The sequence below is a fragment of the Eptesicus fuscus genome, chromosome 5 (assembly GCF_027574615.1).
Source record: "Eptesicus fuscus isolate TK198812 chromosome 5, DD_ASM_mEF_20220401, whole genome shotgun sequence".
Taxonomy (NCBI): domain Eukaryota; kingdom Metazoa; phylum Chordata; class Mammalia; order Chiroptera; family Vespertilionidae; genus Eptesicus; species Eptesicus fuscus.
Genome location: NC_072477.1, coordinates 55,993,323 through 56,137,501, shown reverse-complemented (window position 1 = coordinate 56,137,501; position 144,179 = coordinate 55,993,323). Strand labels below are relative to the sequence as shown.

Here is a 144,179-nt window from a genome sequence, read left to right as displayed (position 1 = left end):
CCCTCACCAGTGGGTATTATTTTATATTTTAAATATTTTCCTAATTTAGTTGTATATATGCTATGGTATGATTGTTCTTATTTATATTTCATTGATTTCTATCATGGATAAATATTTTTCTCAGTTTTTAATAACTATATTTCGTGTTAAAATCCTTTACTTAGGGGCTCCTTAATGTTTTTCATGTATATTTGAAAGATCTCTTTATATATTACAGATATTAACTATCACTCTTGTAATAATTGCCCCATTAAATTACTTCTCATGAAACAAAGGTTTTATATTTTTATATATTTGGTATAATTCTTCCTTGTCATCCTATTATTTCAAAGCTGTGAATATTATTCTTTCATGTAAGATAAGAAAAATACCATTAAACTATTATTAATAAGTTAGCTTCTTTAAAGCCAGGAAAGTTCTTTTCAATTACAAGATGAATAAGTCCCAGGGATCTAATGTGCAGTATGGTAACTATAATTAACAATACTGCATTGTACACTTGAAGATTGCTAATAAGAGTAGGGCTTTAATTATGTGAGGTAAAGGATATGTTAACTTATTATGGTGTTTCACAGTAAGTACATGTATCAAGTAGTCTCATTGTAAACCTTAAACTTATACAATGTTGTATGTCAATTATATTCTCAATAAAGCTGGAAAAAATATCCTCTTGGAATTTGATTTGAGAATATAATGCATATACAACTATAGCAAATATATATACAGACATATTTTTGTAATCGAGCTGCAGATACCAGAATATTTTTAAAATATTTATTTATTTTTGAGAGAGGAGAGGAGGAGGGGAGAGAGGGGGAAAAGGGGAGAGAGAGACAGAGAGAAATATAGATTTGTTGTTCCACTTATTCATGCATTCATTGGTTGCTTCTTATAAGTGCCCTGACAAGGGATCAAACCCACAACCTTGGCGTATAGAGACAATGCTCTAACCAACTGAGTTAACCCAGGCAGGGCTAGATACCAGTATGTTTAAGGTATTCATTTAGGGAGAAACATGATTTGGCATCTAATTCAATAAACAATACTTCATTTTTCCCTGCTTCTATATATGGCAAATCATTTAAATGTGCTTAGACTGATGATGGAGTCCTTCAATTTTTTTATAAACAAAGGAAGGCGTTAGAAAAGAAAAAAAGAAAAACCTAAGGAACAAGCATGTAACATGATCTCAATTCAGATCTCATTATTGAGAAATAATGGTTTCTACCTCACCAAGTATGATAAGATTTTGAAATGTTTTCAATAATTTGAACTACTAAAATTACAATGAATAAATTATATCAGAGTGACTGTGAAGTGTATTATGTAAAGGAAATAGTAAGCTATGCTTTTATAAGTGATCATTTCATCCAAATAAAAAGTATTTTAAGTCTTTGGATATTATGTAGAAATCACCTTGAAAACAGTTAAAAGTTAAAAACAACAACAACACAAAGACATGAGCAGAAGAATAAATACCAGCATCTGGATGGTGGTTGCTTTTGGAGAGAAGGGAGAAAGGTGATATACAAACACATGTGGTAGGTTTAAGTATATCTACATTTTCTTTCTTGTAAAGATAAAACTTATGTAAATATGGCAAGACATAAACCTGTTAAATCTGTGTGGTGAGTACATGGGTTCTATTGTATTATTATCTTAACCTTTCTACATGCTTGAAATAATTTATAGTTAAAAGTGATAAAAGAGTCCTAGATTCTTAATTCTTATCATAGGATGAATAGGCTAAAACACCGGGAAAAAACCATTACACACACACACACACACACACACACACACACACACAGAGCTATATACGCAGATACCCATATCACAATCCCTATCGGCACACTGAGTTTATAGAGCTTAAGTATTTGAAGACTGACAAAAGAACTTACCCCTTTCTGCAATCGTTTCCTTAAGAAATCGGAACCTCCAGGCTTTTGTCCCAGGTGAGGATACCTTGCTTTTAATTTTGCTTCTTCAGCTTTCTCTGGATTAGTCACTTTATCTTCCATTTCCTGAAAAAAATGTTAAATAAATAACTTCTTTATTACAATTCAATTATTTAAAATAATTCACCTTTCAAGTCCTGGATTCTGATTTTAGTTGTCTAATGCCAAATAATACAGCATCTGACTAAGAAATCAAACACAGAGCTTTTAAAACATCTCTATCTTCTTTTTCCCAATGATCCATGTGATAGCTCTATTATAGCTGTGTGATGCATGTGCAACACCCCACACACTGGATAAAAATATCAAGGTAACTCAGCTCTGAAGTCTTGCTTGCCATTACTTGTGAGTCATGTGTAATACATTTATAGTCAGTTACCTTCTATGGAATTCATCAACTCTTTGCCTATATATGGAAAATCATCTTAATACTGTTAAAATACAAAAGATATTTTTGATCACCTATTTTTCCAAAATCCTGCATAATTGGAAGCTCCTGAGATTCTTTAATACAAATTAACAGCAGCTTAGTTACCAGCACATTTTTTCCTGAATAACTCAATACAGAAGACTGTGACATTTGTACGGAGAGAAACATCATCTTCATCAGACTTCGTATATGTGTATTATTATTACCTAATTATGCCCCATAATTAATGACCTTATTCATGCTAAACATTCCATTCTTTAATGTATGAAAACGTGTTTTCTGGCCAATGACTGTCAATATTTTAAGGCTATTCACTTTTGTTGTTGTTAATCGTCATACAAGGACATATTTTTTTATTTTTACTAGTAGAGAGAGTGGAAGGGAGGGAAGTGGGGAGGGGAAAAGGGGGGTATCAATGTGAAGGAGACATCTATTGGTTGCCTCCCGCGAGTGCCCTGACTGGGGCAGGGATCAAACCTACAACCCAGGTATGTGCCCTTGACCAGGAATCGAACCCAGGACTCTTTGGTGCACAGACCAATGCTCTAACCACTGGCCAGGGCAACTGGCCAGGGCAAGGTTATTCACTTTTAACACCATACAGTCAAGTTTCTTCCCAAGAGCCATATTTTATAAAGAAGCAATGTTTATTGCTTTATGGCAAGAAGTGTGGAAGAATGAATCAACAAAAACAGAACTACCCTGATAAGGGAGGCGGGGCAATGGCAAGGTGCACTTTCTAGCTAATGTACTCATCTCTACATACCAGCTCAGCAAAATGACACACCTCTGCATATCCCAATTCTCCCAGGTTATTTATGAATAGTCAAAAAGCAGGAATGTTAAATCCATAAATGTCAAGCTAGCAAGTAAATAATTTATCAATCTAGGAAGAGAAGGAAAAACTTTCCTCAAAATTATATTCATACATGTTTTATAATCAGCTTTATTCGCCTTATATATCATCAATATCTCCTTCATCTTGAACAGCTTCGTGTGTTGTTACATCTTCTCATTTTCAGTCTTAGAGGATTTTGAGAAAAAAGCAGCTGTTGTCAAATATACTTGTTCTATGGGGTTTCCTTTATGTATATACTCCTTCCTGCTTTAAATGTTTATTTTCCTCCTTGTAGGCTGGTTTCATACATCTATTTTGATTTTTAGTCTCTTTACAGTGGTCATATAATTCACTCACTTGATGCACACAAAATTCAACTAGGTGTACTCAGCCAGAGATAAGACTCTAAAGAGAGAGCATCAGTGACTCTGCCAGTCATTCCATTCAAGAAGGTTATGCTCCAGGCCCGGCCAGTGTTGCTCAGTGGTTGAGCATTAATCTATGAACCAGGAGGTCAAAGTTTGATTCCCAGTTGGGGCACATGCCCGGGTTGCAGGCTCCATCTCTAGTTGGGGGCATGCAGGAGGCAGCCAATCAATGATTCTCTCTCATCCTTGATGTATCTCTCTCTCTCCCTCCCTCTCCTTTCCTCTCTGAAAACATTTTTTTTAAAAGGGTATGCCCCAGCGAGTTGAAGTGTGAGGTGTGTGATGCATTCCTATGATCTCAATCCCTGAGTGTCTTTCAGAGTGCAAGCATATCTTTGTACTGTTTATCAATCTACTGTTGGAAAACTCGGCCTCTACAACACAACCCTACTCCTCAGCTGGCAATCACCTGAAGAATCAGCCAGCCATCTGTTCAAGCACCAGACAACAAAGTGAATACTTGACCTATTGAGAACAGATGGGAAAGTTTCCAATATGATCATGACTTCGTTGGGATTTTTCAAGGGGGATTTTAGTTATATGTGATTTTGCCTTATTACTAACTTTAAATTTAAGATTACCAGCTCAATTTAGGGGGTGGGCTGGGTCACTGCAGTTTCTTCTCCATGTCTCAGCATTCACTCAGGTATCTACTATGACCCCAGGGTATTAGCAGTGTTACAATTCAGAAGTGGAACTGGGAGGAAGGACCTACACTTGAGTTCACTGTAAAATTGTTTTTTAAATTGCTGGACATTAAATTTGGATGTGGGTTGGAAAGGACTACAACCTGATTACAGCCTTTCGTCCCAGAACGTTCAAATTCAAGCTTTCAAATGTGTTAACTGAGTCACACATTTCCACTGAAACCATCCAGCTTTCTTGGACCTAGGAAATAAACGCTCTATGCTTCTTCCTTTGATCTGAATATCGGTTTTCTATATCTAAGATTTCTGGCACAGGGGCAGCAACATTCCCTAAATTGCAGTGTTTCTTCAGGTTTTCCTCATATTGTATCAGGAGGGAAAAATTGGACAGCATATGCCATCTTACCTGGCATTCCCTAACTTTCTCAATAAGGAATACATTTATATATATTTACATATAATAGTAAGCATGCTCAATTCAATTAAAATAATATACTATAGAAGGATGTTTTGGGCAAAACAGCAACTAGAGCTGAAAAGAAAATTTAGGTTAAGAATGGATTTACTTGAATTTTCTTGCCAAATATGTAACACAATGGCAAGTCCCTGCTAGATGAAAATTTGTAGCTGGATTCCTAATTTGAGCTGCATTTAACACCTAAGGGAGAAGAGATGACCAAACATAGTAAATTACATTTTTAAACATAGTAAATACCATCAATACTTTTCATGGATCATAAAGAAACATTCTTGATGTTCTGCAGATGTAGATAGTTAGTTCTAGGACCTCACTGGCAAGCAAATTCAAATGCCTGGTTGGACACTCAACAATACTCCAACACAGCTACAGATGTGCTTGTGGAGTGAAGCATAAATAACATGGCAGGTAGCAGACTAGGTCCATTGGCATTCAGCCCAATTACCCTTCTCTAAAACTCCCCTGAATCTCTAGTTAGAAGCCTGAAATGACACTTTCCCAACTACATTCTTATTAGGTTCTGCCAGTGGTACCTACACCAGATTAAAAAGCAAGCAAGAATGAATCTATTCTGTTCATGGTGATGCCACTAACAATGCAGCAGTAGCTCTTGTAGGGGCCGTGGAGCAGATAACCTGAGGCTACTGTAGCAGCTACAGTAGTAGAGTGGGTATGGAGAACATTGGGCTCAGAATAGCGCTCACTCTTGCAGAGTCAACAGCTTTCCCTCACCACTGGAACCATTGCTCTTCTATCCCTTCTTTTTTTTTTTTTTTTTTTTAATATATTTTATTGATTTTTTACAGAGAGGAAGGGAGAGAGATAGAGTTAGAAACATCAATGAGAGAGAAACATCAGCTGCCTCCTGCACACCTCCCATTGGGGATGTGCCCGAAACCCAGGTACATGCCCTTGACCGGAAATGAACCTGGGACCTTTCAGTCCGCAGGCCGACGCCCTATCCACTGAGCCAAACCGGTTAGGGTTCTTCTATCCCTTCTAGTAATTTGTAAACTAATTCCATAAAGCACACCCCTTTCTGTTTAAAATACCCAAATAGGTTTCTATCCTCCAGACAGGACACCAACAGATAAATTCAGGTAAATAAACAATTTATCCCTAGAGTCATTTTTTTAAAAAATGCAAAAGGGAACACAGAGTTTGGTGTGATTGCATGTTTCTGAACATCCTTCAAAGGAATTCCTAAACATTAAATTTTTAAAAATTGATTTTTAGAGCCTGGCCGAAGTGGCTCAGTGGTTGACCGTCGACCTATGAACCAGGAGGTCACAGTTGGATTCCCAGTCGGGCACATGCCCAGGTTACAGGCTTGATCCCAATGGATGTTTCTATTTCTCTCTCCCTCTCTGAATACATTTAATTGATTTTTAGAGTGAGCGGAAGAGTTACAAGAGGGGGAAATAAAGGGGAAAGGAGAGAGGGAGGGGGAGAGACACAGAGAGAGAGAGAGAGAGAGAGAGAGAAACATCGATAGGTTCTGCAACCTGGGTATGTGCCCTGACTAAGAATGGAACCTATGACCCTTGGGTGCACAGAATGGTGCTCCAACCAACTGAGCCACACCAACCAGGGCTATTTCTGAACATTTATTTCAGCTAGAATGAAAATAAATCTCTAAAAATACTTGAGATATAGAAGAAAAGAGCAAACAAAAAAATTGGTATGTGCATGTATACTGACAAACTATTCACTTTTCTACTTTTCCCCCAGCTTTATTGACATATTTTTCTAATTTTAAAGTCTTAATATGTATGGTTACAAACAAACAAACAAAAAATACTATTTAACAGCACAGTATTTTTAAAGTTTAAGTGTGTAAGTGTTGTAAGTATTGTTTAGAAAAGGATTGATGATATTAATTTAACAATCTGTTTATTAAGGAGGCATGATAAAATTTCTAGGGGAACCATTTAAATAACAGAAACAAAGCATATAACTTCTAGTGGGGGTAAAATGAAAGAAAGATCAATCAATGGGGGGGTGGTTTGAGGGGGAGAAGAAGGGCAAGAAAATAGAAAAAACATGTAACATATCTGTGGGATACAAGTGTCCCCTAAAGGGCTTACATTAGAGGGGAAAAATAAAACTCAATGAGCTATATGCACCTAACTTCAGAAATCAGACAAAGAACGGAACCGAAAGAGAATAGGAGAAAAGAAAAAGCAGAAATTAATGAAACAGAAAACAAAGATACAATAGAGAGGTTCAACAAAGGGGGGAAATGACATGCTTAATCAAGAAGTATTTTTTAAAATTCAAATCTGGTTTTGAAATTTTATTCTCCAAGAAGCCTTTGTGTTACACAGCAATTTTACTACTTTTTAGAAATAGATGCTGGAAAGTGAGTGGATTTATTTAGCTGACCTATGAGGGGGACGAGGGAGGAGAAGTACCATTAGGATTCTGGGACTTTTGAATATAGGCACAAACTGAGAAAGCAGAAATTCAGGATATACTAACAGATATGCTTATGATGTACAAAAAATAATTTAAAACTGAATTTTAAATCACAGTTACCCTCTTGACAAGTATCTCTGGCCCCAAATAATCTTCATTGTATACTCTATACTAACACAAGGCCTAACATTTACTAATGGTAGACACTTGCATTTTTGTGAACTAGACTATTGAAATACATTAGCTATCCTTTCGGTAAATAGGTGGGGTATAAGTTATAAATACATATAAAAGGACATTCAATAACTAAGCATTATTTTGTAGTCTGTCATGGACTGATATTAAATCTGAATGACTGATACCAATGTTTAGCCTTCAGCAGAGAAGTTACACAGCAACACCAGCAATAAAAATCTGGCCCCTCTAAGCAAATTCTCCTCTATCTGCCAAGCAATATATTCACCAATGCACTGATTTATGAATAAAGAGAAAAGATGAATGAAAGCAACAAATCCTTTGGGATACTGACAGAAAGGTATTAATACTGTCAACCTCTATGGAAAAATACTATAGTCATCCTAAGTCCTTGCTGCTTGCCTGCCACTTAATGGGTGTTCAACAAATACAACGATATACACTCCAACTGTTTCAATAAAGCTAAGGAACTTTCTATCTAAACACCTGATAGCTTTAGCACATTGGGCTCTGAACTGAAAACACTCTTAAGCCTTTTAGTTACCAAAGGTATTGTCAAAACAGGCCTAGAAAATGATAGTATTAACTGAACTTTTAAATTTAAATATTAGTTCTCTTCTTCCACCACTCAAAAAAGAACTAAAAATATCTTTTTTTTTTTTTTTCCTTAAAGAATATATGTTTTTATTACCCTAGCAGATTTGGCTCACTGGATAAGAGCATTGGCCCTCAGACTGAAGGGTCCTGGGTTGATTCCGGTCAAGGGCACTTACCTCAGTTGCAGGTTCGATTCCCTGCCCTGGTCGGGGTGCATGCAGGAGGCAACCAATCCATGTGTCTCTCTCACATCAATGTTTCTCTCTCTGTGTCTCCCCCCTCTCCCCTTTTCCACTCTCTCTAAAAATCCACGGAGAAATATCCTTGGGTGAGGAGTAACAAAAATATATATATACGTATATGTTTTTATTGATTTCAGAGAGAGGAAGGAGAGGGATAGAAACATCAATGATGAAAGAGAATTATCAATCAGCTGCCTCCTGCACACTCACAACATGGGCATGTACCCTGACCAGGAATTGAACTGTGACCTCTTGGTTCATGGGTCAACGTTCAACCACTGCACCACACCAGCGAGGCAGGACCAACCATATCTTTTAAACTGACAGAAATAATATAGTTGAAAATTCTACTTGAGTTAGACTCCTCCAAGACTTAACTTGATTTAATCAATCTACACTAATAAAAGAGAAAGATACAAATTGTACCTGCGTGATGCCCACCAGCCAATCAGGAGTATGCAAATAAACCCAACAAAGATGGAGGGTTAGTTTGCATACACAGGCACCAAGCGGCCTGGGTCCCGGGAACATCCTCAGGACCCAGGCCGCTCCTAGCCTGTAGGCCTGCACATAGGCCCTGAGCGGCCGAGGTCCCAGAACGCCCCCGGCCACTCTGGGCCTACGGGCGGGTGCAGGCACCAAGCGGCTAAGGGCTTGGTGAGTGCACCGGCGCCAAGCGGCAGCCCAGGTCCACGCCCCCAGCCGGGCACCCACAATGTGGGGCTGGCTGCTGGCCTTTGGGGCGTGCCCCCCCCCCCCCCCGGCTGTGGGGACACGCCCCTAGCCCAATGGACACAACGCAGGGGGTCCTCTGCACATGAGCTGCAGAGGAAACACCTTTTCTTTTTTACCCCCCTTTTTATTTTTTAAAAAATTTAATAAATCTTTATTGTTCATATTATTACAATTGTTCCTTTTATCCCCCATAGCTCCCCTCCACCCGGTTCCCATCCCACCCTCTGCCCTTACCTCCCTACCACTGTCCTCATCCACAGGTGTACAATTTTTGTCCAGTCTCTTCCCACCCCCCCACACCCCTTTCCCCCTGAGAATTATCAGTCCACTCCCTTTCTATGCCCGATTCTATTATATTCACCAGTTTATTCTGTTCATCAGATTTTTAATTCACTTGATTCTTAGATTCACTTGTTGATAGATATGTATTTGTTGTTGATAATTTTTATCTTTACCTTTTTCTTCTTCTTCCTCTTCTTAAAGAATACCTTTCAGCATTTCATATACCGTATTTTCCCGTGTATAAGATGACTTTTTAACCCAGGAAAATCTTCTATACGCCCAGTCGTCTTATACGCCGGAAAATACAGTAATACTGGTTTGGTGGTGATGAACTCCTGTAGCTTTTTCTTATCTGTGAAGCTCTTTATCTGACCTTCAATTCTGAATGATAGCTTTGCTGGGTAGAGTAATCTTGGTTGTAGGTTCTTGCTATTCATCATTTTGAAAATTTCTTGCCACTCCCATCTGGCCTGCATAGTTTCTGTTGAGAAATCAGCTGACAATCGTATGAGTGCTCCCTTGTAGGTAACTGTTTTTCTCTTGCTGCTTTTAATAGTCTCTCTTTGTCTTTTGCTCTTGGCATTTTAATTGTGATGTGTCTTGGAGTGATCCTCTTTGGATTCCTTTTGTTTGTGGTTCTGTGCGCTTCCTGGACTTGTAAGTCTATTTCTTTCACCAGGTGGGGAAAGTTTTCAGTCATTATTTCTTCAAATATGTTTTCAGTATCTTGCTCTCTCTCTTCTTCTGGCAACCCCATAATTCGGATGTTGGTACGCTTGAAGTTGTCCCAGAGGCTTCTTACACTATCTTCAAATTTTTGGATTCTTTTTCCTTTTTGCTTTAAAAGAAAAAAGTCCGGTTGAGTGTTTTTTGCTTCTTTGTATTTCAAATCTTTGACTTGATTCTTGCGCTCCTCTAGTCTGCTATTGCATCTCTGTATAATATTTTTTATTTCAGTCAGTGTATGTTTAATTTCTAGTTGGTCCTTTTTCATATACATGAGGGTCTCGCTAAATTTATTGGCCTTTTCTAGGAAATTCTTGAAAAACCTTATAACCGTGGTTTTGAACTCTATATCCACTCGTTTGTTTTCCTCCATTTCTTTCATTTGTGATCTGTTTCTTTGTCTCCGCATTTTCGCTGCTTCCCTGAGTTGGTAGGGTAGCTTTGTGTGCTAGGTGTCCTATATGGCCCAGTGGGTCGGCCTCCCCAGTTACCTGAGGTGGACACTCTTGGTGCACCCCTTTGTGGACTGTGTGTACAGCCTTGTTGTAGTTAAGTCTTGATTGTTGTTGGTATCACTGGGAGGAATTGACCTCCAGGCCAATTGGCTGTGAGGATCAGCTGTGTCTAATACCGGGAGAACTTCTGTTGGAGAAGTCTTATGAGACAAGACTTGCAAAATTGCAAAAGCCTCTGTGCTCAGCTTGGATGGGGCAGAGTCTCAGGGCTGAGCAGACAGTCTTGGCTTCCCGTCAGCCCTGCCCTATGATGCCCCTGGGTCTCAGTGTCCCTCGGTAATCGCTGTAAGCACCTCTACGAGTAAGCCGCTCTCGAGTTTCGCCCGCTGCCAGACAGTCCAGTTTCTCCCCCAATGAATCTGGATTCCCAGATTCTCGTCCGGAACTGGAGTTCAGCGTATTGGGGGAGCTTACATTTCCCACCCGCTAGAAAAAGCCAGCGGCATTCAGCAGTCAGTCCTCTCTTCGTGCACTCGCGCGCACACACCTCCAAACCTCTGCCTTTCGCGGCTCCCCTGAGTTTCCGCCTGAGAGTCCAGATTCCCCCTGTATAAGCCTGGGTTCCCAGGGTCTCGCCCGAAACTGGGGTTCAGTGCAGTCGGAACTGGGGTTCAGCGCAGTAGGGAGCTTTTGTCTCCTTCCCGCTAGAGAAAGCCAGCCAGGCACTCAGCCGCCCACGCGCATGTGTCCGTACCTCAGCCTTTTGCAGCTCCTCTGATTCTCAGTGTGCTTTCCTCTTTCCTTCTAGTTGTAGAATTTCCACTCAGCCAGCTTTCCTGTGGTTCTGGATGATGTTCGTTTTGTCTTTTAGTTGTAGTTTTGAAGTTGTTGTGTGAGGCAGCAATTTAGGTGTTTACCTATGCCACCATCTTGGTTTCTCCCCCACCTTTTCGTTTTTTTAAAAATATATTTTATTGATTTTTTACAGAGAAGAGGGGAGAGGGATAGACAGTTGGAAACATCGATGAGAGAGAAACATCCATCAGCTGCCTCCTGCACAATCCTCACTGGGGATGTGCCCACAACCAAGGTACATGCCCTTAACAGGAATCAAACCTGGGACCCTTCAGTCTGCAAGCCGACGCTCTATCCACTGAGTCAAACCAGTTCGAGCGTAAACACCTTTTCTGACCGCTCATTGGCTAAGCTCCCTGTACACCGCCAATTGCAGTGTTCTTGCTAATTTGGGTAATAGAATCCAAGAAGGTGATCTAGGGTTTTTCCACCACACTACTGGAGGAAAAAACGAAGATCCGCTGCTGGAGGGGCTAAGAAATGTCATATCCAGCCCTAGCCAGTTTGGCTCAGTGGATAGAGCCTCGGCCTGCCAACCGCAGGGTCTGGGTTCGATTCTGATCAAGGGCATGTATATCTATGTTACAGGCTCCTTCCTGGCCAGGGACCAGGTCAGGGGTTATGCAGGAGGCAACCAATCAAAGTGTCCCTCTCACATTGATGTTTCTCTGTCTTTCCCTCTCTCTTCCACGCTCTCTAAAAATCAATGGAAACATATCCTCAGGTGAGGATAAAAAAAAAAGAAAAGAAAGAAATGTCATATCCTATGACAGACACATCTTGAAAATGCCTAAAGAAAGTTGTCATTTTTTCATGGTGAAGGGACTGGAGTCCGTGTTGATGAAAACACTTTGGCGGCTGCGGTGGCTGGCAGTGGCTGCAGCAGTGGGGTGATGGGGCTGGTGCCTTCCCCTGATCAGCCCGGTCGCCTCCCGCAGAGGGAGGCCAGACTGCGGCTTAGGCCTGCTGCCCCGGGGAACATCCCCTGAGGGCTCCCAGTCTGTGAGAGGGAGCAGGCTGGGCTGAGGGACCTCCCCCCCCCTCCGCCCCCGTGCACGAATTCTGTGCACTGGGCCCCTAGTCTTATAATAAAATCTCTTAAGAAACTTGCTATTGAGATCTTTTTAAAATAATAAAAACTCACAATATATATGGGGAAAACATTTATATATATATGTTTTTTAATTTTGTAAAAATTTATATTTTTTTTAAATATATTTTTATTGATTTTAGAGAGGAAGGGAGGAGAGATAGAAACTTCAATGATGAGAGAGAATCATCAATTGGTTGCCTCCTGCACATTCCACACTGGGGATCGAATCTGCAACCCAGGCACGTGCCCTTGACCGGAATCAAACCCGGGACCCTTCAGTCTGTAGGCCTAACACTCTACCCGCTGAGCCAAACCAGCCAGGATAAAAATTCATTTTTTAAAATAATTGATTCTAGCTAGCCGGTTTGGCTCAGTGGATAGAGGGATGGCCTGTGGACTGAAGGGTCCCAGGTTCGATTCCAGTCAAGGGCACATGACCAGGTTGCAGGCTCAATACCCAGTAGGAGGCATGCAGGAGGCAGCCAATCAATGATTCTCTCTCGTCATTAATGTTTCTATCTCTCTCTCCCTCTCCCTTCCCCTCTGAAATCAATAAAAGTCTTTTTTTTTTTTTTAAATAATTGAATCTAGAGAGTAAGGAAGAGGGAGAGAGACATCACTGTGAGAGAAATATCAACTGGTTTCCTCTCATACACATCCCGACTGGGTATGGAACCCTCAACCCGAGTATGTGCCCTGACTTGGCACAGCATTTAAAATTTATTTTTAATTATAGTTGAAATACATTATATTCATTTCAGGTGTACAACATACTGATTCAACATTTATATATCTTACAAAGTGACCACCACACTAAATCTAGTAACCATCTGTCACTGTACATAGTTATTACAATACTAGAGGCCCAGTGCACGATATTCGTGTGTGTGGGGGGGAGAGGAGTGTCCCTCAGCCTGGCCTGCACCCGCTACAATCCAGGACCCCTCAGGAGATGTCTGACTGCCGGGATCAGGCCTAAACCAGCAGTCGGACATCCCTCTCACAATCCAGGACCACTGGCTCCTAACTGCTTGCCTGCCTGATCGCCCCCTAACTGCTTTCCCCTGCTGGCCTGATCGCCCCTAATCACCTCTGCCTTGGCCCCCACCACTGTGGCTTTGTCCGGAAGATGTCCGGTTTAATTAGCATATTACCCTTTTATTAGTATAGATTATTGACTCTATTCCCTGTGCTGTACATTACATCCCTGTGACGTATTTTATAACTCCCCTTCCCCTTTTCATTAAGACTTAAGTAGGTCTAAGCTAAGATTTTTATATTACCATGGTCTATTCTTCTCTCCCTTTTTTTTGTTAATCCTTACCTGAGGAAATTTTTCCACTGATTTTGAGAGAGAGTGGAAAGGAAGGGGGAGAGACACAGAGAAACATCGATGTGAGACACATGGATTGGTTGCCATCCACATGCCAGGGCTGGGGATTGAGTCTACAACCAAGAGATGTGCCCTTGACCAGAATGGAACCCGGGACCCTTCAGTCCGCAGGCCAATGTTCTATCCACTGAGCCAAACCAGCTAGGGTTCTCTCTCTCTCCCCCCACTCCCACCCCTCTCTTTTAACTGTAGTGCTAGCATTGCCATTTGTATTAGAATAATACTTTGGCAATAGTTTCAAGTGAAAAGTTCTGAGAAAAATTCATTCAACATTTCTGAACAATGCCAGGTACTATGCTAGGTGATATGGGAGAAAAGACAAATGAGAGGGTCCCTGCCCTGGCCGGTGTGGCTCAGTTGGTTGGAATGTCGTCCCATACACCAAAAGGTGAAGGGTTTGATTCCCAGTCAAAGAGCATGTCTGTCTTAGCTTAGTAGTATTCCAGATAATAAACCCATGAGGCCTTTGCTAACACTTGTGGAGTTTCCAGATAATAAACCCATGAGGCCTTTGCTTACACTTGTTTAATGTTTTGTTTCCACGTCAGTGATAATCTAAAAGATTATCCATCTCATATCTAGGTAGAGCTATGTGACTTCCTTGTCTGGGCTTTCATTTATGACTACAGACTCAGCAGTATTACTCCTATTGTCCAAGATGAGAAAAGAATAGAGTTGAATTACAATTTAAATAATGTATCTATGACTCTACAGTTAAATAACCACACAACGTACTTGTAATGAGAAGAACTGAGTCATCATATGGTCTTGAAAGTGTTAACTTGCCACACTCAAAAAGCTCCTGAACTTTAACAATTGCTACCATATTCTCAATACATTGGAAATTTTCACCAAAATTCCATGTTGACTCTGAAATAATAGTTTAGACTGGTTTTGTTTGTATTTAATTTTAGTTTTAGAGTGGTATAAAAGATATGCATTTATACTTATTTTTATGCTTGAGCATATTTAATATTCCATTAAGAAATAGTTCTATTGATTTTTTTTCTCTTAAAAAGGGTACTCAGACTTCTCAGGTAGAGAAATAGTGATCTAGCTCTTACTCCATGCAGGACTCATCTCTTTGCCTTAATTTTTCAGAGGCTGATGTACCATGAAATTATAAAGGTATTTTAGTTGAACACTTTGATTTTAATTGAAAGGTCAATTGGGTACACAGACAATAATCCAATGTTTTAGGTCATCTAACTATAATTCCAAATAGAAAAAAACAGGTGACTTGGCCCATAGGAACACAGAAGTGACTCTGCACATTTTCCTCATGTTTAGGAATGGTATCCATGTTACAGGCACTCAACATCTACAGCCAATCCTTAATTCAAGGGACATTATATTACTAACACTCTTTGGTATTAATGACACCAAGCCTAAAACCAAAGGACCTGAAATAACTTTTTCACGTAGACACTCAAGAGAAAATATTCAAAAAATATATATATATTCAAAAAAAAAAAAGAGAGAAAATATTCAAGATATCCTTAACATTGCTAAAACATAGTATTAGGCTGTTTCAACTTACAGCATTTATACTGGAGAAATCAGCACTTTACACTCTGGCAACATACTAACAAATCTCAAAAGAAAATGACAAGTGTACTATTGTACATCAGACATCAAAACATATTGATTTAGGACAAGAGAGCACAGACAATGAGTTTATTTTTCTGAGTTTCTAATTCCCAAGCAATAATGAATACCATAACAAATATTTAACAATAAAAAGAGATGTTTAGTAGGCCTGTAAAAATTTTACTCTTTAACCTATATATTTTTTTGCCCCCATAGTCCTTTTTTTTTTTTTTTTTTACAAAATGTGAGAAATATTCAACACAGTTTCATTGGAATATTTCCAAATAATGCAGTAATTTGGCCTATTATTTATGCTATAGGTGTTTTCTTGTTTTGCTCCAGTTACTTTACAAGTAATGTTACAACAGAACCATCCAACTCAGGAAAAGTTAAAGTAGTTAAGAACACATGGAATGGATTTAGATGCCCCTTACAAAGTCCAAGGGTTAAAAAAAAGTCCTACTTATGACAATGCAGATTGAATTTATTTTTAAAGTTCTATTTTTCATTTTTTTAAATTTTTATTGATTTCAGAGAGGAAGGGAGAGGGAGAGAGAGAGAGAGAAACATCAATGATTACAGGGAATCATTGATTGGCTGCCTCTTGCACATCCCCCACTGGGGATTGAGCCCGAAACCCGGGCATGTGCCCTTGACCAGAATGGAACCCGGGACCCTTTCAGTCCGCAGGCCGACGCTCTATCCACTGAGCCAAACCAGCTACGGCCAGATTGAATTTTTTAAAGAAAATGTTGGTAACGCTCCATGAACAATTTAGGAAACAATTTATCAGGGACAATTTATCACGGAGGGCAGGGCAGCAGAATGATGGTGGGAGGGGCAAGCACCAGCCTAGATAAAATATAGAGCCTATATATTCGTAATTTGGATCATAACGATCCATGGCATATTTCCCTACAAAACAAAGATATTACAAGTGAGTTTACAAAACATCCCTCTGTTTCCATGATAAACCTTATCAGACTCAATTGGTAAGTTTTAATTCCAACCTTCCGATTTTTAGTCGATTACCATATGCCATGATCACCGGGCTCGCATTTTTGGAACGCAGACTGCGTTCAATACCACCCATGACCCGTCCTTGGAACCTCCAAACTGCCCTATGAAGCAGGGACTGGTATTGGTTTTACAGACGGGGAGACCGGAGCCAACAGGGGCTGGGCACCTTAATTCCCCCCGCGGCCGCCCAACCCCGCCGCCGCCTCGGGGATGGACAGCGCGCAGACTGCACAACAGGGCGTTAGTTCTTCAAGGGCAAAACCAAACTTCCTAGGCCGAGGGAAGCCACGGGAAATTCAGGTCCCACGCCTAAGGACCGATCCTGGGCTCTCCCCGCCTCCTGAGGAAAGACGTGGCGAAGGTTCCAACTCCGCGGCACGTTGGCGCTCGGGACCCGAACTGCTGCGGGCACTGGATCAGGGAGGGTCCCGCCTTCGCGGCCCAGGCGCCTCGGCACAGCGCCCTCCGCCCGGGGCGCCGCTGCCCGGCCCCGCGCCCCCGGCCCCCGGCCCCCGGCCCCGCGCACTCACCTTCTGCTCCTCCGCGGAGGCTGCCTCGGGGACTTCCGCGGACATACTGCTCTCTCTGCAGACGAGACGCCGGGAAAAGATGCAGTTACCGGTGGCCGAGGCCGCCGGCCGCCGCAGGCCCGCCCGCCCCGCTCTCCGAGCGCCCGCCCGGCCGCCTCCGCCCGCGAAAGTGGCCGGCGCCTTGTGACGACAGAGTTGCGTGGCGCTCGGCGACCCCCCTCCCGAGTCCCGCGCCCGCCGCCGCCGCCCGCGTCCGCCGCGCCCCAGCCCACCTGGCCCCGCGGCGCGGCTCGCGATGCCCGAGCACTTCCTCTCTCCGTTCAAGGGTCGCGGCGGCTCGCGCCTCGCTCACATCCGCCTGCCCGGTGCTTTCTGGGACTTGGAGTTTGTAGGCGGAGCCGACTCTCCCCGCCTTTTCTGGCCCATTTCCACCTCCCTAAACGCTCCTGGTCCCTTCTCCCCTTCGCTCTGGGCTCTGCAGCCCTGCAGGTCTCCTTCCGGGCGCCCGGGCCTCGGGGCTCCTGCCCCGCACAAGGCGCACCCCTCCTGCTGCATCTCCTTAATCTGCCTTAACCTGTTCGACTCTCACCTCCCCAGCCTCCGTCATTGCCTCGGCCTCTTTGGGTAGTTCAGCAACGCACACTGTTAGACATTGTTATTCCTTTACTAATGTCAACGTTTCTGCTCAGATAAGCCACATCAGGGCAGGAACCTCGTCCATATTTGCTTTTATTTCAGCCCGGAGCCCAGCATTTCTTAAATATTCAAGAAATATCTGGCCCTGACCAGTTTGGCTCACTGGATAGAGCATCGGGCTGTGGACTGAAAGGTCACGGGTTCGATTCCGGTCGAGGGCATATACCTTGGTTGCAGGTTTGATTCCCAGTGGGGGGACGTGCAGGAGGCAGCTGATTGATGTTTCTATCCCTCTCCCTTCCTTTCTGTAAAAAAAAAAAAAAAAAAAAAGTCAATAAAAATATTTAAAAAAACAACAGAAGAAATATCTGCCGAAACCGGTTTGGCTCAGTGGATAGAGCGTCGGCCTGCGGACTCAAGGGTCCCGTGTTCGATTCCGGTCAAGGGCATGTACCTTGGTTGCGGGCACATCCCCAGTGGGGGGTGTGCAGGAGGCAGCTGATCGATGTTTCTCTGTCATCGATGTTTCTGGCTCTCTATCTCTCGCCCTTCCTCTCTGTAAAAAAATCAATAAAATATATTAAAAAAAAAAAGAAATATCTGACTAAGGAATTCAACTTCTCTTCATTTGTCTACTAGGGGTCCCACTCCCACAGCTTTACTGAAACTGCTGGCGCCAAACTCCTCCCATGCCTTTCTTAACACATTGCGGACCAGTAGTTTTATTGCTAGCTTTACCCAGTGGCCAGATACGTTTCTATTGATTGAGTACAAAAAAAACCCACATTTTACATGAATGTTAAAGGCACGCTTTAAAATTAAATACCCATTGCATTTTGAAGTTATTTATTACATGTTCTTACAAGCTAATATCTTCTTAAAGTATGATACTTTGTAAAACACTGTGTAATATGAAGCGAGAATTCTCGTGATCCGTCCGCAATGTTAACTGCCAAATCCTTTGGCTTTACATCTTTATTATTATTTGAATATATTTTTATTGATTTCAGAGAGGAAGGGAGAGTGAGAGATAGAAACATCAATGATGAGAGAGAATCATTGATTGGCTGCTTCCTGGGGCATGCTGGGGCATGACCAGAATTGAACTGGGACCCTTCAGTCTGCAGGCCGACACTCTTATCCACTGAGCCAAACCCGCTAGGGCAAATCCTCACTCTACTTGCCATCTGATAGCTACTGGCAATACAGGGTGGTTCCAATGAAGTGTTTCTCAGACACCTGGCAATGAGATTGCCTTCTAAGAGTTAAACTAGTGAAAAGCAACAGATGACTGCAATTCTGTGGGAATTTGGAAACCATCAAAACTCAACCAGGCTGTCCTGGGTAGAATCTCAGGATGAACTGTACTGGGATTGCAACTTAAAAAACAAGAGTTACACTGCACTCCTTTGGGGGAAAGTGTCAATGTAAGAAACATTCAAACCTGTAGAGAACCCTAGCCAGTTTGGCTCAGTGGATAGAGCGTCAGCCCACGTACTGAAGGGTTTCAGGTTCCATTCTGATCAAGGGCACATATCTCGGTTGCAGGATCCTCAGTTGCAGTATCAATCCCGGTCTGTCCCGGTCTGGGCACGTTGCGGGAGGCAACAACAACAAAAATCAATGGAAAAATATCCTCGGGTGAGGATTAACAAACAAACAAAATTCAAACCTGTAGATAATTTTGTGAGATTATTTGAGCCAAACTATCAACAATTGCTGGGAAGCAAAATCTCAACCGATTGAGAAAATGGTCCAGAGAATGGAAGTATTGCATCTTATTTTATACATTACAGTCTAAAGAGAAGAAAGTGGGTTACATGAAATCCATTAGTGACAGATTAGGGAGGCAGGAGAAAGCAAAGTGGGGAACCCTCTGGGATTGGGTGAAAAGTAAAATGGTAGACACATACTACTTCTTTTACATAGGTGGGTATAGGATAGCTAACAGTCAACAATTAACACATTAATAACAATGAGAGGATTTGTGGTCTCTGCCCTGGTGCATTGGTTGTGCCCTGAGAGGTCTGGAAAAAGGGAAGTTACCCAGCCATTCCAAAGGTATGTTGTGGTAGATGCAAAAAGATACCATAAACTGCTTTTATTTTTAAAGTTTTCATTTCAGCCCCTGGCTGGTTTCTCAGTGGTTAGAGCATCGGCCCATGTACCCGAAGGGTTTCGGGTTCAATTTTCAGTCAAGGGCACGTACCTTGATTGTGGTCCAATCCCTGGCCCTGGTCCGGGCGTGTTCGGGAGGCAACCAATCGATGTGTCTCTCACATCAATGTTTCTCTCTCTACCCCTCCTCCCTCCCTTCCACTCTCTCTAAAAATCAATGGAATAAGTATCCTTGGGTGGGGATTTAAAATAAGCTTTCATTTTAGACCATCCTATGTGGTTACTTTAGGTCTCTGAGTTTGTAAAGCTGTCATGCAGGCCTTCCCTGAGCTTGTCGGGTTTAGTATGTGGTTCCTTTTTGTTCAAAAAAGGAAGAGGTTTGGGAAGGGTTCGAGAGGCCAACTCTGACAAGGACATTCCTTTGTAGTAAACAGACAGACATGAGCAGAGCAAGGACGATGGGCCAGGCACAGAAGGTCACTGGGCAGAAAGCCCCAGGGGGCCTAGCAACAGGCAAAGCTGGGAAAACAAGGACCTCGTCTCCAGAGTAACCTTTCTTGCCCTAGCATATCACTGGTTGTTCCATTTAGACTCCCTTGACCTTTCATATTGCCGGCCACGCGGGGTTCAGATGGTCTCCTGACCTTTCCTCCCCTGTCAGGTTGCTAGTCCCTTAAATGAACAAAGGGGCCAAAGAATAGCTCTTAAACATTAAACCTCCAGGACAATGAGGTTCTGACCCGCATCAAATACATCTAGGCCTCAATTGTGTTTCAGCTTCAAGCCTAGAAGAACAGCAAAACCAGACAAGCGATGCTATGGCTGACCTTGGGACCAGCTGTGATGACTAATGATCTCCCCCTACACTCCCCTACCACCACACCCCCTGTGATGACCTATCACTAGAGACAAGCACCCTAAAAGTTACCCTTAAAAGGGATCTCCCTCTCAAGAGCATACCCTTTCCCCTTCCCCTCCTGTTTTCCCCCAGGTGCATTGCCTTTACCCTTCTCTCTCCTAAGCTCCAAGAGCTCCTTCTTTTTCTCTGTAACTTGAGGTTACCTGAGGCTATTTCGTCTACTGCTCACTTCTAGGTCTGTGACTTTCTAAATAAACTTTCTCTTATAGCATGAATCTTGGCTCTGAATTCTTTCTTAACTAGAACTCAAGAACTGAGGCTGCTGAACCAAGGTCCAGTCTGACTCCACCAGCAGCCAACACCTTAAGGGCATCAGCTGAGAAACTTTATAAGATCAATTAAGTATTCTCATTCCATATTCACAAAGTAACCTACTAAAAATTTGCCTTCCTTGCCCGGTCGGTGTGGCTCAGTTGCTGACCATTGACTCATGAACCAAGAGGTCACCAGTTTGATTCCCAAGTCAGGGCACATGCCAGGTTTGTGGATTTGATCCCCAGTAGGGTGCATGCAGGAGGCAGCCGATCGATGTTTCTCTATCACTGATGTTTCTATCTCTTTATCCCTCTCCCTTCCTTTCTCTCTAAAAATCAATGAAAAATTTTTTTTTTTTTTCAGTAGGCCTGCGGACCAAAGAGTCCTGGGTTTGATTCCAGTCAAGGGCACGTACCTTGGTTGCAGGCTCCTCCCTGGTCTGTGCTCATGCAGGAGGCAACTAATCTATGTCTCTCTCTCACATCGATATTTCACTCTGTCTTTTCCTCTCTCTTCCACCCTCTCTAAAAATCAATGGAAAAATTGCCTCAGGTGAGGATTAAAAAACAAACCAAATCAGTACATGTGGCCTTGGGTAAAGAGAATCTGTTCCGGAAAGAAAATGACACTTGCATGAGGACAGATTTGAATTTCTAGGAGGCTGACTTTGGTCAATGGAGAACTCACAAAGGCCAATGCCCCACTGTGGGGACCTGTCTGGGACGCCATCCTTCTCCAAGTAAAACTCCTCTATATTATCAACCATGAATCTTAATGTTTAAAATTGCACACTGATCACCAGCATCCTGTTTCTTTAAAATTTCTTCTCCTGTGTTCTAGGATCCCACTCTTATTCTCTGGCCATTCCTTTTTTGTGTGTGTCAACTAGTGTGGTTTATTCATGTATGCTGGGATGGTTAACATTAATATGTATTTTATGCAATTTTCTAATTAATTAAAGGAGAAAACTATATGAAGCATTTCAATAGATTCAGAAAAAGCACTGAATAAAGCCCAATATTTAAATGTTAAAAAAAAGAAAGAAAAAACATTGCTGCCTCCACTCTTATTCCAGCCTTCATCCTTTCTGGACCTATAGCTAATGTGTTTAATATAAAAGTCATCAAGATCATGTCACTCCCCTGACAGAATCTGGCCATTCTTTCTCCTTTGTTGAGTCTCTACTTGCCTCTTAATAGGAAACATTCTAACAATTCTGTTCTTGGAACCCTTTCTCTTCTTGCTTTACACTCTCCAGGTGATGACTGCACCCTCATAGCATCAGTTGCCATCTCTATATTCTAGATCAGTGCTGTCCAATAGAACTTTCTGTGGTGATGGAAATATTCTATATCTGTGCTATCCAATACGGTGGTCAATAACCACATATGACTATTGATCATTTGCGATGTAATGCAACTGAGGAACTGAATTTTAATTTTTATTTAAATTTAATTGGCTAAATTAGCCACTGGGATTAGAATCACTGAGAAACCTTATTGACAGAGATTCTCATTAGGTCTGGGGCGAGGTCCAAGAATTGACGTTTAACCAAAGCTCCCCCTGGTGATTCTGATGCGTACATGCACAAAGGATTTTTCGGGCTGAGTATTTGGTAGGTGTATAAACGCCTTTAAAAAGATCCGGGGTCATTTTGAGGTTTGGTTGGCAGAAATTTGAGTAAAGGAGATGAGATCATGTCCTACCCATCCATTCCTCAAACTTCTGAGAGAGGAAAGCCCACCTGCATCATTGCTGATATTGCAAATACCAAGAACAGAACACAATTTTAATGAAAGGAATGTATAGGAAGAGACTAGAAGATCAACTCAGGGAAACCAAGTGAGATACAGAGTGCCAAAACCCCTGAGGATAAATGGTGACTTCTGTGAGCAAAGCCTGGGGACACTTACCTAAATAAGCAGGTCAGAAAACTGTAAAAAGATTTGTTTCAACAAGGTAAGTGTTGCAAGTAGAACCTAGAAAGTGGAGCATGCCACCTCTCTAGGGATTTAGTGAGAGGCAGACCTTTATATGAATTGGAAAGGGTAGAACAGGAAAATGTTCAATGAGTTAAAAAGAATGATGAGCAGTGGAGTTTGGAAGAAATTTTTAAAGCTTTAAACCTTTAAAATCTCATACAGTATTTGTCACCATGTGTTTCTAAAACTTTCCTCAACTACATTTGCATGTCTCCTGACAGTAAACTAAGTTGAATGGTGTCTGAGTTGCTTTAGGACAGTGGTCGGCAAACTCATTAGTTAACAGAGCCAAATATCAACAGTACAACTATTAAAATTTCTTTTGAGAGCCAAATTTTTTAAACTTAACCTTTGCACTCGCTTGCTTTTTTCTCGATTCCTTTATTCTACTCGGGATTTAATTTTTTAAATACCCCAGATTTTACAAAGCGCGGCAGTAGAATAAAAAACTGGAGTTTCTTTTCATACAAACTTATTTATTTGGATTTTTTTATATTTCAAATTATTGATACATTCAAAGAGTAATTTTAATCTCTATAATTTTTCATGGTGTGATATTTTTTGAAACATTCACCCACATGAAGACCTGGTTTACATTCACATGTTTCGCAAATATAAATCGTCTCTCTTCTTCCTCCTTTGATTTTTCTGTTAGAACAAACAACACAATCTTTGTGTTTTTTGTTAGGGTGAGGTGTGATTATATGGAGCTTTCCATCTAAACGTTGCTCTAAGTTAGTGGATAATAATCTACCCCTGGAAGTTAGTGTACCATCTCTGAATTCTCCAACAAGATCATGTACTAGTTTCCTAATAAATTTCACATGCGTTATCGGTTTTTCATTTTTTCTTTTTTGGCATCAGTTGAGACGGCATTTACATTTTACTTGTCCTTTCATGCTAATGAAAACAAGAAAAGATACTGGAAAAATAGACAAAAATCCCCCTTCTCCCCGCGGTGAAACTACGTGTCGAGTGTGGCTCGACTTACGAGCTGCTACCGATGCTAACCGTGTGGAGTCACACTCGACATCCGAGTGCAAAAGGTTAAACTTCTGCCGAAACCGGTTTGGCTCAGTGGATAGAGCATCAGCCTGCAGACTCAAGGGTCCCGGGTTCGGTTCCGGTCAAGGGCATGTACCTTGGTTGCGGGCATATCCCCAGTAGGGGGTGTGCAAGAGGCAGCTGATCGATGTTTCTCTCTCATCGATGTTTCTAACTCTCTATCCCTCTCTCTTCCTCTCTGTAAAAAATCAATAAAATATATTAAAAAAAAAAAAAAAAAAAAAGGTTAAACTTCTTCTACCGCCACTTCTTCAAAATAGACTTGCCCAGGCTGTGGTATTTTTGTGGAAGAGCCACACTCAAGGGGCCAAAGAGCCGCATGTGTTTCGCGAGCCGTGGTTTGCCGACCACTGCTTTAGGATATTCCTTCCAAAGTCTTTTTAAAAATCATCCCCCCCCCCCAATGATGAATGGGCATTGCCTTATTATATATCTCACCTATCACACAGCGAATTATAAACTTTATTGCCAAGAATATTGATGAAAAGTATATTTTAATGCCAGGCCATAATTACAAGTAAAAAGAAAAAAACACAAAATACAGTGTAGTAGAGTGTGTGTGTGGAGGTGGGGGGAGCTTTAACTTAGATTTGAATCCAGGCTCTTCTGCTTACTGGGAGATCTTAGCAAGCTCTTCAAGCTCCCTTTCTCTCACTGTAGAATATATCCAGACTGTCTCTAAAGTATGACTTTCAGTATTAAATAAATATAAATTGCTTACAGTGCCTGGCACATAATAGGCACTCGTGTTCTCTTCTTCTGCCCACAGTGTCCAAGTTTAAGACAAATATTTCTGAGGAAAAGGGCCTCTGGTCCACAGAGGGGAGGGCCCAGGTCCTGCTGGAGTCAACTTCGGACGCAGAGGCGAGGTCGTTAGGCCTCCGCCCGGCCCAGGCCCAGCTCCGGGCCTCTCTCTGGGCCTGATCCGCAGCCTCTGTGGCAGCTGTTGATCAGCCCTAGCCTCTCTCTCTCAGGCAGGAGATGAGATCATGTCCTACCCATCCATTCCTCAAACTTCTGAGAGAGGAAAGTCCACCTGCATCATTGCTGATATTGCTTATAGAAGTTTAGGATGTGACGGCCCCTGGTCTTTTATAATGTAGTGCAATAAATCTCAGCCTATAACCAACGGATGGAAAAGAACCATTAAGATCGATCTAGTACCAGGGCAAGTGAGAGCAGTGCTGGGGGACCACTCCTCACTGGGAAGAACAACATGGGCAAAGAAGGCCCTAAGAAGTAGAGCAACAAGATGTGAGCACATTTCCCTTGCACCAGCTTGTCAGAAGAGCACAAGATGCGCCCAGATGCTACAATCATCTTGAGAATTTTCTAAAATATGCCCAGAAAGGTGGAAAGCCATGTGCTAGAAATATCACCTCATCTTCTCAATCACACAGGCACAGAAGGGTTAGAGGATTCTTGAAGTCAGTCCCATCAGATACCATGAGAGCTAGGATTACAATCCAAATCTTTTGGGTCCCAATCTCATGTTATTTCCATACAGCCTGATGATTGAGGTAAGTCTTTATAAATGTGTACCACCGAAAACATTGTGTTCTTACTTTTATAAAATACAAATAGCCCTTTCTCTTCTGGTATTTTAAAATAAATTTATGAGGCTTCTTGCTGGCAGACCCACACTCATCATCTGTCCAGATTCTCTTGAAGAGTCTACCCCTTAGCCAGTTTCCAAAATAAAGACCTTCTAGTCTCTCAAATTCCAGAATGCTCACCTGGTTCTAGACTCCCAGAACTCTTGGGTCTGGCATACTTAAGTGGTACCTATTTTCTAACCCGCCCTTGCAGCTTTGTCTCAGTATTTATGCCTTGTTGTCTGATATGCTGTTGCCCACTGTCCATACACAAACATCTAAAACCACTCTTCTTTCCTGGCCAGAGTGGCTCAGTGGTTGAGTATGGACCTATGAACCAGGAGATCACAGTTCGATTCCCAGTCAGGGCACATGCCTGGGTTGCGGGCTGGATCCCTAGTAGGGGGCATGTAGGAGGCAACCGATCAATGATTCTTTCTCATCATTGGTGTTTCTATCTACCTCTCCCTTCCTCTCTGAAATCAATACAAATATATTTAAAATAAAATAAAGACCACTCTTCTTTCTAAGGGGAACGGAGATAAGGCTTGTGATGCACTCAAATTCTCTTGCTCAGTGGTTTTCCCAGTTGCCAAATGCCTTTCATTGTGTCCCTGAATAAGAAAGTAAGTTGGGACAAGGCTTAAGACATCTCCCCCTCTCCTCTTGTCAGCTGTAAAGTTAGAATGGAAAGGGTCTGATAGCTATCAGAAATGCACTCAATCACATATATTCTCATCTAAAAATAAAAGCCAAATACACGGTTCTTTGTTTTTTACATATATTTACAATATAAATACTAATTTGTTTTCAAAGTACATATTCTTTTAACCATTTGCAAAAGTTATCTAGCATGGGGCAGCAATTTAATGTAAAGCCTCTGTAGTAGTGATTAAGGAAAAATAGAACTGTTTTGAGGATCAGGGATTCTAGGAGGAATATGAATGGGCATGGTAATCTGAACTTGCAAGGGGAATGTGCAGCAGCTTAGTCCGCATTGCACTGCCAATACAGAATGTTTAAGGACTACCGTGTCAGACAGCAACATGGAAGGGGTGTTTTAAAAACGGATCTTGGGGGATATAAAAACTACACATGCTTGCATAGTGCATTAATCTTAAAGAAGCTCAACATTTCATTCTCATTTTCAGTAACTTAAATGAATAATACTTAAAACACATCACACAAAATTAAAGACTTGTGCATATATTTTAGATTTCAACATTAACGTCAAAAATACATAGTATGATTTTACATAGGATTTGTGCTACATTAGAACACTAGAGACAAACATCACTTGAGTATTAAGGAAAACATTAAATATTAAATAACTGAGAAGTAAAATGTGTAAACACTAATCTAACAGGGGTTTTGCTATTGCAACATGTCCCATGAAGTGGTTTCAACAGTACAAAAAGGCTTAGGACATGAGTGTTTCCAGTCTACTTGGAATATGTGGATCTCATTCCAGGAATCCTTTAATGAAAACTGGTCCAGGATAACAGGAGAGGATCCACTCTCCTGGTTGCTAATTTGGTACACTCCGTTCTACGCTAATTTTTACTTTCAAACTCGGGTACTGAGCGAATCCTTTAAATTGTCACTCCTTATCAACATCTTGGTGAAAACTGAGGGTTTGTTGGCGATTCAGTGTAAGATTTGAGTTCATATGCAGCACCGCTATCAACTTCCATTGACTTTCTAGAGAACAGGAGCCGGACATCTCTATGGAGGTAGATCTTTCCAGATTTAGAACTCTGGAACCTAAAAAAACAAACAAAAGGGTGCATCATTTAGGAAATGAGTCTTTAAAGCAAAATAAAACGTAGAAAAAACCCTGAATAATAAAATTGTAAAGGTAAGAAGAATTAGTCTTGCCACGATATCAATAGTAACTTTTTAACAAGATATTTTGTCTTATATTGCCAAAGCCTGTGCTGCTATTTCAGTGCCTCTCTCTTACTATTCCCTAAACACTTCACACTCCCCTTTCCCTCGTACAATGCCAGAGATGCCTCCTCTTGTGAATCTGGCACATTTACTCCTACCTTTCAGCCCTGACACCACATCCCATGCACCTTTCTCGCCTACAGTGGCAAGTTTCAGTTCACATCAGCCAATTATACTACGTTTGGGCTTTGCAGCTCAGGCATCTTCTAGCCACACAGACTGATCCATTTCACACAGCTTGTCCTCCCACAATTTTGAGTACATTAACACTGATTCCATACTTAAAACGTCTCCAGATAAAATAAACAAGTTTTGAGGACAATCATAGGATGAGAAAGGACTGCTACCATTAGTAGTGGCTACCTACATAAAACCTAATCATTAAAAATCATTTAAAAAGTTATCAGTGAAATGAAAATGGTTACCAAAACTGCATACGGAACAGTTTCTATCCCTTGCTAATTAATATTTATAGCATAACACAGGGCACTAGAATCTTTAATCATATAAACTTATCTGGCAGATAGTCAAACACAGCTTTTAGTGCTAACTTCTCTGGTTTTCCCTTTGAATAGCAGATACTCTCTGGATTTGTGGTTTTATTCCTAAATTAGCAGAATAATCTGGCGGTCTGCCGTATATATTAAAGCAGATCTCTTTGACCGTCTTATCCTTTTCCTTTCTGTGAAGGTTTTCATTATCTCAATCTGAAGGAGAACGTGGTGAGCTTTGGGAACTATGCCACACTTTGCAGAGAGGTTTCTTTACAGCATTTAAAGTATCTAATCACCATGTAGGGATTATAAAGGCTGGGGTAGTTGAATTTTATTTTAGTAAATGTTGGTACGGTTGTTAGCACTTCAAGAGAAACGGTCTCAAATGGAAGTTTAAAGAGAGTTGACTCTTTCCCTAGATCGGGCTGGGAGCTATTCTTATAGTCTGCTATTTTATACCATTTCTCTTTTTAAAAGTCTTTCAAGTCTGTTCTGGTATGTTTTTCATTCCCAGAATTTGCACAACATTTCCATGTCAGGGTGTGTCAGGTTGGGTTTAAACACATTGTGCTGGTTTAACATCTCCTTAGATTGCGGAACACCAGGCAGAAGACCCCAAGATAAGAGTACCAATTAAGCAGTGCTGGGGGGGTGGGGGGGTGGGGAGGGGCGGCGTGTGCGCGCGACCAATTGACTTAACAGACATTTTCAAGTGTGGGACTTAAGTGTACAGCTGACTCCTTATTCACACTAGCTCACTATAAGGCAAATTATAGAAAGATAGTGAGTGGTCACCATCAGTAACAGATTAAAGAGGTTCTCTGCCTGGGCCCTGGATGAAAGATGCCTTCTCCTGATGAATAGGGCTCTTGGAATAAAAAGTTAAACTAAGATGAATTACTGTCACTGATATGATTGAGGACTTGCTATGAATGGCATCAGAAAAATAACAGGAATAAAGTTACAGGCAAAAGGCTATTGAGCTCTCTCTTAAACAATAGACTTGCTCATTAATCCTGAGAGCTATACTAGGATTTCAGGTCAGAAAGCCTTACTCTAGGATGCCGGCAACCTGGACCTCAAGGGCAAACAGTACTTTCTCACAACCTACAGCTGTGAGAGGAAAATATATTTCTAATGGAATCACTAGAATATAAGTTCAATGAGAACAGAGATTTGTCACAACTGTTTCCAGTGCCTAAAAGCATGCCTAAGACATATATTCATGGTATGAATGACTGAAGGTTAAGAACTTCCCTGTTTAATACAACAGCCACTAGCCGCATGTGGCTAACTGAACACTTGAAATATGGCTAGTGTAAATTGAATTGTGCTGTTAGCGTTAAATACATACTTGATTTTAAGTATTCAGTATAAATAATGAAGAATGTAAATATTTCAGTATTATTTATATTTATAGTAATAATCTATAATAATAAAAGCATAATATGCAAATCAACCGAATGGCCGAACAGCGGAATGACCATCTGGATGACCACGCTATGACACCCACTGGCGCCAGGCCAGCCAAGGCGGGTGTGATGCGATTGGTTGGGGGCCTTGGCATCGCCCCATGATCGCCCTGCAGAGGCCCAGGCCACCAGCCAGCAGGGCGATCGATCAGTCGGGGGGCTCCATCAACGATTGCCCCAAAGAGGGAGGCCCAAGCCACCAACTGGCAGGCTGCAGTGGGTGGGCAGGGCCTCCCTCTGCGGGGGTGATCCATCGCGGAGCCCCAGCTGGGTGGGCAGGGCCTACCTCTTTGGGGTGATCCATCGTGAAGCCCCGGCTGGGTGGGCAGGGCCTACCTCTTTGGGGTGATCGATTGCCAGGCTCCCAGACTGTGAGAGGGCACAGGCCAGGCTGAGGGACCTCCCCTCAGTGCACAAATTTCATGCACCAGGCCTCTAGTAGAAAATATAAAATATCTCATTCATAATACTTATACTGATTACATCTTTACCACAGTCTTACTGGAATTAAATAAGGTCTGAAAAAACAATGTAAAAATTATTTTTTAAAAATGGTGACTTGTTGATTTGACTCAAAATTGTTATGCCAATAATAAAATAGATTATAACATTTGGATATGTTGGGTTAAATGAAGAACATTTATCTTTCCTTTTTCTTAAAAATTTTTAAAAAATATATTTTGTTGATTTTTTACAGAGAGGAAGGGTTAGTTTTTACAGAGAGGATAGAGAGTTAGAAACATCGATGAGAAACATCAATCAGCTGCCTCCTGCACACCCCTCACTGGGGATGTGCCCGCAACCAAGGTACATGCCCTTGACCGGAATCGAACCTGGGACCCTTGAATCCACAGGCTGATGCTCTATCCACTGAGCCAAACCGGTTAGGGTCTTTTTCTTAAATATTTTAATGTAGCTACTAAAAAATATATAACTACATATATGGCTCATATTATAATTCTACTAGAGGCCCAGTGCACAGATTTGTGCACCGGTGGGGTCCCTCGGCCTGGCCTGTGGGGACTGGGCCAAAACTGGCTCTTTACATACCCGAAGGGGTCCTGGATTGCGAGAGGGCACAGGCCAGGCCAAGGGACCCCACTGGTGCATGATTGGGCTGGGGAGGGACTATGGGAGGGCACTAAGGCGTGTCCGGCCAGTCTCGCCCAGTTCCGATCAGCCAGACCTCAGCAGTAAGCTAACCTACCAGTCGGAGCATCTGCCCCCTGGTGGTCAGTGCATGTCATAGCCACCGGTTGAAGGGTCGAACGGTTGGACACTTAGCATATTAGGCTTTTATTATATAGGATTGGACAACATTGGTTTAGAAAATATGTCTCACTGCCCCAGATTTATCAGCATTTGTTTTGATATAAAATATTTTGCAGCCCTAGCCAGTTTGGCTCAGTGGATAAAGTGTCAGCCTGGGGACTGAAGGGTCCCAGGTTCAATTCTGGTCAGGGGCACATGCCTGGGTTGTGGGCTCAATCCCTAGTGTGGGCTGTGCAGGAGGCAGCTGATCGATGATTCTCTCTCATCATTGATGTTTCTCTCTCTCTCTTTCTCCCTCTCCATTCCTCTCTGAAATCAATAAAAATGAAATGAAAACTCCCCCAATTCAGGAAGTAATAATGACCGCAGGAAGATGTGCCATGTGTTTTCTGCATCCTGGCATATCATCAAAGTTTCCAAGTTAAGCAAATCCCAAGGGGCACTGGTCTAATTAGAGTGACAGTTTTTAAGATAAACTAAAAATTTCAGAGTTGTTCTTCTAAAGTAACATTTTTATTTTCATTTTAAATATTACCTCAGATGTATGAGGTAGCGTAATAACCGTTCTTCTGTATGTCGGATGTTCTCTTTATTAACACTTCTCTTCATTTCTTGTTTAACCGGTACAGAAAAAGTCCTTTGTCGTAGGAATGTCTGATGATTGGCTGGCATATCTCGTAAGTCATATATCACAACAAACATCTTCACCACAGTCTTATTGGGATTAAATAAGGTCTGAAGAAACAATGTAGAAATTCTTTTTTTAAAAATGGTGATTTGTTGATTTGACTCAAAATGGCTATGCCAATAATAAAACAGATTTTAAATAATAAATTAATGCCAGTGAATATAATTCAGTTTTGGGGACTAAAGCTAATGAAATTGCAGAAGTTTGTGAACTGATATTCAATTTTTTTAAAAAAATGGTTCAATTTATATTTTTTATTTAACAATAATGTAAAATACTAAAACAAATAAAAAATTTTAGTCACAAATTTTATATTAATAATAGACAATACATAACTTTTACTCCTTGTTCATATTTTAATAAAATACTCCACTAGATTATGCAAAATATACCCTCAATGGATTAAAACAATCCAGTTCATTTATTTCAAACATTAGTTTCATTACAGTGTACCAACTGTAAATTTCTCAAAATACAATTTTAATTTTCCTCCTATTTTCATAGTGAGTAAATAGAATTTTTTTTTAAAATAAAAGCTTGATAAAGGTAGACATTTTGGTGTTTTAAATACATATAGTTATTCTAAAATTTAAAATAGTTCTCAAAAAAGAGACTTTTTCTTATTTGAAATGCTTCCAAATTTAGAGAATAAAGTTCATTATTATTAGTTACCAAGTAAGCTAAATAAAACTTCATGTTCTCATAGTTAGGTTCATTTAAAAAACTGCAGTAACACTTTTTAGAATCATCAATATCATAAATAGTCCAAAATATGTATCGTTGGTGAAGACTGGATTAAATTCAATTGACACTTAACTATGAATAATCAAAGGAATATTATTTTTAAAAATACTGATTTATAAACAAAATCCCAAGCTGCTGATCTGACTTTAACCAAATTACCAACACATCAATAGGTAACTTGGTGCCCATGCTTTCTGAAGCTCATCCGTGGCACTGGACATCACTCACTGAATCAAAATGAGAAATATATCAATATTATGATCCAAGTTTTAAAAATTTAGTGAGTCTTAAGATTAAGGCTAATACATTCAACAAACTACATAACTAGCAAGCCAGGAGTTCAAACCATGTTTATAGATGATCAAACTATGTAAGAAATTAAAGATATACCTAAATTTCATATTTAAAATTAACCATTAAAGTTGGCAGTCCTCAAACAAGAGGCGACTGTGCTGCCTTTGTGTTTATGCCTCATTATTATGACAACTGACAGCTAGCTTTCCAGTGACTCACACTTGCATATGCTCTACACTGCCAGAGGCAAGAGAACAGAATATCGTTCTTTTAAAGATTTGCATTCAACATAAATATTTTACTTTAATATGCAGCAATTCTTCCTCGATGTGTATATTGCAATATATACACACACATACGTATTGCATAGTCCTGTTTCATTCCTGTGCGATATGGAATAAAACAAAGGTATAGACTCCTTGGCTGTAGTGGGACAAGGGTGATGAGTAAAAGTGGTCTGGTGAGCACCGATCCCACCGAAGCCAAAGGTCATAAAAAGGCTTGTTGAATTACACCAGATCCTAAATGTGAGGAACTCACTAGACTCTTTTTTTTTTTTTTTTAATTTCAGCTTTATTGAGGTATAATTGACAAATACCAAAGAGACTCTTTTTAGTCTGCAACGGCCAACTCTGTAATAAATAGACTTCTGGGCTTTCAAGATGATTCTGGGTCTGACTTGAAGATGAACTCAGTGGCAGGGTGGCCTTGACATCTAATTACCTAATTACTCTTACGAGAACCTCAGACCAAGGATGCGGAAGGACTGCTCTGGGCCGGAACAGTTCTCCTGGACCCAAACTAGATCAACACCTAGACTGAAAGGAAACATGCCCTCTCTGCCCCAGCATCTGTCGGACTACATTCTCATTAGATCAATGTAGAAATTATTACCCTAGGGATATGTAATTTTGTTCCCTAAGTTTTCCTGGGGTCTAATATTTGGGGTCTTCTTTTGAATAGGTTGATCTCAATCTGGCTTACTATTTTAAATAGAAGGCACTGGTAATGCTAGGTTCTGATTATATTAAAATAGTCCTATTTAAGTCACGTGAACTGTCGTATACTATTTTTTTAATGCATTCACCTTGATTAGCTTATTAATGCTTTCCTTTTATGGAGGTCCCCAAATGTTCATTCCTGGGGCAGAGCAGGGAAACTCCAAACAAAGCTGCAGCCCACTGTTACTTACCAAAGTCGTTGCAGCAGCAGTAGCAGGAGAAAGGGCTAAGTTCTATATGTATGTGAGAGAATGATTATTGCAATTGTAGGCTATAAAACACATACCACTTGTATTGTTCCTGAAGGAGGTACTCGATAACCCCTTTTACCAAGGGACTCTAAAGTAATCACACCCTTGAAATAAAAGAAAACAAATTGAGTACAAACTGATGCATATGTATACAAAAGACTAAAATAATAACAAATAATGTAATTACAAAAATTTCAGAATTCTATTTGTATGGGAAAAATATTCACATTGCATTAACAGATAATTTTATAGTATAAAATAGTGAGAGTCCCACTAGTATGAAAACAATTTACTGTTCTTCTTGGAGATGTTGAAACAAATAATATATAACATCAAATATATAATAAACCAGAGGCCCGGTGCACAAAATTCATGCGCAGGTAGGGTCCCTAGGCCTGGTCTGTGATCAGGGCCATCTTCCCCGGTTTCCCACAGCCAGCCCCGCCCCCGCTGCCTACCTTCAGTTCCCTGATCTCCATCGGGTGATCAGTGCCTGACGGCTGGGGAAAGGGACCGGAGGTCGGCTGTTCCTGCCCAATCTCTAGCCCCGCCCCCACCCTCTGTGTGTGGGGTGACTGGTGGGGCAGGGGCCTTGGCCTGGTGCTGCCCATGTCCCCCGCCACCCAACCCCGGATCCCCGTTTGCCATCAGGTGATTGGAGCCTGCCAGCCGGGGAAAGGGACTGAGAGGTGGTCAGTGTGCCTCATAGTGACTGGTCCAGCGGTTGTTCTGGTTGTTCTGCCATTAGGGTCAATTTGCATATTACCCTTTTATTATATAGGATAACAAATATACCAAGTAAATAACAAATATATAACACCATACTGTTTGACATTCCTATTAGGATATCAGATATAAAAGTAAGAGTTCCTTAACTAAAAAATGATAAATGGAGGGGATATAGGATTATTCCCTTGTATCATGTGGGAGGAGGGAAATAAGCAAAATAATTTATTGATCTTTGGACATATAAAAAGTCAGGAATATGGAAGGATCTAAGTATTGGCCAAAAATGCACTCAGTTCTTTAGTCATATGGATTAGAGACAGACCAGCATCATCATTATCACCTGTGAACTTGTTAGAAATGCAGAATTACTGGCTTTTCCCCACACCTACCAAATCAACTCTGCATTTTAACCAGATTTCTCAGATGATATCACGCACACATTCATGTATGAAAAGAACCGCTGTGCTATATAATAAAGTTTCCTGAGAAGGATGTTCTAATCATTGCAGCAGTCCTCAAATGGGAAAGGAGTACAAATTAATACATGGGAAGCTCTGATTGAATGTGTAAAAATGTCCAGATAACCAGGATAACCAAATGACAGGCAGTGATTCTGATACTTAATTCTCAGATGGCGTTGAGAAGAATGCTGATTCATTTGTTTTAACTGGAATAACAGTTTTCTTTTGAGTAGTTAAGTAGAATAATTGCATACTCTCCATTTTATATCCTATCATTTTATGTTGTGCACGCCAAAACACGCCAACCTTATGTAAAACTAAATATAAAACAGGACTGTCCCATCAGGCAGCATCCATGTGTTTGAAAGACAGGCCAAGGTGGGGTAGGGAGGGGAGAGTAAAAAGGAGTGGACAAAGGTAAAAGGAAAAAACAGACTTCAGTATGGAAATATCACAACTCCAAGGGAACAGCACTTGACATCAGACTGTTAAGTTAACATGTTAATATTGGGAAATGTTCATGAAAATGGGCACTGAGAAGAAACGTGGTTCTTGACAAATGTGATTTATCACATGGCTATCTGAAAATGAAAACAAGAGTATCAACAAACTGTATCCCTAACCAAAACAGCAATGAAGCTTTAAACATGTTCTCTCTTACAATCTGCTCTATATGAAAAATGCTATAGCAGCTTCTTCCTAGTTCCAGGGGAAAACAGTAAAAAATATATAAATACTAGCCACCTTTATAATCACATTGCTACAGGTAATACATTACTGTTCTTCCGTGCCACCCTACCTTAAATAAGTAAAGGAAAACTGGTAACTCAAAACCTACTATCAAGCCTGTATTTATTTCCTTTAATACAATTATAACAGTTTCAGAACATGATAACAGTAACAAGATTAATTTATAAAGAAATAATAGAGATTATTTTTTCATTTTGAGAGTAAGTTGATTAAAACTGGGGGACAGTGAAACAAGGAAGGGCTTAGAATAGAAGCAACAAAGAGGACCTTGGAGACAGGTTCAGCCCAAGACGAGCAGCCATTGCCCGTTGCTCCCCTGGTTGCAAGTCTTGAAGGAACCCTTAGAGTTTAGGAGATACAAGCGCAAGAGGAAAGAACGGAGGGAAGCGAAAGGCACAGGCATGCTTCCGGGAGGGAGAAGCATGTCAAGAATATAGAATTAAAAAAACACACACTTTAGGTTTAAAGCAACACTTTACAATTTCTTTTCTTTTTTAAAAAGATATTTTTTAGTGATTTTTTTCAGGCAGAGACAGAGGAAGAGAGAGAGAAACATTGATAGGCTTCCATTCTGCACTCCCCCCACCAGAGATCCAGCCACAACCAGGGCCTGTGCCCTGACTGGGAATTGAATGGCAGCCTTTCAGTGCATGGGATGATGCCCAACCAACTGAGCCACACTGGCCAGGACAACACTTTACAATTTCTAAGCCAGCATGGCATTGGCAAATTAGGAATTAGAAAGAAATGGAGAAATTATTTGGAATTCTATTATTATAATTATTTAATTGGTTAGCATATCAATATTTCTATGTAGAAAAAGTTGCTATACTTCTGGCATTTTAGGATGGAATAGAAAGGTTAAGATAAATGAACTGGGTCAAATCTTATACAAAAATTTATTCTCAAATTATTGTCGAATAGAAAATATACAAATCTAAGTAAAACAGAAAGAAGTTTATCTTAATTTGGTTACTTACAAATAGGAGAAAATAACATATGACGCTGTTAATATGATGATGATGATGATGATAATACAAGTTATAACATGAATTTGGTACTGGCACACCTGCTCTAGACCTTTCTGCTTGGTTCCACCAAGCAACAGTTTCTAAACTGTGAAGAGTTGTCATACTATACAACACTCGAAGAACGTTTTTACCACTGACACCCAATTGGAGAGAGATATTACATAGCTTTGAGTTAATTTTTAAGGAATTATTTAATGAAAAGTCCAGTACCACTTCTATACCATAAGGCATAAATTTCTGGGCCAAACATTTATCTTTGTGAGTCATTTGTGTAATTTGTAATGTGAGGCCCAAGGTTATTATTAGAGTAACAAAAAGGAGTTTTGTGTCTCAGCTCTGCTGATCTGTTATATGTATTATCTTATCGAAACATAATCAGTACTTTGAAAACAGATGGAATTACCAATTCCCTGAAGAAAAAGATTAGTTTTATTAATTTACAGTAGGAAAGATCTGTGGTCTAAGATTTGGACTGCATCATTTGCTACAAAGGGAACCCATTTCTAATGAGTAATCTGAAAAAAAATTACACAATGGAAAGTTTATTGAAGAATATTATCAGAAAAAAGTAAATCAGAATTCTTTTAGACTAACTCAATAACCTGATTTAAACTCTCAAAATCTGTAATCATTTGTGTGTACTTTTTATTATTATTTTTTTTTACTGTTTAAAGTATTACAAATAGTAGTACGTGTCTCCTTTTTTTCCCATTTGACCTTCCCCCAGTCTCCCTGTGTGTACTTTTTAAAGACAGAAATCTCTTAATCCTTTATCTCTTAATCCTTCATTTTTTAGATGTCAACCAAGGCCAAGGATTAATGCTGTTTTGCTTTTTTAAAGCATAGTTCAAATGACCTCTTGCTCATGAATTTCACTCAAATATATTTATTTGAGCCAATTTTTAGCCAATTCACTCTTTTATCTTATTTCTCAGCCATCCTAATGGTTATCAGGACTTTGTGCCCCAAAGACAGATTACAGTATTTTAGACCTTATCTTTCAATTCTCTGTCACTATGTGTCAGTAGAATATGCTAAGCCTAAGAGACTTCTTGATGTCCTGGTAAAGCAAAATGGACATTGTCACAATTATATTATAATATTGTAAGCATTCCAGTATGATGCACTTTTACCCTTATCTCAATGGTACTTTCCATTATATTAATTATCCCAAATTACGAGTTAATTTCTTCAAAATTATACTGGAAAAGTGGATACCTGTTTCCATAGTAAATGACTAAAAGGTGGCTTATGGGACAACAGGTAGGTTTGTCAAGGAGTGGGCCTCGTTTTTCATAATAACCAATGATGTGCATCATTATGGTTATGATCCACAAGTGTAAATATTATTGGAAAAAGAAAACTGAATAAATGGGCAGAAACGTGGATCAGGATCTTGACTAAAATTTTCACCCTTAGAATGGAATAAGGCTTCATTGAGCCAATAGTGAGTAGGCTATATTTAGGTTCCTTAAAAAAAAGGTAAAACTTCCCTTCCTCTGTTATTTCTTGATTATGTAGAATTCCCTTTTCACAACTTTTATTAATAACAAGAGACACTGTTATTAATGTCCTTGAAAAGCTAAAAGATGGGGGAGAGGAAGCAATTGAGCTAGGTGGTAGCGAGGACATTTGAGGGGCAAGACCAGAGCTGTATATTTCTATGCCTATGGCAATATATATTTCTCAAAGGAAGACTGAACTGAAAACCAGCTCTGACTCCATATGTGACACCATCTCTGTAAACTTGTATGGACTTGCATTGCTTCTCGCTCTCTGTGTTTTGGAAAAGGGCTGATACTAATCATACTCCAGGATTTGGTATCATTTCTGCAGTTGAAGGCTTAGTTTATGCTCAACCCACTGGAATAAAAAATGGAAAAAATGAAGTCACAGGACTGGAAGGCTCAATACTCTGCTCTAATTCCCCTTCGCTATCTTACTCTCCAGTAAAACATTAACACTCAGTCAGAATAACTAATATTCTAAAGGACCTTAGGGTTAGAATAAAATGGTCCAAAGACAAGCCAAACAGGACCAAGTGGGTAAAAGGGCCTTGCAGAAGCCTTAGGTTACCATGCCTTTCCCTAAACTCTACTGAGATGAGGATCACATGTGAAGGCAACCCTTGTGGGAGCAGTGTGCACAGTAAGCACTTGAAAGTTTGTGTGAACTCAGCAAGAAATGGAATGATAGTGTCACTAATCAAATTTTTATCTTTTTTTTTTTCAAATCACATAGAAACAAGTAAAATGTCAGCACCACTGTCAAATGCAAAAGAAGGTATCTATTACTGGAGCTAGCTCAGAAAGAAGTTGTGAGGTAACATGTTGGTTGGTATATTAATTAGTCTCTATTCAGCCTTCAATTTTCTCTTAGGAAATACTCTATATTTTCAACCATTGCACCAAAGCAGTCTTCAATCTCTTTAAACTTAAAGACATCTGTCATTAAGTTGGTAAATTTTAGCAGAAAAAGGCAATTTAAAAAATACTTGCCATGTAAGGAGAGGGAGCATTGTCATCGGAGACACTGTAGAATGACACTTCTACCGGAAGCAGCAAATGTGTGGGGCAGAAAACACCACTGGCCCCTACCTCGGCCGTAAAACCATCAACAATGCCGAGAGGATCTAAGCGATAGTTCAAGACAGATTCCTAGAAGACAAAATAATTCTTAAGATATAAATTTTAAAAGTTAACACAACACATTCATTTTGTCTTCTATTTAAAGAAATACATTACTATGCCTTCTGGCACTGGAAAAGTGGTTGCTACCGTTGCCATGCCCTCATTTCTAATGTTCAACTGACCTGAAATTAACCCCTCTCATTGATCTTCTACCATCCTGTCAAGTTTGCCTCCTCTCACTATTTCAACCCATGCTGAACTATCCTTGAATTTCACCATTAGTTTAATATGTTATTCTTATTTCTGTAAATAAACAAATAAACAAAAACTCTACCAGAGTAGGAATGATATCAGAAATTTTGTTAATCCTCACAGAGCACCCCTCTCTCCTTTCCTCTCTCTCTAAAAACAACAAAACCTACAGTACAAAAGCACTGCACACACACTAGAATGGCTAAAATAGAAAGACTGACCATTGAAATACCATATGATTTCACTTACATGTGGAATCTAAATAATAAAATTAATGAACAAACAAAATAAATAGACTCATAGATACAGAGAACAGACTGATAGTTGCCAGAGGAGAGGGAAGTTGGGGGATGGATGGAAAAGGTGAAGGGATTAGAAGTACAAATGGGTAGTTACAAAAGAGTCATGGGCAGGTAATATACAGCATAGGAAATGTAGTCAATAATCCTATCTAAGAAAAGAGTAATATGCAAATTGACCATCACTCCAACACACAAGATGGCTGCCCCTATGTGGTCAAAGATCCTGCCCCCATGTGGACACAAGATGGCCGCCACAAGATGGCCAGCAAGGGAGGGCAGTTGGGAGGGACCAGGCCGGCAAGGGAAGGCAGTTGGGGGCGATCAAGTCTGTAGGGGAGGGCAGTTAGGGGTGACCAGGCCTGCAGGGGAGGGCAGTTAGGGGTGACCAGGCCGGCAGAGGAGGGAAGTTGGGGGCGACCGGGCCTAAATGGGCAGTCAGATATCCCTCAAGGGGTCCCATATTGGAGAGGGTGCAGGCTGGACTGAGGGACACACCCCCCCCGTGCACGAATTTCATGCACCGGGCCTCTAGTATTGTAATAACCATGTATGGTGTCAGGTGGGAACTGGAAATATTGGGAGGAACACTTTGACTATGCTATACACCTACAACTAAGACAGAATAATATTGAATGTGAACTGTAATTGAAAAATAAAGTAAAAGGATATAAGAAAATTTCATGGAACGCAAATGTAGAAAATACAGTTTGGCCTTAAGGAAACTCATTTAAACACAGCCTTGGATGTTTAAAAAACAACAATAACAAAAAATACCTGATCATTGCAAACATTGGCATGAATGTGGAGGAACTAGAATTGTCATACATTGCTGGTGGGAATTAAAAATGGTATAGCTACTTTGGAAAACAGTTTGGCAGTTTCTTTAAAAGTTAAACATACACCTAGCATACTATCCAGACATTCCATTCCTATGTAGTTACCCAAGCAAAATGAAAATTTATGTTAGCACAAAAATATGAATATTCACAGCAGCTTTATTTGTAATAACCGAAAAATGGAAATGGCCCAAATGTCTACAATTAGGTGAACCAATAAACATACTGTGCTATACTCATATAATAGCAATAAAAAGGAATCAACTCTTTTTTTTTAAAAAATATATTTTATTGATTTTTTACAGAGAGGAAGGGAAGGGGGATAGAAAACCAGAAACATCGATGAGAGAGAAACATCGACCAGCTGCCTCCTGCACACCCTCTACCGGGGATGTGCCCGCAACCAAGGTACATGCCCTTGACCGGAATCGAACCTGGGCCCTTTCAGTCCGCAGGCCGACGCTCTAGCCACTGAGCCAAACCGGTTTCGGCAGAATCAACTCTTGATGCACAGGACAATATGGATAACTAATAATGGTCAGTACAAGAAACCCCTGACTGCCACCATCCCCAAAAGTAAATGCTGAATGAATCTATTTATATAAAATTTTAGAAAACGCAAGTTTTTTTACAGTGATAGAAATTCCTGGAATTCCTTCGTGTAGAAAAAAAACAACACACCCATTTCTAACAGTTGTCAGTATTGTGCTGGACTGAATTGATGGAAGAAATTCACAGGACAGATGAGTGGAATGGATAAGACAAGGTTTTTGGACTCAAAAACTTTTTATTTTATTTTATTAATTGCTATACTTATTTTGGAGTAAAAACTTTAATCAAAAAATTTTTTGCTATAAAGTTGTATGTGTTCTTATATATTTTGGATATCAACCCCTTATCAGATAGAACATTCTAAATGGTAGCAAGGAAAAAAAAACTAGCCTCAGAAATAAATACAGAGTCTTCTACTTGGGTATTATTCTGGGTCAATGTGTTTCTAGACTCCACCTGAAGCCTGACAAATAATATAAAAACATCCAGATTCCCCTCAACAACTTTGCAGGGTAGGGCTTTGCCCTGTTTCATGAAACAAGACCAATGTGTCAGTTCAGTAATTCATCTATCCTCTCCCTCTTTTTAAAATTGCCATAGAGAGTCAAATGCACTAGAAAAAAAAAATATATCACCAGTGATTTATTGGAGAGAGCACCTAATTCATTATAAATTAAAGAGGACCTATGAGTTGGACAGTTTCAGAACTTCTCTGTTTTTCTACTTAAGTCACGTGAAAATATATGCATTATCTGCATAGAATTGTGTGAAAAGAACAGTGTAGTACTGACCTTTTTACCATCTTCTCCTTCTTAAGGTTTTCACATATCAAAACTCTCTTTTCCCTCTCATAAATGTTCTTGGATTACTGTACAAAGATTGCAAAGGAACTGAGCCTCACAATGACCTTATGTAATTTTCAAATGATGACAAAGAAAAATAGTGAGATCAATATCTCTGAACTGATGCTTTGGTCAGTGACATGGAAAAGAGATCGATCAACTTACCATAAAACATATTTTCTGTTGTTGCTACTAAAACTTTGAAAGATAGCCTCAATATTAAAAACTTATCTTGAATAAAGCAATATATCAAAGCATAACTCTGATCTGATAAGCTATTTAAATTAAAAATACAAATCTTAAGTTATTTTCCCATAAAAATTCATCAATTAAAGTAACTTTTAAAATGTCATTAACAGGTTCATGTTTAAGGTGGTTTTCTAATTAATGACAACTAAATCCATAATACACTTGGTCCCAAGTAGAAATATCCATACTAAATAAAGCAGCACATGTACCAGAGACCTTTAACCATTTGATTTTTTTAAAAACTTCATATTTTAGAACAGATTTAGGTTTACAGAGAAATTGCAAATATAGTACAAAGAACCATCTGATTTTAAAAGCCAACCTCATTGGTCATGAAGGGGTTGCTATCAGTTCACCATCATCCCTCCTGGGTCCCAGAGCCAAGTGCACCGGGTAAGAAGGTGAGTCAAGTCTATCCTGCAGCTAGAGTCACAGATACCTTGATCCAACCTGATTGCATCTAAGTCCTCTGTCTCCTCTACAAGCTACCCAATTCTAAGATGTCACAGCTAACAATTCTCTCAAATCCACTTCTCCTGAAAAGGAAAGGGAAGAGGGGAAAGGGAAAAAAAAAGGGGGGCTGGAGGGGGGGAAAGAAAGGTGATTTCCAAGCTTTGGAAAAATACAACCCATTTATTATTTCCCTTTCATAAACAAATTACATAAATTATACCCTGGATCTAGCTTAAGAAACTTCAATTCTTAAAATAGTTTCAAAAAAAACAAAACACAAAAAAAACACATTACCTCAAAATTTCCTAGGAGACTAAGACTTGTTATAGGTGGAGCACTAGAACTCAGAAATGGTTTTTCATGAATTTCTGGGTCGCCTTCAATGTTTAAACAGGGCCGAGGACTAATAAAAAGAAAAAAAAAAGCAAATGGACATATTAACCATAATATTTTCTAATTTACTTTTGCATTAAATTAAGATAATATGATTAATTTTACTTAAACTACCATAATAAAAAATTAATTTAACCAAATTTTAAGATGTTAAATATCTAGCTTAACATTCTTGATTAGATTTTATAATCATTGTTATGATATTTGATAAAGAATATATATAACATCCTGGAAGTTTTCATAGTGGAATTTATAACATATCACGTAGTGGCATCTGCTGGAGATACATAATAATGCAGTCTCCTATATCAGTATTTGTTTTTAGTGAAAAATGGGGATACAAATGCAAAATTATGTGACTAAAGAATGACAGTATTATATGTCAACTTGGAACAAATGCCGAGGCTTTTTTGCAAATGAGTGTAGGGCAAAAGAGGAGGTGAATGATTGGAAATATACAAACCCACTTAAATGTTAAAACCAATGTTAAAAATTTGTTTATGTAGTATTAATTTCTCCCTAACTCATCCTTAATAACTGTATGTGTGAAATCACATTGAAAATGATAACCAATTGAAAAATAAGATTTCTGTTAAATTTGTGATTTTTAGAGCCAACATTATTTATTGTAAAAGGTCAGAATTTTGTGTAATACTATTTCATATACACAAATGAATTTTAAGGTAAATACCTTCTAGATGATAAGCTTTTCAGATGCGGTAATGAGGAATCCAGATCAAAGCAACCTGATTGTGTCTTTCTTTGAGGAACCTAAGGTCAAAGTAATCATTTGTGAAATTAAAAAAAAAAGACTATAATTTTTTCTTTAATTGACAATACTTAACAAATGAAAGCTAACTGTGTCTTAAAAATAATAAACTTTCTCCCCAAACAGCTTACTTAAAATCATGTTCTTTATTGTTTTTATGTTCTTATTTTATTAACTAATATGGGAAAAATGGGATTAATAAAAGCACTTTTACTAGGTTTTTATTATTTCTTAAATAATAAAAATAAAACTGGAAGCAGAACCAGTTTTTTCTAAAACCAAATCCTACATGGAATCCCAATATAATTGTAAGATGTTTTTATTTTACATACTTCCGTATTCTGGGAGCAGAAATGAAAGATTTATAGCTTTAAAATAAAAAGGAAAAGAAGAATTAAATGGCGATGGGAGCCTGGGGTGGGGCCAGCTGTGTGGCTCCTTTGCCCATCCCACCATGCTGCACATTTCCAAGAACCCTGGGCTCCATAGCCAATAGATTTGAAAAATACTACACTTTGCAGTTTGAAGCGTCATTGTATACCAGATTACATTTAACACAAACCACCATCTAGATCAAAATATCCTAAAAATGAAAGACCCACGTGTACACTAAAAGTAAAATTATGTACAACATGCAAGTTAGACAGATATTTCTAGAATTAATATTAAGTATATACAAGTATCCAAGTGATCAGTCTAATTGGTGACTAGGAAAAAACAGATGTCACTGAAAATCTAAACAACTTCAATATTTTTAAAAATGTGCACAATCTTATCTAACGTTATTTTTAAATATACTTTATTGATTTCAGAGAGGAAGGGAGAAGGAGTGAGATACAGAAACATCAATGATGAGAATCACTGATTGGCTGCCTCCTGCATGCCCCCTTCTGGGGATCGAACCCCCAACCCAGGCATATGCCCTTGACTGGAATTAACCAGGGACCCTTCCGTCCACAGGCCGACACTCTATCCACTGAGCCAAATCGTCAGGGCCAACCTCAATATTTTTGAGAGTTGTGCAAGTACACCAGGCAATTTTTTTGTAGTCAGCACTTAATGTGCAATTTTCAATCTAAACTCTATTGCTTCGATTCTGGAAAAGTTTCTATCTTTATTTCTTCTAATACTGCATTTTCCTTATTCTATCTAGCCCTCCTTTTAGAATTTCTACTAGACTTATATTGAGCATCTCATTTTATCCTCCATGGCTCTCATATTTTACCATCTCTCTTTTCAGGTTGCTCTGATAGCAGGATTCCTAAATGTGAATTCTCCCATTTCTTGCACCTTCTGATTCTTTTAAGGTGATCTGTAGTGTTTTTCCTCTGAGATAATCTTCAGCAAGAGTTATTTTCCAGGAAAATAAATCCTTGGTGCCATGGGGTACAGATGTGGAATAGTTTCATGTTCCTTCTGCTAGGACTCAATGGATTTTACAGGTTTCAATTTAGTCTATGGTTATTTCTTAGCTAGATGTTTCTGAACCTCATAGACAGCACAAATTCAGAACTACCATGAGTGGCTTAGGTTTAAGTCAAAATTCTTTTGGGAGATTATTTTCCCACCCGCTATATACCTCCCTGTTGCACCCTTAAATAAACAGGTTATTTCCCCCCCACCTCTCCCAGTTCTAGAAGGGTAGTTCACCCCTGCTTCTAGTTTTATGAGGAGTTTGGTTTTTAGGACGCAGCTATGACTGGAACAGACTTGCCTCCTTGACTCCTGTCCCAGGAAGGCCATTAAACCCTAGCACTATCTTCAGTTCAGATATCCGAGAGGGCCATGATCTTTCCACGTTAGTACTCAGAGGTGTACTTTTCCTGCTGATACACTGTATTATGTATTTACAAGTTGTGTTGTCTTATCCAGGATTTCTGTGTTTGGGAAGGAGGAGGAGGTCTTGCTGTGTCAACTCAGTGCACCATATTGAATGAAGTCTGTAGTGCTTTTCACACCAGAGTGATGCTGATAAATGATTTGCAAACATTTTAGATATTTTCAATTTCTAAATATGAGATCAAAGGAAAATACTTACAGGACTTGAAAGAAGAGGCAATCCAGTCCGAGGATGAAAGGCTCTGGTTAAGGTTCCATCCAAGGAATGAAAATTATGTTTCCGCCAGACACTTGAATGTTTCAGTGGTAGAGTTTTCTGCTAGGAAAAGAATTAAATTTCGATGGTGATTACCACCCCCCCACAAACACACACACTTTAATCAGAAAACAATGTCTAAGCTTTTTCTAAGATGCTAAATAAACTCAAATATTCTAAAGAAAGTATGTTCAAATGCCTTATCAACAGATGGTCATATTTATAAATACTCAGATTCTAGCATCTAGTAAGGTAATATTTAATTCTGTTTATTTGTGAAAAAACTACTCACAGGTAGAAAAATAGCATACTATTCTAAAATATAAACTTATGTATATATCAAAAGGCATTCTCAGAGGATATAAGTTGGTGGGCATGATACAGCAATATAATAAACATGAATTTTAAAATATATCTAATACAGTCATAGTACGATGTTTTTGAAGTGATACAGGAAATAGGCTACTTTTTAAGAATCTAGGTAAGTTTATATGCAAAGATCAAAAGTTCATAAAAACACATGAATAAACATCAGAAAAGACTAATTTGGGTTCTAGCTCTACCATTTACTAGCTTTGTGATGTTGGGCAAATTAACTTAACCTCTCCAGGCCTTGGGTTCTCAATTGTAAACTGGAGTTAATAGAACATAGATAGCCTTGGCCGGGTAGCTCAGCTGGTTAGAGCATCATCCCGATATGCCAAGGTTGCAGGTCCGTACACTGACAGAACAATTGATCAACAATAAGTTAAGTTAAAATAAATTTTATTTATGACTCCTATTTACTCTCCAGCAATTGTTCATAATATTGAAATAAACAAAAAAGGGGCAACAGGAAGAATGTACCTAGCATTTGCTCTTCAGTGAGTGGGTTATTTGCAAGGATATTAATACTAGTTCTGTAGCAGGTTTATTACATCAACTTGTGTGTTCTATAGATAATGGACACCTTACACCTTATAACTAGACCTCCTGTAAAGAAAATACACACCATAACAGATGTTTAAGAATTATATTTGAAATATTAGATATTACTTACCAACACCTCTGTATTTTTCATTTGTTCACATGTAGACAAACAGCCATTTACAATCTTTCTCTGAGGACAGTTTTGAAATTTTTCATCAGTTGGATCTTCTTTCTTATCCTGTTCATTTTTTAATTGGTCTTGTCTTTTGCATTTGAAATCTTCCTTATCTTTATTGAGATAATTTTCAATGCTATTAAGTTGCATATTTTGCTCATATGTTGTAGGCCTTTTTGAATCTTTATTTGAGCACTTGTTCTCATGTTTGTTCAAATATCCAGACATTTCCAATGTAGTAACTTTTACTTTCGGGTCATTATTTTTGGGCTTATCAAATTGGTGATTGTTAAAAGATTCTGGGTTACAATTTTCATTTTGAATTATTTTTTCCTTATTCTTATTTATGCAAATCTGTTTGTCAACACCGTTGCCATTTGAGTACCGTTTATCAATTCCATTGCTAATTTCTTGCTCCTTAAATTGACACTCAGAAAGTGTATTTTCCAACCTGATTGTCAAAACTAACTTATCTTCTTTGCAATGAGACATATTTGAGGGAGCCAATAAACTAGTGGCTTTGCTCTGTATCCCCTGAAATGTACTTTGGATGTCTTCACTAGGATTGTCCTGATACAGATTTCTTCTCATTTGAGGTTTCGAAGAGGACTTGACTTTACTATTGCATTTAAAAGAACTAAAAAATTTAGTAGGTATTAAGTTTTCCCCTTCATTGCCGTCTTCTAATAAGGAAAATTTTGTACTAGAAATGGAAATAGAGGCATCATCCCTGTTTTTCTTCAGCAAATTTTTGTCTTCATATGAACTCCTAAACACTTTAGAAGGAACCAAAGTAGAGTCATGTGCGTTGAAGGATTGCCGGGGTAAACGTGATGCTGCTGGATCAATGTGCTCCAAGTGCTGAGCAATCCTTGCAATCACATCTTGCCGCTCCTGGAGTAATGAGCCTATTAAAGGGTTAGTCTCTCCAACTGACCGATGAGAATAAAGACCATTAGCAGTACAAGTTTCACTTCGAGGAATTTCTGGTTTTACTCGGATCTTCCCCTCACTGGTGTCTTCTGAGGAGGTAAGCTCTGGACTACCAAAAGAAATTGAGAAAGTTTCTTTACATTTCCTCACGTTTTCATTTTCTTGTGAAACCCGGAAAAGTTTTGAATTAAGTGAACTAGACTCTTGAGTATTAAATACATGTCCAGAAACATGTGAACTGCTTGGATCACAATGGATCAAATGCTGAGCAATTCTTGCAATAACTTCTTGTCGATCCTGAATTAAAGAGCATACTAGAGGATTAGTCTCACCAACTGACTGCCAGGAACTCTGGCGGCTAGGGACACTGGAATCAATCATTGAAAATGATTTTAAAGTCCTCACTGATGTTTCATGTGACTTTTTATCTCCTGTACCACTGAAGCCCACAATATTGGCCTGACAAGTTCCACAGTCAGATTTACTGCCAGGGCCTGGATACAGTTTGCCATTTTTGATAGCTGCAGTGTATTCTGGAGGGGTGCCATTTTTTGCATGTAATACGCTTTCAGGTGCCACGGTCCAAGTCTGTTTGCTACACACACGCTGTGAACTGTTTGTACTACACTGTTCTGCTTCGTTAGAATTGTGGTGCTGATGGGCTTTAAGTTCATGTTCTTGAATTCTTTTCTCATAAAGGCCAATATTAGTATGAATACTACACGTCAAAATTGGGTAATTAGATTGTCTGGGCAAGGACTGAACACTGACTTTCAAGGCCACATTGTGAGAAACATTGGGAACAGGAAACACATGTTCAATTGGAGTCTGTGAAAAATTCCACTGCAGGTCGACATCAGCAGCACTGATTCTAGAATCACACAGAAAAATATGGAATCGATAGGTTATGAAAATCATTACTGTATATTATTTTTAAAAAATTTAAAAAGTCATATACTTATCTTTGTTTGCATTAATTACGATTGAGGTTTTGCTTTTAGCTACTTTGCCATGCATGTCATTCTGATAAAACCAACATGAGAAGTATAGATTATGCTTCAAATAGAGATGATCTTCCTTTTAAGAACACTAGACTGACCACGCAAGCATTAAAGCTCAAGAATATTATAATTTAAAATTACCTGTCAGAGCAGAAAGAATAAAAGGGCTTTGTATTTACCACTAAATAATTGGATTCAGCTAATTCTATTGTGCAAGGTGATTAAGAGATACTCTATCTCATGGCCACCTGCCTAAGAGACAATTAGATAGTTGTTCAGCAGTTTGTATGTTTATAGTTATCAAGATGCCCCAAATTAAGAAAGCCTGCCATTATGGAAATTCAGCAGCCCTGAACGTTTTTCTGCTTTATTTATAATGGCAGCACTAAGTTCACTGTTGGTTCTATAATCCAAGCATTAAAGTTCTCTGCAAACTATTCCACATCAAATATAACCCGAGAAACAAAACTCATACTGATTCATATCAACATTTCTGTAATATGTTGAGAAAAATGCCAGTAAATTTTATCCACTTAAATTAGAAATGAAGGGACTAAAATACTGAAAAGGTAAAATATCATTCAGTAGCTAACCAATGCAGCTGAATACACACAGCTCTTTTTGTTCCTACACTTACCTGTAAAGAATATTTCGTGGAATAGCACCATGAGAAACACTCAGCCAAGCACTTAATTGAGAAAAAAACACAAATGAGCGGACAGCCAATAGAAGGGTCTTCTCTTCAATAAATCGATCGCCACTCCTAAGGGAAGTAAAAAAAAAAAAAAAAAGCATCATCTAAATGTCAGCAAGTACAAAATAACTGAGTTTCAGATAGAGAGAAGCTGAAATAAACATATCCCTCAGGACGTCTGCTTTCAAGAGCAGAGAAGTAGACTTACCAGTTGTCACGTAAAGTTATATCTGTACTAAGTATCTACAGTTATATCTGTACTAAATTTTACTACATAAATGGAGGGATTCTGAGAAAGTACATATTATTAAAAGAATGTACAGAAAGTTGTGGGAAACCTGATTTACCAAGAACAACTTGAAACTCAGTTGTACAACTTACTGTCGAGGAACTGGCTCCAACACCCATCTTTCTAATAATAATGCGTCTTGCTTAATTGCAGGGTCATTGAGGTCCACGCCGTCCGTGGTGGGCCCCTCGTCGCTGTAGCAGCAGTCTGGCAGCAGCATCACCTCCACCATGATCGGAAGGCTGTTCTTCCACAGCAGCGCGACCTCAGACCTGGTTCGTCTGGCTTGGCGACACTTAGAGAAAATGAATATAAGCAAAAGGTCTCGGTAAAACCCACAAGTTTATATTTTACTTTGAAAATTATAATTGTAAAGTACATATCTGTATGTGAAATGAGTCATCAATTGTAGAACTTGCTTAGATTTGCCTATTTAGGTTTCCTCACTAAATAATGAATTCACACTAGTGAGCTCTAAAGTTCAAGGATTAGTTTTGAACAACATTTATGATGCAAATTTCCTGGCGCGGGGGACATCTTTGCTCTTTCTTGAGGTGGCCCAGCATTGCCTAGTTTGCTAATTACATTATTATTACAGAGGAAAAGATTCATTCTAAGCGAAGACCAAAATATTAAAATCTCATTTTCATTAAATGCTCGATATGTACAAGATTAAATATATACAATATATACCAGTTAAAAATTTTGGACTACAGTTAAGAAACTAACCGGGGAAAAAATCCTTACGGCAAATTAGACAGTACTTACCAAAATAAATATTTTAACAGTATTTTATCCCAAAACATTAATATGATAGCAAAATGCATCTACCCATTAAAAAAATATAGAAATTTGGTTAATGTGGAGAAAATAATTATTAACATCAGTCCACTAAATAAATAAGAACATAAAGTTGATGAGCCAGGGCTGAGACTCTAAAATAAAGAAAGCTGAATCAGCAAGCAAATATAATGTTAAACCTGGCGTGTGAGAAGGCAGGTCTGAAATCGGCCGCCCACCTGCCTGCCGATCAGCAAAACTACCCAGTGCCTTCCAGAGCTTGTTTAAGAGCCAAGGTTGTTGGCTATGGTCCAGGATTAGGATTTCTTCGTTACGGCTGTGACCGATTTTATATTTAAATGTGGGCATTATAATTGCAGGGTAACAAAAGTGATGACAGAATCTGTGTAGTTTACATAAAAGATAAATAAAAAGCACTCAACACACAATTCTTACCTGGGCCAGCTTGTCACTGCATTCATGTTTGGTGGTTACTGGGTAACAGGACTGCGCTGGAGGGCAATGGAAACTTTCTGAACGACCTTTTACAGAACATTCAGGTGTTCGTCCTTCTGTTATTAACAAGGCCAAGGAGACCAAGAACTCCTCTGCATCGTATTCAAAATATTCATCTAGAGTATCTGGTGTTTAAAAAAAGAGAGAAAAGAGCCCTTGCTTTAATGAACTCTCTTGATAAGAACTCATCTTTTATGTCTAAAATAACTGTTACATTCCATACTCAAGTATATTCACTAACAAAGGACTGAAAAGAGAATAAAAATGAGGCAATTAAAATAAACTCTTGATTCACAAGGTACACAGAGTCAGGAGATGATGCATAATTCAAAATTCCAGTTAAGACAAAGCTGGTAAAAATTATGGCATAAAATTGGTTTTATGTAAACTTCAGTTAAAATACCAAAGATTTAAGTGTATCATTTTTAATCCTATAGATAATTATGTTTTTGGATGTCAAGTATAATAGTTTTCACACAAAACCCTTCAACACTAGCCAAAGGTTAAAGTGTTTTATTATGTCACCTTTTAGGTTAAGATGTTTTATTACTATTATTAAATACTAGAGGCCTGATGCACGAATTCGTGCAAAGACCTTGGCCCCGGCCTCTGCCCCCCGCTGCCGTGGCCAGGGGCCTCTGCCGTCTCTGCCTCGGCACCACCCGCTGCGGCTTTGTTCAGAAGGAAGGATGTCCGGAAGAATGTCCAGTCTAATTAGCATATTACCCTTTTATTATTATAGATTAGAAAAAAATATGCAGATCCAATGCATGTTTCTTCCCCTTTTCTCCCTTCTCCCTTCCTTAACTAGTGCCTTATTTTCGTAGCCCTAATTCTGTGATGTGGACACTAGTCATGGGGACCTTCTCTGCCTTTCCTAGGCTGTAGTAGCAGTTTCAGAGGGAGAAATGCTGTAATTATCCAGCAGGTGATGCAGGCCTGAATTGCTATACATAAATTGTGACATTTTTTGGTTACTACACAGTTTCAAACAATCTAACCTGCAGATATTTTCACTTATTTTCAGTAATTTTTCAATTTCCTACAAGTGCTCTAATTTTTAAAAACAGATTACTTTCAAAATTTCTAACCTGCTACACAGGTTGAACACGCATGCACATGTACACACATGTGCACACACAAAATTCAGTTTGTTGTGCAATCCAATTAAGCAACATATATTTTAAGTATGTACCTGCTACACTGTGTTAGGCCACAGGGGGACAGAGTGTTATATTTTACATAGCTCCTGATCTATGGAATGCTGAGTGGTGCCCAGCTGTCAGCTACTAAGGGTGCCCACAAACTAACTAATGTCTCATATTTATGTGCTACTTAAAAAAAAAAAAAATGTCTGGTATTTCTACTGCTGAGAGAAAACTTCCTGGTCAGATTAGGGAGGAGTGGAGGGCATGTGGAAAGGGGAGTATGAGAGAGTGTTTTTGTTGTCTTTTGGGCTAACAGGACCCTTTCACTCATTATCCTTATGCCTGCAAGAAGCATATAATTCATCTCCAAAGCACTAGCAGGAGCGGCTTACTTATACACTAGGAATCATCACATTTAAAGCAATAAAAACTGAATTATTATATAAAAGCACTTTTGAGTAATACAACATTTGACTAAAATTGGGTTATTTTGGTCATTATCTCCTCAGACAGTGAACTCCAGAACCATGATCTGAGATCCTTTGGATGACTTACTGAACTTAGCCAGAGTAGTGGATATTTATATGAAATATTTGAAACAAAAATTAGAGATGACAGCAGTTATCTATTAGTTAGCTATGTAACTGTTACATAAGCATTGCAAGGAACAGTATGAACTATACAATGGTATTATGAAACACATAAAGTACTACCTACGTGCATGTGACTATGTGATGACAAGCTTTAGAAATTTGTCAGGAAAAATTTATGGGTGTCTGAATTTTAATTAATGAGAATATTAATCACTAGTCATTAGAAAAGTTGCACAGTTTAAATTTGATAATGTCAACCTCTAAAATACCAGGGAGCAGAGTTTACTGTAGTAAAGAATATGAATAGCAACTGGGAAATATCATGTCATGCTAAAGAAAACTCAATAGATATAACTTGATATTTTGCTGATATTAAAGACAAATATAACATAACTTACTCCAGAAATAAGTTATGATTTCAGGACCTCTAAAAACAATTTACCTTTACAAAAACAAAAAGTGTTTCAAATCTAGACAAATGTGGCCAGGCTTACCTACTAGTTACACATTTTACGAGAGATAAATGATTTGCAAACTATAACATTGAAGAAAACAGAAAGAATTTTATCATGTTTCACAGGCTATGAGAGACAGATCATTGGAGATTGGAAAGTAATCAATCACAACCTAGTTCGGAGCCCCTCTTCCTCCAAGACCTCCATGAGGACTGTGCTTACACCACAGTCTGGCTGAGAAACGTGACTGGACTTGCTGCTTTTTAGTGACATGCTCGCCTGGCTCTGGAGTTTACCCATATTCTTAAAGTTTGTCATATTTCCTGTCTAACAAAAAAAGGTGAACAATTTGGCCACTGGAAAAACTCTGAACAATCAGAGCGGATCCACAGACGAATCCACTAACCTGGGAAGTAAATTCTTTATCACAGGGTTTAAGGACAGACTGATAAACAATTGTCAGGGGTGTCACTGAAGAGATTGAAAATGTTTATACCAGTTTTAAAAAATGGAATAAACTTAAATGTCCAATAATATAAGACTGGCTCAATATACTGTGGTATATATCCAAAATAAATCTACTTTTGACAAGTTAAGATACTTACAGTGTAAGTGAAAACACAATGTTTCATAAGAATGTTATGATTATGTGTTTGTGGGATACACAGGCATACATGCATTGAAAGATATACATACTAACAAACTATTATCAGTCCTAGAAAGCCAACACACAAACATAAACTACATTTTATTATTATTATTTTTTAATTGGTTTTAGAGAGAGGAAGGGAGACAGAGAGAGAGAAACATTGATGTGAGGAACATTGACATGTGCCCTGACGGGGAACAGAACCTGAAACCTTTGGGTGTATGGGACAATGTTCCAACCAACTGAGTCACATCCTCAAGGGCCATAAACTAAATTTGAAATAAATTACTATTCTCTGACTAGGATTAGATAAATGATAAGGCCTATTAATTGAAAAGTAACATATAAATAAAAGCATTACCTAGTGTCATACACTTTAGTTAATTAGTTATTGTTTTGTAGAACCCCTACGATGTAGGTCATAGTTTGGTTACCTAACATAGGAATTTGTGACCTTCCTCTTTCCTCTTGGAGCGTGTGGAGGCCTGCTGGGAACAGGGCTTGTACAACAACAACGTGTGTGGAAGGCTGTGGTCCAAGGCCATTTTTGCTGGCTGTAAGTGGGGTCTCCGGAACCAGGAGGAGCACACAGCTCTTCTTAAAACTGACGGCATTTAGAAATAAGCCAGTCAGAAAAAGACAAATACCATATGATCTCACTTATCTGTGGAGACTAATGAACAAAATAAACTGATGAACAAAACAGGAACAGAAGCATGGATAGGATATATGGAACAGACCCACAGCGGTCAGAGGTGAGGGGGCACTAGATGAAGGGATTAACCAAAGAACATATATGCATGACCCATAGACACAGACAAAAGTGTGGTGCTGGCCAGAGGGAAGGGGCAGGGGGCAAGGGATGGGTGGAGGCGGGCAAAGTGGGAGGTGGGGGTTGGGAACATCTATAATAGTGTAAAGAATAAAATAAAATAAAATAAAAACCACTGAAGGTGTTTATGCTTGAGATGAAACTGAATTCTATCTAGGCAAGAGATGTGCTTATGTGCACAAGGCAAAGAACAACACAGTGACTCCTGGTGGCAAACCAAACAAAACCAGAGTAACCTGGGGAAAGGTAACTCGTGCTCATGGAAACAGTGGCATTGTTTGTGTCAAATTCCAAAGCAACCTTCTTGCTAAGGCCATCAGACACAGAATCCGCGTAACAAATGCTGTACCCTTCAAGGATTTAAAATTATTGAAAAGCAAATAAATACAAGTGGATTTGTTCTACTTTAATATATATATATATATGAATTTATGAAGACATACATGGGGAATTTGTGAAGCACACAGGTTCTAAAGAATGGAACTTAGCAGTTTGAAACACTTCTTTTACTCTCTTTGTAAAAATAAACTTTAAAAAAGTTCTCAACAAGATATGTTTATTGATTTGAGAGAGAGAAACATCAATTGGTTGCCTCTTATATGTGCCCCAATTGGGGATCCAAACCACAACCTAGGTATGTGCCCTGTCAGGGAACTGAACCCATGACGACCTTTCGGTATACAGCAGTGGTCGGCAAACTGCGGCTCTTTGGCCCCTTGAGTGTTCTAACGCCACTTCTTCAAAATAAACTCGCCCAGGCCGAAAACCGACTTCTGTGCATGGGCCATGAAGTTTCAATTGCACTGTACGTGTGCGCCCGCACGTGGTATTTTGTGGAAGAACCACACTCAAGGGGCCAAAGAGCCGCATGTGGCTCGCAAGCCGCGGTTTGCCGACCACTGGTATACAGGACGACGCTCCAACCTAGTCACACTGGCCTAGGCTTAAGAATAACTTAACAAAAAAATTTAGGTAAAAGCTAGAATCTCATATTGATGAGAAACATGTATGGATGGATCTGAGGATAGGTGTTAAGAATTAGCAGAAGAGGTTATGCACAAAGCATAGGACTTTCAGTTGACTTAACCAGTATGTAGTAGGTATTAAGACTTCATTTATTCAACAAATATTCATCATACGCCTACTGTGTGCCAGGCACTTTCCTAGATACTGAGAATTGGAGCTGACATTCTAGTGGGAGCAGAGAAAAACAAAAACAAATTAATAAGAAAAACATCAGTTGGTGCTAAGTGCTGTGCCATCATTGTCAAAAGGGTGATGTGAGAGTGATGTATGAACGCTGTATATTGAGTATTCAAGGGAGGCTTTTCTGAGCAGATAATATTTAAGCTGAGATCTTAACAAGAAGCTAGCCTTTGAAAAATAGGGGAGAGAATATTCGGAGCAGAGGGTGTAAGGTGAGAATGAATGGGTAGTGTCTCTGGAACTCAAAGGAGGTTGAGTGAGGCTGAAATGGCAGTGGGAGAGAGGGGAAGTGATAGGACGTGAAGTTTAGAATGGTGGCCAGGAACTAGATTAGATAGGGTGTTGAAGCTACAAGATTTTATCCCAAATGCCACGGGAAGCCACTGAAGGGTTTTAACTAGAGAAACGGTATGATCTGGCTTACATTTAAAAAGCATCACCCTGGTTGCTATCTATAATAATACAAGTGTAATATGCTAATTAGACCGGACAGCCAAATGACCTTCTGGGCGAACCTGGGGCTGCAAGGGCCAAGCCCCTTGCATGCATTTCGTGCATCGGGCCTCTAGTGTTGATAATAAAACAGAAAAAAGATTCAAAGTAGGTAGGTTTACTAGATAGGAGGTCACTGTAGTTGTGCAGGGTTGGGGTATAGTTTGGGGAACCACTGGCATTTGGAAAGTATTTAGAGTCAAGAGTTACCCAGAGGACTATGTAGGAAACTCCTAATAGAGCCCTGGGGCCCTCCAACAAGAACCCATCGGGTAGACGATGAACCACTACAAGCAGCTGTCAAATATGGTATCTTGAAAGACACAAGAAAAAAAAAGTTTCAAGGAGGGTGTGGTTAATGGAATCAAACACTGGTGAGGTTTAATAAAAGATAAACAAAGAAGAGGCCACTGGATTTGACAACAAGAAAGTCATTGGTGACCTTGACAACAGTGATCTCAGTAGATGGTGACGATGGAAGCTTGGACAGATGTCAATTATTGTCAATTATTGTGAATTGTCAATTATTCTGAAGGGTATAGATGATAAATACAAAAGCCTACTTTTCCTAGTATTCTTTGAACACAATGGCCATTCATGTATCACAATAGCCCTTTCTATAAAAGCAAGAATAGGTATTAAATATGCAATATCACCACTCTTACAAATTTGTTGCCAAACCCTAAAACAGAAAAAAGAAGTTCCCTTCTAAGTCTATGGAATAGGATCAGGAGAGTCTCCCTCCCTATGGCCATGAAATCCATTCACTAAATCTTACTAATGTGTTATTTTAAAGATGTCTCGGACTTAAATACTTCCTTTTCAACCTCAAGACAATTACCCAGCTAGGCTCTTATTACTTCACACCTGAATTACTACAACAGTCTCCTAGCTACTGAATCCAATGTAAACACTTAAGCCTGACATGAGGGCCAGGGCCACCACACAGAGCACTGCCTGATTCGATGCGAATGGCGGGCTGGAACGATACAGAGGAGACCCTGCTTAAGACTCCACCTTCGAAGTCTCAGTGGTCTCCCCCTTTGCTTCCTCATCTCATCTTCTACTGCTCCCTACATGCTCCCTCTGTTCCAGTCCAACTGTTCCCTACATGACCCTCTACTCTTTTCCCACCTGGTACCATTGCTTACTCTCTGTTAGCTATTAAACATGCCTTCCTCCTCTCCTTTCCACCAATTATGAGCTTTCTGAAGAGCTTTCCTGACTCCCTATTTTTTTTTCACAAAAGACTTCTTTCCAAACCCATTTCCACACTGATCTTTCACTTACTTTGCACTCCTCCCTGGAACTCACGTAAGCAATCTAGGCTATCAAGGGTTACTTCATGGTGCTGGCGCACAACCTTAAGGTCATGAATTTCACCACCATGTGGGTAAGTTTCACTCTGTCCATGGACAGATTGTACTGCTAACTTCAGCCAACCTTCTCCCAAACTTGGGGCACTGATCACAAATGACCGTGAAAAAGGAAAGGGCAGGTCAGTGCAAATCAACCATCATTTCAGGAAAAACTCAGCATGCTTACAAGCTCCCACCCACTTCTTTATAATAATATTCTTAATATTTCATGGATGCATATGAGTTAAATTCTACATACATTGAAATATTTTTGGCTTCTAATCTTATGTTTCAATCTCAAAGTTATGTGTTGTGTGTTTCTGTTTTGACTGAGAAAAGGATCTTAGAAATCATGTAGCCTAATCTACCTTAATTCTAGAAGAAGAAAATAAGGTACAAAGACATCGATTTTCTTGTTCAAAGCTGTATATTGCAAGCTAGAATCCCGGTTTCTTCACTTCTTGACTTATATACTATGAGAGGTCCTTAAGCAGAGAGTAAAATCCAATGTTGACTTTAGTGACGAGTGCAAAAAATAGTGGCTATAGCTGTGAACAAAAGAGCAACTTTAAATGTGCACTATTATTTTATGAATATTTGTTGCACTTAATTATTTATTTTCACACCAGAATAGTATCTTCCAATACAAAAATATTCTTTATTTTTTTTGTTGAGCAACAACAAAATAAACTGAATTTTTAAAAATCCTTAGCAGTCTATTATGAAAAAAGCAAAGTGATTGGCACACAGCAACTTTCTGGACATGCATGTGGTTTGTTTGAATTCAATCAAATATTTCTGCTGTACATTGACATTATACAATAACTGCTGAAGTGGAAATTATGATTAAAGCATTGCAATGTTCTGAGGTGCCATCTGAAAATCTAAGTCATAGGCATACTTTTTTATAATAATCTAGCTCTTTGAAAACTGGCTCTAAATTTTAATTGTCACATGATCCAAACATTCAATTTAAACAAAGATAATGACCATCATTTTGAGCTGTGAAGTGTTTCATCAGGTGCTTCTTCAGTTTAACTCTCATGATGTCGTAGCACAGAGTAACAGTTAAGAGCATGAACTGTGAGCTCATGCAACCAGTTCTGCTACTTGCCAGTTGTTCAGCTTTGTACAAGTTACAAAACCTCTCTTTGCCTCCGTTTTTTAATCTATTAAATGGGGGATAATACTGGTATCAACCTTCAGAGGGTGGTTACAAGATTGAGTTATTATTTATAAAATTTTTAGGATATTGCCTGGCACCTAGTGAGCAACATATAAGTGTTTGTTAAATTTAAAATAAGAATAAATGCAATGATGTGGTGTCTTTCTCTTACTTTCAGATGAGGAAACAAAATTTGTAAAATCATTTGCCACATACATTATAAGTAATTGGAAAACCTTCTCTAAGGAAAAGTTCTTAATTCTCAATTACAGAAGCTCATATTTTTCATTTCACACAAGAGTTACCCTACCAACTCAGGGCATAGATTCTAGAAAGCTACTTAGACAGACATATTTTCAAGGATTCCTGGTAGTAAAAGAATTTAAATAGCTATTCTTTTCTTTCTGTCTGTCTTGCCGGCTTAAAGCTCTCTCAGTTTAGATATTATGGAAAAGGCCTAGATCACATATGGTTCCAGAAACAGCAAGAGGAGATCCCACTTAGAAACATTATCCTCAGAATGCCTGGAAAAACTGTACAATTACATATGCTTATAAATAAAGCATTTTCAAAGTTCTGTTTTGTGCATAAAAGCACTTAAAGTTAATGAAAACCAAGCTTGGTCCCTTTATCATCAAAGAAAATTAAGCCGCTTTTGTGAGCAAAAAGGCAGGAGTAAGATTAAAAAAAAAAAAGAAGGCTGAGACTTGGTTTTTGTAGGAATTCAGGAATTACAGAACTAAAAGGAACCTGCAAGAGCATGCATTTTTAGTAACTTATAGTGAGGAAATTGGACTTCAGAAAGGTAAAAAGATTGTTCAGACACACACAGCAATAGTAATAACATGAGGCCTTAAACCAGATCTCCTGTGTATGTAAAATGTTAGAAATTTGAGGACTTATTTCCAAATCTCATCTAGTCTGCCTACCTAAATTCTTTCACCCTACTAGTACAATTCCAATTCTGACTCAGGGAGGAATCATGGATGGAAAATCAGCCTTAGGTATTTGTTGACTTAGTATCCAGGTCATTCTTGCTGCTCACTCTGTATCAGTTAGCCAGCCTCTGAACATCAATTCTGGTTCTAGTATAAAACATCTTGGTGTCTAATTCCCAATCCTTGTGGATCCTAACTGGACATCCAGTCTACATGGCTACTAGTCTGTATTCTTGCCAGAATGCTTTCTCTCTCTGCTCATATAACCAGTCTGGACCTTATTTTTTGCCACTGAGACACAGGCGCTTACCTACCTCAGGTATGTTTCTTCATATCTATTATATGTAGTGTGGATTCTGATATGCCATGGGCACCCAAATTAAACCTGACACGTTGAAGGTTGCAAAAGAAGAGTTGTGAATGAGTTAGAAAACACCAAAGAGGGAAGAAGGAGTTAAAGGCATTAAAAGGAGTTAAAGAATACACTGCTACAAACTGCATATTTTCCAATGGAGAAGTTGAAAAATCTTCCAACTCCTTTTTAGTCCCTGATTTCAGTGAAACTTCAAGTCAAGTGGGAAGCAGGTGCAAAGAGAAATTCTCTCATAAGCTTCATGTGTTCCCACTCCAATTATCACACAACTGTAATTTAGGCCGTTTGTCTCTAATTAGAGTATAAACTCTAGGTGTGCAGGGGCCTATTCATCGTTCTATTTACCAATGCCCAGGACAGTGCCTGGCACATAGGAGAGCCAATGAATACATAAACAAAATGAATGTATGCTTACGTGTAGTTATACAGCTAATTAAAAGGCTTTAGCACTTGTATGTCTACTTGAGATCTATATGTCAGTATGACCAACTGTGAAGAATGCAGATGGTATAGGACAAGTAAACTCAGGTTATTAGCCCTATAACCAATGGCAGACTGCAGGTGGTCAAACATCAGACAATGTACAGGAAGTTCTTTTAAATTCTATTTTACTATGTTTTTTAAAAAAATAATTTAACTTATTCACACTGATATTTTAATAAATATGTTAACCGCCCCCCCCCCACAGACCCCACTAAAATGATATTATGTATGTTCCTGGACCTCAGTCATCAGTGTCTCAAGAGAATTTATTTTTTAAATTCCAAATTGAAAGCTAGTTCTGCCTAAAATGCTGAAAGCAGGTAATTTTGAGGAACAGGTCTTGTAAATTTCATAACATTAAAATCTCACAGAAACTAAAGAAGTCTTAGCTAATCCCCTAGGCACGAATTCTCTATCATTAATAATTAGCACAACTAGTATAACCAAAAGAAATGAATAAAAGGAAGACAGGCTTAGTGATTGGACATGTGGGAAGTGGGAATTTTAATGCTCTGAAATGTTTGTTAAATTTTTCTAATGCTGCTGCTCATTTTGTAGGCATTCCATCAGGCCCAGACTAGTGTTTTGCGAATTTTGTAAGTAGGTTTATAATTGTGAGTACACAAAACAGTGAATTCTTGTATTATTATTTATTGTATTATTTTCCATACAAACAGCTGTAAACCTACTTTTGCTCTACCCTGTATATACAAAAATTTAAGAGAACCTAAGAGAATTCTAGAAGCCTAGAAGGCACTCCTTTGACATGAGCTATGACAGTCCTTGTGTACTCAGAATCAAGCCACACTGAGTTCCTATGTTCTTTAAGTTACTTACAGCCAAGTAATAGTATAAGTACTCACCCTCTCCCACCTTCACAAATACTGCCTAATATAAAACAATTTTCTACCAATTAGAATTTGTTTACCATCACTATTTATTACTGTAATAAAAATACAGTGCTATATAATTTTCAAAATACTATTGTAGATTACAGCAAAACTTTTCAAAAGGCATATATTTTATGTGATTTAAATGGCTTGGGTGATTATATTATAAATAGATTAAAAGCTTACATAATTAAGAAATATGGCATTTATTATTAGTATTTACATATCTTCCATTAAAATTATTTTAACTAAAACTGCTATAAAACTGAAAAAGGAACAAAGACCAGATAGGACAAATAGAAAGGAAATGGTAAGATACCATCCATAGCAATAATAACCTTCAATGTGAATTGTCTAATTAAAAGCAGAGATTATCAGAATAGATTAAAAAGCAAGACACAATTACATACCACCTAAGCAAAACCCACTTTAAATATAGACACAAATTGGTTGAAAGATAAAGACTGGAAAGATATACCATGCTAGCATTAATCAAAAAAAGCTGGAGCCCGGCCAGTGTGACTCAGTGGTTCAGCGTCGACCCATGATCCAGGGTCATGGCTCAATTCTCCGTCAGGGAACATGCTTGGGTTGTGGGCTCAATCCCTAGTAGGGGGTGTACAGGAGGCAGCCAATCGATGATGCTCTCTCATCACTGATGTTTATATCTGTCTCTCCCTCTCCCTTCCTCTCTCTGATATCAATACAGTTATTTTTAAAAAATATTTTAAATAAAAGAAATAAAGCTGAAGTAGTTGTATTAATATCAGATGAAACAGACTCTGGACAGAGCAAATGATATTGCGAGTGATAATGATGGCCATTTCATAATGGTAATGAGGCCAATCCATCCAAAGAGCGTAACAGCCCTAAACTTTTTTGCACCTAATAAAATAGCTTCAAAATGTATAAAGAAAAAACTGATAGAACTATAAGGAGAAACAGATGACCCACAATTTTATTTGGAGATTTCAACACACTCCCCTTTTCAATAATCAACAGAACAAGTAACAGAATTTTAGTGAGAATATATAAACGAAAAGTTCCATCAACCTGACTGACCTAACTAGCATTTACAGAACACTTTACTCAACAAAAGCAGAGTCCACATCTGTAATAGGTACACACAATACATTTAACAAGACAGACCATATTCTGGGCCATAAAACACGTCTCAATACGTTGAAAAGGATTTAATCATCCAAAGTGTGTTCTCCAACCACAATGGAATTAAATTATAAGTCAGGAAGAGAAGGATATCTGGAAAATCTCTAAATATTTGGAAACTAAATGACTGATTTTAATAGTCACTGGACCATCCATTTACTCTGAAGTGAGGTTACCAAGTGCTACAGACCGAACAGCGTTCCCCTAAAATTCATGTTGAAACCCTACACGCAAAGCAGCTGTATTTGGAGATACGGCTTTTAGGAGGTAATTAGGACTAAGTAAAGTCATTACAATCCTATGGAACTGGTGGCCTTACAGGAAGCAGAAGAGAACCCTCTCCCTCTCTCTCCAGGCACACGCACTCAGGAAACGCCATATGAGCCACAGCAAGAAGGCCTCTGCCTGCAGGCCGGCAAGAGAACCCTTACCAGAAACCACATCAGCTGTCCTCCCGATCACGCACTTCCCAGCCTCCATCACTGTGAGAAAATGAATTTCTGTTGATTAAGCCTCCCAGTCTGGTATTTTGTTATGGCACCCCAAGCTGACTAATACAACAAAGCTAAAAGTCAGGAATGTGGCTCCATATTTCCTGTCCATTCCTGAAACCGAGAGGAAGCAGTCTTGTACTTAGCTCCAGATTTCTGGAAAAGGCATGCTGCAGCCTGTGCCTAGAGCCTAGATGTTCTCAATTAATAAAAGAGAGAGTGAAAATACCAGGCATTTATGGGTTTCTAGAAGCCTTGCACTTGGGAGATTATGGGGTTAATAAAGTAATACTTCATTTCTTATTTGACTATCAATCATGTGTATACATAATTCCAGTTGGAGCTCAGAGGGAGAAATGGGGAGTAGTTGATTAGTACCAGGAATCCCTAGCAATTATAATGACTATCCAACCATATTGGAAAATTGTTGTGAGGATCAGAAGTGAGATATGTCAATTGAATCATTAAATTAGTCTTACTCAAAAGGAAAAAAAACACACCTTTTGTAATTTGTCATAGCTACTTAATAAAGTCAAGGTAGAGGTAAGGGGAGAAAATGAGAGAGAAAATGAGTGGGGAATAAAGAGAAAAGAAAAGCAAAAACAATGATAAATACATGTAGAATTCACTAAGCCCAATATTATAACCTACTCCCCCTTACTACGCATGCACCTCCAACCCCAAATTTGCTCCTCCTCTTGAGTTCTCTATATAGGGTGGAGCAAAAGTAGGTTTACAGTTGTCTGTAATAATGCAATAATTAATAAATAGTAATACAAGAATCAACTCTGTTTCGTATACTCATAATTGTAAACCTACTTTTGCCCCAACCTGTATAGTCTAATATTATCCATGCTCAACTGCCTAAGCCAAAAACTTGGCAATTGAGTCCTATAAATTGTACCTCTTAAGTAGAGTTAGCCACTTTTTTCCTTGTTCCATAATCCGTGCCAATACAACTAAAGCTGTCTCTTACGTGGATAATTAAAATAGCTCTGTGATTGGTCTCCATGCATCTAGTCTCTTATCCTTTCCATACATTCTCATATCCCTTGTTAGAACTATATTTAAAATACTAGAGGCCTGGTGCATGAAAATTCGTGCACTCAGGGGGGTCTCTCAGCCCAGCCTGCACGCTCTCACAATCTGGGACCCCTCGGGTAGGGTCCAGTCCCATCGCAGCATGGCTCTGGTTCCCTGGGCCTGTGGGCCGAGGGGGGGGAGGGGGAACAGAGGGACCAAGAGGCCAGTCTGATGGCAGCATGGCTTCGTTCCCACAGCTCCCTCCCGCTGCCGTGCTGCGGGCCGTCGGGACCCAGGACTGACTTCCGCCATGCCGGCTGGGACCCTAGCCTGGTGTTCGGTTGTCCGTCAGGACATTTAGGTTGTGATGGACACTGGCTCTTTATATATTTGGATAATGTGATTATGTTGTCTTAAATCTCCTTAATGGTTCCCACTGTTTACAATTTAAGTACCCAACCTTTACTTTTTAAGAACCAGTTTAAAAATCATTTAATAGAGGCATAAACAAAACATCCTTTCCTCCCTCAGGCAGATATTTCTTATTATCCTATTGGTATTAAAGCTAAAAATCCAGTGAGTGAGTTCCTTGAAGACAGAGGCTAGCTCATTAATTCTAGTATCTCATACATTAGAATTTCCTATATAAATAATCACGTCACTGCAAATAATTTTACTTCTTTCTTTCCAGTCTTAATGCTTATTTTTTTCTTTTACTTACTGCAATGGCTTGGTATACAATGTGGCATAAAGTAGGTAGACTAAATACCTTCTTTCTGATCTTAGCAAGAAAGTGTTCAATATTTTACCACTAATTATAAAAGTAACCAAAAGTCTTTCCCCACCCTGCGCACTGCTCCCACCTCAATCAGCCTGAGAAGCTAATCTATCTGGGGGAAGGTCAATTTGGGGGGGGGGGGGAAGGAGATATATGTACTACTATATGTAATACTTTAAACAATAAAAAAAAAAGAAGCTAATCTATCATTTGAAGGAGCAATGATGGGGAGGGTAGAGACCATGTTCCACAAAAGTGGAAAACTGCCAATTCTAAAAAAAAAAGGGGGGCAATGGACCAGAGGCTATGAGAATGATAGCTTGCCAAAAAGAAAATGAGATGATGCAATAGCAATGAGAAAGAATACCCACTGGTTCCTTCAGTGGCTCAACCACTTGAAGAAGGCAGACAATGCCATCCTTGTAAGCATTTGTTTGTTCAAGTGCATTCATTCATTAACCTCTGCACAAATGTGGGAGATCAATTATTCAGAATGGAAAGTTGCAGTTTAATTGTAAATGGTTATTGTAAAGATATAAGGTTGGTGAAAACAAAAACAATACTTTTTGCTCCCTAATGCTTTTCCTCCAAGACAGTTTCATATTGTTCTATTTCCCCTTTCAAATGGTACTCTGCCAAAGGCAGTATCCTTTGATAAAGATAAAGATCAAGCATGGGGAATTAATGCTTAGGCAATGCTTTTAATTAATGTTTTATTGGATGACTCTGTGGTCATTATCAATTTCAGTCAGCCAAGTATAGAATATTTCCTAGAACCAGATTAAACTGGTTTTAGTTCAGCCACTTCACAAACACAACTATAGTCAATTGAGTATAGTTATTACGATCAAGCAAGTATTTATTGTTGTATTATTCTAAAATCAGCTGTTTAGAAAATAAATGTGCCTATCTGCTTTAATAATAAACTAGCCTCACGACTTTGGGAAAGGTCAGTTAAACTGTGACCCTCACTCAGCAAACTCACCTGTAAAATGAAGGTGTGTGAAACTAGATGGTCCTTCAATTTAAATATCTCATTCTATGTGTGCCAATTTTGGGAGTTATAAAATAATACAATCCCATTTATTGTTAGTACCACTTTTGCCATAAGCATAGACTGACGGGGGTATATCTAGCCTACTACAAACTAAAAATAATCAGGGGGGTGCTGATCACAGTACGAAACTTATCGCAACCACAGCTATTTTTGTTTTTGTGGCTCAAAATGTTACAATCATCTATGCCTCCTTCCTTTCTCTTGTCCCCAATAAGCCATCAATGGTTAAAGTCTGACTGCTTCTTTTAACAACTTCCCATACCTGATCCCTCACCATTTTCAGTTTGGCTAGAGCATTGGATGAATGAGGGGCAGTGATGAGAGAAGAGGTGAAAAAAGGTAGATAGGGTCCTTTTTCACCGCATCTCTCATTACTCTCCTTTATGCATCCAATGCTCTGGCTAAACTGATCTATTTATTCTATCTGTAGTACTCCACTGACTCACTAAATTCTTCCTATTCCCAGGACTCCCTTCCTGGCAGGCCACATGACCCCACCTCAGCTGTTGCAATCCTTCTCTCCAATTATGTCAATACTAGAGGCCCGGTGCACGAAATTCGTGCACGGTGTGTGTGTGTATGTGTCCCTCAGCCCAGCCTGCACCCTCTCTAATCTGGGACCCCTCGAGGGATGCCCGACTGTCCTACTGGGATTGGGCCTAAATGGGCAGTTGGACATCCCTCTCACAATCCAGGACTGCTGGCTCCCAACTGCTCACCTGCCTGCCTTCCTGATTGTCCCTAACTGCTTCTGCCTGCCAGCCTGATCAGCCCCTAACCACTCCTTTGCCAGCCTGATTGCCCCTAACTGCCCTCCCCTGCAGGCCTGGTCATCACTAACTGCCCTCCCCTGCAGGTCTGGTCCCCCCCAACTTCCCTTCCCTGCAGGCCTGGTCCCCCCAACTGCTCTCCCCTGCAGGCCTGGGTCCCCCTCCAACTGCCCTTCCCTGCAGGCCTAGTTGCCCTCAACTTCCCTCCTCTGCCAGCCTAGTCACCCCTAACTGCCCTCCCCTGCAGGCTTGATCATCCCCAACTGTCCCTTGCAGGCCTGGTCCCTCCCAACTACCCTCCCCTGCTGGCCATCTTGTGTCCACATGGAGGCAGCCATCTTTGACCATATGGGGGCAGCCATCTTGTGTGTTGGAGTGATGGTCAATTTGCATATTACGCTTTTATTAGATAGGATTCTTAAAGCCACACCATGGGAAAACTTTGCAGTACGGAGGTGACATCATTTTGTGTATCAGGAGAGCACTCCCAACTCTCTTAACACTCTTCTTACCTGCTTTTCTGGTCTTCGGTAATTTATCAATGATTTCCTAAAATTATAGCTAATGACTCAAAAATCACTTCATCTAACTTTTAAAAGACTGCATTTCTCTCCATTTATACAAGCCTTTCAAAACATTCGTTGGTAGAATTTTAATATTTTCTTAATGAAGGTCCTAAATATTTCTATTAAGTTCATTCAAAATTAGATTTGTTTGTTGCTCTTGTACATGGGAACTTTTTCATTACATTTCGTAACAGAATTCCTACTTTTATGGAGTTAAAATTTTAACTTTGCCACTTGATTAAAGTTCTACAGATTTTTTGAAAATAGGGTGTGAAATGATGAGATGATCCCTCTTTCAGCTTAAACATAAAATTCTTCCTTAGGTCTAATCCCAGCTCATCCAGTCCCATTACACTCTTCCATGGCTTTTTATTTCTCTTAGGAGAAGAGCTCATTGCAACTTATATTCTTCCTTCCTTAAACTTAGCACAAATAAAATTAAATCAGTGTTTGCATCTCTCCTCTAACCCATTAAGCTCCATAAGAACAAGTTGATCCTGCTGCCCAGCACAGGGCTTGGCATGAACCAGCACTTGAACACGTGTTGAAATAATGAATGGTCAATGTTCCATCACATGTGGTTTTCTTCCTATTTCAGCTTCTTTCTTTAAAAAATAATTTTTTTTTATTGATTTCAGAAAGGAAGGTAGAGGGAGAGAGAGAGATAGAAACATCAATGATGAGAGAAGATCATTGATTGGTTGCCTCCTGCACACCCCATACTGGGGATTGAGCCCACAACCTGGACATGTGCCCTGAGGAGGATTCAAACCATGACCTCCTGGTTCATAGGTCAATGCTCAACCACTGAGCCACGCCTATTTCTGATTAAAGTGATAAAACCTTACTGTTACCCTTTGCAGATAATTATCATTTTATTCTTCCTTTGGATTTGATATTTTATTTGCCAACTGTTTCTAATTTTTTTTCATATTTAAAAAGTCAAAATTGGAAATAAAATTCTACAAATATATCACATAAAACAATGCACTAAACCTAATTTCCTGAACTTTCTTTGCTTCTAAAGCAGGTCTTAGTTTAAATCAAGAGGGGTCTAGTTCCCACTCTCTCTTTTGTACTGAAATAAGTTTTGTGAGTTGTTTTTAATGCCCTTTATCAATATAAGTCTCTTAATGGGACAAGGAAACATTTGTTCTTAAAATAATAAAATTGTATTAGGTAATCACCAAATTTCTAGCCCATGGCAAAAATATTTAAGTTGTCAAAAATAAAAAAGAAGAGAGCACTTTCTGAGTTCTAATTTCCAAATTGATTATTGGAATTTCTGGGCCTCCACAGACTTTTAAGGGATTATTGAGAAAATTCATTGCAATACCTACTGAGTGCTTGTGTAATGCGTTAGGGGCAACTCAAGCTCTAGAAAGATAACTGAATTTTAAGTAATTTTGAAGATTGGCTAGAAGATCAGAGTGGGAAAGAGAACTATCTACATGTCAAAGACTGTCCCTTTGCAGTTCAGCTCTTCTCCAGAGGCACTGGGAGAAGACGCTGCCTTTGCCTTACAGCCTGTGTTATGGAGAGAATATAGATCACCCTCACTCGTGGTGATGTGATAAATGAAAGCAGGGGAAGATCAGGGTGCTATGGGGATGCACAGGCAGAAAATCAATCCTGGACATCACAGAAAGCTCCCAGAGGACTTGATATTTAAAGTGAAAGAATTCGAACTAGTCAGTGTTATTGAGGAAATTTACCGGTAGCCATTTGTTTTGCCTCCTTAAAGGCTGTCAGAATTAGGCTCCTAGCCACGACATCATAGATGTATGGGCACAAACTTAAGAGCTACACAGATTTTATTCATTTCCTTCTTACCTACACTAACCCTATTTAATTTCGTTTTTCTGTGCTCTGTGTAAACCATTAGACCTAAGTCATCACTGTTTTAGGGCTTAAAAATCCTCAAGTAGGAAATATTGTCCTTTTCACTGTCCTTTGTGGGAATACTCCTAATTATATGGTTTTATCACTCCACACCCCATGCAGAAAGAACCATGGGGCAAAACGCTGAGAAAATATTGTCACAGAAGGAAACAAAATCCTCTCTCAAAACCACAAGTTCTAGATTTAGCTATACACTCAGAAGACAACCCTGTGCTAAAAAAGCAACAATCCACTATTCTAGTGTTTTGTTTTGTTCCACTGTTACTAATCCCAGATAACTGGCACATAACTTTCCAAAATTATCTTCCAGCTTAACCTAATTTAGTCTTACATTTTTACCTCGTGGGAATATGGTTACAACATAGACTGGTCCCAAAAAAATACACTCTGTCCTTTCAACCTCCTTCCCTCTACCACATAGACCCCTACTTCTAAGTACTCTCAACATTCATATTTTCCACTGAGTGTGTATTTGTATGCCTGAAACCTAAAACTCCTATAAAAATAAAAAAAAGTGGATGGAATAGTTGTTTTTAATTAAGAGTTGAGAAACTTGAGCACACAGTAAGATCAGTTCTGCTCAGTTCTCTCAAACAAAGATGGAACTACATGACATTGGACCTGTCACCTCTAGTGCAGAATGATTTCTGGAAGTGATTCCAGGAGGTAGCCTACGGCCAAAGGGGCGTCTCCTTGGTCTCCTCTAATAGTCAGAGATGGCAAGCAAGTCCTGGGCACCTGAACACTGCCTTCCAGCCTGGCCCTTTGGTGCTGGGTTCTCTATCAAAAGCTCATCCAGAATACAGGAGTCAGTGCAGGAATGTGGGATACACCCCAAGGCAAACCAATCGTCAAGAGTACTAATGTATGGAGGACCTGTTGGAACACGGATGGTATCATCTCCCTAGAAGCTACAAAACAGTGCCCCATGCTCAATACTTAACACTTTGCTTGCATACATATCCTGAAGTCCTTTTCCAGTCTGCTTTAAGCCTGTTTTAAAAAATTAATGCCTTTATTCTCTGACTGAACCCATGTTTAACAAGGTTGCTTAATCAAAGAGAATTTATGAACATCTGGCTATTTTTCACAAAATTATGATGCTTTTTTTTGTTTTTTTTTTTTTTTGAGCAAGGGAATAGACAGTTTAGCTAGATTCTCAAAAGGATCAGTACAGCAACCTGAGAAACACTAACATAGTCACAGCTTCTGTTCTTTTCTGTTTGGATTTTTTTAATTTAAGGTAAGTGTGCTTTACCCATCGCAAATACACCAATGCAACGCAATCGGGTAAAACCAGGGTACTTATTTCTAAAAAAGTTCTCTGACCTTTTATGTCAACTGCAAAACAGTCTCTTTGCAGAAGCCCCTTGGGCAGTGCTATTGAACGAATTGACAGTGATAAAATAGAGCACACATGGAAGAGATTTTCTTTTCATCAGTTAGTTCTCTAATTCTCAATAAGCTAACCTGTATCTTCAGCAAATTGGATGGCTAAATAATATAAGTTAATGCAGGACTCACAAAATCTTAGTGCTTAATAAAAATAGGAAAACCAGGCCTGGCCAGTATGGCTCCGTGGTTGAGCATCAACCCATAAACCAAAAGGTTGCAGGTTTGATTACCCTTCAGGGCACATGCCCAGGTTGTGGGCTCCATCCCCAGTAGGGGGTGTGCAAAAGGCAGCAGATCAATAATGTTTTTCGCTAATCAGTATTTCTGTTTCTCAATCCCTCTCCCTTCCTCTCTCTCTAAAAATCAATAAAAACACATTTAAATAGAAAATAGGAAAACCAGGATGGGAACCCAGATTAAACCTCTTTCCCAAAATAACATAAAATTATGACTGCTCAAAGCAATGAAAATTCTGTGGAGATTTGAAATTTTGCATGCTTATTAAAATGACAAATAAAAGAGCATTTTCTGAACATTTTGGCTTAGAAGTTTGAATTAAAAATTTAGCCCTACACCACGAGATTGTTATTCTTGAAGGTCTTATATTTCAAGACAGGTATGTATGTGATGATATTTAATTTTTGGCTCCCAAGCAGCTGGCTTTTCCCTTGTCGTTAATATAGTTGACAAATACAATGTCACTCTTAGCCCATTCCTCACTGAGGAATTAAAAAGAAAAGTCAGAAACAAGCTATTTCCCAGTAAAAACAACACAAAAAACCCCACTGTATTTAGCAATTCTAGTCAGACAGTTCAGCATCTGTGGGCTCTCATGTGCATGTGCAGAGGCGCGTACCACACACACACACACACACACACACACACACACAACCAAAAATAACATCAAAGAACACAAATGTTTTCTTCCTGCCTTTTTTCTTTATCTTCCTGTTTTACTTTTTCTTACTATTACTGACTATTATCTTTCTTCAAAAACTTAGTCATGTACTTCCCTTCAAACCCTCTTCTTTCTTCTGTCTAAATCCCCATATTTCACCCTGGCTGGTTTGGCTCAGTGGATAGAACACAGGCCTGCCAAATGAAGGGTCCCGGGTTCGATTCCAGTCAAGGGCACATGCCCAGGTTGTAGGGTCAACCCCCAGTAGGAGGTGTGCAGGAAGCAGCCAATCCATGATTCTCTCTTATCATTGATGTCTGTGTCTGTCTGTCTGTCTGTCTCTCTCTCTTCCCCCCTTCCTCTCTGAAATCAATAAAAAATATATTAAAAACGTAAAATAAAATAAATCCCAATATTTACATGATCATGAAGTTCCTACCTTAGAAAAGTATACCTGCCTATAAAAAGCTCAGGGGGAAAGTCTAAAAAAACTGTACTGAAAATTCTCAGAATTTTAAAATGTAGAATAATTTTAAAGGAAAGTTTACTGTAATAAAATCTCATATTTTTATTGAGTCTTAACTCTGTGTCACTAATCAAAGTAGTTTTCATACCTTCTTTAAATTTAAACTCCACAATTACCCTAAGACCTCTTTCTACTGGTGGGGAGGCTCAAAGAGGCAAAGCATCACGTAGCAAAATAATAATAAATCATGCAGGATAGGACAAGCTATCCCAAATTTGAGCCCCAAAAGTCAAAATATTAAGAAAATAGAAACCAACTTAAATTTTAATGGCCAAATTAGCAATAAAATGTTAAACAATAGAAAACTGACTGGTAGTTTCCCTTTCATAAACTGTATGACAAGAAGCGTACAGCAAAATCTGAGGCCCAATTACTTATGAGCCTATTTTTCTACCCTATCTTGACTACTTACTATAATTTATTACTTTAATGTCCCTGGGCTTATCGTAAACCTTATAATTCAAATACTTTGATGTTCATAAGTTTTTGAATGAAAAAAATTGAGGAGACCAGTGAAGAAAGAACAAGAAGATACTTCCAGTTTCTCAATTAATAGCCTGCATGCAACCACTTTTAACTTGGCTGCACCACAAAAGATTATATAATCAAATTCAAGCAATACTGCAAACAACTATATTTTTAAAACTCAGGCCCAACTGGCATGGCTCAGTGGTTGAGCATCGACCTGTGAACCAGGAAGTCATGGTTGGATTCCCTGTCAGGGCACATGCCCGAGTTGTGGGCTCGGTCCTCAGTAGGGGGCGTGCAGGAGGCAGCCAATCAATGATTCTCTCTCATCATTGATGTTACCATCTCTCTCTCCCTCTCCCTAATCAATAAAAATATATTTTACAAAATAATAAATAAATAATAAAACTTGGGTCTTTGACTTTAGTGTAACATCTGAAAATAAAATAAAAAAGATTTACTCTCCTTTTACAAAAACAATCCAGTTTATGCACTAGCACTGTTGCCATGTGAAAAGGCCTGACAAAAGTTGTAAAGATTAAAATTCCCTGCCCAGCTGACTATGATAATCAATTTGGAATCAGAATATGAATGACTAGGAATTTCTTCAAGGAAGGGTCAAAGAAACATGTGTCACACAACACTTAAAGCATTCATATAGGCCCTGGCTGGTGTGGCTCAGTTGATTGGAGCATCATCCTATGCACCTAAAGGTTACCGGCTAGATTCCCAGTCAGGGTATTATACCTAGGTTTCAGGTTCAATCCCCAAAGTGCATGCAGGATGAAACCAATTGATGTTTTTCTCTCTCTCTCCCCCTCCCTTCCTCTCTCTGAAGCCAATTTAAAAAACATGTTTCTCTCATTTTCTCTCTCTCTATCTCTCATCAGTAAAACATCCTCAAATGAGGATTAAAGAAAAAGCAACAAAGTACATTAAACTTTTTTTAGAGTATTCATATGGGAATGAATTTAAAAAGAGATTTCACAGATTTGTTGAGAAAAAGAAAAACTCCAATTGTTATCCCTTCCTAACCAGAGGTTTTAAATTAGAGAACTTTTTGAAGAACTGTAAATGAGATACTACTTACATAATATTGCCTGGTGATTTCAAAATAAAGAAAGAATTTATTTAAAATAAAATCAATTATAGCAATCACTGAATCTGATAAATGTGAACATTTCTATTTGCTATGCTTTATCAAGTGGCCAAGACAAAAAGAAATTCACTATTTTTTGAAACAGACTCAGAGAAGAGAAATGGCTGCCAGAGAGGAGTGGGGGTTGAGGGACTGGGATTGAGAAGTACAGATTGGTAGTTACAAAATACTAGTAGTCACAGGGATGTAAAATACAGCACAGAGAATATAGTCAATAATCTATATATATAAAAGGCTAATATGCAAAGTGTCCCCTCAGGAGTTCGACTAGGAGACTGAGAATTTGATTGCTCACTATGATGTGCACTGACCACCAGGGGGCGGCACGGAACAAAGGAAGGCCCCAGCCGGCAACCAGGGAAGGAAGGCCCCAGCTGGCAGCCAGAAGTCCCTGATCGGCCTGATAGCCGGACAGGCCTGGGGACCCTACCTGTGCACAAATTTTGTGCACCGGACTTCTAGTATTATAATAACTATGTATGTTGGCAGGTGGGTACTGGAAGTATCAGGAGGAACTTTGTAAAGTATATGGTTGTGTGACCACTATGTTGGAACTAATACAAAATAATACTGAATGTAAACTGTAATTGAAAAATAAAATTTAAAGGTCTTTTAAAAAATCACTATTATTGAGAACTGAAATGTTTTTCTACTTATAAGCACAAAAAAGTGTAACTGATTTAGATTTAAAGATTTGACATAGAATAAGACAAATTTCTATTGTTAAACAATAAATTCTGAGACTTGAAATACTCTAGCAATGCTACTACATTTAACCAAATTATAAACATGTTATTAATCTGAAGTTTTGATATTGAACAGGAACTTTCATTTATTGAAAAAAAAAAGACACTTTTCGAAAGTGGACGTACAGAAGGCCAAGTGACATATGAAAACATGCTCAAAATCACTAATCATCAGAGATGCAAATCAAACGACCATGAGGAACTATCGCACACCTGTCAGAATGGCTACATCAACAAATCAACAAATGATAAGTGCTGGCAAGGATGTGGAGAAAAAGGAACCCTCATGCACTGCTGGTGGGAATGCAGACTGGTTCAGCCACTGTGGAGAACACTATGGTGTTTCCTCAAAAAATTAAATATGGAACTGCCATTTGACCCTGTGATCCCACTTCTAGGAATATATCCTAAGATTCCTGAAATACCAATCAGAAAGAATGTATGCACCCCTATGTTCATAGCAGCACAATTTACAATAGCTAAGATCTGGAAACAGCCCAATGAGTGGATAAAAAAGCTGTGGTACATTTATAGCATGGAATACTATGCAGCAGTAAAAAAGAAGAAGCTATTACACTTTGAGACAGCATGGAGGGACCTGGAGAGTATCATGCTAAGTGAAATAGCCAGAAAAAAAGTATCACATGATCTCACTCGTATGTGGAATCTAAGTGACAAAATAAACTGATGAACAGAGTGGATCCAGAGACGTGGAAGCATGGAACAGAGTGCGGAATCTCAGAGGGAAGGCAGGGAAGGGTGGGTGGGTGGGAGGTAACAAACCAAAGACCTTGTATGCATATATGCATAACCCACGGACACAGACAATAGGTAGCTGAAGACCTGGGGTGGGTGGCGAGGGCGGGCTGGAGTGAGTCAGTGGGGGAAAAAAGAGGACATATGTAATACTTTCAACAATAAAGATTTATTTAAAAAACAAAAACGAAAACAACAACTGTGGTACGTCTATGCAATGGAATACTATGCTGCTGTAAAAAAGAAAGAACTCTTACCATTTGCAACAGCCTGGATGGAATTGGAGAGTATTATGCTACTCGAAATAAGCCAGTTGGAGAAAGGTAAGTATCACATGATCTCACTCATTTGTGTAGTATAATGAATAACATAAACTGATGAACAAAAATAGATCCAGACATACAGACGCATTGAACAGACCATCAAATCTCAGAGGGAAGGCAGGGGAGGGGAAACTGGAGGTGGCGGGGGGGCGAGAGTAGTAAGAGATCATCCAAAGGACTGGCATGCATGCATATAAGCATAACCAATAGACACAGACAATAGAGGGGTGAGGACCTGTGTGTGTGTTTGGGAGGAGGGGGGCGGGAGCAGGCTGAGAGAGGTCAATGGGAGAAAAAGGAGACATATGTATAATACTTTCAACAATGAAGAATTTAAAATAGCTCTAGCTGGTTTGGTTCAGTGGATAGAGCGTCAGCCTGAGGACTAAAGGGTCCCGGGTTTGATTCCGGTCAGGAGCGCATGCCAGGGTTGCTGGCTCGATCCCCGGTAGGGGGCATGCAGGAAACAGCTGATCAATGATTCTCTCTCATCACTGATGTTTCTATCTCTCTCTCCCTCTCCCTTCCTCTCTGAAATCAATAAAAATATATTTTTTAAAAAGAATTTAAAATAAAAATTTAAAAAAGTCCTAGCCAGTTTTCCTCAATGGTTAGGGTGTCAGCCTACAGACTGAAGTGTCTCGGGTTAGATTCCACTCAAGAGCACATGCCACGGTTGCAGGCTCCATCCGTGGTCCAGGTCGGGGCACATGAAAGAGGCAACCAATTGATGTGTTTCTCACATCGATGTTTCTCTTTGTCCCTCCCCTTTCCTTCTAATCTTTCTAAAAATCAAGGGAAAAAATATCCTCGGGTGAGGATTAACAAAACAAAATAAATGTTTAGGTGCTGAGCCCAGGAATAAAATCTGGGATTCTTCCACCCAGCCTATGTGGGTCAGTGGTTGAGCATTGACCCATGAACAAGGAAGTCATGGTTCGAATCCATTCAGGGCACATGCCCAGGTTTCAGACTGGATCCTCAGTAGGGGGCATGCAGGAGGCAGCTGATCAATGTTTTATTCTTACATCAGTGTTTCTCTCTCTCTCTCCCTCTCCCTTACTCTCTATGAAATCAATAACAACATATTAAAAAAGAAAGAAAAAAACAAACAGAAAAAAACACAAAATCTGGGATTCTTCCAAGACTGTTTCTCCTGCAACACAAAGGCATAGCTTTTGTGTGACACAGCAATAGGCTCAATTTTCTTGCCAATATCATGTTCCTTTATCTTTTGCAATATATGAATAAAATCAGCCTGCTCTTGGAAGCCTATTAATTCTTAAGAAATAAACCAAGGGAAAAGGGCAGTAAACCAATTCAAGCAAAGCTTTGGTATTTGTGGTTCTATAATTTTTAAAAAAGTAATTGAGGAGAGTGATAGCTCAAAAAATGGAAATGACTAGAGTGACCTCCATATGGTTAGTTATTATTTAATCCTCTCAACATAACTCTGCCTCCCATCCCTTACCCCCTCACAGCTCCTCTTCTGCAAATGAGTGCTTTATATTGTGGAGGCCACTGAGTCCAAAGAATATAATAGCTTTCTTCATTTTGTTATAATTTTTATAACTCCTATAAAGTTCAAGCTTTGGACTACACCTAACAAATGGAAAAACTGAGACATGCCAGAGTCTCTTAAATTTCAGCAACATGTCAGTTCATGTGAAACACTCCTTTAATGTTTAAGGACAATTTATTTTATACATTTGCATCTACTATTTGAAGTCTTTAACTTAATATTTAAGTATTATATCTGTATCATTAAAAGTGATCCGTAATGGGCACAAAAGCATGAGATATATTTTCAGTTCTTTTCAAAGAAAAGAAATAACTCTTGTCACTTATCAAATAATGCTAACACTGATTGCTAAGCCTTCCTAATGACAGGTACTTCTTGAAAAGAACAACACTATCAAAACCAATCTGATTCCAAAATATATTTGTAGAGATAAGAAATAAAGCTTGAATATTAACTTTGAATTTATATTATACTAATTTTATTCATCAGACATAAATCACTAATTAAAAAGGAGCTATTTACACAACCAGGTGAAACTGAACGAGCAAAAGAAAATGGTTCATAAATGGATAATATGCTAATTAGTCTTCTGCTCTGCTTTAATTAACTTAAAGGAATCATTAGTTAAATCAACTATGTAAACTCTATAATTTCACAGTATTTGAGAACATGGAAAAACACTTGCTTATCTAAGATATTTTAAAACTTTGTTATAATCAGTTGGATAAACTGGTTTTTCCAGAACCCATAAAACCCAACTGTAACACATATTGTGTTCAAGTACTACAAATATTGAATTAGTGAGGTTTAATTAGATAAGATTCTACTATATTCTACTAGTATTTACTATGTCAGATATGGAATTATTAAGAGGCCTACTTTAATTTTAAAATACGATCTTAACCATTTATGATATGTTGTGTTCAAAATCCTTTATTTTTCAATTTTCAAGATGGGTATTTAGTAGAACACAACACTGACTTTACTGTCCTTTATCTGAACTGCACAGAATTAGTCAACAGATCAAATAATTAGGGAATTGTACAATTGGAGGTAGCATCTTCAGAAATCCTTTGTAAAAAGATAGTAAGTACATCAATTCCTTAAACTATGTCAAAATTCTCACTAACCTAAATTCTGACAATCTGCCAAATTCGTAAACAACAGATTGTAGTTAAAAACATGTAACTTATTTCAAATACATTCTCCTTAACAGCTTTTATTTTTACCTCCTGCCCTTAAACACAGTTCATGGTTCTGGCTAACCCTATTCTCTTCCTAGTATTCTCATTTTTATCTTATTTTACACCCCATTAAAGTGAGCGCATTGTATTTTGGTTTCTTTTCTTCCTACTCATTGTTCAGACCAGCATTTTAATCATCTCTGAAGCAATGCTGTTCAAAGAAAACAAGGCTATATGAAGCTAAATAAAATTCCCTAAGTTCAATGCTTTTCAAAGTAAGACCATTTTTTCTTGACCCATTTATTACAAATCCATGCAAAGCAAACACCACAACTGGTCAACAGCTACAGAAAATTGGAAGCTGAAAAATAATGCCGTTAAAAACACTTCATTACACACCTTCTCTGTGAAGCCCTTTGTTCCCACTGAAAACCATACTGGAATCCTTGCATAAAAGAAGTTGCCTTCTGGCTGTCAACTGCTATACAGTGAGTAACTGAGGGATCCAGATGTCTGCAGTGGTTAAAACAAATGCTCAGTGGTGGGTGCTGATTCCGCTCGCCCTCTCGGGCTGTTCACAAAGGCAGCAGAGGAAGAGCGCACATAGCAACAGCACTCACAGCTGATTGGACGCAGGGCGTGCTCAGCCCCTGCTCGCCGGGTCCACTACGGCTTCCTGTCTACTTGGCAGCACTCTCCTGCTGTCTCTGCTCCTCTCACCAACTCAGCTGTGGTTAGGCAACTTGAAAGGAAGGAACAGTAGAGCGATAATGGCAGAGTATTCTAGCACGAGCCCCTAAAATGTGCGTCTCCGGGTGCTTTTAAACAGAAATTTGTAAGGCAAACATTTCGGTCAGTGTTTCACATAAAACTGAGGACAAAGGGGGGTGGGGGGTGGAGGGAATCGATTTATTACTTCGCGTTTCAAGTAAATCAGGTTCTACCAACTGAAACCCCCTGAAACCACAGAGATACAAAGACTTACAACTAAAATAAAGCGTCAACCTCCATCTACCTAGGACTAGGAACTGCTTTACCATAAACTTCACAATTCTTAGAAAAGCACAACCAGTTAATTAAAATGGATGAGGGCCTGAAACAGTCCCCCTTCAAATGTATGCAGTGCCTTTTAAGTGGGCGAGAAAACCGGAGGTTAACAGATTGGTTAGAAAAAGATTTAAAAAGGAAAAATAATCAGTTACTTAGTAAACTCTGGCAACAATAAAAGATTTAACTAGATATTGGGATTAAAACATCTCTTCTTGGTAGTGAATACCCAATACAATGTACAGATGATGTATTGTATAATTGTACCCCTGAAACCAGTCGCCCCAATAAATTCAGTAAAAAGATAACATTGAAAATAGAAAAAATAAATATATTGATTAACAAAACATCTCTTCTTACATAAAACAACAACATTTAGCCTGAATTCATTTATTTTCTCTGTCATGAAAGTATCTGGAAATATAAAGGCATAGGAGGTTTTTTTCAGGTTTCAACTACTGAGCTTCAGTATACTAGAGTCTGCACTATCTCTACAAGCTTTAACAACAAAATCCCTCCCCAACTTACAAAGATGTTTGGGGGAAATCATGCAGGTAGTAGGAGATAAGCAGATATGAAGGATCAGAAGGAAAAACAACAAAACACCTCATTTAGGAAACACTTCCCCAGAACATCACATAAACTAGGATAGTGTTTTTTTAAACTTTTAAAGCAATGGGACCCTTTTTACTTGCATTCTTCCAATAAAGTGCATTATTAGTGGTGCTTGAGGACTTTTAGACAGGCAGGTCTGTGGCAGTAGGCAGAGGCTACAGCAGAGGCACACTGCTATTGCTCAGATCTTTGTTTATCTGGAGTGTCTTGGGGGTAGGGAGCAGAGGCCGATGGAAATGTTGGCTCTATTAAAGTACCCCATGAGCACCACGAGGCTATTTTTAAATGGGAGGCCACAAACAACACTGCAGTTTCCTATGAGCCCCAGAATCCGCAAGATTCCTACCCCTACAAAAGCTTCTAGGATCCCTGGAGTCCTAGAGTGATTTTCAACCAGCATGCCACAAGAATTTTAAAACATGCAATACCTGACTATTTAGTCAGGGACACTGACCTCTTTTTCCCTTAGTTTGTCAAATAAAAAACCCCCGACAACAACCAAAACAATAGCTGTCTGGTGTAAATGAATCAAAATTATACCTTTTTTTTTTCTTTTGGTCAGGCAGAAAATATATTTTTTGGTGTGCCATAGAATTTTAGTAATTAGTTTATGTGCCATGAGATGCACATAAGGTTGAAAATCGCTATTCTATAGCATTCAAGTAAGAGTAGACAGTGTATATATAACCTGTAGGAGTTAAGTCCCATTATTACCTTAGCATAAAGAAAGAACCCGATCACTGGCTCCACAATTAGCCGGAGGGAGAGCTACAAAGCCCTCTGAGAAATAACAAGAGGGAAGATGTGTTTTGGGAGCACAATAAGCCTGTGAGGTAAGTGACAAAGAAAAAGAATGGCACAGTAGATAGAACAAGGATTTTGGAGTTGGGCCAACCAAACTGGGTTCAAAACATGAATCTGCCATTTATAAACAGCAAGACCCTATATAAATTACTGAACCATTCTAAGCTTCAGTTTTCTTATCTGTAAAATAGAGTTAACTCACAGGGCTATTGTGAAGGCTAAAGGGTGCTTACTGCCAGCCAGACTGGATTTTTACTTACTAAGGACCCTTAAGCTTCTTTGCAAATACTATTCCTATTCCACTAGGAGTGGTCTTCCATAATGCCTTCAATTGATGTCTCAGTTTAAATTCTCTTCCCCAGGCAGTTTTCAATCTAGATCCAAGACTAGTGAGATTCTCTGTATTTTTTTCTTAGTACTTAGCTCATACAATGTTAAATAATTATTTGCAAAATGACTGGTTTAATAAAATTCTCCTCCATTACACTGTAAGTGCTTTGTCTACATTATTGCTCACCTAGCACCATGCCCGATTTATATACATACACTATTTGATTTGATTTCACAACTATGGGAGGTAAATAGAATAAGCATCATTATTTGCAGTGTTTGAATAAGAAAATCAGCTCTAAAAGTCTGTTTATTTACATCATACTAGAAGACAAAGGAAATAAAATTTTAAAAATTTTTGAATGAGTAACTATATAATTCAAAATTAACCTCATCCTATATCTTTCAAAAAAGGAATCCTATATAATAAAGAGGTAATATACAAATTGACCATCACTCCAACACACAAGATGGCTGCCCCCATGTGGTCAAAGATGGCCGCCCCCATGTGGACACAAGATGGCCACCACAAGATGGCCAGCAGGGGAGGAAAGTTGTGGGCGATCAGGCCAGCAGGGGAGGGCAGTTGGGGGGGACCAGGCCTGCAGGGGAGGGCAGTTGGGGGGGACCAGGCCTGCAGGGGAGGGCAGTTAGGGGCAATCAGGCTGGCAGGGGAGCAGTTAGGCATCAATCAGGCTGGCAGGGGAGTGGTTAGGGGGTGATCAGCCTGGCAGGCAGAAGCGGTTAGGGGCAATCAGGCAGGCAGGCAGGCAGGCGAGCGGTTGGGAGCCAGCAGTCGTGGATTGTGAGAGGGATGTCTGACTGCCCATTTAGGCCCGATCCTGGTGGGTCTAAATGGGCAGTTGGACATCCCTTGAGGGGTCCCAGATTGGAGAGGGCGCAGGCTGGGCTGAGGGACACACACCTCTTCCGTGTTCGAATTTCGTGCACCGGGCCTCTAGTAATATATAATCTCTAAATTGTTTTGGAATACTTCCTTTGAGTTATAATCCACAAACTTGTTAATTAAAGGCTAATGATATCCTATATCTACAACCTAAAACTATTGGTTAACGTCATATACAAAGAGAATTTACAGAAAAAATATTAAATTTCGTCAGGAACATAATTATATGTGAATAACATGCACTCCAAGAGACATGCCATCTTCAAAAGTAAAATCCAACCAAGAGGTTTATTTAGTGAAATGCTTCCAATGTGCTGCCAGTTTTCCAATAAATTTCAAAATGACACTTTATATGATCCTGAAAAATGCCTGCTTTTCCCTAGTTTGTTCATCTTGGTAGATACAAAGCTGTAAATGAATGTGCTATAACATATCGACACATTATCTATTTTGTAGATCTCAAGAGCCTAAAAGTTAGGAATCTGAATAATATGAAATTCTATACTAAATATTAGTCCCAGATTCTTAATTCTCCACCCCAGCCATGAAAAAACCCTATATCCCTTGCATCCCACCTAACATGTTATAACTGTGTTCTCCAAACGACCAGCTCAAGAAATATAAATTACTCACATTATTGTAATGTAATGGAATAAATAGGAAAGCAGATCTTTTATGAGTTTTTTTAAACTACATATTTCAAATACAAAATGGAATAATTTAAAATACCAATTGTTTCATGTCACCACCCCAGCCATGAAAAAACCCTATATCCCTTGCATCCCACCTAACATGTTATAACTGTGTTCTCCAAACGACCAGCTCAAGAAATATAAATTACTCACATTATTGTAATGTAATGGAATAAATAGGAAAGCAGATCTTTTATGAGTTTTTTTAAACTACATATTTCAAATACAAAATGGAATAATTTAAAATACCAATTGTTTCATGTCATGTATGCTCTCTTTTAGCACAAGTAATTGAAAACTATCTACTTTTAAGATACTTTAGAGATAATCATGCTAGATTAGACACTTTCTAAACAAAAAGAAATATTGCTATTAAAAAAAAAAAAAAGGCCGTCAAAGGTAATGATTAAATAACTATTTTATATGTAAGGCCCATTGGCCAGGTATGGTGCTAATCTCTCTACTACCCATCCTCTGACCCTGTGGTATCTACTACTGTCTTGTTCCTTGCCCAAGTAACCAGAACTAAGTGGGCAAATCCAGGATGCAAATGTAGGTCTTCCAAAATCTAATGAGCAAGCTCTTAACCACTACTATCCTTTCCTAACAATTCCTTTCTTCTATACATTTCCATAAGGCAAATGTGACCTCACACAAAAATAAAGTTTAAATGCAGAAATCTCAAGTCAACATTTCCCAATTATTACTTATTCAATAACCACTGCAACAGCCCGTTACACCTCGAAACTGTCATACTTATAATACAGGAAAACGGGACTGCTAAATAGGGGAGCCAGACTGTAGCTGTAGTGTGATCACTACGTGACACAATAAAAGATTCAGTCTGCAAAACTTCCCTATTTCATGCTCAGAGATCGCATACCTAATCCAGACAACGTAAAGGGAGTAGAAAAGGGCACCAGACCAGGAACCACAGATCTGGGTTCTAATCTAAACTCCACCTCTCATCAGCTTTGTGACCTTAGGCACTTCTCTGAAATTGCTCAAATTTTACGTCAGTATTTTTTGCCTGCAATACTGATATGTTGTAAGGATCAAATAAGATAAGCTAAAGTTATTTGAAAACAGCTAGGTGCTATACCGATAGCATTATTGTCATCCCTGGTGGTCTTCTAGGGGACAGCAGTACACTAGTAAACATGTTTGTACAAAATCCAGTCTCGTTACTGGAAATGATCCCTTCAGGTAGTGGGACATAATGGAGAAGAGACAGATAGTCTAGGGCTCAAGTTCTTTCCACTTACCAAGCTGTGCTATCAAATTATTTAACCAAAGCCGTAGCCTGGTAGCTCAGTTGGTTAGAACATCATCCTGATACACCAAGGTTTTGGGTTTGATCCCTGGTCAGGGCATATACAAGAATCAACCAATGAATACATAAATAAGTGGGAACAACAAATCTCACCCCCCTCCCCTTCTTCTGTCTCTGAAATCAATCAATAAAAATTTATTTAACCTATAAGAATCTATGTCTTCATCTATAAAGTGGGAATAATGATTTCTCTAAGAGGTATAAACCATCTAGCTGAGTACCTGACTCTCAAGCAATTTAGGTTTCCTCTTTTCCTGTGCAAACAGCAGGTCTACAGGATGTTAATAGATGTGACTGTGCATGTGTGTACACACACACATAGTATTCACACCCACTCCAACAAATAAAGGGCAATACATTAGCAGTATCCCATATTAATAACAATGGGGATGAAATTTAAATCTTGACTACCAAAGGAAGATTTTTATGACACTGATATTTTTAAAGCTTCTTAAATATGTCATATTTAACAACACATTTCACAGCTGAATAGCTAATTTGCAAGAAAGACTAAACAGCTAAAATTTAACATTGTTACCAATTTGGGAAATTAGGGAAATTTATTGTTTTTCTCATTAAATGACTTTTTAAAAAAATTATTTTTTTTAAATCACTTTTTATTAAAAAATAAAATGTTATGGTGTTAGGGCAGTATTGGGATAAATTAAGCCATAATAAAGTACATTAATTTCCACTCCCATGGAGATTCCTAGCAATCATTATTGCTGAAATTACTCAGTGATTTGTATTCATTTTGGCATGGCACAAATAAGCCAAGTGGCCAAACAGAGTCCAAGAATACTGTGTTTCTAAGAGCTAAAACACTTCTTCATTTTTAAATATTAAAAAGTACCTAAGAGTCTTAATTGGGGTTCTCATCTTTCAAAAGATTTGGGTTATAATGACCTAGATTAGTTCCAGGAGCAGAGCCCTGTTTACAAAATCTAAGATCTTGGAGAGAAGAAAATGTTCTAGCCTGTTTTTTTGGCATCGTTCATACGACATTGTTTAAAATGAGCTAGAACAGGGGTTATTTATAATCTAAGCTACTGGACAAACACTTTGTCTAATAATATCTTGTACACACACACGTCAAGATCAGGTATAAGAATTCACTTCTAATCACCTATATACTTAGTCTTTATAAATTAATATCACCATTATTACACAAATTGTGTGCCAAGATGCACATGGGTTTCCCTTTACCTATACCCATACTTTCTTGAAGACATGTTCTGGGATATTGTTAATCTCCTGCTAGTAAAAAAAGATATGTTTGATTGACTCATAAATCTAGAACCAATCATGAATATTTTTATTTTGATTTAAAAAATGTTTTACTAAAAGTATTCCCATGGAGATAATGTATACTATATTTACCTGTATGTTAGATCATTGTAAGTTTGTGAAATAAAACTTTTTAGAGCCCTGGCTGGTTTTGCTCAGTGGTTAGAGTGTCAACCTGGGGACTGAAAAGTCACAGGTTCGATTCCCAGTCAAGGTCATGTACCTCAGCTGTGGGTTCAATCCCTGGCCCTGGTCAGGGCACATGCAGAAGGCAACTAAAGTGCAGGAGGCAACTAGTTGATGTGTCTCTCTCATGTCGATGTTCTCTCCTCCCCCTCTTCCCTCCCTTTCACTCTATCTTAAAATCAATGGAATAAATATCCTTGTGTGAGAATTAAAAATATATATATATTGTAGATGAAGAGCTTAAGGCAGCTGGTGGGTTTACCTGCCAATTCCAAGTCTTGTGTAATTTTTTTTCCACAACTAACTATTACTGGTAGATCTCATAGCCTCTACAAATTATGCCAATAGTCATTCATACATATGACAAATTCTGCATTTTAAATTTTGGAGAATTTTAGCAGAAATCTGAAAAAGTAAACCAGTTGTGTAGAATTAAGTAAACCTCGTGCAGCTTTAAGAAAGACTCAGTTAGCCTGGCTGGCATGGTTCAGGGGCTGAGCGGCAACCTATGAACCAGGAGGTGTCGGTTCAATTCCTGGTCAGGGCACATGCCCAGGTTGCAGGCTCGATCCCCGTTGTGGGGCTTGCAGGAGGCAGACGATCAATGATTCTCTCTCATCATTAATGTTTCTCTCTCTCTATCCCTCTCCCTTCCTCTCTGAAGTTAATTTAAAAAAAAAGGCTCAATCATTAAATCCCTGAAATTTTAATACTCTGCTTGCTTGCATTTTTAAAATTTGCTAATCTCAGACTATTTCATATAGTCTTGTTAACAAATGATATAACTAAACTCTTCTGGCTACCTATAACACCTAAAACTCCAACATACCTACAACTGAATTAGTTTCCCTCTGAGGAAGATTCAACATTATTTCACTCCCAATCCTCTACTAGTAAGCTAACAAACCTTGGAGAGAGAAAAATAGCCACTGGTTATGTGTTTATTAAGTGCCTGGCACAACAACTTTACTCAGGTTATGTCATTATAAAAAAAAAAAAAAAAAACTATAAAATAAATGCTATTATTATCTCAATTTTAAGCAGTGAGGAAACTGAAGCCCAGAGAAGTTAGGTACATAGAGGTGACAAAACCGGAACTTAAACCCAGGTCTTTCTAGTTCTAAATGCTAAAACAATCTGTAGGATTAAATGTTCTGTGAAATTAACTTAAAGTGTTGGGACTATTATTTCCTTTTTAAATAAAATAGAAAAAAGATGTGCCACCATTGCATGAGCAAGATTGGGTTAAGACTATTATTTTGGGAGAGAGAGTGATGTTATGGGGCAGCAACATCAATTTTTTTTGTAATTGTGGGCAGTCAAAAAAAATTGTTTAAAATCCTTCCCCCAGGATATGTTTTCATTGATTCTAGAGGAAGAGGAAGGGAGAGGGAGAGAGAGAGAGAAAAAAAAAAACATCAATGTGAGAGAGAAACACTGATTGGCCACCTCCTGCATGGCCCCTACTGGGGATGAAACCTTGAGCAGGAATCGAACCTGAGACCCTTTGGTGCTTGGGATGACACTCTAACCAACTGAGCCACAACAGCCAGAGTGGCAGGCAAAAAAATGTAAAGCCACTGCTTCATGTGATACTGTCTCTCAATTACCACCAACCCCTACAATGTCCCCCAATAGGTATTTGGTTCTACTTTATCACATTCAACCAACATGGGCTTCAGAAGCATATATTCAAGGTTGATATTTTTATCTTACTAAATAGAGGTTGATAAAGAAGTAGTTGCTATACATTTACAACCAGAATTCACACACCTCACAGGCTGCCATAATTGAGGTCTACAAACCTTTCTTAACTACACTACCGGAGTCACAGATGTGTAGATTCCAAAGGAATGCACCTATTGAGTATACCTTTTTGTGTAGAGGGAGACAAGAGTTTTCTTTTTCCTCATACAAATGCTACAGTCAATCCATCAAGCTCTCCATTTTCAACACAATTTCGGTTTATACAATCATTTCACCCAGCAGGTCAGTGGAAAGTACTTATGATTTGAACGTCTCAAGTAGTTTCTAACCTTTTAGACCAGGAAGGTTTCAGCTGCATTGCCTAGAGGGGAAAATCGAGAAAGCCTCAGGAAGGGAGCACCTCATTTGAAACCTGCACTGACTGAGAATAAATTTCCATTCCTCATTCTCAAAACAGAACAGAACACACACACACACAACACACACACACACACACACACACACACACTCAAACCAAAGATGTCTGAGACCACCACAAATAGAAAAGACGAGTGGAATGTAGGAGTTCTACAAGTCTGCGCAGGCCCTCTGATACTCTTTTCCTCTTGGTTACTTCCCCAACTCCCCACCTGTGCCTCTTCCAAACAGCACATGGAAACTTCCAGTCCTGATTTGTCCGTTGACTCTGGAAAAAAAAGTCAGGAAAGACTGTATTTGGCTACAAGTTCCAGAGGCCAGAGGCCGTGTTAGTCCTCACTCATCATTTTATTTCCAGCACGTACTAGACATTAACTGGAGAACAATGTTAAAATATAACCACAGCCTTTGTTTCTTTCAAGTTCCTTGAGGAAGGCTGGATGACCATTATGTCGTTTTTGCTGCCAGAACCTCCAGGTGATGTGCTCTGTGCTCTTGCTAGAGGTAGAGTAGTACAGAAAATACTCAACCGGCCTACAGGAAATTGGAGTTTTATTTCTGTGGTTGGACAGATTCCTTCTTTTCTCTGGGCTTTATGTTTTCTCAACTATAAAAATGAAAGAGACAACCTCTGAGGAACTTTCCTACTCTGATTTCTGGCAATAGCATGATTTTGAGAGCAATTTCAGAATACTAAAAGCATTTTCATGTCTTGAGCTCTTCAGAATGGAATGTAATCTGTACCACCATGTAACCTAGGATTTTTTTTTCTCATTGTTAGCCATTCAGAGTCCCCTGGCAGATACCTGAACTCTGCAAGATAAGCTACAAGAAAAAGCACAGGCTAGGGTTGTTATAGGACCAGGACCAGTATTCAATCAACACAATAATTACAAAGATTTGAATACATTTCCTTAAAGACACAGGCATGTTCCTTATCCTAACTTCTGAACAGCGAGCAAACCAACTTAAGAAGAAGAATACACGTTCCCAGGGAAACAATCTTTAAGAAAGGAGTTATAAATGATGGACTGTAAGACTTCCTGCTTTGTGCTCTTTCTACTACAATACGCTGAACAAACCTCTCCTATAGCCAAAAATTATTTTTTCTTGAAGCTTTGGTGTGAAAGCATTTATCTGGTTGGGTGAGAGAGAAGATATGAGTTCATTCTCTCCTTAATACAGCTAGGAAAGTTTACCAGTATTGTGGGGATCTCCTTGCTCACATAACACATGTGAACTTAGAAGGTACAAGGGCCGCTAATCCCAGAGTTTATTACGTTTTTGCTAGCAATTATCTGGAATGTGGAAAGGAATCTCCAACTTCATCCTGTTTCCCTCCCCTGTATTTATTGTAACACATGGATACTTTATAATAAATAGTGCAACTTACGACTCTAACAAAAGAGTATCATAAAACAACAGCTATGGTATTGTATGCTATGTTAATATTCCCAAGATTTTCATAAAAGGGAACACTAATCTCTCATATATGACAAAGAATGGTAGCAAAGGGAAAATAGAGAAACAACCCCTCCAGTTCACATTAGTTTACATGCCATCCCTTGAACATCTTAATTGTTCAGAATGTCCTCTCTTCCAGACCTTTCCCTCTCAATCTCTATAAATTTTCATCTATCCAAATCATACCTGCCTTTTAAACTCAATCCAGCTGCTGTCTCTGCCAAAAGGCAGCCCCTGCCTGGAAATTAATCGCTCCACTGTAATTATAATTTCCTATAAAATTGATAGTAGACATTACTCTAACCATTTATTCCGTTATCAAATGCCTTGCATTATGTTTTGTTGTAGTGTTAATCCTCACCCGAGGATATTTTTCCCAATGATTTTTTAAGAGGGTGGAAAGGGGAGAGGGGGAAGAGAGAGAGAGAGAAACATTGATGCAAGTGAGAGAGACAATGATTGGTTGCCTCCCGCACATGCCCCAACTGGGCTGGGGTTGAACGTGCAACTCAGGTATGTGCCCTTGACCAGGAATTGAACCTGGGAACCCTTTGGTGCATAGGCCAACGCTCCAACCACTGAGCAACACCAGCCAGTGCTGTGTTGCATTATGTTTGTGTAGTCATCTCATTTGATCCCCAAGTAACCTTGAAAAGTGGGCATAAATATACCCATCTAGAAACAAAGACTGAGACTAGAGAATCAATTCCTTATGTTACAAAGCCAACAAAGAACAGAAAAAGAATGTATACATTTCCAGTCAAAATAACTTGATGCTGTACCGCAAAGATGCTAGAATGCATGCAAGCATTCATTTAACAATATTTATTGAGCAGCTACTGACTACTAGGCACCAGTCCACACATGGGAAACACCAGTGAACAAATGTCACTAAGTTCTTGTCCTCGTGAAGCTTACTTTCTTATTGGGGGAGGGGGAAAAAGCAAATAAATAAATACAGAACATCAGGTTAAGTAGTGAGAAGGAGTCTGAAGAAGAGGCATGCATAGCAAAGAGAGAAGAGCTACCCCCTTTTTTGATAGGATGATCAGGGAAGGCTTCTTTGCAGAGGTGACAACCCGGCAGAGAGTCTAATGAAACAAAGGACGCAGTCATGAGACTTGTATTTCAAAAGAGGACAGCAGCCGAAACCGGTTTGGCTCAGTGGATAGAGCGTCGGCCTGCGGACTGAAAGGTCCCAGGTTCGATTCCGGTCAAGGGCATGTACCTTGGTTGCGGGCACATCCCCAGTAGGGGGTGTGCAAGAGGCAGCTGATCGATGTTTCTCTATCATCGATGTTTCTAGCTCTCTATCCCTCTCTCTTCCTCTCTGTAAAAAATCAATAAATTAAAAAAAAAAAAGAGGACAGCAAATGCAAAGGCCCACCTCGTCCATGTGTTTGTGGTGACTGAAGAACAGCGAGATCAATGTGCCCAAAATGCAAGTGCACGGAACCTTAGAATACTAAGGACTGAGGTCCTAGCCTGATGTATTAGGATTAAAAATACAATTCTCCCAATTCAAAAGAATATTGAAATTTCATCAATACTTTTTTTCTTAAATCCACTTTGTCCAAGTAATCTTTTAAAAAGTTAAACAGAATAAGGGGAAAACTGCTAAACTCTTAATTATCAAATTTACACGGCCTAATTGTTTTTTTTTTTTTTACTAAAGTACTTTTACTCACTCTACCTTTAGCTCTTACAGCGTACCCTAAAACCTTTCTAAATGTTGCCCAACATGAGTCTAACTCCATTTCTGTAATAGGAAGCAGCTTACTTCCTTAAAAGGCAATGTGACTAAAGATGACACTGGGATGACTAGGGCAACGTGAGTGTAAACTGCGTATCGGGTACTAGTATTGCATCAGTGTTAGATCTCTTGACTGTGATAACTGAGTTGCAGGTATAAAGGAGGAAGTTCTTATTGTTAGGAGATACGTGCAGTGGTATAATGATAAACGTTTTACAACTGGCTCCAGAGGAAAAAAAACCCTGGTTTTGTAACCATGTCAATTTCCATGGTATACCACATAGCAGACTTCAAGCAACCAAGTTGATGTCAGAGTTGGGAAGAAATTTACAAAATCAGCTTCATGTGCTGATGCCAGCAAGCGCCGTGTACAGGGGGGACTGAGGTGTCATGATGTCCGCAACATACTCTCAAATTATAAAATAAGAAATAAAAAACGTAAGAAATCCTTGTGGCTGTCCAGCTAATCTACCCATCTACCTACTTATCAAGGAAAAGATAAAACAAAAGCGGTAAAATGTTAACAATCTATGTAAAGGTATTTGGATGTTACTTGTGGGATTCCAACTTTTCTGTGGGTTTGCAATTAAAAAAAAATTAGATGTAAATTAATTATGGATAAAATCAAGTAGGGAAGTTTAAAAAAAAATCCTTATGGCTAATTCTTTTGTTAAATGAATTAGAAATTCTTGTGTATCAGTATCCTTTCATCAAGTATACCAAATATGATATGGAGCTTTAACCTAAAGTTACTTTTAAAACCAAACCTCAAAAGCCAAAAGGCAATTTGCCAATAGTAAGTCCTAAAGTTACACATTCTCTTTCTATTATAAATTTAAGTAGAAATGACCCATTATCATGTGAAAAACCATATCTCTTCACAAAAGAAAATTGGTGATTTGGTTAAAAATGTAAAAAAAATTTCAAGATAAAAGTTTTAGATGACCTGATTTCAGATATTGATACCAGATTTTAATTCCATTCAACAATATATAAGTCTGATAAGTGGGAAAATAAAAAAAAAAAATGAAATTTCATATTAATTTAAAATGTTATCCCCAACTACAAATTGGTTGTGCTCCCAAAAGGGTAAATTTTTAAGTAAATAATGGTCATACTTAGAATTAATATTATTATTTATAAATAATGTGAATTATGATTAGACTCCTAGACTAGTCTACCAAACTTTCTGAACCTGTAACGGCCATTACTTGCAGCATCACAGAACAAGTCTAAATCCTGAGTCACAGAAGCTGAAGGGCCATGCTCCAAGCCCTGAATCAATCCTAGCTAATGTTCTGAAATAAAGAAAAAAGCAATTTTGGGCACTATCTCACCGCTCTAATATTTTCCATCAACCTCCTTCTGGAGTCCACCCCGCCCCAATCTCTCTGCCCTAGTGCTGCTCTCAGTGCTCATTGCAGCACGTTACTGCCCAGAAATAGTTGGTGTGCTCCAATTACCTACTTTCCCTCCCCCGTTGCATGCACATTCCAGAGGTCTAATGCTGGGTTTTATATATATGTGTGTGTGTGTGTGTGTGTGTGTGTGTGTGTGTGTATGTATGTATGTGTGTGTGTGTATATAATTGATTTCAGAGAGGAAGAGGAAGGGAAAGGGAGAGAGAGAGATAGAAACATCCATGATGAGAATCATGGATCGGCTGCCTTCTGCACGCCCCCTATGGGGATTCAGCCCGCAACCCAGGCATGTGCCCTTGACCGTAATCGAACCGGGGACCTTTCAGTCCGCAGGCCAACCTCTATCCATTGAGCCAAGCCAGCTAGGGCAAATGCTGGTTTTCTGTTCCTCTGGATGTATATTGCAGAATATGTTTCAGAGGGACACAATACAGGTCTGTTGATCTCTTATGGCCGTTTTGACCAGCCTTCCCAACAGAGCATTGAAGCACTCATTTTCTCTGGCAGGTACAAGAATGACTCTGTGAGCCCTAACCGGTTTGGCTCAGTGGATAGAGCGTCGGCCTGCGGACTCAAGGGTCCCAGGTTCAATTCCGTCAAGAGCACGTACCTTGGTTGCAGGCACAACCCCAGTAGGGGGTGTGCAGGAGGCAGCTGATTGATGTTTCTCTCTCATCTATGTTTCTCTCTCTCCCTCTCCCTTCCTCTCTGTAAAAAAATCAATAAAATATATATTTTTAAAAAGAATGACTCTGTGACAACCTCCACCCCCCCTGAAGCAGGTCATAAGACCCTCACATGAGAGGTAACCTCCTTCTACCCAGAGGAAACTGAATAAAGAGGTCTAAGTTTTCCCCAGTTTACTACCCTTAGCTTATACCTATCACATTTCCCCACAACTTGCCAACCTTCCTCAAACCTAGTATAAAAACAGTCTGTTTTACCCATTTCGTTAGATCTTCATTTCCTTATAAAGGCTAAATAAACTGCATGTTGTTCAGTTAGTAAAAATAAAGAAGGAGAAGAAGAAGAAGAAGAAGAAGAAGAAGAAGAAGAAGAAGAAGAAGAAGAAGGAGGAGTAGGAGGAGGAGGAGGAGGAGAAGAAGTAGGAGGAGGAGGAGGAGTCGGAGGGGGAGGAGGAGGAGGAGGAGGAGGAGGAGGAGGAGGAGGAGGAGAAGAAAAGGAACAAACAAACAAAAAGAAAGTCTCATTTTCTCAGTGCAGCTAACCCAAGTTGTGTATCCTTGGAAGTAAAACGTTTACCAATCCCTACCCCGTGCCACATTATATTCTAGGTGATAAACCATGGGTTCTCAGTCTCTCCCACAATCCTTATGGTTGATGGTGTTAGAACACAAAGAACTGAAGCTCTGGTTGGTTGTTCAGTGGTTAAAGTGTCGGTCCAGGTTGCGGGTTCAATTCCCAGCCCTGGTAGGGGCATGTGCAGGAGGCAAGCAGTCTATGGGTCTCTCACATCAATGTGTCTCCCACATCAATGTCTGTCTGTCTGTCTGTCTCTCTCTTTCTCTCTCTCTCTCTCCCCCCGCCCCCCTTCCTTCCACTCTCTCTCTCTCTAAAGATCAATGGGGAAAAATAAAAGAACTGAAGTTCAGACAGGCTATATAATTTCCTCAAGGTCATCTAGCTGGTAAGTGCTGAAGTTAGAATTTCTAAGTCTGACTGTAAAGCCTAAACTCTTCCTGCATTATAGCATGCTACTAAGAAGGACTCCTTTGAGCTAATTTTATACCAAAGTATAACCTTCATTTCAATAGTCCTCACACATGTGTAACTAAAATATACATTTATTAATCTAAATGAATTTCTAGTTGGTATAATGAGGACAACAAAGAAAACCTTTAAAAATAGTAAGAATCAGGCACTGTGTGAATGGATATTTCTAAGATGTAGGTGGCAGGACTTGGAAGCATCTGCCCTCTGCTCATCTATGTAAACATTCCTGCCCATAGGTAAGCTAGTCAACATATATACAGCACTTCATAACCTCAGAGTTCTCTGACACATTATCTCACCTGAAGCTCTGAAGCAACATGAACAAATATATATCAAGCAACTCCTAAGCACCCACAACGCATCCATATGCATAAGGCTACCTGCTAGGTGATGGAAATACAGCTGTGAAAAAGATCAATAAATATATATATATTTTTAAAAAGAAATTATTCTGAGTTTTCACCCATTTAAGCAAAGACAGAATTAACCACTGACAAACTGACTTTCATTTACCTACCGAGAAAAATACTATTTTTAGGCACTACAATTTTTATTTTTTTATTACATGAAATATCGGTATTAAGTTATTCTAAGTTTAATATTCAGTTTTTAACATCCTTAGCCTCAAATGGCAGGCAAAAACACAACACAAGGAACCTCTATGTCAATCCTTTTAGTATCTGAATCTCAGAAGTTGTATCAAACCAACAATTATTTTACAGCTATTGATATGTCAAGACCCATCAATGTAAATGGATGACAGATCAATAGTAGTCAGGTTTTGATTTGAAATTACAGTCATATGCAAAACACCCATAGCTCAATTAACACCTTTCTTTTGTCCTAAACCTGCTTTCCTAAATGATTGACTTCTTAATTTAGAACATGTCCAATAACAATAGCACCTTTGAACGTTTACCAGGTGCCAGCCACTATTCTAAGCACATTACATATGTTAATTTATTTAATCTCAAAATAACTCAGAGAAAAAGTACTCTTACTTCTCCCACTGTAAAGAGGAAGAAGCAGTAAAACAGAGAAAATAAGGAGCTTTACAAGACCGTACTATTTACCAAATCAGTTTTGAGTTTTCCTCAAGCCTATTTTTAAACCAATTTGGTCCCAATCCTATCTAATAATAGACAAATATGCAAATTGACCATACCTCTGACACACCACAAGCCATGCCCACAAGCCACGCCCACCACCCAATCAGAGCGAGCATGCAAATTAACCCAAACCAAGATGGCTACAGCCACAGAGAGCAAGGTTTCCTAGGTAACAGAGGAAGCCAAGCTTTCCCCCTGCCCTGGCCAGGCCTAAGCCTCCACTCAAGCTACAAAGTTTCAATTATACAAGGTAAACAAATTCAAACAAATGGCGGCAGAATGGAGCTTGAGAGAGCAGGCCAGGGTTGCCGCCGGCAACAGAGGAAGCAAAGCTTTCCACACACCCTGGCCAGGCCCACCCGCTTAAGCCAACAAAGTTTCAATTATAACCCCAACACAAATGGCTGCGGCCCTCGGAGGGAGCCCCAGGCTTGGCTCTGCTCCACGCTACAAAGTTTCAATTGTAGAAGGAAAATAAATTCCAGATACCAGGGCCTCTGCTTGGGTTGCCAGGGGACGTGGCCGGCCTGCAAACCACCACAGGCCCCTCGCTCAGGCCGCCCCACACCCCAAGGGAACCTCCACCTGATCCGGGACGCCCTTCAGGGCAAACCAGCTGGCCCCCACCCCTGTACCAGGCCTCTATCCTATCTACTAAAAGAGTAATATACAGATTGATCATCACTGCAACACACAATATAGCTGCCCCCATGTGGTCAAAGATCCCGCCCCCATGTGGACACAAGATGGCCACCACAAGATGGCCAGCAGGAGAGGGCATTTGGGAGGCACCTGGCCTGCAAGGGAGGGCAGTTGAGAGGGACCAAGCCTGCAAGGGAGGGCAGTTGGAGGTGATCAACCCTGCAGGAGAGGGCAGTCAGGGGTGACCAGGCTGGCAGAGGAGGGAAGTTGGGGGCAAACAGGCTGGCAGGGGAGCAGTTAAGCATCAACCAGGCTGGCAGCGGAATGGTTAGGGGGTGATCAGGCTGGCAGGCAGAAGTGGTTAGGGGCAATCAGGAAGGCAGGCAGGCAAGCAGTTGGGAACCAGCAGTCCTGGATTGTGAGAGGGATGTCCGACTGCCCCTTGAGGGGTCCCATATTGGAGAGGGTACAGGCTGGGCTGAGGGACAACCCCCCTCCGTGCACGAATTTCGTGCACCGGGCCTCTAGTATTTTATAATATTTTAACAAAATTTGCTGCTCCCAATCAGAGGGTTAAGAGCATGTACTAGAGCTTACATCAAATCTGGGCCAAGCCTCTTATTAGCTATTTAACAAAGGTTAAGTTACTAAACTTTCTATGACTCGGTTTCATTTATCGAGATGACAATAACATCTATCTACTTCCTTGAGGAACTGTGAGGATTAAATGAGTTATATATGCAAACTAATTGGAACAGAGCCTGGCACATATTATGGACAAGTTTTAGCTGTTATTATCAATATAACCACCACCATCTCCACCTGGAAAGTTAGCAAAAGGCTACTCTATTTAATCTAGTCAACACTTCTTTTTTTTTTTTTTATCAACATCTATCATCTCTATTGGTTGGTTTACACTGGCTAACAATGAACTATTCTTAGCAAGTAAGCAATGCAGCTAATTCCCTTGCTGTTGTTTTCTAATCCTTACCACTTCTTTCCTCCTAGTTCAGTTGCCCAGGAAGGGACTGTTTCAGGTTAAGAGGGTTGCATTAAATGATAGGTAAGTTCATAAGCCACTGCACTATCAAGGCTAAAGGTAACTTAGTAATATAATCAGAAAGTCCATTTGGGCTGCTATAACAAAATATCATAAACTAGGTGGCTGAATAGACACTTCACCAAAGAGGACATACAGATGGCCAACAGACATGAAAAGATGATCAATGTCACTAATCATCAGAGATGCAATTTAAAACCAGAATGGCTGTCAAAATGGCTATCATCAATAAATCAACAAACAAATGTTGGTAAGAATGCTGAGAAAATGAACCCTCATGCATTGTTGGTGGGAATGCAGATTGGTACAGCCACTGTGGACAGAAAATATATCTTCAAAAAATTAAAAATGAAACTGCCTTATGACCCAGTGATTCCACTTCTGGGAATATATCCAAAGAAACCCAAAACACTAATTTGAAAGGATATATGCACCCCTATGTTCACTGCAGCATTATTTACAATAGCCAAGATCTGGAAGCAATCCAAGTGTCTATCAATGGATGAGTGAATAAAAAAGCTGTGGTACATTTACACAGTGGGATACTACTCAGCCATAAAAAAGAAGGAAATCTTACCCTTTTGCGACAGCATGGATGGACCTGAAGAGAATTATGCTAAGTGAAATGAGCCAGTCAGAGAAAGACAAGTACCATATGATTTCACTCAAATATGGACTCTACTGAACAAAGTAAACTGAAGAACAAAGTAGAAACAGACTCATAGATAGAGAATAGACTGATAGCTGTCAGAGAGGAAGGGGAGTTGCGAGGCTGGCTGAAAAAGGTAAAGGGATTAAGAATAAAAAAAAAAAATAGGCCCTGGCCTATTTGGTTGGTACACCAAAAGGTGGCAGGTTTGATTCTGGTCAGAGCACATACCCAGGGTCAATACCAGTCGGAGAGCATGCAGTAGGCAACAGATTGATGTTTCTCTTTCACATTGATGTCTGTCTGTCTGTCTGTCTGTCTGTCTCTCTCTCTCTCTCTCCCTCTCCCCCCCTTCCTCTCTCTAAAATCAATTTAAAAAACAAACAAAAAACCTGCATAAATACAGACAATACTATGGTGATCACTAGAGGGAAAGGGGGGAGAAGGGTAGAAAAGGGTAAAAGGGGATAGATGGTGATGGAAGGAGACTTGACTTTGGGTGGTGAACACACAATACAATATACAGATGATGTATTCTAGAATCGTACACTTGAAACTTATATAATTTTATTAACCAATGTCACCACAATAAATTCAATAAAAATAAATTAAAAAAATAAAAAAACATTAGGTGGTTTATAAACAACAGAAGTTTATTTCTTACAGTTCTAGAGGCTGGGGAGCAGATTTGGCTTCCTCATAGATGGCAGTCTTTTCACTAAAACCTCAGATAGTGGAATGGGAGAGGGAGTTTCTTTTATACACTAAGACAGCGCTCCTTTCAGTTTTAACCTCAAAAAAGTAAAATTGTTTGGTATTTTGCTTGTGGAACAGGTTTTGCTCCAAGAGCTTCAACTTAAGAATCATAGATGGCCTACAATGTGTTCAAGTATGAATTGAAACACAGTATGTTTAAATTATTTATCAGTGATTTACTAGATTTTATAGGCCTTCATCTTTCCTAACAGTTCATAAGCTCAGATAACACTCTTAGAAATGGCTAATGAAAACTGTTTCTAATCAAAACATAAAGCAGAGCAAATTGGTATTTATATTTTAAATTAAAAAGATGCTGGTCCTACTCAGATTATTATACAATACCATAAACTTAAGACTCTGAAACTTTGAAAACATTAGAAATGAAAAGGTAAGGTTATAGTCCATTATCCTATATAATAAAAGGCTAATATGCAAATTGTCCCCTCGACTGGGAGTTCAACCAGGGGGCAGAGCGGGCCGGCCAACCTCCCGTGTCCCTTCCCCTGGGCCAGCTGTACCCTACCTGTGCATGAATTCATGCACCGGGCCTCTAGTTTTGAAATAAGTTTGTTTAGGGGAAAACACCACTCATTTAAAAATAAATATAATTAGAAATACCATACATTTATAGCATAACATAACCTAATGCTTTAATTACGTCTACACGAAGATCTCACGTTGGACTTCTCTTGAAACACTGGACATATTCCATACATGTCTAGGACCAGGTCCAACACTGGCACACGCGGACAAGGTGGAGTAATGTCACTTAACCGTCCCAGCTGCCCAGCTTTACTTGGCAGTTAACATCCTTGCAAACGCTATTCCTAGGAAGCTTAGTCCACCCAGATCACCTCTTACATAGAGCGATTAAACTATAATTGTAATGACAAATCACAATATAAGGAATAAATCACACCTATGACAAGCATCCTTTTGTAGTTTTTATATTTTCTCAGATAACTATACATTAACAGCCGATTAAGTCTGCGTGAGCCTTAGCAAGTTGAACACTATGAATTTTAAAACAAAACGAAATAGTGTTAGGTTATTGCACATTTGATTATTTCCTTACCTCGGTTGAACATATTTTATAACTGACCAACATAGAAGCATTTGTAATGTCTTGTTTAACATGATCGAGGTTATCATTTAATTTATATCTATGTACCAAACACTGTCATATTTCACTGCAACAACTATGAGAAGGTGGTATTCTCCCCATTTTACAGACAAAGAATCTGAAACTCTCAGGGATTAAGTAATTTGATGAAGATCACATAGCTAGCAGGTAATGTAACAAGGATACAAATACAAATAATTCCAAAGCCTGTGCTAATGACATGGAAGAGTCATCGTTAGCAGCATTGCTCAAGTAATGCTATGTAAACGCTATAAAAAAATTTGTTTATTTACCTGAGACAATGGTAAATACTATCGACTGTAATGAAATGTAACCACTGCATTAAACAGTAACATCTTGATTATCAGAAAGTGTGGTAGAAGCTCTCTTGACTTTAACTTAACCTACTAGCAAGATTGACCAATGCTTTCCCCCTCCATAAAAGCAAACTAAAAGACACTAATAGCTAATAGGGTACAACAGGTCCTGAGATATCACCGTTAACGTTGTTTCATTATAATGTTGAGGAAAAAATAATCGATTTTTAGATGGGGGAGGGGAATTAAGGGGTGGGCACTGTCTGTGTGGAATTAACACGTCCTCCCATGTCTGTGTGGGTTTCCTCCCACTTCCCAAAGATGTGCATGTGAGGTGAATGGGGTGTCTAAATTGTCCCAGACTGAGTATGGATGTGCGTGATGCATCCTGCAATGGAAGGGCATCCTGTCCAGGGTGGTTCCCACCGCCTGCCCTGGCTGCTGGGAAAGGATCCAGCCACCTGTGACCCTGAGATGGAATAAGTGGGTTGGAAAACAATTATCTTCCTTGTTGTTTTAATTTTTTTATCTTGTTTTTATTAATCTTCTTAAATGTGTGTATAACTCACATTTATTTCAATGTTTAATAGTAGAAGTGTTTCGGGTCTTTATTTAAAAGTCTGGTGATGTTTCTGTGACTAGAAATATGCCACCGGAACTTAACTTTTGTTTATATCAATTAGCCTATGGTAATATTAGTGTTTTTGAAAATATATTTATTTTTAAAAAATATATATTTTTATTGATTTCAGAGAAGAGAGAGGGAGAGGGAGAAACATCAATGATGAGAGAGAATCATTGATTGGCTGCCTCCTACACGCCCCCCCACTGGGGATCAAGCCCAGGTATGTGCCTTGACCGGGAATCGAACTGTGATCTCCTGGTTCATAAGTTGACACCCAACCACCTAGCCCCACAGGCTGGGCTATTTTTCTTCACATTGTTTTACTTTAAGTTGCCATTTCCAAGAACATATCCATGACATTAAGTGAGGACTTATTGTATTTCCTAGTTGCCTGCATGCTTTTACTTCTACTTAGTAGAGTTGTATGTTTAGTATCTGGTATTTGTTCCCAAATCTGTTTATGCCAATCAAAATTAACTAATTTATTTAAATATTATATAGACCAATGAAATGAGTGTAAAAAAAAGTTACTTCAGTGAAAACTATGTTGAATGCTTTGGAGCATATCTGGATGAATATCATTTTGGTGAGCATATACTCCCTTCTCCCCCAAAACAAATTCCTGTAAGATACCTATAACATTGTGAAACATTAAAAATAATTAAAACTTTTTAAAATTTAAAAGATTCTACCCTCAGATTGCTCTGCAAAGTCTTATTCCATGTTAAAAATCAAAATTAGCCCGGCTGGCATGGCTCAGTGTTTAGGTGTCAACCTATGAACTAGGAAGTCATGGTTCGATTCCAGGTCAGGCACATAGCGGCTTGCAGGCTTGATCCCCAGTAGGGGGCATGCAGGAGGCAGCCGATCAATGATTCCCATCATTGATGTTTCTCTCTCTTTCTCCTTCTCCCTTCCTCGCTGAAATCAATAAAATATATATATATATTTTTTAAAAATCAAAACTAAAATCAACTAAAAAAACTTTAAAAAAATCGAAAACAGATGTTCATATGGTGTGCTTTCTACAACAAAAAAGATTATCTCTGAAAAATGGGCCCCATTTTACTCCCTAAAAGGGCCTGATCCTACATCAAAAGATAGGTGAATAAATAAGGGTGTTATTTTTTGTAGTTCCTCACTTAAAATAACTTTTTCAACTAGCCAACTATCACACCCAATCTTGTAGGCATATTTAGAAACTCTCTGAAGCACAGCTGTGTCTCACTAAGCAAATGTCTCAATGTTTCTACACTAGAATTCATACACTTGACTCAGATTCTGAAGAATACCCAAGGGTTCTCCTATTTACTCTCATTTTATTGAGAACTCAACGTTAAGTGTGGTGGTTATCTCGCTCTCTAGCCCAGAGATCTAAAGCCATGAAATTAAGTGGAGGCAAGAATAAGCATATGCATATTAGCAATGAAAACTGTTGACAGCGTGGGAATTTAAAAATCAAATCTAAAACACAAAAATCTGTAGAAGTGGTTTAAGCTAGAGGCAAAAAAAAAATCTTATAAATTTAAATCTCTAGGGCATTTCTAGGTTATGACAGAATTCAAAGTTGAAATTCATAACAATGCCCCTTTACTATTAAAAGATTAAACTACATTGATTCTATAGATTTTTTTAAAAAGGACAAGGAAGCATTACTATTTTAAAGATCTGTCCACATATCATGACTACAATCGAAAATATTTTTGGCACTTAAAGAGTCAAGTTTCAATTATCCAGATAATTCGCTCATATAGAAACAGTTTCTTAGTCACAAAGTACAAAACAATGAAGTATCACTGTCAGCTAGATAAGTGTTGCCCATAACTGTGCCTTTCCAAATGCAGGTCAAGAAATCAATTCAATGGGTTGTGACAGCAATTTTTAAAAATAGAAATAGAACAGTAAATACAAGCCACATTGCACAAACTGACGTAAGTTTGTTTTGTGAAAAGTTTATTTCAGTATTTCTATACTACTTCGCAAAGTAAAAGATATTACTGACTCTGGGTTCTAGTCAAAAGAAATGAGCCATGGGCCTAAAGACTCAAGTAATTATTGTGAAATAGAATTACAGTACCAGACTTGCAATCCCATCATTTTACACCATAATGCTTAAGAAAGATACAATTTTAGAGAGGAAAAAATCACTTCTTCAGGAGTCTTGATGAATAAATTTATTTATTTTCCCTAATAATCTATATTAGTATATAACTAACATTTTATAATGTCTAGTACTAGTTTTGGCAAAAACAGAGATTGTGTGCCAATGTTTTTGAACTTTTTACAACCTTAAAAGCAACTTTTAACAACAATGAAAAACCCCAAAGCAAATAGCAACTTTGATTTTACTTGCTTGTTTATTCTGAGATGCAATTAGTGACATTGGTGCCATTTTTCCAAAGTCACTGAAGTAACCTAAAAGTCTAAATAAACCTGGCTTCTACACAAGCAACCTGCTTAGTAGCAATATACTTACTAATATACTTAGGCTGATTTTAAGAAACAGCCTAGCACTTTAAACTAATTTAAGCTACTAAGTTAAGTAGGGCTTTCTCCACTTCTAGTGCATTTTAAAAGACACTAGTTCCGATGACGAGAAAAGAAAATTTCTCTCTCTAGTCCACTTTGGAAAAAAAATATGGAAAAATAACCAGTTTAATACATATCTTTTTTTTAAATGAGCATCTAGTTCATATGAGGATAAATTAACATTTCCACACCTTAATTCTCAGGTTTGGAAGGAACTTTGTCATCTAGCCCAACTATCTACCAAATATAATAATCATCTTCTTACAATCTCCCTTGGAATCAAATCCCCATCAGACTGAAAAGCCTTCACTCCTAACTACTACTATATTAAAATCTTGGTCCATGCCATTCATCAAAAGAAAACTGATAAATGAGTTTTCAATTCCTCTGAACTCCTTAAAAAAGTGTATACATTATTCTCATAAGTCCTGAAAATACAGGCGTGGAAAGGAAATGACACATTTACTTACCATTAGGGATTTCAATAGCCCTAAGCTGTCCATATATTGATATATTTGAATAAGGCCCTAGAGTACTTTGCCAAGTTTTAGAGTTTGCCTAAGGCACAAAAATCAGCTAATGAAAGTGACACAAATAATAAAACAGTATTTGTCAACTCAAACAGTCTTAAACTACATTTTCCTCAACATATCAAGTTCAAATTCTTAAGTTGAAAAAGTTTGTAAACCTCTTTAAAACTGAAATTAGACTGACTTTACCTAAAATGAGTAATGTAACTCCAAAATGATACCAAGTATTGTGGCAACAGTTACAAGTGCTGTTCTTGACAATCTCAGTCTGAGTTACAACAGAACTTCTCTTGAAATTACTTCAGTTTTGAGGACTGCATCCTCCCATCTAGATCCTAACTGTCTCTTCATGCCCCCTTCTCTACCTTACCAGCTGGAATCTGTAACAGAAATAAGCAAGCATCTGTAATACACAAAATGTTGGTCCTCCCATAGAATTAGGTTAACGCTTCTAAAATGGGGCATGGGAGGGGGGGAGAGAGAGCCTACTTAAATAAGTCATTTACCTCGGTCTGGCTTCATTTTCACATCCAATTTCCACCCAGGGTGCTGTGAAATACACGTGTGGGTCCTTTCAACAGGCTCGCCGCAGATTCGGTGGCTACCGCTGTTAGCAAAATGCTAAAAGAGACCAAAATGAAATTAATCAGGTCCTGCTCTAACACTCAGACCTTGCAAGAAAACTACCGTTAACAGTTAGGCCTCTTCCTGGCACTAACTGCGGTGACAGCACCATCGGCAGGTTCGAAAAAAATCAAAACTCTTTCTGCACCGCCTTCCCCAACTCCTCCGGACCCAGCACCCCTCTTCCCTGCCCGGAGCTCTCCAGGCCAAAGTGTCCTTCCTTGACACAGTGTCTCCGAACCAAAAGGAAGATCTATTTATAACCTGGAGGTACAGGCGAGGGGAAAAAAAAAAAAAAAGACTCAAGCAACACAAGCTAAATAACCCCTTTGTAAAACAAAACAAAACAAAAACAAAACAAAACACGCCGTTGGGATCAGTGGCACCTTCCCCGGGGCTGGTGGAGGAATCCTCCCACCTGGTGCCTGGGGCAGGAAACTCTTCAACCCCCCCTGGCGCCTCCCGAGGGCTCGGGCCGCCTCACCTGTGTCCTTACCCTCCGGCTAGCCTTCCTGCGCCCGCCCCGGCCAAGTTTACACAATGAGGGCCGGAGAGCTAAGCCACCACCTCCTCGCGCCCCGCCCCCGTCCCAAACGCTCTCTGCGGGACCGGCCGGGGTCCCGCCCTCCCACCCCGGGCGCTGCGCCGCGGAGCCCGAGGTCGCCCGGGCAGGTTCACGGCTGGGCGCTCGCCCCGCTCTGCGCAGCCGTCCCGCGCGGCCGCACTCCCCGCCGCCCCGCCGCCCGCCAGCCCCTCTCCCCACCGGAGAGTTGTTTTCCTGGCTCCCCCGGCCGACCTCAGCTGCCCAACTCGCTCTCTGCGGTCCCGATCCCTCCTCTTGGCACTTCGCAGCCGCTCGCGGCGACTCACATCACACTCCCCCCGGAGACGGGAGGCTCGGAGAGGCGCAGGGCCGGCGGGAGCGGAGAGCGGCGCGCAGAGCCCCCCCGCGCTGCGTTAGGGGACCATGGGGGGCCCGAGAGGACGAGTCGGACGTGGCTGCCCGGCGCCCCTGTGTCCATGCACCCCCGCCTCGGCGGCCGCCTCGCTGCTCCCCGCACTCAGCCCCTCGCCCCGCCGACGCGCGCCCGAGCCTGGCGGCCCCCCGCCGGCCCGCCTGCCCCGCGCCTCGGCCAGCTCTCCGCCTGCCTCTCTGCTCCGGCGCCCCGCTCCCGGTCCCCCCTGCTCGCCCAGTTCTTTCTCTGCTGTTTGCCCTGTCAAAACACTGCCCGGGTCACGTGTCCCAACAACAGCCAACCCACCGCTCGTCACTTCCTCCCCGGCGGCCTCCGCGCTGGCGCCCAGTTGTTATGGCAACGCCCCGCGCGCCCCGGGGCGCTGGCTGGAGGGGCTGGGGTTTGGGTGCAGGTGCCCCGAGGCTGGGAGGGCGCGCGGGTGGCGGCTGCGAGCGGCCGGCGGAGCCCGGGAGGCCGGAGCGGCTCGAGGCGCTCCGGTGGCGGTCGCCTCCCGTCTGAGCGCCGAGCTCTGAGCCAGCTGCAGCGCGTCTGGGACCAGGAATCTGAGCTGCGCTATTAGAACACAGGGTGACTGGGGAGATGTCATCCGAGGGCCTGCCCCAGACGTGGAGGATAATTTTAGTCTCCTCCTTCGCCGCCTCCTCCTCCACACGCGATGCTGGCGCAGAGTTCTGCCTGAGCACCGAGTGGATTGCAGCGCACGGCGGACCCGCGGCTAAGGTGGTCAGGACAGGAGAGTGGGCAGCCGTGCGCATCGGGGGATTCGGAAGTTTAAGAACAAACCCCTCATACCCTAGATTTCCCCCAGTCACTGGAGATTTTTGTAGGATTCGGAACCCCAGCTCCGGAGGCACTGGCTGTGCTAAAAATAACTTTCATAACATCTAAAAACACTGACTCATGCCAGGAGGGCACTCTTGACACCATGTTATTGTTGGGGAGCTGTAATTTTCGTGTTTGCTGTAACAATGTGACATTACATTTTGGTTGTGATGTTGTGTCATCGCTCAGACACAAACAGATGACAAGGATCTGCTGTAATTTAAAAAAGCAATCCTAACAAGTACTGAAGCTATTAGCTCCTCAGTTAATAGGCAAAGTACACATGGGGTTGTGAGCTCAAAACAGAGGCAAGAAGTACGAAATTTGCCATGCTCTTTGGTTTCATTAGAAAAAGATTTTTTTAAAGAAATAATTTTGCATACAAGAATCACAACAGGGAAGGTCTACAGGTGATTTACTTTTGTCTTTGTACTCTTCTGTGATTTCCAAGGTTTTACAGTGAGTATGAATTACTTTTACTTCAGAAAAGTTATTGGGAAGTATGAAATTGGAACTTGCATTTTTTTGCCTCAGATCTATCAAATACATGAAATTTCTTTTATGAAAAATTAGTAATATGTTCTAGACGTGTTGATATGTACTGTAAAATTACATTCACAACTGCAATTATCAGCCTTAACTCTAAGATTGTATCTAATCAAAACAGGACAGTCCTGGCCAGGTGGTTCAGTAGGTTGGAGTGTTGACCTGTACAACAAAAGGTTTCTGGATAGATTCTGGTCAGGGCACATACCTCAGTTTCAGGTTAGATTCCCAGTTGGGGCCTCTATGGGAGGCAACGGACAGATGTTTCTCTCTACCTTCCTCTCTCTAAAATTAATAAAAACATTTCCTCAAGTGAGGATTTAAAAAACCAGCAAACAAACAACAACACACACAAAAAAAAAACAGGGCAGCCCGGCTGGTATGGCTCAGTGGTTGAGCATGGACCCATGAACCAAGAGGTCACCAGTTCAATTTCCGGTCAGGGCCCATACCCAGGTTGCGGGCTTGGTCCCCAGTAGAAGGGAGAGGGTGTGGGTGTGCAGGAGGCAGCCAATCAATGATGTTTCTTTCTCATCAATGTTTCTATCTTTCTCCCTTCTCTCTCTAAAAATCAATAAAAACATATTTTTAAAAACAGAGCAAAACAACCTTGACCAGGTAGCTAAGTTGGTTAGCGCATCATCCTTATACAACTAAGGTTGTGGGTTCCTTTCCAGTCAGGGCACATTCAAGAATCAACCCATGAATGCATGCATAAGTGGAACAACAAATTGATGTTTTTTCTCTCTCCCTTCATCTCTCTCTCTTTATTGATTGCCCAGTTCTTTCTCTGCTGTTTGCCCTGTCAAAACACTGCTGTTTGCCCTGTCAGAGAAAAAAACTGGGTGAGCAGGGCAGTACATACAGGAAGGTAACATTTTGTTTTCAAGGAAACGTTCTGATGAAGATGAAACTTCTGACCAATGGTAACAGTTCTTTAATCTATATAATGGCTACAAATGTTAACTCTCAGTGGATTTGGCTCTGATATTATTGAATACCGTATTATGTAGTTTCTTTTATGAACTGAAGTTTCACTTGTTCTGCAATCACTTCTCAATTAACCTTGGTAATGGGAGACAGAAAGAACAGTTACATATAATCCAAAATCCTAAATTTAGCACAACAGCTGGGACCAGATAACAACTATTGTAAAAGGCTTACTGAGTGAACAAGCCAGCAAGATCTCTGATTTACTAGTAGTTCCTTTTTCTCTGCTTAATTTTCAAGAGGCATAAAGACCAGAAAAAATGTTGAGAGCAAAAGCTGTAAATATTGGATAATCTGGAACACAAACTAACAAATTCTCTTTTAAATAATTAAGTCAACAGCATGTGAATAAATGATGTTGTCTAAGCATTTGTTAGACTACCTTGAAACTTTTTTTTTTTACCTTGAAACTTTTTATTGAGAAAATAAAAAGGTCTGTTAGAAATTGGAGGTCATTATGGCATTGCAAAAAGTATTTGAAAGAGGTATATTTTTGACTCATTCATTCATTATTCAAGTTACTATTTTGTTCACTCAGCACTCACTATTTGCTAGGCACATGCTAATCTCTGTGAATACAAAGGTTACCAAAAATAGGGTGACTGTTCTCATGGAGCTTCCAGTACTCACTACTGTAGTTGCATAGCCTTGGTCAAGTCATAGTCTTCAGCCTTCTTTCACCTATAAAAATGAGGTGCTGCCGAAACCGGTTTGGCTCAGTGGATAGAGCTTCGGCCTGCGGACTCAAGGGTCCCGGGTTCGATTCCAGTCAAGGACATGTACCTTGGTTGCGGGCACATCCCCAGTAGGGGGTGTGCAAGAGGCAGCTGATCGGTGTTTCTCTCTCATCGATGTTTCTAACTCTCTATCCCTCTCTCTTCCTCTCTGTAAAAAGTCAATAAAATATATTTAAAAAAAAATGAGGTGCTTGGCCGAAACCGGTTTGGCTCAGTGGATAGAGAGTCAGCCTGTGGACTGAAAGGTCCCAGGTTCGACTCCAGTCAAGGGCATGTACCTTGGTTGTGGGCACATCCCGAGTGGGGCGTGTGCAGGAGGCAGCTGATCGATGTTTCTCTCTCATCGATGTTTCTAGCTCTCTATCCCTCTCCCCTCCTCTCTGTAAAAAATCAATAAAATATATATTTTTTAAAATGAGGTGCTTGGACTCTGACAATAAATAATCTCTTTCCTTTCTAATCCTAAACCAATCCTGTATTTGCATAAAACATGTCTAGAGTGTTTGGAAGTAAGGACCTACCTACAATAGCAACTCTAAATGTTAGCAATAAGTGAGTTTGCATCTTGGGGCACCCAAGCAAAACAAACATCTCTGGTTCATACTTGGTGAGGGGTGAGGGTAGGTGATGCAAGAAATTCAAAACAACTGGCAGGACCATACCCTTTTCCCATCTGTTTTGTTCTCCATTTTGCTTTCCCCTAGTGTTCCAAAGATTTATGCATAGCTACCTTCAAAAACGTAAACTCATCTTCAGCAAGAAGGTAATCCCCTCAACTTTTGCAGGTTTTGTTGAAATGGGCAGTATCTAACAAAACGGTGTAGTTAATAGAGGTCTCTATAAGTTCTCTTACTAAAGTGATTAAAATAGCTGGTGTGCTCACTTTATTATTACAAGGCTGTTACCATAGCCAAGGTCATGGCACCAGTCCAGGCTATGATAATGAGCTCCACCAAAGTAGGGATTGGTGCCTTTTAAAAAAATTATTATTTCTGTATCTCTAGCACCAAGTAAAGGACCTGGCACAGAGTAGGAGCTCAATACATGTCAACCTTTATAATGACCAATGAAATTTTCTTGCACATACCCACAAACTGTACCCCTAATATCAACTGGCATTTCCCCCTAGTGGGATAAAGCTTAAGAACTGGGAAAACAGGTTGTGATGGCGATCTGGCTGCGACATCTGTCACCCCATTGATCACCAGGGTCGATTCGGCTGATCTGGCTGGCTAGGCGGGTGTCCCCCTCCTCCCTCAGAGATAAATGTGCGTCCCTCCCTAAGCCGTGCTCGGTGCTTGGTCGAAGAGGACGACCTTCTCCCCAGAGGACAGGACCAGTCTTTGGCCAAGGGTATACGAGTAGCTGCACTCCCCTGCTAGAACCTCCAAACAAGCTCTCAAGGTCCATTTGTAGAAGAACATAGGGTAGTCAAGCTTCCAAGACTCCAGACCCATCCAAATGAGGTGCTGCACATGGCAGTCTGTCTTCCTTTAAAAAAAGAGAAAAAAAGAATTGGGAAAACAGTGTGTGATACAAACTTTATATGTGAAGAATACATTTTAATTGCACTTTTGGTGTTGTCTCCTAATAGTAGGAATGTGTTGTTGTTTGAATTGTGTCCCCCCCCCCCCCGAAATAATACATTGAAATCCTAACTCCTATACCTGTGAATGTGACCTGATTTGGAAATAGGGTCTTTGCAGATGTAATAAAGTTAAGATGAAGTTATGCTGCCTAGGGATGGATACTAAATCCAATTACTAGTAACCTTATAAAGTGAGAGAGAGATGACGACAGAGAGACCCAGAGAAGATGGCCATGTTCAAGGCAACAGAGATTGGAATGATGCAGCTGCAAACCAAAGAATACAAAAGGTTTCTGGGAGCCCCCTGAATTTAGTAAGAGGCCGGTATGGATTCCCCCCAGCGATGTCAGAGGGCAGATGGCCCTGCTGATACCTTCACTTTGTTCTTTTCTCCTTCAAAACAAAGAATAAATTCCAGTTGTTTTCAGCCATTCAAGTTTGTTGTCTTTTGTTACTCTAGCCCTTGGAAACTAATATAGAACTCTGGCAAAGAATATTGTTGTAATTTTTTCTTGGCCTGTTGTGCTGTTGATATTGCAAGTTTTCTAAATGTTCCAGGTTCTGAATGGTCACCAAACACAGAGGTCTTTAACTCTGTAAAAATTACAACAAATCAGTTGCAAATGTGAAGAAAATCTCTCAAGTGTCACGGAGGAGCAACCTTGTGACTTACAGCTAAGGAACGATTATGAATAAGTGATTGAAAATCATCAAATGAAATTTTAAATATGGTGATTAGTAGATCTGTTTATCATAAAGTATTGTGGTAGGAAAGAATAAATAGGCCTAGCTGGCGTGGCTCAGTGATTGAGTATCCACCTGTGAACCACGAGGTCATTGTTCAATTCCTGATCTGGCAAATGCCCATATTTTGCGGGCTTGATCCCCAGTCTGGGTCATGCAGGAGGCAGCCGATCAATGATTCTCTCTCATTATTGATGTTTCTCTCTCTCCCTCTCCCTTCCTCTCTGAAGTCAATAAAATTATGTATTTTAAAATTTCTAAAAAAACACACATGAATAAATAGTACAATTAATGCCCCCGCCAGGTGGCTCAGTTGGTTGGACAGTCATCCTGTGCACCAAGCATGTCAAACGCAAAGGCTAACACGGGCCAAATAAACAAGTTTTAAGTTTATGTGGGCCACAAAAAAAACAAAAGCTTCAATTTTCATAGAATGTAGGTTTATTTCGATAGAGACATGCTGAGTACAAAGGGATGAAATAAATGGGTAATTGTTAACATAAAATAATAGAACATTTTAATAAAATTAATATTTTTTCTTGAACATTAACTTACCAGACACTGAATAACTGCACAAATTAATAAGCGTAACGCAAATAAACCTATCTTTCTTGTTCTCCAAAATGAAATATTTCCTGTTGCGCATACCAAAAAGTCAGTCCAAGACTAATGATGTGACAATTGGCTGCTAAAATATTCGCTGCTAGTATTAGTGAAGAGAAATGGTGCGCCTGTGCGTGAGGTGCATAAGGGAAATGAATGTAACATGATTATAGTAATCAGCCACTAGGAATGTTGTAGTTCATTATTAATAACTAGTGGCCCGGTGCACTGATTCATTCACATTGAAAGGAAATTTATTAGAAGAAAAATCTTCATATCGCTATTTGCCCTTTCTTTATAATGGAAGTGTCAACCAAATTCATGATTGACAATGTCAAATCGAAACACACGTGTGCAATTGGTGCCAGGGAGAAAACTTTATATATATCGCACATGCACGAGTCAACTTAGCCATATCCTAATATATAAAAAGCCAGGGGCCATCACGACCGAAACAACTGGATGGACGACCAAACACAGGCTGCATGGGGCGACAAGGCCTCAGAGGGGTTAGTGAGGGATGACCAAACAACTGAACAGCAGGCTGCATGGGGTGACCAGGTCAGCAGGGGGGGCAGTTGGGAGCCCGGGCTGTGGGGGGGCAGTTGGGGACGACCAGGTCGGCAGGGGGGAATTGGGGGCAACCAGGCTGGCTGGGGGGCAGTTGGGGTGATCAGGCCAGCAGGGGGAGCAGTAAGAGGCGACCAGGCCAGTGGGGGGCAGTTAGGGGTGACCAGGCTGGCAGAAGAGGGCAGTTGGGGGCGACCAGGCTGGCAGGGGACGGGCAGTTGGGGGTGACCAGGCCAGCAGGGGGGGAAGTTAGGGGCGATCAGGTGAGCAGTTAGGAGCCAGTGGTCCCAGATTGTGAGAGGGATGTCCGACTGCCGGTTTAGGCCCGATCCTCGGGGATCGGGCCTAAACCGGCAGTAGGACATCCCCTGAGGGGTCCCAGATTGGAGAGGGTGCAGGCTGGGCTGAGGGGACCCCTCCCTTGCACGAATTTTGTGTACTGGGTCTCTAATATATATACATACACTAGAGGCCCAGCGCGCGAAATCGCATGTGGTAGCCCGCTGCTGCTCGCAGCCCCGCCCACCCGCCCACCACTTGTCGCTGCGCTTGCTGCCCTGCCTGCCCACCACCCGCCTTGCTGCAATCAGAGCCTGTGGGCCATGGGGGAGGGACTGAGAGGAGCTCAATGCACCTCATTGTGACCGGTCATTTGGTCATAATGGTTGTTACAGACACTGGCTTTTTATATATACACTAGAGCAGTGATGGGCAACCTTTTGAGCTTGGTGTGTCAAACTTCGCCAAAAAACTGAGCATAACTCGGGTAGTGTGTCACTTTGAGGAAAAAACATTATTTCGCAAATGTTTCATCCTCAGGAGCAGCAAATATTTCATCCTCGGCATGCAGCCGCCTCAGCGGCCACGTGTCATCAGAAATGGCTACGCGTGTCAGTGCTGACACGTGTGTCATAGGTTCGCCATCACTGCACTAGAGGCTCAGTGCACGGAATTCACACACTCGGAGGGTGGGAGTCCCTCAGCCTGGCCTGCACCCTCTCGCAGTCTGGGAGCCCTCAGGGGATGTCTGACTGATGGCTTAGCCCTGGGGGGGAGCGGGCTTAAGCCAGCAGTCGGACAGCCTTAGCGCTGCTGTGGAGGCTCCCATCATCGCTGCTGCGCTAGCCAGCCATGAGCCTGGCTTCTGGCTGAGAGGCGCTCTGACTACCAGAGGGCAGCTCCTGCATTGAGCGTCTGCCCTCTGGTGGTCAGTGTGCATCATAGTGACCGGTCTTTCCACCGTTTGGTCTATTTGCATATTAGCCTTTTATTATATAGATATATATATATATATATAGATATATAGATATATATATATAGATATATGTACACATATATGTGTGTGTGTGTGTGTGTGTCGGCGTGTGTGTGTATGTAATAAACTTGCTTAATGAGACCTGCTTTCTGATTTAGCTAAACTTTTTCCAGCCCAGTAAAGTACCTCAACTTCTCTTTCAGGTAATTGTCAGCAACACAGCAGTAAATATCAACACAAAGCAGATTATTATTGTAGATCACACAGGCAGAACAAAGGGTAAAATATTTAACTGCAGCAGTGTTTGACTATATTCTGCGCAGTGAGAAAACCTGAAGTCATTTTCAAGGTCCACCATTTCTTACTTCTTTTCAGTCGGGTCAAGTTTCTAAGCTTTCTAAATCTTCCTTTTCCAGCTAATGAAAAGGAAATAGGATTCCACTGAGTCTCCTATCTACCTACTCCAGAACTTCTGTGAGGATCAAATGAGATGAGGCATGGGAAAATGCTTCACAGACATTTGGTTAAAGTGTAAAATGTTTCCACCTGGCTATAAAGCAAGTCATGTTCCAGGGCTGAAGAAACTCTAAGGAGGCTAGTCACTAGGGAGAGGAAGCTGGGCATTGCTACATGACATCATTACCTGGTGCCCACAGCGACCATTTCCAGGCTGGGCTGGGCTGTCGGCCACATTTTGTGCCATGGGATCTCAGCAGTGTTGGCTGTGATTTGGTGGGCTGTCACTCTGGGATGGTGGCGGGGCCTGTGTCCCACTTGGGAGAAACCGAGTGTTGCTTTGTGGGTACCAGGTCCGCAGTGCCGTTTCTCTGTTAATGGCCAGTACGCATCATGGCAGTTCCTGTGTTGAGCGTCTTCCCCCTGGTGGTCAGTGCATGTCATAGCGACTGGTCAGACAGTCAGACACTTAGCATATTAGCCTTTTATATATATAGATTATGTATAACAGGATATTGTAAAAATTAAGTTACGAAATTTTTATTACATACCATTATACATAAATGTTTCTTACATACCATTATATTGGCTGGGCCACAAAAATATTCATTGTGGGCCACATGCAGCCCACAGGCTGCAAGTTTGACATGCTTGTGTGTACACCAAAAAGGTGGTGGGTTCAATCCCTGGTTGAGGCAGTATAGAAAACAACTGATCAATGTTTCTCTTTCACATTGATGTTTTTCTCTCACATCAATGTTTCTCTCTCTCTCTTTCTTTCTCTCTCTAAAAATCAACAAACATATCCTTGGGTGAGGATTTTAAAAAATAATAACAAAATAAATAGTACAATTAACTGAAATGTATAGGTAAATCTAGTCTTGCTTAGTGAGTAAAAAAAAAAAAAAAATCAAATTGTGTACTTTTAGTTCTTGAAGCAACAAGTTGAAAGACAAGCTATCCTTTCCATAGCTAAATTGTTTCCGGTAGTTCACTTAAATTCATTGCAGTTCATTTTTTTTCTAAAGAGAAAAATCATGTAGTCATTGCTAAGGTACTATAAACAACCCTCCACCTTCCTGGCTGGTTGGTCCTTTTTTGAAGCTCCTGTTTGTGTAACTTTTGTAACCACAAGTATAAGGAAGTGAAAAGTGATTCTTATTGGTTCCTGCCTGCGTAAGTGACTTTAGTACTTAGAAAAGTACAAAAGCCTAACTTCAAGCCATAGAAACCTTTTATTTGAAGGTTTGCTGAACTGCTGGAGGTCTCTGAGTCATCAAGACTTAAGGTCATTTCAAAAATTAACAAGAGCCTCTCAGGGTAGCTCAGTTGGTTAGAACATCATCTCAATAGGCCAAGGCTGTGTATTCCATCCACAGCATAAAAAGAATCAACCAATGAATGCATAAATAAGTGGAACAACAAATTGATGTTTCTCTTTCTTCCTTCCTCTCTCTCTCTTAAATCAATAAAAATAATTAATAATAATTGTTCAGCCCGGCCGGCATGGCTCAGTGGTTGAGCATCGACCTATGAACCAGGAGGTCACAGTTTGATTCCTGGTCAGAGCACATACCCAGGTTGCAGGCTGGATCCACAGTGTGGGGAGTATAGGAGGCAGCCGATCAATGATTCTCTCATACCATTGATATTTCTATCTCTTTATCCCTTCCTCTCTGAAATCAATAAAAAAAATTTGTAAAAATAATAATAATTGTTCATTTTTGCGACAGTAAATGGACTCAGCATTTTACATATATTATACACTTGATCATGATATCACTCTCTCATCTTGTGGATTAGGAAATGGAGGCTCAGATAGGTGAATAACTTTCCCAAAGCTACAGTTAATAAGTGGAAGGAGCCTACTTCATAAAAGGACTCATTTTATTTTATTTTAAATATATTTTCATTGATTTCAGAGAGGGAGAGAGAGGGAGAGAGCAATAGATATATCAATGTTATGAGAGAAACATTGATCAGCTGCCTCCTACATGTTCCACACTGGGCATACAGCTCACCACTTGGGAATGTGCCCTGACCAGAAATTGAACCGTGACCTCCTGGTTCATAGGGTGATGCCCAACCACTGAGCAACACCAGTCAGGCGTAAATGGACTCTCTTTAAGTTCCATCACGACATTATGAAGTAGGTTAAATTATTCAAAAATTTTCAAATAGGGGCACTAAGGCTCAGAAACAATGAAAATGGTTGTACATTTACAATGTAAATTGGTTTATATAAACTTGGGCTTTGAGTTACAAGTTCTAAACAGAATGGCTCTGGTTCATTATATGTCAACTCCAAACAGCAAAAAGACACATTTAGTTAATAATAGCAGCTCACATTTCCTGAGTACTTACAGAAGTAAGCACTGCCCTGGCTGGGTAGCGCAGTTGGTTAGATAGTCATCTTAATACACCAAGGTTGTGGGTTCCATCCCTGGTCAGGGCACATATAAGACTCAGCAATGAATGCATAAATAAGTAGAACAAGAAATCGATGTTTCTCTCTCTCTCTCTCTCTCCCTAACATCAATGAAAAAAAAAAGAAATTATTTTTCTCTTCCTGCCTGCTAGAGATTGACACTCAGAACCATCTTACACTGAGCTGTTTTCAAAAGCAGTATTATGTGGACTTCACTAAACAGTTAAACTTTCCATGATCTGATAGAGACATTAAGCCAATTATAAATCAAGTTACTGATCTTTTAAATCTTTTCATCAGAATATATCAGTTCATTGCATCCTAATGAGAATTCTATAATAGTGTTTTACATAGTAAGAAAGAAGAAAAAGAATCCATACCATTTTGTCTTGAAAAGTAGATAAAAAACAATAGCAGTGATTTTCAAAATGTACATGACAAACTAAATGATCAGATATTTCAGGGGGAAAATCTTGAGTTTTATCCTTCAAAAAATGTTTATAAGAAGCATCTTTTCTGCCCTGGTTGGTTTTTCTTTTTCTTTTTAAAAAATCTTTATTGTTCAGATTATTACAGATGTCCCTTTTTTTTCTCCCCATAGCTCCCCTCCAACGGTTCCCAAACCACCCCAGGCCCTCGCCACCCCACTGTTGCGTCCATAGGTACTGCATACATGCATATAAGATCTTTGTCCCATTTCTTCCCACACACCCCCCCTCACACCCTTTTCTCCCTTCCCCCTGAGAATTGTCAGTCTGCTCCATTTCCATGCCCCTGATTCTATTACAGTCACCAGTTTATTCTGTTCCTCAGATTTTTTATTCATTTGATTTTTAGATTCACTTGTTGATAGATATGTATTTGTTGTCACTTCGTTGTTCATAATTTTTTTATCATTACCTTTTTCTTCTTCTTCCTCTTCTTAAAGAATACCTTTCAGCATTTCATATAATACTGGTTTGGTGGTGATGAACTCCTTTAGCCTTTTCTTCTCTGTGAAGCTCTATATCTGACCTTCAATTCTAAATGATAGCTTTGCTGGGTAGAGTAATCTTGGTTGTAGGTTCTTGCTATTCATCACTTTGAATATTTCTTGCCACTCCTGTCTGGCCTGCATAGTTTCTGTTGAGAAACCAGCTGACAGTTGTATGGGCACTCCCTTGTAGGTAACTAATTGTTTTTCTCTGGCTGCTTTTAAGATTCTCTCTTTGTCTTTTGCCCTTGGCATTTTAATTATGATGTGTTATGGTTTGGTCCTCTTTGGATTCCTCTTGTTTGGGGTTCTCTGCACTTCCTGGACTTTTAAGTCTATTTCTTTCATCAGGTAGGGGAAGTTTTCTGTCATTATTTCTTCAAATAGGTTTTCAGTATCTTGCTCTCTCTCTTCTTCTGGTACCCCCATAATTCGGATGTTGGTACACTTGAAGTTGTCCCAGAGGCTCCTTACACTATCTTCATATTTTTGGATTCTTTTTTCTTTTTGCTCTTCCAGTTGGGTGTTTTCTGCTTCCTCATATTTCAAATTTTTGACTTGATTCTTGGGATCCTCTACTCCTACTGTTGAATCTCTGTATATTATTCTTTATTTCAGTCAGTGTATGCTTGATTTCTGACTGGTCCTTTTCCATTTTTTTGGCATTCTCACTAAGATCCTTGAAGGTCTCACTAAGTTCCTCGGAGGTTTCTAGAAGTTTCTTGAGTAACCTTATAACTGTGGTTTTGAACTCTATATCCAGTAGTTTGCTGTCTTCCATTTCTTTCATTTGTGACACGTTTCTTTGTCTCCACATTTTGGCTGCTTCCCTGTGTTTGTTTACCTCCAGGCCAATTGGCTGTGAGGACCAGCTTTGTCTACAATGGAAGAGCTGCTGTGCAGGAGACACCCTTATGGGGCAGGACTTGCTTCAGTGGGGCTTTGGTGCTCACTGAGTCTGCCCCTTGACTCTGTCAATTATGGATGTGAAGAGTTGTAATCTGGTATGGTCTCACACTGACCACTGGGTACACTGGCTCTTGGATCTCCAAGGAGGTGCAAAGTCAGTCACTGCCTGGGGCCACCCAGCAGGAGCTACAGAGAGATCTGCAGATCCCTCCTCTTTGTATGGGGTTTGGAAGTGCCCAGATGAGGCCCAGCTGTGAAGCAAGGCAAGCTGCTGTGGTGCTGGTCTTTTCCTTCTTTTGATAGCTTTGGGGCTTCCTGACCCAGCTGCAGTTTGACAGGTTTTAGGCTGAGAAAGGACAGGTCATTCATATGCAAAAGCCACTATTAAGTGGGGTTGCAAATTGGACGGGGTGGGGTCTCAGGGAATCTCCAGGGTGGAGCAAACAGCAATGGCTGCCAGTCAGCCCTGTACCAGGGAGGTCCCAGCTCGGGAACAATGACTATTGCTAGCACCTCTGTCAGGAAGAAAGCCCCATGCCAGACAGTCCAGTTTCTCCCCGTATGTATCTGGGTCCCCCAAAGTCTCGCCCGGCACTGGAGGCCAGAGCAAGTGGGAGCTTGTATCTCCCTCCCAATTAAAAAAGCAGAACACCTGGGTGCCAGCCCATTCCACCTCCGCACTTCCGTGCCTCCGCGCCTCCTCACCTCCTACCAGTCTCAATGCGCTTTCTTTTTTACTTCTCTAGTTGTAGTTCTTCCACTCAGCCAGCTTTCCCGTGGTTCTGGATGGATGATAGTTGTTATGTGTTTTGATTGTAATTTTGATATGGTTGTGGGAGGCAGCAAGTACAGGTGTTTACCTATGCCACCATCTTGGTGCTCTCCCTGGCTGGTTTTTCTTAATGTTAGAGCATTGGCCGGAGCACCAAATGGTTGCGGGGTCAGATTCCTGGTCAAAGGCATGTACCTCAGTTTCAGGTTTGATCCCCAGCCCAAGTTGGGGCATGTGCAGGAGGCAACCAATTGATGTGTCTCTCTCACGTCAATGTTTCTCTCTCTTTCTCTTTCCCCTTCCTTCTTCCTTTCCACTCTCTCTAAAAATCAATGGAAAAAATATTCTCAGCTGAGGATTAAAAACAAAAAAACAAAGGATCTTTTCTTAGGTTATTATGCTAATATCTTAGGTTTTAAAGAAAGAAATCAAATGTTTGTAAAATTACACATAAGTAATGCAGGAAATTCTCAACTCCATTTCACAAATGGGAATATTCATAATCGAAACTAAAATCTTCACACGTACTAGGTAGAGCATGATAAAGTAATCTGCAATATTTTTATTTATTTATTTATTCTTTAAATGTATTTTTACTGATTTTAGAGAGAGAGGAAGGGAGAGGAAGAGAGAAGCATAATTGTGAGAGAGAAACACCAATCAATCGGCTGCCTCTCACATACCCTCCCACTAGGGATCAAGTCTACAACCCACATGTGCCCTGACCTGGAATCGAATGGGCAATCTTTTGGTGCATGGGACAGTGCTCAACCAGCTGAGCCACACTGGCCAGGGCTGGGATATTTTTAAATAAATCACATTTCTGCTGCTTCTAGCAAAACCCAAAAAACTCCATGTAGCCTAAAGAGAATTCTAGAAGTGATTCTTTTATTTGCTTTCTGGATGTATCTGCTTCTGAGAGAACAGAACATTAGCTACCTTCTTATTCCAAATTGCACAGGAAAATTCTGTACTTGCAACTCAGTGTAATTGGTCTTATTTCCAAAATGTCATTTCTGTCTAACGTAAGTTTAATTCAATTCAGCATTCACTGAACTTTGCATGCCAAATACTTTACTGGGCCCTAGAGAGACCGAGACCAAAAAAGCAAATACTAACCCTCAAAAATTTCCATTAATCTAAAAGGATATAGCCATGTAACTAAATAACTACAATTTAGTTTGATAAAGAAAAAAAAAAGCCTAAAGAAAACAGGTGACACAAAGAAGAAAAAGGTTACTTCTCTCTAGAACAGAGAGTTGCTAAAGAAGGAAAAGAGAATGTACAGCATGGGGCAAAAGTGGGTTTACAGTTGTTCATATGGAAAATAATACAATAATTAATAAATAATAATACAAGAATAAACTCTGTTTTGAGTACTCACAGCTATATACCTACTTTTTCCCCACCCTATATTGGCTAAGTTTCAGAAGCATGAAGAGGTCATCAGACAGGTAAATGGGGTGGGATGGAGATGGGAAAGTTGTTCCTAACCGATGAAACAGCATGTCCCCAAGGCGTGACAGAACATATTTTATTCAAGGTGCTGTATTAGAAGGTCAGATTCAAGGAAGTTAAATGCAAGTGATAGATACAACATATATAACATTAGTAGAGGGTTTTTTTTTCTTTTCTTTTCTTTACCTACCTATTTTTTTTTTTTTTTTGCCATTGGCCCCAGTTCTTTATCCCTCCCCATATCTATGCCTTTCCCATGTAACTTGCAGTCCCTCCCAGTAATAGATCTGAATATATTTCCCAGCTCCTGGTTGAGCCTCATGACTTCCTTGAGTGAACAGAAGTGATGGTTTTGAGCTAGACCTTAGGAGGTCCAGGCTGTTTGCTCTATTGTGCTTCAGGGATTGCCATGAAAACCAAATAGATGCCTAGGCTAACCTGCTGGTCCCTGGAACAATAGCCACCTCCGCTGACCCACAGATTAACCCAGCTTTGATTAGCAGAACCACGATAGACAACCTTACAGCCATGGGTATCACTTGTAGCTCTAAGTCACTATGTTTGGGAATGGTTTGTTATGCAGAATTATCACAGCAATAACAAACCAATTCCGCCATCTTAGTGAATTGGGGTTTTATCTTGTGGGTGGCAGAAAACTTTAAAGGATTTGAATAAATAAATGATTAGATTATTTCAGAAAGATGGCTTCAGGAGCAAAGTGGAAGATGGAGATGAAAAGAGGATAGTGGCAGCCACAGCTGGTTTGGCTCAGTGGACTGAAGGGTCCCGGGTTCGATTCTGGTCAAGGACACATGCCCGGGTTGAGGGCTCAAGCCTCCAGTAAGGGGCGTGCAGGAGGCAGCCGAACAATGATTCTCTCTCATCATTGATGTTTATATCTCTCCCTCTCCTTTCCTTGCTGAAATCAATAAAAATATTTTTTTTAAAAGAAAAGAGGATGGTGGGAGAGGGTGGCAAAGAAGCTATTCCAATGGTTCAACTCCCAAAATATGCAAATCTGAACTACAGCAGTGGCAGTGGGATGAAGTAGGGAAGACAGACTGGAGAGAGGTTTGGGAGGTAGAACTGATAGAATTTGGGCGGTGATTGGCTGTAGGCAAAGAGAAACATTCCTGCCCCACCACTCCACCCTACCTTGGCTTGGAATAGGTGTGGATCACCATGTATTTGTAGGTAGCAAATACAAGAAAAAGATCAGATAGGCCACCCAGGCCTGGGGTAGGGGTGGAGAACAGGATATAAGGTATTTAGTTTTAGACACATTAAGTTTGAAAAACCTGGTAAGCATCTGGAGTCAGGGGAGGGAGACGCCCAGCTCGCGGGCTGTATAAGGCCCACAAAATCATTTGGTCTGGCCCTGCCAAGGCATTAGGGGTGAGTTAATTAAATGTTTGACCAAATATGGCAGGCTAACTTTTAAGTTGATAATCTTGTCTGGCTCTCGAATAATGCTATAAAGATCCAAAGGGCCCTTGGCAGAAAAAAGGCTCCCCACCCCTGACAGACATTCTGAAAGCAGAGAGAGATCCTACACTATAGCTTGGGGATGAGGTCCGTTCAGATACAGATTACGCAGAAACCACCAGCATACAAATGGTGGTTACTCCCTGGGAGCAGATGAAGATATGGAATACAGGAAGGAAAGGTGCTCAGCGATGTCGGCTGTTACGGACAAGTCAAATGAAGTAAGGACTGAGAAACATTCTTTCGATTTGGTAATCATGTCACCCATAAGAGAGGGAACAATTCTGAAACCCTTTTACAAATGAACAGCGGTAGCCTGGGCCCAATTAAATTCACTGTGTATTAGAAAATAACCCACAGTTGGGAAATTCAGTGTACCAATGCTTTGAATCAGATCACTACTTCACACCAGGCCAGTATGGCATAATTCAGAGAAGAGTCAATAGATTCTCCCTGAGCACATATTTTGGGAATTCAGCATCATTTGTAGTATATCCCAGAAAGACCATTATCCATGATTTCATGAAGTTTTCCAGCTAAATCCAACATGCAGAGATCTCAGGGAAACTGTTTTTTGGAGAGTAATGTACTTCAGAAGTATTTTCTGATTTATAGGAATGTCGCATATGAAAAAGATTTTAAAAAACACCTCTCCAGCTCTTATTCATAATTGCACATGTATGAAATTTCGCTTCAGTATGCTATAATACATGAAATTTTCCTCTCAATAAATCATGGCTCATTTCTGGCCCTTTCTCGGGATATGCCATTATAATGACAGGAAACATTACTGGATATTGATGGCTTGTCTAGCAAATGAAATTCATGCAGCAAACACTGTGGCAACATGAATATGAAATAAAACCAGTAGAGCTGTTTGGGTGGTTAACTATTGATATAGGACAGACCCTGGTTCTTGTTTTATCAGTAAGGTAGTGCTAAGCCAGGCAAGGTGCCTCCGAGTACCTGCCTCATTGGTAGCCTCCTTTTTGCCATTTGGCCCTATTTCCCTGGCCAAGGTTCAATACCTGACCTAAAGGCTCCCCTCTATAGACTGGCAATCAACCTCTTAAGCCCAGAGCTGCAATTAGGCTGCTGGAGGTGGGGATGATGGTCCATTTTCCTGCAAAGCCTAATTGTATAGCTGGTGAGGGGTCTTTTTCTTCCTTTTACGGCTCCATAAATCCTTCCAAAATACCTCTAGAACAAAGGCAACCTGAACATCTCTGATACTCAAAACTTGGAAGCATCTAACACAACTTTACTTTACTTTCAAATCACAAGTAAAAATGTTAAGATACGTTATTGAATTAGATTCCTTCCATATGTCAATTAATTATTCAATCAACAATATGTGCTGATCATCTACTCTGTGCCAGACATGTACTAGCATTAGGAATTAGTCAGTGAACACGACTGACATGACCCCTGCCTGTGTGGTGCTGCGGTCTAGTCTGGAATACTTAGGCAACTTGGGTCTTAACATGCACTAAACTTAACATGTCAAACCTACACTTCATATGTCTCAGGAGCTTGTACTCGACATTGTTTTCGTTTGTTTTAAATATTCATGGTTTTCCAAATATATTACATTGATGAAGGTATAGCATTAAAACTCATGTGTTAATGCTTTAGTGATGCCTACATCTGTATCAGAACCAAGTTTCATGCAGAGCTTTCTAAGACTTACCACATCTGAAACAGAGCAAATAACAGGATTAACAAAACTATAAACTATTAACTAGAACCTGGTTCCAGAGAAGAGCCAGGAGCAAAGTAACAAGGTGTGGCTTGCACAGATCAATGGTAGAGGGAAATGAAGTGATGACGTTTATATGCCAGCGTTTCGCAACAGTGGGAATGTGCCTCCTGTAAGGAGAGTGAGTCCTGAAGGAAGAAGGCTGAACATTTTTCTTCATTCTAAGTAAGAGAAAAACTGAAAATTAATGACATGGTTTGCCCAAGATAACAAGGCCGAAAATAAAGATATAGATGATTCATTAAACTAGACTGAAGAAAAATGGAGAAGATGGAATCTGGTGCTTGGTGAAATTGAAATGTCAAGAAATTGACATTGATGCATTCTGCTGGTAACTCAATAGTCAAGTAAAAATTTTTAATGCTGTATTTCCTAGACCGACTAAAATTAAGAGTGAATGTCTTTCTCACTAGAGATTAAGATGTTCCTGTGAGAGTAGAGAGGTGGGGAAACACTGTTAAGCTGTTCAGAGTTTCTCAGACTCTCTAGCTGTTTTACTTGGATCATCAAGGGACTGAAATGCTCTTCCTCATATTCTACCATTCAGTGTTTCTCAGGCTTTCCTTCCAAATACCCAAATCCCTAAACACCTAAATTTCTAATTGCTGAATTAAACTTAGTCTGGTTGCAATAGTACTGCTATAGAAATTCTCTCTTGCCCTAGCTGGTTTGGCTCAGTGATTGGAGTTTTGGCCCGAAGAGTGAAGGCTCTGGGGTTCAAAGGGCGTGTACTTGGTTGCAGGCTTGATCACCAGCTCTGGTCGGGGCACGTTGTGGGTGAGGGGGTGGGGATGGCAACCAATTGATGTGTGTCTCTCACATGGATTTTTCTCTCTCTCTGTCTCTCCCCCTCCCTTCCACTGTCTCTAAAAAAAAAAAAAAAAAAAAAAAAGTCAATGGAAAAAATATTCTCGGATGAGGATTAAAAAAACACAACAACACAAAAAAACCCAAATGATCTCTTGTTGTGTTCAATTTAATAGGTTGCAGTTTAAATGTCTACAGCTCTCTAAGCAGAGAACACAGACAACATTAGAAATTAGAAAGACAAAGTGGATAACCTCATAAAAATATATAAACCATAAAATGGAGCCAAGAATAGAAAATCTGACTAGAACAACCATCATCTAAGAAACAGAAAAGTTAGTCAAAGATCTGCTCTTCAGAAATACCAGGCCCGTTGTTCATGGACTGGTAGAATCAACATCATTAAAATGTCCTTACTACCCAAGGCAATCTATAGATCCAATGCAATCCCTATTAAAACACCAACAGCATATTTCACAGACCTAGAACAAATATACCAAAAATGTATATGGAATCAAAAAAGAGCCCAATAGCTGCTGCAATCTTGAGAAAGAAAAACAAAGTTGGAAGAATCACAATACCAGATTTCAAATTATACTACCGTACTTTCCGGCGTATAAGATGACTGGGCGTATAAGATTTTCCTGGGTTAAGAAGTCATTTTATACGCCGGAAAATATGGTATATTGGACTATATTGATGGGATTAGATATAATGGATTAGATATATTGGACTACTGTATTTTCTGGCGTATAAGACGACTTTTTAACCCAGGAAAATCTTATACGCCCAGTCGTTTTATACACCGGAAAATACGGTACAAAGCCACCATAATCAAAACTGCCTGGTACTGGCATAAGAACAGGCATACAGATCAATGGAACAGAACAGAGACCCCAAAAATCAACCCAAGCCATTATGCTCAATTAATATTTGACAAAGGAGGCAAGAACATACAATAGAGTCAAGACAGCCTCTTCAATAAAAGGTGCTGGGAAAATTGGACAGATACATGCAAAAAAATGAAACTAGACCACAACTTACACCAAACACAAAAATAAACTCAAAATGGATAAACGACTTAAATCTAAGTCATGAAACCCATAAAAATCCTAGAAGACACTATAGGCAGCAAAATCTCAGACATCTCTCATAGCAATATGTTTACCAATACATCTCCTAGGGCAAAGGAAACTAAGGAGAAAATAAACAAATGGGACTACATCAAAATAAAAAGCTTCTGCACAGCAAAAGAAACCATCAACAAAACGAAAAGGGAGCCCACTGCATGGGAGAACATATTTGGCAATGATATATTGATAAAGGGTTAATATCCAAAGTATATAAGGAACTCATACAATGTAACAAAAGGAAGACACACAATCCAATTAAAAAATGGGCAAAGGACCTAAATAGACACTTCTCCTAAGTGGACATACAGATGGCCAAGAGACATATGAAAAAGTGCTCAAAGTCACTGGTCATCAGAGAGTTGCAAATTAAAATGAGAATGAGGTTATCACCTCACACTTGTCAGAATGGCTACCATCAACAAATCAACAAATGACAAGTGCTGGCGAGGATGTGGAGAAAAGGGAACCCTAGTGCACTACTGGTGGGAATGCAAACTAATGCAGCCATTATGGAAAACAGTATGGAGTTTCCTCAAAAATTAAATACGGAACTGCCATTTGACCCTGTGATCCCACTTCTAGGAATATATCCTAAGAAATCCGAAACACCAATCAGAAAGAATATATGCACCCCTATGTTCATAGCAGCACAATTTATAATAGCTAAGATCTGGAAACAGCCCAAATGCCCATCAGTAAATGAGTGGATAAAAAAGCTGTGGTACATTTATACCATGGAATACTATACAGTAGTAAAAAAGAAAAATCTCTTACCCTTTGAGACAGCATGGAGAGACCTGGAGAGTATCATGCTAAGTGAAATGAGTCAGTTAGAGAAAGACAAGTATCACATGATCTCACTCATATGTGGAATCTAATTAACAAAATAAACTGATGAACAGAGTTGATCCAGAGACATGGAAGCATGGAACAGAGTGTGGAATCTCAGAGGGAAGGCTGGGAAGGGTTGGTGGGTGGGAGGTAATCAACCAAGGACCTTGCATGCATATATACATGGCCCATGGACACAGACAATGGGGTGGTGAGGGCCTGGGGTGGGGGTGGGGGGATGGGGGCGGGCTGAAGGGGCCACAATGGGGGGAAAAAAGGGACATATGTATTACTTTCAATAATAAAGAATTATTAAAATTTAAAAAAAGATACCAGGCCCAGAAGAGTTTATGAGAGAATTCTAACAAAATATAAAAGAACAGATCATTCTTTTGTTAAATAAACTGCCCAGAGCAAAGAAAAGGATAATAAGCTTCCCATTTCATTCTGAGACCAACATGATCCTGATAACAAAACAAAATGGAAAGTACTCCCACCTCCCCCCCCCCAAAAAAAAAACAACTATAATAACTAAATTTCATTTATGAACATTGAAGCAAAAATCCCCAATACAGTATTAGCAGAGAATCTGGCAGTTTATTTAAGAAATACTACATTGTGACCAAGAAAGTTTATTCTAAGAATAGAGGAGTGCTTCAATGTTGTGAAGTCTATTAAAACAAATCACCATACTATCTGGTTAAAGGAAGTGGAAGCCAAATGATCATCTTATGCTAAAAAATACATTTGACAAAATTTAATACCATTCCTATTAAAATGCCTCAGAGAGTAAGAAGAAAAGAAAACTTCCTTACAGACAATTACCACAACTTTATAGCAGCATCAAACCTAATAGTGAAACATTCAAAGCACCCATTCCCTTGCAAGTCAGAAATATAAGAATACCTTTTCCACCACTACAATTTGCTATTATATTTGAGATTTTTGCTGACACACTAACATAGGAAAAGAGACATAAGACACAAGTAAGTAGAAAGGCTGAGACAAAACCATTTCAGAAGTTATGGTTAAACTAGTAAAACTAATGAGGGAATTCAGTACAAAAGTTGAATATATGACCAACATTTGACAAATTATTAGCTTCTAATACTTCAATAATAAACAGGTCAAAAATGGTAGGAAAAACGGATCTATTCACAATAGCAACAAAACCATTACTTCACTTAGAAATAAAACTAATGAAAAATGTTAAAGACTTTCAGGAAAAAACAATAACATAAAAGAAGCTTTAAATAACTGAAAAGACAGACTATGTTCATGGATAAAAAGACTTGATGTTTTAAGTATAAGCTTTCTCAAGCTATAAATTTAATACAGCATCAATCAGAATCTCCAAAGAAATTTTTTAATATAATTTTCTGGGGAAAGGATGACATTGGTTAATAAAATTAGAGGGGTTTCAGGTATACAATTCTATAATACATCATCTGTATATTATATTGTGTGTTCACTGCGCTTCAAATAAATTTTTTTTAGAAAATTTTAATGGAATTGACAAGTTGATAATAAAAGTTTATATGAAACACTAGAATTACACTTAACACAGTGAAAATGCTTACACTAAGAGTGTGTGAAAACTATTCCCAATTAATGGAGTCACCCCTTTATGCCTTGCTTCTCAGGCTCACATAGAAAAGATATTAGTTGAGGGAAATGGCAGATATGAGTGCCAGCACTATTTAAATTGTTCTCTTCTTTCTCACACCTAGACCTCCTTTATTTTGTTCAGGTGAGTTTGCTAAATTAACAACCTAGAATTTTGCACATTTTCAAATCAGTTTAGTGTGTGTGTGTGTGTGTGTGTGTGTTTTGTATTTCACACTTAAACTTCCACTGAATACATCCTATGTAATAAAGAGGTAATATGCAAATTGACCGTCACTCCAATGCACAAGATGGCTGCCCCCATGTGGTCAAAGATGGCCGCCCCCATGTGGACACAAGATGGCCAGCAGAGGAGGGCAGTTGTGGGCGATCAGGCCATCAGGGGAGGGCAGTTGGGAGGGACCAGACCTGAAAGGGAGGGCAGTTGGGGGCAATCAGTCCTGCAGGGGAGGGCAGTTAGGGGTGACCGGGCCTGCAGGGGAGGACAGTTGGGAAGGACCCAGGCCTGCAGGGGAGGACAGTTGGGGGTACCCAGGCCTGCAGGGGATGGCAGTTGGGGGGTACCAGCCCTGCAGGGGAGGGCAGTTGGGAGGGACCAGGCCTGCAGGTGAGGGCAGTTGGGAGGGACCAGGCCTGCAGGGGAGGGCAGTTGGGGGTGACCAGGCCTGCAGAGGGAGAGCAGTTGGGGGCGACCAGGCCTGCAGGGGAGGGCAGTTAGGGGTGGCCAGGCCGGCAGGGGAGGGCAGTTGGGGTAACCAGGCTGGCAGGGGAGGGTAGTTAGGGGTGACCAGGCCAGCAGGGGAGGGCAGTTAGGGGTGACCAGGCTGGCAGGGGAGGGCAGTTAGGGGTGACCAGGCCAGCAGGGGAGGGCAATTGGGGGCAACAGGCCTGCAGGGTAGGGCAGTTAGGGGCAATCGGGCCATCAGGGGAGCAGTTAGGCGTCTATCAGGCTGGCAGGGGAGTGGTTGGGAGCCAGCAGTCCTGGATTGTGATCCCAGTGGGATCGGGCCTAAACAGGCAGTCGGACATCCTTCAAGGGGTCCCAGATTGGAGAGGATGCAGGCTGGGCTGAGGGACACACACCCACCTCCGTGCATGAATTTTGTGCACTGGGCCTCTAGTTTTAATATATAATTGCTTAGAATTAAAATCTATAATTATCATTTCTCCTTTGAGACTCAAAAAGCCATAGATGGAAATTTGACCTGGTGCCTTTGTATTAAGTCAGCTAGAAAACAACACTGAAACAAATCATTTGTAACACACACAGAACCCCACTGTTTTACAACAGCACTGTTGGCACAATTAGAAAAACTCATTACACGTTTTTAAAATCTAATTTCAAAATATATTTGTCTCACTGATTTCCCTGGATCACCATACATTTCTACTTGTAAACTTAGTAATTACTGTATGTTCTCTGATAGCAAAAGAAATAAAGAACAATAGAAAGAACTGTCACCTCTTTTCTGACTATGTTTTAAATGTTAGTTTCCCCCCAGATTTATCAATTTTCTTCTTTCATTAGTCTACAGGTATTCTCAGAACAAGTCCAAGGTTCAACTATCTCCCACATGCTAATTAGTTTCCAAATCTCCAATTTTGTACCAATCATCCTTTCCCCCTTTATAAAATTGATTTCAGGGAGAGGGAGAGAATCATCAATGATGAGAGATTGGCTGCCTCCTGCATGGCCCCTACTGGGGACTGAGCCTGCAACCCAGGCATGTGCCCTGACTGGGAATTGAATCATGACCTCTTGGTTCACAGGTCGATGCTCAACCACCTGCTGGCCAGGCTCATCCTTTCCCCTTGACTCCAGGTCACCCAGCTGTCTGCATCCCCCAGGGATCCTTCCTCTGTATATTAAATCAATATACAGATCCTTCCTCTGTATATTAAATCAATGACATTCTCTTTGTTCTCTGAAGGCTTCTACTCCTCTCCTGCCTTTTCTTTTTTGGAGATGCATCACTATCCCCCATTCATTCACACAGTACCTAATGCGTACCTCTTATGTGCCAGTCACTGTTCTTGATGTCTGGAACTATAGTGACAAAAACAAAGATCCCTGTCCTCATGGGGCTTACCTTCTAGAGAGAGGAGATAGACAATAAATTAAGTTAAATGGTACATAAAAGGCAGGGGGGAAATGGAGCTGAGTAAGTGGAACTTGAGGAGAGGCTATTTTATTAATTAATTAACTAATTAATTAATTAATTTTAAGGAGAGGCTATTTTAAATAGGGTTGTCAGGGTACACCTCATTTTTGTGATTTGAGGATCAAGGGAGCAAAGACTTGAAGAGGTTAAAGCAAAGACTTGATGGAGTTAAGGAAGTTAGCATGTGGCTGCTGCCTTTCCAGATTGAGTGGAGTCACTGCAAAGGCCCAAGGCAGGAACATTTTCTTGTGTGTTTGAGAAGAGCAAGTGTACCTGGAGCACAGTGAATGGGGGAGGGAGGGGGTGGAGAGGGAGACAATAGGGGATGAGGTCAGAGAGAAGATGCAGGTCCACATCACACGGGTATTGAGGCCTAGTGTACGGACTTTGGCCCCAAAGGGGCCAAATTGCAGGGCCTTGAGCAGAGGCATTATGTAATCTTGCTTATGTTTTAAAAGTCCACTCTGATTACTCTGTTGCAATTAGACCATAGTGGGGCAAGAACAGACACTACTAGCCAATTAGTAGCTACTATTGCAATCCAGGTAAGAGCTACTGTGGCTGGGACTGCCATCACCCCTCTTACCTAGTCATTCCTTTCTCCCTGCCCCCAGCCATTTTCCCACCTGCACACACCTCCATTCTAGTTTCAACTTCCAGGACTGTCCTCCACCCCAGGTTTATCTGGCCCACTGAAATGGCCTCCCTGCCTCGTTTATCCCTTTCAGTCTATCCTAAGAGCTAGGTATCCTTCTAATCTCAGGGAATCTTTTTTTTTTTTAAATAAATATATTTTTATTGATTTCAGAGAGGAAGGGAGAGGGAGAGAGAGAGAAACATTACTGATGAGGAAGAATCATTGATTGGCTGCTTCCTGCATGCCCCACACTGAGGATCAAGCCCGAAACCCAGGCATGTGCCCTGACCAGGAATCGAACCATGACCTCCTGGTATATAGGACAATACTCAACCATTGAGCCACACCAGCCAGGCAATCACAGGAAATTGTAATTAGGGATGCCTACATGGACTTCACTGGGCTTATGGCCTTACTGAGAAAAGTGCATTTTTATCTTTATTAACATCTCACTGAAATGTAACATTTCCTTTAGTTATGGATGTCAGCAACAACCATAGTATTAGCAGAACCTGTGACTGTCATCAACTAAAATTATAGATATTTTCATATCACATCATAGTTGAAACATATATCTTAAGATATCATTTACACTTATTATTACTTTGAAATTACTATAATTATTAAACTGCCACTACATCTTTTTTTAAATGTGCTAATAATGGAGCAAATGTCATAATTAAGAAATATTTTGTATTTTCAACGTTATTGGATTCCTTTTAAGTCTATGTATTTTTTTTTAACCAAGGCCACTGAACACAATTTAAGGCCTTTTCTTTTTTTTCTTTTTTTAAGTATTTTTATATTGACTTCAGAGAGGAAGGGGGAGGGGGAGAGAGAGAGAGACAGAGAGAAACAGAGAAAGATAGAAATATCAGTGATGAGAGAGAATAATTGATCAGCTGCCTCCTGCACACCCCATACTGGGGATCCAGCCCGAAACCCGAGCATGTGCCCTTGAATGGAATCAAACCCGGCATCCTTCAGTCCGCAGGCCAACGCTCTATCCACTGAGCCAAACCAGCTAGGGCTGTATCTTAACTTACATTTAAAATGATTATTCTTAGGTACTTACTAGTCTTCCAAAGGGATTCATGACCAGAAAACATTAAAAGTACTTTTCTAACCATATCTAATCCTTTTAGACCTGATTGTATTACCTGCATTATTTTCAAAATCCTATGAATCACCATTAAAAAAGACTCTTACAAATCAGTAAGAAAAAGACAACCAGTCCAGTAAAAAACTGGACAAAAGATATGAAAAGAAACTTGGAAAAAGAAGATATCCAAATGGTCAGTAAACATCTGAAGTCAAGCTTGCCAGGGCTTTACATGACTCATCAGGGAAACACAAATTAAAACCACAACGAGAGACCACTGTTCCCATTCCAGAAAGTCTGAGATTTAGAAGACTGGCAATATCAAGTGTTTTCAAGGTTGTAGATCTTATGTATTGTAGGTGGGATGGGGGTGCAAAATGACACAATCTTTTTGGAAAACCATTGTTTCTACTAAGGTTAAATAGGAATTTGCTTCATTATAGAACAACTAGAGGCCCAGTGCACAAAATCGTGCGTGAGTAGGGTCCCTAGACCTAGCCTGCAATCAGGGCCACGCCTGCCACCCTGTACCGCCCTGAGACGCCCTGCGACGCCCCATGACGCTCACCGCCCCGCGATGCTCCATGACGCTTGCCTCCCCATGACACTCTGCAACACTGGGACGCTCCCCGATGCTCCCCACCCCTCGACGCTCCACGACGCTCACTGCCCCACGATGCTCGCTGCAGCTCGCTGCTGGACACTCACCGCTGCTTGCCATCCGCCGCCCGCTGCCACTCAATAGTCCCCAGTCCTGCCCCGCTGCCACCACCCATTCGCTGTGGTTCTCCGTTCGCCATGCTGCGATCAGAGCCTGCAGGGTGCGGGGGAGGGACCACGAGGTGGTTGAGCAGTTGTTCTGGTACTTACACGTATGGTCCTGGCCTTTTATTATATAGGATGTCATTCCTTATCTCCAAGAAAAATGAGTGCATATGTCCTCTCAGTTGTACGTTATATTCATAGCAGCGTTATTCATAGTATCCAAAAGATGAAACGACCTAATTGTTCATCAACAATCAGATAAATTGTGATACATTTATATAATGAAACACTACCCATCAATTAAAAGAAGAAATAATTGGCTTTAGCAAAAAAATGGAGAAATCTCACAGATAACTATATTACATGAAAGAAGCCAGACACAAAAGAGTTCTAGTATAAGATTCCATTTATATAAAGCTTAAGAACAAGCAAAACTAAAAATTGTTTCTAGAAGTCAGGAAAGAGATTACTCCTTCAGGGAACAGAATGAAAAGTGCACAAGGGAATCTCATGGGATGCAGAAAATATTATAGTTTTATCTCAATGGTGGTTATCCAGATGTGTGAGTGTGTGTGTGTGTGTGTGTGTGTGTATGTATTAGTATATATATATGTAAACATTTAAACTCTATGCTTAAGATTAGTGCACTTTATGCACCTCACTATATGGATGTTATTACTCACTAAGTAAAAATAAAGTTGGTAAATTCTGCAGAAGTGGTAGGGTTTTGGGAAACTCAAACCATGGCAAAACCATTTGGAAAATGGTTTTAATATAGTCCAAAACAAACCACCAGTTGACCCAGTGGAAAAAATAAGAAAGTTATTCTTGGATGAGTAAAAAGGAGAATGAAAATAGAAGGATTTTGAAAGCAAAAGCACACTACACAAATGTACCACGTTCACACAACCGTGCCTCTGCCTTGGACCAATAACAACCTGGGTTAAGCCAATGGCTCAGAATTCACTGAACAGGGTGACAATGTTGGTCTCCTAACCATCAATACATGTGTTTTTTTTTAAGTTTCTTTTTATTGCCCTAGCTGGTTTGGCTCAGTAGGATAGAGTATTGGCCTGCGGACCACAGGGTCCCGGGTTCGATTCCGGTCAAGGGCACATGCCTGGGTTGTGGGCTCGATCCCCAGTAGGGGGCATGCAGGAGGCAGCTGATCAATGATTCTCTCTCATCATTGATGTTTCTATCTCTCCCTCTCCCTTCCTTTCTGAAATCAATAAAATATATTAAAAATAAAGTTTCTTTTTATTGAGATAACATTTACATATGACATTGTGTAAGTTTAAGGTGTACAATGTGCTGATGTGATATATTTAATATATTGCAATTGCCCTAGCCCCGTGGTCGGCAAACTGCGGCTCGCAAGCCACATGCGGCTCTTTTGGCCCCTTGAGTGTGGCTCTTCCACAAAATACCATGGCCTAGGCGAGTCTATTTTGAAGAAGTGGTGTTAGAAGAAGTTTAAGTTTAAAAAATTTGGCTCTCAAAAGAAATTTCAATCATTGTACTGTTGATATTTGGCTCTGTTGACTAAGGAGTTTGCCGACCACTGTCCTAGCCCATTTGGCTCAGTGGATAGAGCATAGACCTGCGGACTAAAGGGTTCTGGGCTCGATTCTGGTCAATGGCATGTACCTCGGTTGCAGGCTCCCAGCTCTGGTCAGGGGCATACAGGAGGCAACTAATTGATGTGTCTCTCTCATATTGGTATTTCTTTCTGTCTCTCCCTCTCCCTTCCACTCTCTCTAAAAACAAAACAAAACAAAACAAAAAAACAATGGAAAAAAATATCCTCAGGTGAGGATTAAAAACAAAACAAAACAAAACAATATGTTGCAATAAAAACAAAAAAATATATATTGCAATATGATTACTCTGGGATTATCCAACATCTCTGTCACGTCTACTTCTTATTTCCTCTCTCTTGCCTGTGTCTTCACACTGGTAACACTTGGGACTGAAAACCATTTTATTCTTTTTGCAGCCAGGCATGAGATAGAAAATTACTTTGAGAGAGATCATTTGGCTAGAGAGACAGGGACTCATGGGGTGTGATCTCCAAGGCCTGACACTCCCAAATCCTTGTAAGTGTACCCCCTCGTCCTGGATGTGTCCTCCTAATGCAACCCCCAAATCCCTTCAGTCCTGCTTGTGCCTTTCACTGCTTTTAATACTGTCTCCTAAATAGTCTTCTTGCCTCTGATGTCCTCTCCACCCCCAGTTCCATTCTCCAACAGCTGGAGTGATTCACCCATAAAGTAGGTCTTATTATGTCATTCCACTTAGGTGGGTTCCCTCTGTCTCAGAAAAAAGCCAAAGTGCATAGTGGTTAGTGGGCCTTTAAGGATCTGTGGATGCATGTCTCCCTTTCCAGTCTTATCTCCTCTCCAGTCAATCTGTGCCTGTTCTTAGAATGTGATATCAATGTCCCCACATTAGCCTTCAGAGGGTCACTATGACCCAGAGTTCTAGGGGTGTCTGACTCTTGCCACCTACTGTAGCATTTGGATTTAGTACTTGTGAGAATCTGAAGAATACTAGTGATATTGGCAGCAATTCTGTCATTTGCCTTCTTGCCTTTGTCTCCTAGAAGTGTCAGCTCTAAGAGTGAGATTTCCAAATTAGAAGTAGATTAAACACTAGATATGAGCTTTCTAGAACACACCTTCTCTTCCTTAATGCTGGGAATACGTATGGGTATGGCATCAAATACTTTAGTCTCAATGTATAAATCCTTTAGAATCTAAAGTTTATATTCTTAGTATGGAATTAGATTAACCACCAGCAGAGGAAGGAGGTAGATAATATCTTTTCTACTACTTTCACAAGGACAACACTGTAGTCTTCTTGTTGGGGTTTTGCATGCCAAATTAAAATTTGCTCTGAACCACATTATGTTAAACTAGAGGCCTGGTGCATGAATTCGTGCACAGGAGGGGTCCCTTGGCCTGACCTGTGATCGGGCCGATCGGGGCTGGTCAGCCAGGGGGAGGGACCGTGGAATGTTGGCTGTGGGAGCACACTGACTACCAGGGGGCAGCTCCTGTGTTGAGCATCTGCCCCCTGATGGTCAGTGCGTGTCATAGCTACCGGCCGGTCGTCTGGTCATAATGGTCACTTAGGCTTTTATATATATAGATTACAAGTCCCTTAGAAGAAATATGAAGGCATAAATAATATGCATTAATGCCAGTGGGTAAAGTATCTGAACCTGAATAATGCCTATATAGCAGGGTTCAAAACTAGCACCAAATAATTAGCCTCAGGAAGTTTCTGCCGCCTCCACCCTATGAAAAATACTGTGAGCATATGTATTTTAGGAGAAAGAGAGACCGACCATAGCTTTCAGGTTCTCAAAGGGATCTAAGATACCTTCAAAAAACAAATAAACAAAAAGTCCCTGGAGTGATTAGGCTTGCTATTTATACCTAGAAGCAACTACCCTTCATTTACCCAAAGCACACTCAAAGAAGTGATATCCAGCAAACTTGAATGCTGCACAACAAACTGCTTACAATTCCTGAACACAAAAGGCACAAATAACAAAAGAAAAAATAGACAAATTTGACTTCATGAAAATTTTAAAAGTTTGTGCGCCAAAAACCACTATCCACAAAGTAAAAAGGCAACTTACAAAAAGGGAGAAAATATTTTCAAATCATATATCTGATAAGGTATTAGTATCTAAATATAGAGAACTCCTAAAACTAAAGGAAAAAAAAAAAAAAACACCCCAATCAATTCAAAAATGGGCACAGGAACTGAATGGACATTTCCCCAAAGGTAGACAAATGACCAATAATCATGTGAAAATATGCTAACCACCACTAATCATTAGGGAAATGCAAATCAAAACTACAATGAGATACCACCTCACACCAATGACAATGGCTACTATCCAGAAAAGAGAAAACCACAAGTGTTGGTGAGGATGTGGAGAAACGGGAACCCTTATGCACTGTTAGTGGGGAAGTAAGATACCATAGCAGCTATGGAAAACAGTATGGCATTCCTCAAAACATTAAAAATAAAATTACTATATGATCCAGCAATTCCATTTCTGGGTAGATACTCAAAAGAATTGAAAGCAGGGTCTGGAAGAGATATTTGTACACCCATGTTCACAGCGACATTATTCACAACTAGAAGCCCGATGCACGAGAATCATGCAAGAGGCTCGGCCCCTGCGACCGCCTCTGCCTCAGCCCTCACAGCCCTGGCTTCATCAGGAAGGATGTCCGGTCTAATTAGCATATTACACTTTTATTATATAGGATAGCTGAAAGTCGGAAGCAACCCAAGTGTTGGTCAGTGGGTGAATAGATAAGCAAAATGTAGTAAACACTTACAATGGAATATTTCAGCCTTCAATGGGAAAGAAATTCTGGAATATGCTATAACATGGATGAACCTTGAGGACATTATGCTAAGTGAAATAAGCTAGTCACAAACAGATAACTACTTTATGATTCCACTGAGAGTGGTTACAGAGAGAGGATAGGGATGGTAGCCAGCAGCTGGCGGGGTGGAGGGGAGAATGAGGTATACGTAGTGTTTCAGTTTTGCAAAATGAAAGAGTTGTGGGGATGGATGATGGTGATGGTTGCACAATGTGAATGTAGTTAGTACAGTTAAATACATTGTACTAAACTGAACTGTACTGTTAAAAATGGTTAAGATGGTGAATTTTTACTATGTGTATTTTATGTAATAAAGAGAAAAAAACACTGAATTGTACACTTTGAAAGAATGAATTAATTATATGGTATGTGAATTATGTCACTGGAGCTGTAAACAAACAAAAATGGCATAGAAAGGAAGACTCCTCCTTACAACAGGTGTCATTTGATAAATGTAGTGGCAGTGATGGTATAATAGGAAAGTTACAATTTTGCAGCCATCATGGAAAAGATTGACTTGAACAAGAATGAATGCTAAATCAAGAAGGAAAACTTTGATGAGGAGCAGGTTATTTACATGGCCTCACTGTCTTTCCAAGGATGGTTTATTGGTTGTAAGGGTACAGTAATGAATATACAGTGAAGAAATAAACAATGACCGGGTGGTTAAAACTGACATCACCCAACAGATGTGTGGATGAAAGGGGCCACATGCTAACCCGACAAGCTCAGGGTAGGCCTGTATGGCAGTCTGATAAAGCAAGTGTGGCAAATGTTGAAAAGGTGGTGAATCTAAGACCTAAAGTAACCACAAGGATGGTCTGAAGTTAAAACTTCAACTAAAAGCAGTTATGGTGGGTAGTCATGTCCCAGGCCAGTATCTTCCCTGACAAGGTCAATCTTACCTTACTTAACTGATCCCATTGTCTTTTTGCATCCACGATAACATATCCTTGAAATGTCAGGGTAACTTGTAACTTCTCTTTTTCGGGATCCCTCAGGCCACAGCCAAATGCCTGTGCACCAGGAGAGATACCACAAATTCCTTCATTGTTATTGTTATCCTGTTACTTGTTGACTGTTAACTATCCTGTACCCACCTAAGTAAACGAAGTGTGTGTCTATCATTTCAGTCTTTATCCAATCCCAGAGGTTCCCCTCCCCCCTCCTCCCCTCCCCCTTGCTTTCTCCAGCCTCTCTATCACCAATGGATTTCATGTAACCCACCTAGGTTTCCTCCTTTGATTGTAATGTATAAAACTAGATGAAAAACCGACATTCTCTGGAGCATTATCCCAATCCATTCAGATTCTGCTTCCAGGCAATTGTCAACAGTTTGGCTCAAATAAACTCACAAAAATTCTTTACAGGTTTGAATGTTTTTACATGTGTCTCCAGATGAGAACAAAACATCTATGTAATAATCCAGCCAGAGATGCATAATCTGAATCTAATTATGAGAAAATACCACATAAACCAATTGAAGAACATGTAAAATGATTGGCCTACATTCTTCAAAAATGTCAAGGTCATGAAAGACAAAGAGACTGAGGCGCTATTCCTGATCACAGGAGGCTAAAGACACATGATGTGATCTTCTATAGTAGGGGAAAATGTTGCTTGGACAATTGACAAAATTGGAATATAGACTGTAGATGAGATAAAACTATTTTATCAGTATTAAATTTTTTGAATTTGTTAATATATTGTGGTTATGTAATAGAATATCTTTGTTTTTAGGAAATACACACTGAAGGAGCACCTACTCTCAAATGTTTTTTTTTTTTTTTAAAGTAAAATAGTAGGGGAGGGGGGAGAAGAAGGGAAAGAAGAGAGAATGATAAAGCAAATGTGGCAAAGGTTGAAAAGGTGGTGAATCTAGGTACAGGGTATGTAGAAACTCTCTGTACTACTCTTACAATGTTTCCGTAAATAAAAGTTTAATAAAAGAGATTAACCGAAGGACTTGTATGAATGCAAATAAGCACAACCAACAGACGCAAGACACTGGGCGAGGTGGGGAGGCAAGTTGTGGTGGGGGGGAGGGGAGAGGGGGGGTGGGGGGGGGGGGGGGGGGAGGGAGGTCAATGGGGGGGGAAAGGAGACATATGTACTACTATTTGTAATACCTTAAACAATAAAATTAAATTTAAAAAAAAGAAAAGAAAAAAATTAAATTAAAAAAATAAACAAACAAACCATGGGGGGGCGGAGGGGTGTCTATTTGTAAGAAATGTCACAAAATGATACCGTTAAACTCCTTTGCCTCTCACATGTGAGCCCCTGAGGGCAGTTTTGCTTGTCCAAAGAGGATAAAACCCTGCGCCCAAATCCACGCTGCTGTATCTCTTTGCCACAGAAAACTTACCAGACAGTAGAACCAAAGGGGACCTAGGGATGTTTTCTGGAACTTCAAGAAAAGAGGGGAGTTACCCAGGGAAAAGCACAGTGAAAAATAAGAATAGTAGTAAATAGAACTATTAAAGAAGGAAAACTCAACTGAGTAGATTTAAAGATCTAATTGGCTGTATTGAACGGTTCATGAACCAAGCAGTATCCCATGCAACAAAACAGAAAGGTGCAGGGCCGGGGGGGGGGGGGGGGGGGTCGGGGGGGGGGGCCTGTATGAAATAGAAGGCCTTCATAGCCAGAGACGGCTGGACGGGGAGTGAAGGAATGACTTATTTCAGGCAAGGACAGCTTCCTTAGGTGAAGGCAGGAGATCTTATCAGGCAGATGACCTCACTAGAACAGACCAGGAAATTCCAGACTAATTGGTTTAAAATTCCACCTATGGGAGTGGTTGAAACTGCAATTAGGTTAGGTTTTAGGTCTTAGTGGGGCTTACCACAAGTGACTCCATTTTGGGCCTGTTGTTTCTTTTTAACAGGACCAGGTGAAAATGAACAAAATGAAGGAAGGTCAGCCAGCTCTCAGCAGCTTGGGGGGCTGTGACTCTACAACCAGAACAGCGACCCTTCCAGAACCTCTCCTCTCACTCCTGCTCCAGTGCCCCTCTTCCTCAGGGAAGGGAGGGGAGGGAGGAAGAGGGCTTTCTTTCGGGTTCTAAAAGGTGACTCAAGTGCACTTACTGGCCTTGAGAGTAAAGGCCGATGCTGACGGATTCCCACTCCCCACCTCAAATTAACTCCTCACTTGAGTCTTAATCCTTTAAACAGAACGCAGTCTTTCATTTGTGATAATGTCTTCCAATGTAAATAATTGTCAGAGTATGGCACCTGGAAATGCGTTCATGTTGAAGGGTAACCGGCTAACTAATCACAGTTGTAAAGGACTAAGAAAAAACTAGGAATAGATTTCCTCATTTTGGAAAAAGAAGGCACTAGGAAAAGGAAGAGGAAAAAAAAATCCCTGAGTTATAAAGAGGAGGGAAAAGAGAAAAGGGGGAAAAAACAATAGAATTAAAAAAGAAGGAAAGGAGAGATCCTTACTACTTTTATAATTTGCTAGAACGCTAATCCTGGGTTCCAGGTGAGCCACTTGAGATCACTGCTATCAAATTACAGAACACAAACTCTCCTTCTCCCACGACTTAGGACCTTTGCTTTTCAGACCAAGTTTACAACAGAGCTCAGGTTTGGGAGAATTTTTAAAAATCAAGGTATAGATGGGAATTAAGGCACTTTTCTTTGCCTCAGTTTCTCAATCTGTAATGTGGGAATAGTTATATTTGTAAAATCTACCTCACAAAATTGTTGGGACTGAAGAGAGGATTTCTGTTAAATTGCTTTAGGAAAGAAAGAATACAGCACCAATTTAAAAGGGTGTACATTTTTTTTTTTCTATTCCAGTTGGTGTGAACAAATTCTCCTTGAGCCTCTTACTTTAACCCCCAGGCCACTCACCCCAATATTACCCAATTATTTACAGGTAGCTAATTGTTTCCGTGACATGCTATGGGAGTCTTCCCCTTCCTCCCTGGTAAAATGAGGTTTCTTAGCTGACCAGTGGTCACAACCTCAAGTCCTCCAGGGCGGGCATAACCAAGTAACACAATTCTGTGTGGCTGGCTGCGGGACCTGAGCGCTAGGGAGTGGGAGGACTGGGCCAATGGAGATAGCACATCCAGGTAAGTGGGTCAGTTTTGCCCTCTCTAGATTAGAGGATGTCTAAATTCCCTTTTAGCTCCCAAATCTGCAATTGATTATTTTGAAGTTTCACATTTGGCCTGTTAACTGGCCCGGAGCCTTTCCCCCAGTATTGATTAACCTGCATGGATCTGGCTGATCACGTATCATTGCAACATCTTTGGCCTTTATTTGGTAGAGTGGTTATTATTGAAGGAGAAGTTCACATAAAATATTTCATGTACAGTTGACTCTTGAACAATGTGGGGATTAGGGATGCTGACCCCCCCACCCTGTTGAAAATTCACATATAATTTTGACTCCCCCCAAAACCTACTGTTCAACTGGAAGCCTTACCAATAAGAGAGTTGATTAACTCATATTTTGTATGTTATATGTATTATATTCCATATTCTTACCATAAAGAAAAATGCTAAGAAAATCACAAGGGTCTGGCTGGCATGGCTCAGTAGTTGAGCATTGACCTATGAACCAGGAGGTCACAGTTTGATTCCCGGTCAGGGCACATGCCTGGGTTTCGGGCTCAATCCTCAGTGTGGGGTGCGAGGGAGGCAGCCAATCAATGATTCTCTCTCTTCATTAATGTTTCTATCTCTCTCCTTCTCCTTTCCTCTCTGAAGTCAATAAAAATATATTAAAAAGAAAAAGACACCATTCCTAATTTAAAAAAGAAAAGAACAAGGAAAATACATGTACAGTACTGTACGTATTGATCTGCACATAGATGGACCCCACAGTTCAAACCGATGTTTAACAGTCAACTGCATTTGTGGAACTTGGCCCCAAAGCTCGAGTTCTGCTGTCTCTCTTAAAGGACCAAGCTGCTGGTTACAAAACAAGTTATGGATTATGTTCCCGTTGACCTTTTAACATAAAATGTGTATAGACTCCTTTCCCCCTGCCAAGATTGCCAACAAATTCCATGTGTCCCCCTTGAATACCCCAGATCACTCTTACCTCATCCGATTACAACGCTATTTGAGCTCCTCATCTTGCCTAGTCTCTTCAACCTCTTCACCCCCGCCACCTACCCCTCATATACCCCTTTCCCATCTTTTATCTCCTTATCCCCAACCTCCCTTCCCATCCCCCCACCCCCCCCTCTTCAGACACATGCCTACCAGGTCTTGTCCACAGGGGTCAGAAGTGTTCCCTGCCACGGAAGACAGGACAGCAGCCTGGCTTGTGGCTTCAACTGCAGAGGGTCAAGTTTGTGGGAGGGGAAGCACCAACGGAGCTCTTGAGAGAGAGAGAGAGAGAGGAGAGGAGGCCTGGTTTGCTGGAAGGAGTCGCTGGACTGTCACAGACTGACTAACCCCAAATAGTTTGGTTGTTAAGGCCTGGTTTCCAACACTGCAGTCTGATTCATCCAAACTACAGTAAAGCGGCTCGGGCGTTTTTATTGTTACAGTGATAACGATGTTGAACCAGGCTGACATCTGCCCCACAAGAACTCACAATTCCTTGGGCTAGTGAGTTGCTGACCAGTCCCTGGCGTGCCGCATTGCTGGCAGCTGGTCCCAAAGGAAGGCCGCAGTGGGCCAGGTGTCCTGAAGCTCAGAGGCCTGGTGTAAGAGTGAGCACCTGGGAGACTGCAGCTGTAACTAGTCAAGTTTCTGTTCCTGTTATGTGTGTGTTTATGTTATTTTAGGTCCATGAGGGACAGGCCTGGGCCTAGGGGTCCCTTTGCTCTGCTCTGCACCCCCTGCAAGGCCTGCAAGGCCTTCCCTGCTCTGCCCTGGTAACAGCTCAACTTTATGCCCTACCCTGCGACCCTCTCCTGCTATGCCCCAATTACACTGTGTTCTAAGCATACCATATCCCTTAAATAAGGCAGTTCTGCCTCTGGACCTTTGCATGGGCTATTTCTGCAACTGGGACATTCATCCCACTGCTATGGCTCTCTCCTTTACATAAACATCTGGCTCCCCAACATTCATTCGTCAGTTCATCCCGGAACGGTCTTTCTAAGGATTTCCCCTGACTTTACCCTCAAAGATTGTTTATGGGTTGTAAGAGTATGGTGACAAAGGACACTGTTTTGTTTTCTTCAGAGCTATTAGTACTACCTGAAATTATTATTTTTTCTTTTTTTGTTTGTTGGGTGTGTGTGTGTGTGTCTATTTTTTGTTTGTCTTTTTCTTTGTTGTTGCTATTGTTAATCTTCACCCGACGGTATTTTTCCATTGATTTTTAGAGAGAGTGGAAGGGAGGAGAGAGACACACAGAGAGAAACATTGATGTGAGACACATCAATTGGTTGTCTCACACATGCGTCCTGACCAGGGCCAGAGATTGAGCCTGAAACCTAGGTACATGCCCTTGACCAGAATCAAACCTGGGACCCTTCAGTCCACTGAGCCAAACTGGCTAGGGCTGTTTCTTCTTTTTTATTTCTTTTATTGGCAATATCTGAAATTATTGAGTATATTTGTTTATTTCTCCAGTCCCCTCCCCTCATTAAACTGTAAGTGCCATGACAGCAGATTTGGGCCTGTATTGCTCATACCATTACCTCCAATATTAACACCTGACACATAAGTGGTGTCTAATGTGTGTGCATTAACTAAATGAATGGGGCATTCATTCATTGACTAAATATTATTGTGTACTTGGTGTGTACCCGGCACTGTGCTGAGTGCAGGAGATACAACTGTAAACAAGATAGGAAGAGGCAATGCATAAATAAGTGGAACTACAAATCTCTCTCTTAAATCAATCAGTAAAAATAAAAAGATAGGAAAAGTTTCCCCTAAGAAGAGGCTTACAGACTAGAAAGGAAGACAACCATTAAAATAATAATAAATTAATTAAAAATGTGTCTTAAAAAAACCATAAGCAAATAAGAAATTGCTTGTTTGTTCACCGATTGCTTTGAACATACATACTAGGAGGTGAGCTGTCAGCCACGGAGCTCAGAATTCTCAGGACTCTAGGCCACATTTATGAAGTGGTAAAAGCATTTTATTCCTGAAAATGTGATAGGATCCCATGGGGCAAGTGACCGAGTTTCCAGGTCTCAGACTAATTTTCGGCTGAGGAGTCTAATCAAGACCGTCCCATGGCACCAGCATACTCAGCAGGCTCAGTGAGTTTGAGAATAACTTTTGAACCCATGTTTCAACATCCAAAGAATTGAGATTTGGGGGATGTCCCAGGGCTCTGAGTGTCCTTTGGAGCTTGTAAAAGAGATCTGGCACGAGGCAGGGATTGCAGTAGGTCAATAGGGCTTCCTGTAAAGTTTCAAAAGAGAAGGTGG

At 40.0% G+C, this 144,179-nt stretch overlaps 2 protein-coding genes and 1 pseudogene across 4 annotated transcripts in view; 1 reads left to right on the top strand and 2 right to left on the bottom strand.

Moving 5' to 3' along the window:
• The window catches only part of ARPP19 (cAMP regulated phosphoprotein 19), a 20,197-nt gene extending 2,883 nt beyond the window's left edge, over positions 1-17,314 (bottom strand). Inside the window, exons 1-3 of one of the 3 annotated variants that reach the window (XM_054716220.1) lie at positions 17,180-17,310; positions 16,908-16,962; positions 1,899-2,021 (exon numbers count right to left, since the gene is read on the bottom strand). In XM_054716220.1, coding sequence (XP_054572195.1) covers positions 1,899-2,021; positions 16,908-16,952 — 168 coding nt within the window. In that variant the 5' untranslated portion in view covers positions 16,953-16,962; positions 17,180-17,310. Of the gene's footprint in view, positions 1-1,898; positions 2,022-16,907; positions 17,094-17,179 lie in introns of those variants that run through there. The other 2 variants (XM_054716221.1, XM_008143160.3) reach the window with 2 other exon arrangements.
• A 9,353-nt stretch (positions 17,315-26,667) lies between these two features.
• On the bottom strand, positions 26,668-104,770 carry ATOSA (atos homolog A). The gene is made up of 13 exons (XM_028147769.2): positions 104,758-104,770; positions 104,144-104,258; positions 51,225-51,409; positions 50,081-50,283; positions 49,643-49,768; positions 47,027-48,875; positions 45,931-46,050; positions 43,815-43,894; positions 43,025-43,133; positions 39,113-39,271; positions 33,679-33,747; positions 31,201-31,400; positions 26,668-27,241 (listed from the first exon to the last, which is right to left on the bottom strand). Exons 2-13 carry the CDS (start codon positions 104,157-104,159, stop codon positions 27,088-27,090), a joined length of 3,270 nt encoding a protein of 1,089 aa, XP_028003570.2. The 5' UTR covers positions 104,160-104,258; positions 104,758-104,770; the 3' UTR covers positions 26,668-27,087.
• On the top strand, positions 53,105-55,325 carry LOC114232020 (60S ribosomal protein L35a-like; annotated as a pseudogene).
• Positions 104,771-144,179: the final 39,409 nt, after the last annotated feature.

Bases quoted from the DNA above. Each gene is read 5' to 3' on its own strand.
- ATOSA (XM_028147769.2), bottom strand. The intron at 48,876-49,642 runs GTAAGTGTAGGA...GTGTGATTCTAG, and splicing joins CCACGAAATATTCTTTACAG to AATCAGTGCTGCTGATGTCG. The intron at 27,242-31,200 runs GTAATATTTAAA...TTGTTTTTTTAG, and splicing joins CGCTACCTCATACATCTGAG to GTTCCAGAGTTCTAAATCTG.